Source organism: Sceloporus occidentalis, unplaced genomic scaffold, assembly GCF_023333645.1.
Source record: "Sceloporus occidentalis isolate IW3139 unplaced genomic scaffold, rSceOcc1.0.p SCAF_9, whole genome shotgun sequence".
Classification (NCBI taxonomy): Eukaryota; Metazoa; Chordata; class Lepidosauria; order Squamata; family Phrynosomatidae; genus Sceloporus; species Sceloporus occidentalis.
In genome coordinates, this window is record NW_028316989.1 from 28,195,757 (window position 1) to 28,339,935 (window position 144,179).

Here is a 144,179-nt window from a genome sequence, read left to right on the forward strand (position 1 = left end):
ACACACTGCCATGGCAATGCCACAAACTGCAGCTGCCCCACGCATACATTGCCACGATTTTCCAAAATATGCCTCCATGCGATCCTGCGTGAAATTTCATACATTCCAACAAACAGCCGACAACTGCCTGAACGAAACCTATGGCTCTATGCTTGTCATTGCCATCATCCTCATCCTCATCATCATCATCCCCAAGGAAAGCGAATGGGAGAGAATGTTGCAATTAACCATTATTCCATGAACCATTATTTTTCAACAAAGGTCCGTTTCTAATCAGAATTAAATCCTTCCAATGTCTTCGAAGTCCGAACCAGAAAAGGCACGTGTGGTTGCCGGCGGTACCACAAATTGCACAGCTGAATCCGGAATGGAATTTGGCACCAAAAAATGCCGCAACAGTATAATATATATACATTCCCACAAATGTGTAACATTAAGACTCCTTTAGAGTCCTATCATTTAACAAACGAACCTCATATCCTTCATCTCCAATGTCGTTTCCGGCGATAACCGAACGGATATCAAATATCTAAAAACGGGGGGGAAATAATTGAACTTTTCAACTGTTTATTACAGCTCTTTTTTCCATGCCATTACTGAAGTTGTGCGTTCTTTAGCAAAGGTTTTTTGAGGAACGGAAGAAGCTGTTTGTTTACCGCACTTTTTTTGATGATAGATAATAGCAAATATTCCAGCCACGAATCCTGGCTCTGTGCCCGGCGTCTCTCCTAGGATTTTAACAAACGGACCTGGAAATAATATAAATTATCTTTGCACCCTGGCTACGTTTTTAATGAGTAGAAAATGTTTAAGTGCAATCGCTTTCGGGAGAATTAGTCAGAACAATTTCTTTCAAAGCAACACCCTTCTTTGCAAACGCAAGTCCACAGTTTCTTTTCCTTTATGGGTTCAAAATGACCTCCTTAAAAGGGAGGATTCCTTTCTTTTGTCTAATACGTGCGTCACGGATTTTAAACACTTTCCCCCCCTAATTGTTTGGGCTTTATTGTTTTATAACTTTATGCAAGTTTGTGTGAATATTGTTTCTCATGTAATTTACATGTCTGGGGGGGAAATAATAAGGATAAATGCTGATTATAAATATTATCGGTTTGAGGATGAAGCACATAAACATCACCAACCTCACGGAGCGAGACGCTCAGTCTTCTGTAAATAATGACAAATTTGACATGAACCTTTTACTGTACATGCAAAAATGTGTTGTCTTTCCTGTGTACAGTATGTACAAATCCATTTTCTATAAGCGACGACGAAAAAGCATAAGCCATCGAGAGGGATGTTAAAAAGTAATCATTGTAACAAAACTTTGCGGATGACTCTTTGCCCCGTTTTCACCCCTTTTTCGCGTCTTTATCGGATCTGCTTTAGGACTCACTCTTAACCCTTGTCTTCTTAGGCTCAGCACTAGTTTTTATTTTATCCCGATCCAGAACAAAAGTATTTTGACTCATTTTGTAAATATGACTTGTAAAAAAATAAAATAAAACAAAAATAAAATAAGAGATTTAATGTTGTCTTTTCAATACTCCGATTTTCATTCTACTATGAATGTTGTTATATTGTACTTAGAACCTGTACCTTTACTATTACATTACCTTTATTAAGTGCATCGAACACATCAATTTTAGATGTGCTTTATGTACGGTTCTCCTGTAATAAAACTTCAGCTTCTAATGGAAAATTTTGTCTAAAGTTTTATTTCCTCCCGAAATCTAAGTCCTGGTCAACACAAATAAAATACTCCTCATTCAAATCAGACTGTGATCCAATCGCATGTGATGTGAAGGAATTTGGGCTTTTTGCAGAGGTTTTTATGGGTTCACCGGAGTATCTGTCAGGTTACGCATTATCACATGTGTGGCCGTCCATCTGCTTTGCATGGATTTGCATGGATGCACATTTTCGGCAGAAGGAGAGCAAACAGATGCAGATTTGTGCAGGAAAATGGAGACTACTCAGCATCAATGCGAATGTGCAAAAATCTGCAATTGGCATAATGCGCTTACATGTACGTAAAACGAAATTGTAGCACCTTTGAGATTAAAAGGAAGGAAGGAAGGAAGGAAAAAATATGGAAGGAAGGAAGAAATAAAGATGGAAGGAAGAAAGGTAGGTGGCAACATGAGCTTTTTTAGACTTAAGTTTATCATGTACCACTCTGGTGGAAAGGGCATTATAAATAAACATTGTTACCATTATTATTTTTACTTCCTCCGATGCATTTGGACAAATGCATCTGAAGAAGTAGACTTTAGTCTACTCTAGGAAAGCTCATGCTGCCAACTTCTTTCTTCCGGTTAGTCACAAAGGTGCTACAAGTTCTCTTTGCCTATTATCATCATCATCATTATCATTATCCAAAGTGCATGTGAGAAAGGAGGCTGAAGTCTAGGAAAGCTCATGGTGCCAGCTTCTTTCTTTCTGTTAGTCTCAAAGGTGCTGCAAGATCTCTCTACAGACGCATTCTACAGACGAATGTGGCAATGCCTTTCAGTTCTACGCTTACAATATGTGTAGACTAGCTCAAAGGCAACCGTTTTGGATTTTACTAGGGATTTTGCTATGACTTTTGCACAGCTTTTAAGATCACCAACTTTCTCTCTGCCCTGCTATCATAAGGGGAGAGTTGTGGGAGGCTTCCTTGGTTTCCACCTGCTGCTTTGGTCATGCTTCACCTGGAATACTGTGTCCACTTCTGGGCACCACAATTCAAGGATGTTGAGTATCTGGAGCCATGATATGTCCAAAGGAGGGAAACTAAAATGGTGAAGGGTCTGGAAACCATGTCCTATGAGGAATGGCTTAGGGAGCTGGGGATATTTAGCCGGGAGAACAGAAGGTTAAGAGGTGATACAATAGCCCTGTTTAAATACTTGAAGGGATGTCATATTCAGGAGGGAGCAAGCTTGTTTTCTGCTGCTCCAGACAATAGTAGAGCAATAGCAAGCTGCAGGAATAGAGATGCTACCTAATCCAAGGTGTAGGTTCTGGAAACCACAAAACCTTATGAGGAGAGACTTAGGGAGCTGGGGATGTTTAGCTTGGAGGAGAGAAGGTTAAGCAGTAATATGATAGCCCTATTCAAGTATTTGAAGGGGCGTCATGTTGACAATGGAGCAAGCTTGTTTCCTGCTGCTCCAGAGACTAGGGCCCAATGGAGCAATGGATGTGATCTGCAGGAAAAGAGATTCCACCTAAATATTAGGAAGACATTTCTGAGGGTAAGAGCTGTTGGAGAGTGGAAGGAGCTGCCATGGAAGGCGGCGGAGTCGCCTTAGGAGCGTTTTAAAAAGAGGCTGGACGGCCATCTCTGAGGGAGGAGTGCTTTGGTTGTGCATTCCTGCATGGCAGACAAGAGTTAAGCTGGATGGCCTTTGGAGTCCAAGAAAGGTCTGGAAACCATGAAGCCCTATGAGGAGAAGCCTAAGGAGCTGGGGATGTTCACCCTGGAGCAGAGAAGGATAAGAGGTGACATGAGAGCCCTGTTTAAATACTTGAAGGGGTTTCATATTGAAGATGATGATGATGATGATGATGATTATTATTCCTTAAAAGAAAGAAACACTTGCACCCCATATGCACAAATACATTAATGGTCCCATTATTCCTCCCCCAAAAGTTGAATTATTTAAATTAATTAATTGAATTAATTACTGAATTAATGTTGAATTAATGCAAGAAGCACTATCCCCCCCAAAAAGAGAGCTGCATTGCAATGCAGAAAGGCTCCCTATATCCTAAAGCATCGACTACAATTCCCAGGATCCTTTGGGTGCCCCAGCTGTGACACTTAAGATGGCACCTCCTCCTGGCTTCACAATGGCTTCCCCTTCTGCGGCTCTGATTGGAGGTCTTCATGTCGCGTGTGCGTCACTCTCGGAATACTCCTCTCTGATTGGTCCATAGGGAGGTTGAGGGCGGGCCATAAATGCCCTTCGTGAAGCAGCGGCGCTGTTTTCAAAGGGGGAGGCCTAAGATGGCGGCGGGCAAACTTTTGAGCTGGTGAGTGGGTCTTTGGGGGTCTCTGCCACTTCAGGGTTTGGTTGGGAAGCGGAGCAGGAGGGAAGTGGCCCTGGATCCCGTGTGGAGCTGTAGGGCCCTCTTTTGAGCGAGGGCGAGGGCGCCCCTGAGCATGTGCAGAGTGCTCCCTTCGCCCCAGCGCTGGGAAAGCCACAAGGGGATAGAGGTCAAACCAGTTCTAATGGGGCAATGATGGATGAAAGAGGGCAGTGGTTGGCAAAGGGTACTAAAAGGGGCAATACTTGATGAAGATGGCTAATATATTTAGTAAGTAGTGTGTGTATAGTTTGTGTGTGTGTGTGTATGTGTGTGTGTGTGTGTATATATATATATATAGATAGATAGATAGATAGTAGGGCATATATATATATGTGTGTGTGTGTGTCTGTATAGTAGGGGATATATATATATATATATATATACACACACACACACTCTAAATATTAGTAATCTTTATCAATTATTGCCCCTTCTCTTGTCAGGAATACACTTAATAGTAAATGTAGTAAATATTTAGTGTGTGTGTGTGTGTATATATATATATATAGATATAGATATAGATATAGATATAGATATAGTATGGGATACACACACACACTAAATATTAGTACACTTGATCAGTTGTTGCCCGGCCTGAACAAATATAGGAACTGACCAGACAGACCGAAATGAAGCTGCTTTGAGTCGCTTTGGAGGTATGCTGTTTAAATGTTTAATTTTTCCTTAAAGCTTGTTGTTGTTTTTCCTGCTATTTACTTGCCATCTTTCATCCTGCCATATTCCTATTTATCTTTATTTTCTGCTTTTGATAGTTTTAACTTCTTACTTTAAATGACCTCGCTCTGTCTTTAATAAATCAACAATAAAACAAAGCTAAGGGTGAAGGAGAGAAACTGGAAAATAATCAAGCTTAAGAGTTAAACTAGGATTAAAAAGTTGAAAGCATAGGAAAACAGGCATATGGAGATCCTGTTATGGAAGCCTCCCTTTTCCCCTTTGTTTTCCATGAACTGCAGGCTCTAATTCTGTATTTGCACCTAAACAAGAATATTTTGGGTTTCGGTGAACATCATTTCCCCAAAGACTACAACCTTAAAATATTTTCTGTAGGACTAAAACAGTTATATTTTTAGCCCTCTTGGTATCATGGATTAAAATAAACCCAGAGAAGTTGTGAATATGCTTAGCCGGACCTCATTTTGATGTAACCATTGCTTGATAGAGATTTACAGTGAAAGTGCCTATTTTTGGCGTTGGTTAGATACCTTTCTCTTTCCAAAGCGGCCCCATACTTACCAGTCTCAATTTACGGTCCTTATTTATACATTTGGTATCTTGTAACTGCCTTCTTAAATCCCCAAACAGGGATATTCCACCCAGGAACGGTCACGACGTGTATTTCTCGCGGAGCATGTATGAGAAATATTCGCTGGCTCCCTCCCTTGCTGAACTACTGGAGCTCTCCAAAAGGTATGAGCATACACTGTCTTTCCAACTTGGTTGGAGGGTAACTTCATCCGGATTTCATATGTATTTGACAAAAGGTTCTGCATCTTCCCTTGCGAGTTAGTCTCACCCGGTTCTTTGGGGCTTGCTCCCAAATAAGCACACTTGAGGTTTGCAACCTTAAGAAGAATCATGTTCATGCTTAAATGTGTTCTACTTGTCTTAAATGGGACTTACACCTTGGTAAATATATTTAGGATTGAACATTTAGACTGGCTCCTGACCATGTTTGTGGGATGAAAATACAGTCGCCCCTCCTTTCTTGTGGACTTGAGTATTCAAGACTGCAAGGTGTGCCCCCATGGGCACACGCCCCATTCAAGTCTATGGGGCTTGGATATTGACGAGTCTCCGTTTTCGTGGAGCGGTCCGGAACAGATCCCCCACAAAAACGGATGGCCAACTGTATGTGTAGAGGGAGAGCTGCTTATGGACTTTTAAGAGTTACTTAGGTGGGTTACATACCGCCATTTGGGACGTCCCCAGGACTCTGTCCATAACAAATGGCGGCGGCTGTTCCACACGGCCGCCGCCATCTTGACGTAGCAGACACTGTGCATCCGCACGTCGCGCGGTGCTTATGACGTCGCGAGGGCGCCATTGGCCCCTCACAACGTCATAAGTGCGCCACAGGAAGAAGCTCCATTTTGGAGCTTCTTTTTTGCTCCGCGAGGGAGTCGCACGGTTTGGCTGCTGCGGCTCCCTCATGGAGCAAACAGCAGTGCCGGCAGACTGCTGCAAAGCGGCAGTCTGTAAAGCACCTTAGTAACTTCCCAGAAGGGATGGAGCTCAGTGGAACAGGATCTATCAGACATCCCAGGTTTAGTCTCCCTCATCTCTAGGTAAGGTTAGACAAGAATCCCACTTGAATCCCACCTGGGAATGAGGGAGACTAAACCTGGGATGTCTGGCAGGATGTATCACCTCTCTCCTCCACCCAGCATTTAGTATGAATACAAATAGTTATGCCTGCTGTAATTTTGTAAGTTCTTCGGCATTGATTTCCTTTGCTTTGTCCTTTACATCTTTCATTATATGCACATAAGTTTTACCCTCAACTTATCCACGGGTCATATCAAAATCCATAATTTTGGCCCTAAAACCTGCCCTTGACTTAGATATGAGGTCAACTTATAGTCGAGTATATACGGTATAATCCTGTTAAGGTATAATCCATGGATAGGAGTGTCTTATATGTGCATTTGTCTCTCTTGAATGGGGCACAAGGGGCTTTGTCCTTTGTGCCCTATTCAAATTGGTTCCTTCCCCTGATGTCAAGGCCTGGGAATGGCTCCTACTCCTCTTTCTTTCCATTGGGGACAGGAGACAATAGAAAGGTGGTTCAGATGATGAAGATGTGGCTGGTCTGGGTTGTTGTGAAGGGAAGTCAAAAACCTGGGTCCCTTCCCTTTGAGAGGCTGCGATCTGAGGGAGGGATGGGGAATGTGTCGACAAAAGGATCGGTTCAAATAAAGAGCAGGCAGGTGATCCAGGTGAAAGGAGGCTGTCGGGGAGAATTGGGCTTGCATCCCGCTGACGGCTTTGACAGCCTGCATGCTGGGAAATGAGCCCCGATGGGCCGCCTTCCCCTGTCTCTGTCAAACGCAGCTAATTTGAGTTGCTCCGGTGGCTTGACACTCCTGCATCAGGCGCATCTGAGTCAGCATCTTGTTGGTGTAGCGGCTTAATTAAATTTGCCAGTTTGAGCCGCAAGGATGGACAGGTTCCCTCATTCCGAGAGACAGCTGTGTGGTATTATTAAGCGCTGGAGACATGATACTGTGGAGACGTTTCCCCTGTGCAAGTCGAGGTGGCTTCCTTTTTCTTTCCTTTTCCTCCCCTCGCTAAATTGGCTTAAGTGCTCGGCTTAGTTGATCCAAAATGCTAAGCATGCTTATGCTAAATAATTAAGAGCTGAGCAAAGCCATCACCTGTTGGGAAACCAGTTTGCAAATGGTTGCACCCATCAAAGGCCTTCTAACAAGAGAAACTGGCTAGGACCCAGAAAGCCATGAAATACATTGTGTCAGCCCAAGGGGATTGGAAGTATGTCTATCTCAAATAACATCTCCCAGTCCTTCATGGTTTCCTTCTGATAAATCTAGGAGTAAAGTGCTCAGATAAAGAGAGCCAAGCGTCCCATTGGGCTCATTCACACTCCTGCCATCGTTTCCTCACTTGATCCCAGAGGATCTTATTTCTGAGTATGTCTGCATACAGTTGTACTGTTCAATATTTCTTAAACCAGGAGTGAGCAAGTGCATGGGAGGTGCGGCTGATTTTTGCCACTCCTGGGTTGCTTGCTCCATTGCAATTTTGAGTGAGCTGGAAGTCATTTGAGAAATAGTCTGCATGAAAAACACTGCTCAGCTTTTTGCAGAAAACAGCAATTTTTATGCAAAAATCCTGTATGTGCAGAGAACATTATTTGTCCTCCAAAAAACAACACCTCTGTATAAAAGAGAAGATTTCTGTGAAGGCAGTGCTGTTTTCTGCACACAGAAAGGTCTGAAACTACAAATAGTTCTCAAAAACTGCAGCAAGGCCTTGTACAAGCGGATTGTTGACTTTATGGAAAACAAGCCTTATATAATAATAATAATAATAATAATAATAATAATAGGATTTATTTATATGCCGCCCGATCACTGGGAATTATATGTCAGACTGCGTCAGCACTGCAGAAATAATAGAGTTTGACACCACTTTAACTGCCATGGCTTAATGCTAAGGGACTCTGGAATTTGTATTTTGTTGTGGCACTAGAGCTCTCCGACAGGGAAGGCTAAATATCTGACAAAACTACAAATCCAAGAATTCTGTAGCATTGAGCCCTGATACTGAGTCAAAACATTATTTTGTTGTAGTTTGTATATTACTTACATTATATGCTGTCATTGATTAACTGTGATGTGTTTAGCATTCTGATAAATATGCAAAAGTATGTGACAAGAGACTGTGCTCTAAAGAAACCTGTGTGTTGTTTGTTCATCTCTGTTTCAGACCCACAGACAGCAATGCAGACCTGTCAAATGCTGGACAAAAGAATAGGATTTCCAGTAGAAAAACTGCAGTAAAACCAGCCAGAGAGCCAGCTAAACCTTCAGCGGAGATGCCACCTTTTCAAGATCCTCGGGTCCCCTACCCTTATTTTTCTAGCTTCACAGAGAAAGAGCAAAGGAGATACTTGTTTCTCTTGTCAACATACGCAAATGCCCATCCCTACATGATAGATCCCTCCGCACAAAAGGATTATTCACAATATCTGGTAAGCCTTCTTCGTTTGTGTAACAGTAACACAGTTTGCCAAAAAGATGGTACCTGCTGTGGATGGTGAAAGTGTGCCTCCAGTTCCCATTTTTTTCACCCCTATTTGTCCCCCCCTCCAACCCCCAATTTTTTTCCCCAACCACCTTTTGGGCATTTCAGTTCTTTGGCCCATAAGCAGCTCAAAATGAAACTGAAGTGCCCAAAAACATAAGTTTAAATTTTCTAACCCTCTCCAAATTGCATTATTTCAGCTGAAAATCAGCCAAAAGTGGCTTCTGGAAATGGCATGCTGGCATTTCCATGCGCACTAGGAGATCCTGATGTACCCATGGGGCAGTTTTGGGGCAGAAACTGGTTGCCATGTAATTGTAAGCCACACATTCTCCCTGGCCTTACAAGCCCAGAAGTTCTGGGAATGTGGGTCCCAAAAAGAAACGTTTTCAAGCTGATAAACACAGCATTTTGTTCCAGCCCCAGTTGTTTTTATTCTGCTTACAACCTTGGTCCGCTAGAGTCAATCCGTACCTTTGTGTGTAGTGTCCTTTCCTACTAAAGATCGCTAGTGTCTATTTCGGCACATTCAGGAAACAGGTAATGGTTAATATTGTAATCATTTTCAAAGAAGTAGCTATGTTACTCTCTTACAGCATAAAAAGTAGGAAGAGGGAAAGGGACAGGAAAAAAGGTGCTGCTACATTTTAATTTCATAAAGGGAATTCAAAACACATTATTGGTGTGCGTTTTTGTCTGTTTTTAGCAAATGAAAGAACTTGTCAGCAAAGAAGTTGCAGAGTTCTTGAAGTTTGCCCAAAATGCTGCCAGAAGCTGCAATAAAGATTATGAGAACATCTCTGAGGAGGCATTGCTTTATGCCAAGGTAACAAATAGTAAAGGGTTGTGCTTTGACCTTTTCTAGTTCAATGAAATAATAATAACTACTACTACTGCTGCTATTGCTATATATTTGTATTCAGGACTCAAGATGACATACAGTATTAAAAAGAAAAATGCAACTAAAGCATACAAAAAGTGAACATTAAAGTGGAATTAAACTGTTCACAGTACAGATTGACTTTTATCCATCTATTTGCAGTAAATTCAGCTTTTCAGAACCAGTTGTTATCTATAAGAGTTTGAGTTTTTCTTAGACATTGTTGAAGATGATAACTGCCTTGTTTTTCTTTTCCTAGAAATTTTTAACCTCCCGTATTGGTTACGTGAAGAAATATCCGGAGTTTTATACACTATGTGAAATAACCGGCATCATGGGAGGAAAGTTTAGCACTGAACTAACATTAAGATTTGAAAAAAACCTTCTTGCTTTGGTAAGTATCCACTAGAAGTTGTCATGTTACCAGCAGTGTTCAAGGAATAAGAATTCAAAGATATTTTTCTGCCTGATGTTTGATGTAGGATTGCATCCATCAGGACATTCTCCTGCACAAACCCAATGGCTTTAATTTGTTACAGTGCTGTCTAGATTGTCTTACCATATATACTCGATTATAAGTCGACCTCATGTACAAGTTGAGGGCAAGTTTTGGAGCCAAAACTGTGGATTTTGCTATGACCTATGGATAAGTCAAGGGTAAAACTTAGCAGCATATAGCAAAGGATCTGAAGAATGAAGCAAAGCAAAACAATGTCAAAAACTTACAAAAACCCACCAGACATAACAATTTGTGCTTACTCTTAAGGCTGGATAGATGAGAGAGTAGAGGGGTCTGTGCTTCCAGGACAGATTATACTCTTGCTTTTCACCAGGGGATGGTTCCTTCTTTCAAATAAGAGTTCAGATACATTACGTACATTGACCCCTGGATAAGTCGACTCAGTTTTTTTGGGTCAATTTTTTTGACCTAAATTTCTAGAATTATACACGAGTATATACAGTAAGTCTCCCTAAATATTCACACATTCCTTTCCACCATAGCTATCTTCACTGTCTATCAATTTGATCAGGGCCCAATTTAAACTTTCCCCACTAACTGCTTTAACAACAAAAAAGGTTCAAATTTGATTTAAATCATAACCATCCAATTTTACTTTTGAAAAATCTCCACTTTCAATTTTATTTGCTTTTCAAAGAAATGTTACATAGCATCTCTGCAGGGAAAGAAAGAACACCTGCTTACTTTCTTTGCTCATTTGGCAGCTGAGTTAAAAGTGTTACTTCTCTGTATATTTTTATTTTTTTCCTTGAAGGGAAAAATGAACCTCATAAAGCGATTCTTCCCAAAACTCCCTTCTTCAATTCAGTTGCCTGTTCGCCGCTCTAAAACCAATCTGGAAATCGCAACTCCTGAGCAGAGGGCTGCCAGATTGCACAGCGTAAGTAAATGTTTCACTAAGGATAACAGTCAACAAGAACTATAGCCATATGCTCCTCTCCACTTATTTCACTGCTGTGACACCAAAGTTGTTGCTGGCATTAAAGAACTGATGCCATCACAGAAACCACAAATACCTGGACAATTTCAACAGGAAAGAGGAAACCATCTGAACTCTAATAGCAGTATTGTAGCCTTCTCAGTGCTGCCTGTGCATATTATGAGCCCATTTTATTAAACGGGTGCCCAACATACAGTTAAAGATTACTTGGTGTACAGAAGCTTAAGGAGACATAATTTCAAGGCTTAGTTGTTATGTTAGCTAGTTTAACTCATCCAAATCCCAACTGACTCTTGGGGTCTTATCTACTATACTGTAGAAATAATGAAGCTTACAAGGTCTTATCTTTCTCTACCAAAGAGAAGACCAAGTTTACAAAAGCTAATCCTGCCACTTCTTTTGCTCAGTTTAGTCTCAAAGGTGCTATAAAGTCCCTTTGCATACGTAGCTTAGTTTCTCTAATAAACAAAACAGCCTGAATCCTGTTTTGTCTCAGTGCTAGGAAATCCTGGGAACTGTCGTTTTGTGAGACATTGAGCCTTCTCTGTCAGTGAGCTTTAGTGACACAATAAACTACAGTTCCCAGGATTCCCTAGCACTGAGCCCAGGGCAGTTAAAGCAATCTCAAACTGGATTATTTCTGCAGTGTGTTTTGGACCTAACTTAACTTAATTTAACTTAACTAATTAACCTAAGTTAAGTATACTTAACTAAGTGTGCATCTGCACTGTAGAAATAATGCAGCTTGTCCCCACTTTAACTGGCATGGCTCCATCCTACAGAATTCTGGGATCTGTAGCTTTGTGAGGCACCAGGAATCCTTGGCAGAGAAGGCTTAAGACGTTATAAAACTGCAGATCCTAGTTAACAGTCTGACTGTAGCATTTTTCAAAGGCGGCCCTGTATAGCGCACATCCCAGTAATCCAAATGGGATGTAACCAAGGTGTGTGTTAACTATGAGTAACATTGACTGCCAAACCCTCATCCTGGCAAAACACTGATTTAGCAATTAGTGTTAGAATAAGGTTAGAATAAAGAGAAGGGCCTGCTTTGACCCTGAACATGCTGAGAAAAATTTCCAAGCTTTTTTTAGTAAATACTATTAGCTGTTCACATTGTTTAGTAAATACAAACGTCCACTTCACCCCTTCAAATAAAATGTCACTGCAATAATATTTCCCCTCTCTGGACCAGTTTTTGCAGTGTATACTCAGAAACAATATTTGCTTGTTATTAATTACTTGGAAAGATATATTCATTCTAATTTATCTTGGTTTTTCTCCTAATCCCAATATTTATTTATTTTTAAAAAAGGATGTTAGTACAGATGCAAATGCTGAAAAACTGGCGGTGAAATACTGTCCTCAGGTGGTCCTGACCAGCGAATCGTTGTATACTTTGTTGAACAATCACGGTCTCGACTACAAGCAACAGTGGGAACTCCCTGTTTCTGTGAAAACACTTTCTGGTACAGGTAAAGTCTGTTCCCACCAACACCACTGATTTCCTATGGAATTTCTCTTTAAATACTATTTTAATCATGCATGAACTTAGAATAAACGACACCAACAATGTATGCTTCTCTGTGCCTCCGACTGCTGCAGTGTCTAAGGATGGCGTCTCTCCTCTGAATGCCTGCCTGAAGTCAATAATGGGCTGGATGAGGGAAAACAAACTCAATCTGAATCCAGAGAAAACAGAAGTACTAGTGATAGGTTCCCCAGGCCCGGGGAAGGAAATTTATCCACCTGTCCTGAATGGGGTCACACTTCCCCTGAAGGACGAAGTTCACAGCTTAGGAGTACTTCTGGACTCATCCCTGCAGTTGACATCTCAAGTAGATGTGACGGTCAGAAGTGCTTGCTATCAGCTTCGGTTGATACGCCAGCTGCGACCCTACCTGGGCCAAAGGGACCTTGAAACTGTGGTACATGCTCTGGTAACCTCTCGCTTAGATTTCTGTAATGCGCTCTACATGAGGCAACCCTTGTACCAAACTTGGAAGCTTCACTTAGTACAAAATATGGCAGCCAGATTGGTCACTGGTGCTTCCAGGTTTGACCATATAACACCTATCTTGAAAGATCTCCACTGGCTGCCCATTCACTTCCGAGCGCAATACAAGGTGTTGGTTATCACCTATAAAGCCCTACATGGCTTGGGCCCAAGTTACTTGAGGGACCGCATCTCCCCATATAATCCGCCCTGCACACTTAGAACATCCGGGAAGAATCTGTTGGAGATTCCATCTTCCAAATATGTCTGCACATCCCAGACGGCCTTTTCAGTGGCGGCCCTGCGGATTTGGAACAGTCTCCCCAAGGAGCTCCGTCTCATGACCCCCCTAGAAACATTTAAAAAGAGGCTTAAAACCTTTCTTTTTTGCCAAGCCTTCCTCCCCCTCCGAGGAATGAAGTTGAGCGCTCTTGATGCCATTGATTCTCTGCCTTACCCTATGAATGATTGTGTTTGTATAATTGTATTACTTGTTTTTAATCTATTTTTATGAGATGTTTGTAATAGTTTTATAGTCTGTAAACCGTTTCGATCTAGAGAAAAACGGTATACAAATAAAATTTATGATGATGATGATGATGATGATGAACTGGGGAACTGATGCTCATTATTGTAATTCCCTTCCATACATGATACTTCTCAGGTTTTCATACTTTATTGTGCAACTCAGTAGAGATGTGTAGGACTGTGCTGTTTGTGTCTTCAAATGATTGTGAAAAGGAGCCAGAATAGTGATTTCTGGGTGCTATGAAAATGCATTAATAAATGAGGCAATAAATAGCCTGAGAAAGGAAAATAAGGAAATAGTGATGCTTGCATGTATTCAGCACTTAGTATGCATCCTCCTTTTTTTCTTAGGTTGCTGCCACACTGCAGAATGAATGCAGTTTGGCATCGCTTTAACTGCCATGGCTCCCTGGTATGAAATCCTGGGGTTTGTAGTTAGTTGTGGCACCAAAGCTCTGACAGAAAAGGTGAAATATCTAAAATTACAAATTCTAGAATTCCATAGCATTGAGCCATGGCACTTAAAGCTGTGTCAAAATTGTATTCATTCAACACGGAGAAAGGTAAGGTACTGCACTTAGGGCGGAAAAATGAAATGCACAGATATAGGATTATGGGGGACACCTGGCTGAATGAGAGTCTTCTACGTGTGAAAGGGATCTGGGAGTCCAAGTAGACCATAAGTTGAACATGAGTCAACAGTGCAATGTGGCAGCTAACAAGGCCAATGTGATTCTAGGCTGCATCAATAGAAGTATAGTGTCTAGATCAAGGGAAGTCATAGTGCCACTCTATTCTGCTTTGGTCAGGCCCCACCTCAAATATTGTGTCCAATTCTGGGCAAAACAATTCAAAAAGGACATTGAGAAAATGGAGTGTGTTCAAAGGAGGGCGACTAAAATGGTGAAGGGCCTGGAAACCATGAAGATCTATGAGGAAAGACTCAGGGATCTGGGGATGTTTAGCCTGGAGAAGAAAAGGCTAAGAGGTGATATGATAGCCTTGTTTAAATATTTGAAGGGTGTCATATTGAGGAGGGAGCAAGCTTGTTTTCTGCTGCTCCAGAGAACAGGACCCAGAACAATGGATGCAAGCTGCAGGAAAAGAGATTGCAGTTGAACATTAGGAGGAACTTCCTGAGAGTAAGGGCTGTTCGACAGTGGAACACACTCCCTCGGAGTGTAGTGGAGTCTACTTCCTTGGAGGTCTTTAAGCAGAGGCTGGATGGCCATTTGTCGGGGATGCTTTGATTGAGAGTTCCTGCATGGCAGAAGAGGGTTGGACTGGATGGCCCTTGCGGTCTCTTCCAACTCTGATTCTATGATTTCTGCGGTATAGATTGCAGTTTTGCAGTGGTAGACGTGTCTGGAGCTATAAAGCACAATGTTGATTTCTCATTTAATTTTTCTGCTGCATTTTTTGAATGTATTAATGTATTTGCATTGAAATGTTCTCCCTGGTTGATGAAAACTAGCTGATTGTATATAAATGTTTGCAAACAAGGAACTGAGTATCTTAATTTGGCTGGGTGCTTCTCTTACTCCTTTCAATCAATGAGCCTTTCTAGATTTTTTTAAAGGAAAAAGGAAATGAAGTTATTGATAATGTCACAATGAATTTGAAAAGTATTTTCAGTTTATTATTGAGAAAAGGTTGCTTTAGGAAGCAGAGAAATACGCTGTAATTTTTTGTGGCTTCATTGTAATTAATAGGAGGCCATGAGGTTAATTTGCAAGCCCATGCCTTAAAAAATACATCCCCATCTACCGACAAGTAAAAAAGCACTTTTCTCTTTACAGATCTCAAGCCAGTCAAAGTTGTCTATGTCGACCCCCCTCTCCCAAAGAAAGAGGTGACAGTCCGAGAAAAGAACCAGATTTTTTATGAATTTCTGGCTGATTTTCATATGACCAAACAATCTACTGTTTTTGCACATGCTGCCATTTTGGACAAGCCATCAGAGATGCCGGTGAGTTTGTAATTTTAGTGCTCACCTCGTTTTAACTGGATATTGGACAAACTTGACTCTTCTTCAAATCACATACATTGCTGCCACACTGGGCAAAGTGTGGCCCATAGGCCACATGGGGCTCCCACAGGGTTGTCTTCTATGTCTCCTAGAGTACCCCAGGAATCAAAAAAGGGGGGGAAATGCCCCAAAATTCACACTCAGGAGTTGGTCTGTCAGCCTGTCTGTCCAGTCTGTCTGTCCCCCCCCCCCCCCCAATATATACATTTGCCCCAATATGCTCTCTAGCGGGTGTTGGAGCATTACTACCATGGTTTGGGGAAGCCTGAGTCAATTTGAACACAGGAGAGGCCTTTCTTGAAACAAGAAGTGACTTCCACTCTCTTCTTGTGGTTACAAAGGCCTCTTCTGGGCCCAAAATGTCCCAGGAAGCCCCACCAAACATGGTGAAAATGTCCCTTAGAGAGCATTAAGATTATGTGGGGCAAAAAGTATTTTTTTATTGTATGGTATGGGGGGAGCCCTCCAACATCTCCTGGGGGACAGTGTGTGTCCCTAGCTTTCCACAGTTGCCTACCCCTGCTTTGTTGTTGTTTTGCTGTTGTTGTGTACCATCAAGTCATTTCCGACTTAAGGTGACCTTCTGAAAATGTTTTCTTGGCAAAGTTTCCTCAATCTGTCATCCCTAGCACTGGTATAAACTCTTTGCCATAAACCAAGATATCATACAGTACTACAGTTGGCCTTTCTTATACATGGATTCAAGCATCCATGGTTTGAAAATGTTCCAAAAAGTATAAATTTCAAATTATCAAACCTTGATTTTCCATTTTTATAAGGGACACCATTTTGCTATGTCATTGTTTTTAATGGGACTTGAGCATCCACAGATTTGGTCATACACGGGGGATCTTGGAGCCAAACACCAGCGTATAACAAGGGGCCACTGTAAGTCTTATCTTGGTCTTATCATCACACAGATTCTCATTTGGGATGTAACTGAAACCATGCTTTAACAAACCTCAAGACATTTTCCTATCTGGCATGTGAGGGGAGAGAACAGTGGACAAATACATATGGTTCGATTACAGAGTACCATGGCTTACCTGATCTGAGAGAATTTGTTATATATCAACTGGGGCACTGAAACATTCTGATGCATATGTGTGGAACATGAGTATATTAATAAAATTAGTTATCTTTGTGTGCTGGCCAAATGGCCGTAATAAAGTTGTTATTATTATTATTATTATTATTATTATTATAGTTATCTTTGAAGTTCCTGGCATTAAAACTTCTTTTTTCTTCTTTTCTCCTTTTAGTCCAGAACAGAACTGGAAACATGTCGAGGCAGAGAGGTGCAGGTAGCTGACTCCGCGGATCTTGACTTTGATATCGATGTCACAGAACTAGAAACCTTTGCCTCGACATCTAAGTTTCTAAATACTTTTAAACCAGAGGGCACCCGTGGGAAACCTACCAATATACCTAAAATCTTATCAGAGCACCTAAAAATGGAAAAAGAGGCAGCATGGGATATGAACAGAGAAGGAAGCACCAAAGCCATGGAGCAGAGGGCAAGATCTCACAGCAGCGGGAATTTTAATAACACTCTGCCATTACATGGGGATGTCTTGGGTTCGGATTGCAATGAAAATTCATCCGTTAAAAGGGTCAAGTTGATGGAAACCAAACCAGATGACGAAAGAGATAAGGACAATAATACCTTTTCCAGTTCTCTGGGTATAAAAAATAACTTAAAGGAAGGAGTTGATGTAGTCAAAGATGACAGTTCAGCTGTTCTGTCCTGCTGCAGTGATACTGATGAGGAATCCTTGATCATTGACACAGAATGTAAAAACAGCAGTCGGGTTGAATCAGGGGTGATCGTGTCTGATCAAGGCCCCAAATCAGACATAGCTCCCTGCTCTAGAGGAGCCCTGCCAGGAAAACTGGATGATTCTTCAGAGGATCGAGAAAAGAATAATCCTCAAAATGAGCCAGGAATTCAAGGAAGAAGAGAACCACAACAAGAAACGAATGCTCCCCGCAAGCCGTGCCGACGACTGTCTAAAAAATTTGATCCAGTAGGCCAGATTTTGAAAATGCAGACCAAACTCCTCAAGCCACCTTCTTTGGACCGTCAGGGGCAACCAGAAGCAAACGTTGAAAGAACTTTGAATCCTTCACCAAGCCAGGAAAATCCAGTATTAAAAGTCTCGGCGTCTTCCACTCCGGCACCTGAACAAAGTACCGCTGCAGATCCTAGCAGTTCATCCAAAGATAACTGGGCAACATACTTCCAGGGATCTCAGAAAGGTGGGTCTCTCAATGATTGTCTTCACAGAAACTTGGTGTCCTCCTGGAAAAGATCTGAGGGAATGTATCCTCAAATACAAGCCTGTGTGGTCTTTATAATCTTCAAGAGAGGCTCCTCTCTTAGTCCTTCCATCCTTACAGACACCTCTGGTGGGGACACAATAAGGCCTTCTCAGTGGTTCAACAGCTCCCTATTCAGGAAGGTTAGACAGGCTTCTTCCTCATCCTCCTGCCATCACCTGTGAAAAGACCTTAAGATTTCAAAAGGCCTTTGGGAACTGAGGATTTTTTGTTGTTTTCATAATGTGCTATTCCATCCTTTCTATGAAAGTATTTTGAAATAGGTTTAAAAAAGACATCCCCTCCTTTTAGGCTGCTCGTTTTTGGATGTTCTGCTGTTCCAACAAATCTAAGTTATAGCCACGAACCACACTGTTGACCCTGTCTGCTCTTTTGACCATTGTCGCTGCCTTTTTTTCACTGTCAGTTGACTCAGCTCACTGGTGTTTTTCTTTTTATCTCAGTCTACTGTGGAGACCAAGGTTCAAATCTCTTCTCGGCCATGTAAACCCACTGGGTGACTTTAGGCAAGTGACACTCTCTCAGCCTCAGGGGAAGGCAATGGCAAACCTCCTATGAACAAATCTTGCCAAGAAAACTCCATGATAGGTTTGCCTTAGGATCGCCATAAGTTTGGAAACGAAGTCACACAAAAACTACTGAGCGTGATGTTGTTTTTTCCCTGTTAGTTGACTTAGTGCTATCTAGTGTTCAGTCTTGCAATTGCAAAATTTAAAAAGTTTTGCATTTGAATGGGTTCCACTGTTTGACAGGTCTCTGGTCTCTAACACATTAGATAAGTGGGAGTTTCCTATAAATTAGAAATACTAGTTATTTATGTATAGTGTGCTGTCCACATTCTCTGGGGTTCAGAGCTCAGGACCCCGTGAAAGTGGGGAAAATGCAAATAATAAAAATACTATTTTTTTACCTGAGACAACCCCACTCTAGGAATATCTAGGTCCTTCAGTGCAACTGGGTGGTCAGTATTCACTATAAGCTGGAACCATAGAATTGTGCTTGAGAACCTAAAAATGCCCAGAGAAGTGCTCTCTGTAGGAATCTGTTGGTCTTCCAGCATGACCTCTGGCTGATGTTGACCATAGAGTCATATCGGAGGGACTAGAAGAACATATAAATCAAATTTGCAGAGGGCATTTTAGAGGGGAAATGCTTTTATAAAAAAATGATTTTTCCTCCTAGGTGGGCCTCTAAACATGGTGGAAATATTCCCCACACACCCTAGAAGGCATATTGGAGCAAAGAACAGACATTTTGTACCCCTGGGCACCTGGAGGACCACAAAAACTGCCCTGGGACATATGGCCCATGGGATTGACTTTGCTTACTCCTGGCATAAAGTTATGCTCCGTCTCCTTGATACAGAATGTCAATCAGTCTGGAATTCCACTGAGGAGGAAATATACTTTGGATTAAGTGCAGTCTAGTGGACACAAGGAGTAACTAATTTTTTGCTTTCTCTTTTGGAAAGGGGTGCTTTGGAACGTGCCGGAAGATGGTTCCGATTATGACCCACCTGACCAGGGCAATCTTGTCTACAAATTGTTCAGCCTGGATGATCTGCTGTTGCTGGTTCGTTCCAGTGTACAAAAGGTTGAGCTTCGGCCACGCAGTAAGAAAGCTCAAGTCAAGAGGGTAAGTTTTCATATTCAGTGGAGTTTGTGTTATTTTTGTTGTTGTTGTTTTCCTTTTTCCAGGCACATGTTTGTTAACTTGGTTTTCTCTTGAAGCCACTTCACACACCATCTCCAGTGGGGCTTGAATATAAGTGAAACTCCACTTTTGTGAGGGGTCTGGGATGCATCCCTTGCAAAAAAAAAGAGGGGCCAATGTAGTAGCTTTTTAAAATGTCTTGTTGAGTGCTGAATTTGAAAAACACAATAAAAATGTCTCACCAAACACAGATCTTTCACAAATGCAATGTTTTTATCAACTGAGTTATTACTCAACTCTGATTAAGAGTGGACACTGATGTTCGATTCCTTTTAGCGCTTTTGAATGGATTTTTCTGTTTCATATCCATGAATTAACTTGTTTTGAAAGTCTAGTAGAAAACGGTAACACCTTTCTTACAAAACCCATTTCCTACAAAAGGTCAACATTAAAATAGAATCAAACTATTCATGATATTGAAACAACTGGAAATGTACTTTTAAAAAGCAGTTTAAAACTGTGCAATGCCTCTTAAAATCTCTTCCCTTAAAAACTAACCATTTTAATGCATTTGTTGGCATTTCTCTCCCAAGATAATAAGGGGCTGTCATTTCTCCTCCATTGTCTCTTGGGATCCATGACCAACAACACAGGGTTTGTCTCAGTAATTACATACTAACGTGACTGTGTCCCTCCTTAATGCTATTTAATCTATTCATTCTGTTGTCAAAACAAGTTGTCATACGATCTCCAGTGATGTACTGGATGACAGCTAATAAACGGAAGCTTAATTCAGATAAAACAGAAGGATTTATCTGCCTGAAAATGAGATGTTCAACTAGTTCTGGGCAAGGTTATATTCCACCCCAAGGGATCATTTTTGCTGCTCACTGGAGCTGTTAGACTGAGCTTTCACTCTCTATTAGGTGGAAGTAGATTTCGAACCTGCAGGACCCATTTTGTTCTGATACCCGTGTTTAAATATTTGAAGGGGTGTCTTATTGAGGATGGAGCAAGCTTGCTTCTCTTGTTCCGGAGACTAGGACATGGAGCAGTGGATTCAAACTACAGGAAAAGAGATTCCCCTTGAACATTAGGAAGAACTTCCTGATAATAATATTCCAACAGTGGAATATGCTGTTGCCTCGGAGGGTGTTGGGGTCTCCTTCTTTGGAGGTTTTTAAACAGAGGCTGGAAGGCTATCTGTCAAGAGTGCTTTGATGTTGTCCTCCTGAATGGAAGAATGAGTTTTGACAGCATGGTCTTTGGTGTCTCTTCTATGATTCTACAATTCAGTTTTGCTAGATTCACCCTCAACTCCCCCTTGTGTATGTGTCCCATAAAGGAGGGAACAATTGGTTTCTGGCACAGTTGTCCACCTATTCTAGAGGGTTTTCACCATGCAGTATGCCAGGAGCCACTTATGTGCAAAACCCTGGTCTCTGCATTAACAATACATACATCCACATATGCACCCTGCCCTGTTCTCATTCCACTTCAAGCAACCTTGTTGTTCTTTGAAAGAAACCTAAATTGTGCTGAACCACAGGATTTGACACACAAAATGTGTTACATCCACGCTCGCCACTCTGTCTGCTATGCTTCGAAAGCCCAAATAAGTTGGCTGAGGATGAAAGATCTTAATTTTTTCCTGATTGTGTTGTGTAACTTGAAAATGTGCCTATGCCAGTAATGGGGGCCAAGGAGAAGTCAAGTCTCTTAAAGTTAATTCCTACTGCTACTTTTGTTGCAAAATGGTTTCTTCGAATTGATCGCAAGCCCTGTTGGATTCAGCCTTGGGTCCCATATGAGATTTTCTCCAACCTGGGATTGTGGCCGCGAATAAGACTTGTTCTTGTTTCTTACTAAAAAATGCACATTGAAAGTGCTTCAGCAAACTGAAAACCTTTTTGTTTGGCTGTTGGCTCTATAGCACTTTCCAGTTTATGTCCTGCCAAAGCTAGAATATCAAGCCTTCTATGGGGCAGAAGCATTAACCGAAGGCGAGGTGTGTCGGCTCTGGATGGAGGGTTTGTTGCATTCCAACAGTTCATTTGCAATTGGTGAGTTCTGTTTTAAATAGAACTTGCATTGTGTCACATTAATTTTTCTCCTTTTCTTTGCATGAGTAGCTTGAGGATTTTGTCTCCATATTTCTTCTCTGCAAACTTTTTTTTAATGCAACCAATTGTAATAATAGCCAGTGTCTTCCTTAGATTCAAAGCAACTTGAAATGGTTGCATAACAAAACACAAAACACTGCACCCCAGTGCTATTAAACAGTTTCCTTGTAGTGTTTGAAAATTGTAGCTGAAGATTCTCATATGAAATTCCTTTATATGGAAATTACAGCCAAAATAATGAAGTTCACAGACCTCTGGTTGACTTTTTTTAATGGATGTGAACATTCAAAACAGCATAAGTCTATTAGCTAGGATCAGAGCTTAGATTGGAGTACAACTCTCACAATCTCTGGACTCTGTTTTGTAAAGAAGTTCTCCTCTGGAGGGATTGGAATTTAAAAGCATTCCAAACCAAAAAAGCAGCCCATAAATACTACAGCCCTTAAGATGTGTAACCAGTCAAATGATACCTGGCTGTCAAGAAACAGGCATTTTCTTGGCGTTGTGACAGCATTAAGTTGAATAAAGTGTTTGTCTAAAGTTTACCCAGCTTCAGAGCACATTTTTGGCATAGCACATTGCAGCATGGTTTGAGAGGTGAACCTCAAACAAAGCACAATAGAGCTCCGCAGCTTGGATTAGTTTGCAGGCCAGCGATAGGCAGAACCTTCAGATAAGTTACTGTTTAAATACTCTCTCCATCCCTGTGTACACAGTCAAGTGAATTAAAGCAGTCAATAGCAAGGCTCTGGGGCAAAAAAAAAAGACAAGCATTCAGTGTGGAAAACTTGTTTTAAAAAGGAATCAATTACCATCAGCCTCACTGCTGCTGGTAACTGACTGTTGCTAGAAAATAGCCCTAGATTCAGGAGGCAACCATATTAGCTATTCAGGTTTTCAGTCATAACTTCATCTTGTTTAAAGGTTCATAGAATGCTAAGGTCAGGAATGTCCATATGGTAATATTTCAGATTGTGAAGGCTGGACAGTGAAGGAAATTTTGCCTAGTTTTTTGTGAGAGGGTGGTGACTGGAGGTCGGGGAAGATGCTAAAAGATGCTGCCATGTTTTGGCAGCACTTGGAGTCAATGTCGGTATATTTATCAGGGAGAATTGGGGGCCTCATAAAAGAAAATGGGGCTACTTATGGTCCATGGGCTAGAAGACTGCTTTAAGGACTGAAAGAGAGCCATCATGTTAATGTGACACAAGTCCTTCTATTAAAATACATAAATCAAATCAATTTATATAGCATTATTTTATCTACATAGCGGCATTGCTTATGCATCAGAAATGCTTCATGTTTCTCACATGCTTCCTCACTTTTATTGTGCATTTACTGTATATTTACTGTGGCGATTTTCCCTCCCTTTAGGTCATATTGATGCCCTGACCTCAAACCTTTTCCTGCTCGAACAGCTGTCAGCTGAACGTTTGAAAAGAAGATTTGGCACATTTAAGTGAGTGGTAACCTTCCTGTAATGGAAGAATGGGGCAAGGCCTCTGTAGGGCAGGGATGAGAACCATACAGCCCTCTTGATATTGTTGAACCTCAGCTGCTATCATTCCTCACCCTTGGCTGTGATGGCAAGGGATGCTGAGTTCTGCAGTCCAAAAACATCTAGCGCCCCATCCGTTTCCCACTTATGCTGTGGCAGTTGAAGAAAGAACCCAGTTTTCCCTTGATGCTTAAACATCCTAATCTCATTAAGGTACTGTGGATGGGTGTGTTTTTATTTCAGAATGAGATCGGGTATGAGGTTTGAGAATCCATCTCTGGGTAATACATGAGGAAAGGTCAGAATGCAGGAATTCAGAAACGACTTAGGTTTTGGGTATTCCTATCTTGAGAAGCAAGGGTTGTGAGTTAAGTGCTTCCCCCAACTTATGTGTTGTTTCTGAATGTTAAATCTTCATGTGCAGGCCAGCAAATTCACTGAATATCCTCCAGCATATCTTGAAGAAAGTGGCGGGGTATGTAACTTCTGTTGTTTCTATTTCTTTAAGACACACATTCTAAAGTAATAAATGGCTCTGTGCTAAGATGGCGTGGGAACCCTGGGCCCTGTATATGTAGAATTAGAGGACAGTGTCCTGAGAGAGGAGGGAGAGTGTGACACCCCAAAACTATCAAACTTCCAAACCTATTTTTTAAAAACATTGTGATTTTCACCCGAAAACTGTGTAGGAAGCACGCCCAAGTGCATGAAAGTGTGAAAAACCTATTTGCTGTGGGAATCTGGTCTTGGGGACTCTGATACCTTGTTCCATTCATAATGCCTTCTGTGCTTTCAGTCTGCAGGAGGGCTCTTACCTTTTGGCTCATGCAGCAGGAGACTCATCCGTCTCGATCTACAGAAGCTCTCAAGAGAACGCCACTGGAGTGACGTACAACCTGCACGCTGCTCACTCTAATCTACCTGGTGCCCCATCAGTCCTTTCGGTTCCCTGGGTCCCGCTAGATCCCAACATTCCTTTATCCTATCACTTTGCTCAAGGGTGGGTCCCATGCACTTTCCCACCAAAGCAGTTGGATGCAGCAAGGAATGAGAAGGTGAGTCCGGTATCAAGCACATCAGAGACCAGGGCTCAAATTCAGCCCTGGAAACCCACTGGACCACCTTGGGCATGTCACATTCTCTCAACCTCAGAGGAATTACTTATTTAGAGTATTTATACCCTACTCTTCAGTCACAAAGGCTCTCAAGTGTGTAAGTCAATTTGAAACCTCTGAATAAATTTGGCCAAAAAAACTGAGCCAGTGCGGAAGGTATAGTGGTTTGAGTGTTTGACTAGGACTCTGAAAACCAGGGTTCGAATCCCCGAATGGCCATGGAAGTCCACTGAGTGATCTTGGGCAGGTCACACTCAGCCTCAGAAGAAGGTCATAGCAAACCCCCCTCTGCAGAAATTTTGCCAAGCAACCCCAATGATGAAGTTATATTGGATTGTTTTGTGGCATGCCCATGGTAAATCTATGGATGATACAAGGCTCTGTTTGGAGGGTTGGTGGTGAGAACTTCATCTTGTTCCTCTTTAAAAGCAAGAGCTTTGTACCTTCCAATCTAGAGCCCCAGTGTTACAAAAACACCATGTTGATTTCCCAGATATAAACGTATAATTGTACGTGGGTAGCTTCTTTCTCCTCCTCCTTTTTGTTTCTCTGTAATCAAAGCAGCTCAGTTGGATGTATATATTCTCAGTCTCTTCCAGCTGTAACTCAAAGCAGTAGAAAAAGTCTAACCGCATTGTGGAAAATAAAAAAGTCAGCGTGTACACTGAGTCCAGCGCCTGCCATGACTCTCCCGCTATGATTCCCCACCAGAGCTTGGAAAAGTTGATCTTCTGGATTACAACTCCCCAAATCCCCCAGCTAGCATAGCCACTGGACATACTAATTGTAGTATTTGGGAAGTTTCTCTCTCGCACGCTGTGGCCATCATCCAGTTAGTGATGTTGTTCTTGTTGTGTGCCATCAAGTCGTTTCATACTTAAGGCAACCCTATTGCAGGGTTTTTTGGCAAGATTTCTTCTGAGGAAGTTTACCTTTGCCTGCCTCTGAGACTGAAAGAGTGGGATTTGCTAATTCATTGGGTTTCCATGGCTGAGCAAGGATTTGAACCCTAGTCTCCAGAATCCTAGTACTATAGCAATCCACTACACAATGCTGGCTCACCTGTTTAGTGACATATGCAAGCATAATCAATTGGTGCTACTTGATATAGTGTCTAGACAAGTTACTTCTAAAACTAAAACTACAAATCCCAGCATTCCACAAGATGGCGCTACAGCGCTTAAAGTGGTTTCAAACTGCATTACTTCTGCAGTGTGATATACCCCCATTAACCAAAAGAAGGGCTTGTTTTATTTGTTTGCATCGTATCTTTATATCCGCACACAACCCAAGGCAGTTTACAAACAGAATACGGTTAAGAAGAAACAGTAAGCCAAGAACCAGTGTAAGAAACAGTAAGCCAAGCCCTGAACTGAAAATACATGAAAGCAATGTAATATAATGTAAAAACTGCATAAAGCAGAAGAAAAACCATGAAGAAGGAAGCACAGCACCAGCCATTACTTGTAACTCATTCCTTCCACATTTTGTGGGTGAGTAATAACGAAAGCTTGAGTGTCCTGTTGTTCATACATATTGTATGTATATTGTTATAATTTTCTTGGGCATTAACTGTTTGGGGAGGCAAGAGGCAGGGAGGGAGATATTTTGGTTCAATATTATCCAAAATTAAGTAAAACTTAGCATGTTGTGTTATGTTCCTTCAAGTTAACTCTGATTTACGGTGACCCTAGCCTTTATTTGATAAGGTACATTCAGAGTGGGTTTGCCATGCCCTTCCTTTGAGGCTGGGAGAGCATGACTTGTCCGAGATCATTCAATGCATTTCCGCGGCTGAATAGGGATTCGAACCTTGCTCTCCCAGAAACCTAGTCCAACACTAAAACCACACTGGCACTAAAAAAATTGGGTTTTCTTGGCAATATTTCTTCAGAGGAAGTTTGTCATTGCCTTTCTTTGAGGCTGAGAGAGGGGCGAGGTGCCCAGAGTCACCCAGTTTCCATGACCGAATGGGGATTTGAACCTGGGTCTCCCCAAGTCCTGACCCAGTGGACTGGGTGGTCCTTGTGGTCTCTTCCACTTCTCTGATTCTATAACACACAAAACGCTAGACCACACTGGTTCAAAAAGCTGATGTAAAGTGCCAGTGTATGGTGACCTTTTCCTAGGGTTTTCTTGGCAAGATCTATTTGTATGGAGAAGTGGGATATAAATAAATGACTATTATTATTATTATTATTATTATTACTATTATCATCATTATCATTACCGCTGAGGCTGAGAGAGTGTGAGTGTGAGATGTGAGGAAGAGATTTTAATGTATTACTAGTCTTGATTGCCTTAAAAAGGCAGCCAAGACCTTGCATTTATTTATTTAACAATGGCCCGAACTGCCTCTCCCCTGTTTTAATAACTGCTTTAACGATTGCCCAATAATTCAATTGTATTTTATTGTGGATAAGAGGGTTTAGGATATAACAAAACATGCTGCTGTTGTATTTTAGGGATATTTTTAGTGTAAGCCACTTTGATCATTTGGAGAAGGGCAAAATAAATAAATAAATATTGTTATTGTTGTTATTATTAGGCCATCCAGTGTATTTCCAGGGCTGGGCAAGGCATTGGAACCCTGATCTCTGGGTGTCCAGCATTCAAACCATTGCATCAATTTGTCTCTTCAAGGATCCCAACCTCCTGAGCTTTAATTGAGATATGAAGGCGTTTCCTCTTTCTCTTCTTCATTCTTCCTTCCTTTTTCAGTCTTTCTTTCTGATCTTGCCTATTCTTTTCTTTTCACTCCCAGGCAAGCGGGGACACACCCAGCCGCGGAGAGCATCTCCCCATGGAAACCAACAACAACGTCCCGCCCGCTCACCCTTTTCAGAAAAGACGTGGGGCTGCCCAGAACAAGGCCGCAAGGAGGACTATCTACAGACAGGCCAACTGGGGGCCCAACTGGAAATTCTGGAAAGAACCCAAGGATGAAAAGACTTAGTCATGCGGGAGGAAATGAGACAGATCTCTCCAGGGCAAATGCTGAAAAGGGACAGAACAACCTTTTGATTCGCAAAATGATAAGGATCCTGGGTGGCTGGACAGAGGATCCAGACTCAGAGGGATTGTTGCTGTGCAACCTTTTAAACCTTTTTAGCAGTAAAGATGGGGAGAAATCAGATGAGGATTTGTTTCTGGGCAGCAAGCATAGGGCAGAAGCAGCCTTCCAGAGATATGGCTCTTTCTGAGCAAAAGCGGCAGCAAATGGATGTTGGCACAGGCTTGCTGAACATCAGAGGAGTTTTCTTGCTATCTTACTAAATCTGAAACAGGCATGGTTCCTCCAGCCGTCTATTTGAATCTGAGGGATTTCCAGGTCTGTTGCTGTTTGGCTGGCATGCCACTGGCCACCTTCACCTTCCTTTCCCAGTCACGGTTTCCATATAAGTATACTGGTAGAACTTTATGGCCCACCGTCTTCGGATAGGATCTTGGCCAAAATCCCTTTAAAATCTTCATTGCTGGGTTCTTTTTCTTTTCTTTCTTTCTTTCTTTATTTTTTTTTTTTGTCATGCAATTTGCCCCACTTGAAAACTGCAGAATTGATTCCCTTTGACTTTGCCCCCCACCCCATCTTTTCCATTGTTGTGGTTTGTCTTGTTTCCTGTTCATCTGTTGTGAATAATACAGATTTTGTATAGTGAAATGAAGAAATAATTCTGTCTTTTTCAATCTGGTTGTTTCTGTGTAGTGCCAATGCACTAAACTAGGGATGGGGAGTGTGTAGCCTGTCTTTTGGCAGGGTGTCCTGTGGCCCTTGGGACCCCCATTGACCACCCAAATCTTCAGCCCCCCACCCACCCACCCTTTGCATTCCTCTGAGGCTGAGACAATGTGACTTGTCCAAGTTCACCCAGTGGGTTTCCATAGCAGAGGAGGGATTTGTACCTACGATAGTTTCCCAAAGTCCTAGTCCAAGACTGAAAGCACTACACCAAGCTTTGTATATTTTGCTAGGATTAATTTGCTTATATCTGTTCCTCCGAATAAATAAACTGATGAACGAGAGAGAGGCAGAATGCAGCTGTCTGCAACACCCAGAACAGCCCAATCCTATATGCAGATTTTGTGCAGCCAAAACCACACACTAACACCATTTTCCGTTCACCGGTATCTTTGTTGACTTGCCGTTGCCACAACAGACACCTTCTTTCTCTCTCCTTCCCTTCCCTGCGATCTCGGCTGGTTCCTGAATCGCCAGGGGCAAAGTTTGCTTGGCCTGATTGCTAAATATTAGATTCCGTTCAAAACCATAAATCCCCGTCTGTGGCCCTCCCACTCAAGAAATGCTTTGGCGGTGAGTCATGCGCTGAGTGAGAGGAGAGGGTGGGGAAGGCCAAGCATAGCTTTCTGTCTGCTCAAGGGAGAACCCGTGCCCTGAACAATTGAGGCATTTTCTGAACTTGTCTATAAAGTTTACTTTTTGCTTCTGACTCCGTCATGAATGCATAAACCCTCTATTTAGGGAGTGTTTGGCTGACATGCTACCAAAGGTGACCTGTGCATTCTTGGGTATCTTAACTCCCCACCCTCCTTCCTCTCCCCATTCTTTCAGGACTGGCTGGAATTGAATTTTTGTCAACTGACGTGTGCAGGTCTGGTGCTGTTGTTGTTGTGTGACTTCAAGTTGTTTTCGAGTTATGGCAACCCTAAGGCGAACCTATCCTGGCGTTTTCTTGGCAAGATTTATTTAGAGGAGCTTTGCCACTGAGAGAGTGTGACTTGACCAGGGTCACACAATGGGTTTTGTGGCTGAGCTGGGAACCGAACCTTGACTCCAGAGTCACAACCCAACACTGAAACCACTATAACACAAGGTTGGGTGCTACACATCTGCAAAAAGAACATATGCAGTTGGCTCACCTTATTTACGGCTTTGAGTTTTGTGCATTTGATTATTTACGGTTTTGATTCATATGTTCTCTCTAGGAGTTTCTCTGTCCTCTGGCGCAACTCTGCTAGACGTTGACCATAGAGTTGTGCTGGAGAATGTCAACGTTTCTAGAGAAAATCCTTCCCTAGACATTTGTAGCTCCTCCAGCGTGATTGCACTGGAGGACTTGGAGAGTCCTAGGGGTCGTTCCCACTTGCTTATACACCGGTTTACAAATCGAATCCAAGGTGTATCATTCCCACTCAATCCTGAATTAACTCTAGAACAGTTCTAGATTAACCCGCTATTGTTCCCACTGCGATTCTAATCTGATTCAAATTGTAACATATAACCAGGATCAGAAGCCTATAAACCGGCGCAAAAAAATAGTAGGTTTTACCCCGGTTTATCCCTTGATCCGAGATAGGAATCGCGGTATTTAAATGGGAACGTTTCGGCGTCTGATTCGGGTTCCATAGGATGGGAGGAACAGCGCTCAAGGGGCTGGCCTGGGGTTGTCACCCTCTGGTTTCTTTCTGCATTGCTGGCACCATTTTCTTCCATTCGCATAATAGCCTTTCCTCCGGTGGATTGCAACCTCCCCTCTGCTCCTCATTCATAGACCGATGTGTGTGAGCCATTGAACACCATTTTTAACTATTCTTTCTTTTTCACCTCTGCCTGAGCACCAGATGGGCTTTGGAGGACAGCCCAGAGATCAATGGGGCAGGCAAAGCGAATTTGGGGAACCGAGGCTCTTTCCAGAGGAACTATGGGTTGGGTTTTGCAGGACATCCGCGCTTCATGGCTCCCAAGACAGCCCTGGGAGCAATCTTCCCCAAAGATTCTCTCCCCATGGGGCAGCCAAAGCGAATTTGGGGAACCGAGGCTCTTTCCAGAGGAACTATGGGATGGGTTTTGCAGGACATCCCCGCTTCATGGCTCCCAAGACAGCCCTGGGAGCAATCTTCCCCAAAGATTCTCTCCCCATGGGGCAGCCAAAGCGAATTTGGGGAACCGAGGCTCTTTCCAGAGGAACTATGGGATGGTTGTGTTTGTTGTGTTTGTGAGACATTTATCCTCCTCTGCTAGAGAGTGCTGGTGCCATAATAAACTACCATTTCCAGGATTCCCTAGCACTGAGTTATGGCAGTTAATATGGGGAGACACAGAAGAGGACGAATAAGCGCCTCCAGATTGGCTCTTTTAAAAAAAACCGCGAAATTTATAACGAATTAAAAACGGCCAGGTAGTGTGAACGCAGATACAGGCTACATCAGTGTATGTTACTCCAAATTAATGTGACGTCGTGATGACGTCGCTTTGATTGACAGCCGAAACAAGTGAATGTGAACAGAAAAAGTAAGAAAACCGGTTTAAATATACACCGATTCATCCTTGAATGGGAACGAAACAGGGTCAATTACAGCGATTTAAAATAAAATGTTATGTAAATGGGAATGATACAAATAAAGTGATTTGAAAAGCGGGATAACACTCGCTTTATTTTGAATCGCTTTAAAACAAACCGCTGTATTTAAATTCGTTTTAAATCGCAAGTGGGAACGCCCCCCTAGAGAGGTGTTCTCTTAGGTAAAAATAATAGTGTTGTTTTTTTAAATGTGTTTTTTCCACATTCACAAGGGTCCATCACTCCCAACCCCATCAAAATGTGGAGAGACCCCATAATTCCCTTACTGAAACAGCTTCACTGGCTTCCAGTCAGTTTCTGGACACAATTCGAAGTGCTGTCTTTGACCTTTAAAGCCCAACAAGTTGACCAGACGTCCTAACCGCAAAGAAGGACGAAACACTGCAAAATGTAGGGCATTCAAGTCAAATATAGGAGACTGCAAAAGAAACACTAAAAATCGTCTTGCTTCTTAGTTATACTCAAAGTTGAGGACATTTTGGAATTCCTCCTGGACAGAAGCCTTGGAAAAGGAGGATGTTTGGTCACACTGCCTATAGCTTCAGACTATCTGAAAACCTGTATCTCCCCATCCTGAGTTTTACGATCTTTGGGAAGGGACGGGCTTGTCAGGCAGAGCTGAAAAAGTAACTGTTTGGGGACTACAACTCCCAGAATCCCCAATAGAAGCTAAGATGGGGAAATCTAATCTTAAAAGCAGTTTATAAAATATTCAGGCCTGTGAAAATACATGGCTTGTTTCCTTCTGAAGTCTCACAGCACCATTTTTTTTGACTTTTCTTTTCTCATTTCTCCTCCAAGATGGATGGATGGGAGGCAGCCTTCTGAAGATGACGTCAAGACCGCCTTGAGTCGCCCATCGACTAAAAGCATATCATCTCTCGCCAATCAATACTGCTAATGGGCTTTTCTCAGATGCTATTTAAAACCACCAGCGATGGAGGAGCAACGCCAGGAGGCTGGCTGGAAACCAGCATTGGCCCAGTGGACCGTTCCAGCAAACGTGGATCATGTCTGTGCATGAACTCAACTCTGCGCAAAAAGGTTTATTGTGCGTTCTCTAATTCCAGTGAGTTAATGGGCAGACTGCCCTTGCCAGCTGAACATGCTGCTACCTGTAGACTCTCGCATACAAAATGTCTGAGCTTTCAGTTGATCTGTGCAGGGATCCAAGAATAAAACAATTAGGCATCCATGGCTTTAAACACCCACAGCTTGTAAAGAGTAAATTCTCTCTATATATGCGCATGCATATATATATATATATATATATATATATATATATAAAATTCCGAAAAGGAAATCTTGATTTTGCCATTTTGTAGAAGAGATGCCATTTTATTTCCCATTGTATTTAATAGGACTTGGAGATCCATGGATTTTGGTATCCACTGGGGGTCCTGGAACCAAACCCTAGTGGATACTATTGTATTAAAGGTATTAAAATGTCTTATTTCAGAATTATCCTTGTAATTTGGGGCTGTATTTAATAGTCAGCATGGCGTAGCACTACAACTCCAGGGTTTGATTCCCAGCTTGGCCATGGAAGCGCACTGGGTGACTTTGGGCAAGTCACGCTCTCTCAGCCTCAGAAGATGGCAATGGCAACATGCCTCTGCAGGAACTTGCCAAGAAAACGCCACGATAGGGTTGCCATAAGTCGGAAACATCTTGAAGGCACACAACATACATAAATAAAAAATTAAGATTAAAAGTAGGTTCCTGGGTTTGAAAAAGTCTGGAGACGACTGGAAAGAGTGCACTCCAGAGAACAGCCAGGTGTACTTTTGCTTTCTGAGTAGAGGCTTCAGGAAATGAGGACGGCTGGCTTTCCGGATGCTTTGCGAATGTGCGTCCTGCGATTGTTTTCCATGTCTTTGTTGGCAAGACATTGCATTTGTGTAATTGTCCTGGCGTTGCATGGCAGGTGTGGTGCTCAGATCTCTAGGCAACCCCTGAAACAGGATGGCTATTACTCTTTCTGAAAACACCCCACATCTGATAAAGAGAGACTTTCCTCTAGCTGGGCTTCACAACTTTGGAAGCCTGGCTTTGTTTTTTTAGCCTCCAAACCCAAAGTTCCCTGGACAGCTGGAGATTGAGAGAGCTGCAGTCCCCAAAACATAACATTCCCAAGCTTTGCTTATCCACATGGCTGGCAATAAAAAGCATTAAACATACAGGACAGAATACAAGGCGGGCGTTGTATCCTCAACCCTGGCAGATTTTAATGCTAAATACCACAACCGTGACATCAGATGCAAAATCCATGGTCCATCCCAGGCTTGTTGCTGTTGCTTTTGGCACCAGAGTTTACAAAATCTCAATTTCTAAGAGAAAATGTTGACGGATGTAGTTTCACAAAGCAAGAAAGCTCCATTTGCCTTTGGTGCAGTTGGGTGAGAGAGTGGCAAAGGCAGGCAACCAATGCATGGAAAGTTATTTTATTTGTATTTTAAAAAATGAGCTGCACCAGACTGATATTTCTTTTGCAGTAATTTTAACAAGTACAGTCAGCCCTCTGTATCCGCAGATTTTTTTTATCCACGGATCCAAACTTCCACAGCTTGAAAATATTCAATATATATATATTCCCAAAAGCAAACCTTGATTTTGCCATTGTATATAAGGCACGCCATTTTACTATGCCATTGTTTTTAATGGGACTTGAAGATCCATGGATTTTGGAACCAAACCACATTGAATAAGAAGGGCCCACTGTATTCTCATTATAATTTTACCAATAAAAATCTATAATTTTCAAACTCTTTTTACCTTGTATCACAAGTTCTTCCAGTGAATTGCAATGCTTCGATGTATACTTACATTGAATACACATAACATCTGCAATTGGATTTACAAGAGAATCAGCATGACGTAGTGGTTTGAGCATTGGACTGGGACTCTGGAGACCAGGGTTCGAATCCTGGCTCAGGAATGTAAACCTATTGGGTGACCTAGGGCAAGTCACACTCTCTCACCCTCAGAGGATGGCAATGGCAAACCCCTTCTGAAGGAACCTGCCAAGAAAATCTCATGATAGGGTTTGCCATAAGTTGGAAACAAGTTGGAAAGTGGAGAGTGAAACTGGGATATTTAAAAGCAGGTGAAAGCCAAATTGGGAGAGTTGGTGGGTATGGAAAAATGCAATGTATTTTAGCCTGATGATGCTCTTAAGGCCCTTTTTGGGAGGGAGAGGTCCACATAAAACCATAAAGGAGCAATATTTAAATGTGTAATGTTGCATTAGTCCATTATTATATCTGTACATTGCCTGTGGTCTGTAAAATGCCCACTTAGAACGAAAGCTTGAAAGGTTTCTGAACCTGAATCTCCAAAACCATTTGCTGGGTGAATGTGAACCAAGACAGAAGAAGCTTTTTAAAAATTATCTTTTGACTAGGGATGGGTTGGGAAATAGCTACATATCCTTGAACATTATCTATGTCTGGGGTAAAGAGTAACAAACAATCCCTCTCCAAAGTTTTGATTCTAAGTGGACATTGAACAATGTATAATAATAATAATAAATTTTTATTTATATACCGCCCTGTGGCGAACCAATCCGGGCAGTTTACAGCATTAAAATAACATACAGCATAAAAACAGTTTATTTCCCTCCCCCCTTAAAAAGTAATTAAACAACATATCTAATTTAAAACCACAATAACTAGTTAAAATAACAATAAATTAAACAAAATAATACCAACCAATAAACCACTGCAACTTCAGTTCTAAAGAAAAGGGGGCTTTGGAGACATTACTGAGGAGGGGGAAATCCTAAGATCCTGAGGCCGGGATATTTCAGTCTGGGAAGGCCTGCCTGAAGAGATCCGTCTTGACAGCCTTTTTGAAGCTGTCCAAAGATGTTAATTGACGGATCTCATCCGGCAGGCCGTTCCAGAGCCTAGGGGCGACAACAGAGAAAGCCCTCCGGGAGGTCGCCGCAAGCCTCGATTTTTGAGGCTGCAACAAGTTCCTCCCAGAGGACCGGAGAGCGCGGGGAGGATTGTATGGGAAGAGGCGGTCTCTGAGATAGCTTGGACCCAAGCCATTTAGGGCTTTAAAGGTAATAACCAACACCTTGTACTGGGCCCGGAAACCAATAGGCAGCCAGTGGAGGGACCTCAAAACCGGAGTGATATGGTCCCTTCTGGATGTTCCTGACACAAGCCTGGCTGCCATGTTTTGAACCAGCTGTAGTTTCCGAACCAGGCACAAGGGTAGCCCCATGTAGAGCGCATTACAGAAGTCAAGGCGTGAGGTTACCAGCGCGTGCACAACTGTCTCGAGATCCCTTACTTCCAGAAAAGGGCGCAGCTGGCGTATCAGCCGAAGCTGATAACAGGCGCTCCTGACCGTCGCATTAACCTGATCTATCATCAGGAGCGACGAGTCAAGGAGCACCCCCAGACTGCGAACGCAGTCACTAGAGGAGAGTGTGACCCCGTCCAGGACTGGTGGTTGCAACCCAATTCTTGGTTTCGGGGCCGCTACCGTGAGCACCTCCGTCTTGTTCGGATTCAGCTTCAATCTGTTTTTCCTCATCCAGCCCATTACCGCCCGAAGACATTCATTGAGAGAAGAGATGCCATTAGAATTCGAGGCCGACGAACGAGACATGGAGAAATATATTTGGGTGTCATCAGCGTACTGATAGCACCCAGCACCATAACTCCGTATGATCTCACCCAGCGGCTTCATATAGATGTTAAACAACATTGGGGACAAAATAGCTCCCTGAGGGACTCCACAAAGGAGCTCCCTCTTTCTGGAGCTACTGTCCCCAAACAGCACCCTCTGGGACCTGCCTGAGAGGTAGGACCGGAACCACTGCAATGCAGTGCCTCCGATACCTAATCCCCCCAAGCGGTCCAGGAGGATGCTGTGATCTATCGTATCGAAAGCCGCTGAGAGGTCTAAGAGCACCAACTGGGTCACACTACCCCTGTCGATGCTCAGACGCAGATCGTCAGTCAAGGCAACCATGGCAGTCTCAACCCCAAAGCCTGTCCTGAAGCCAGTTTGAAATGGGTCTAGATAATCGGTTTCATCCAAGACAGCTTGGAGCTGAAGAGCAACCGCCCTCTCGATTACCTTGCCCAAAAATGGCAGCAAAGAAACAGGCCTGTAGTTGTTCATATCCAGGGGGTCCAGGGAAGGTTTTTTCAGAAGCGGCTTAACAGCCACTTCCTTCAGACAAGATGGAACATGCCATCAATGTAGATAGCAATGCAATGCACAATGCAACGTACAGTGCAATACAATGCAATAAAAGAATGACACATAAATAGATAATATTCATGTGTTGTCCTTGTATGATTTCACATAGTCCATGGTGTAGTGTAGTGGTTTGAGCATCGGATTATGACTCTGGTGGAAACCAGGGTTTGAATCCTAGCTTGGCCATGTAAACCCAATGAGTGGCTTTGAACAAGTTACACACTCTCAGCCTCAAGGGATGGCAATGGCAAACCCCTTCTGAAGAAATCTGCCACCATTTTGCTGCACCATTGCCTTTAATGGGACTTGGGCATCTGCGGATTTTGGTATCTACGGGAGGCCCTGGAATAAAATGCCAGCAGATACCAAGAACCCACTGTAAGAATATTGACCCTTCGAGATTTCCAGTCAACCCACAGTTTTCTATCGTTGCATTAATGTAACATTTTAAAAGGGCATTGATAAATATAGTTTAATCAAACTCAGCAAAGAGGCAAAGTTACGAAGGGAATGCAAACAGAGCAGATAGAAGTATTCTGAATGGAACAATTTCCAACACTTTGCAATGCGAAAAATTTGGGGAGTGAAGCAAAACTTTGTGGGGAAGACTTCTTCCTAGCTACACCTTGCTTTCAGGTGTATTGCAAAAAGAATTGAACCGGGGAAATGGATGGGAGGGAAAGCCCAAAAGTCTCGATTTTGGAAGCCACTGACAATACGTAATGGGAACAACGTGGGTGTAGTTGAAAACAATTTGCCAGGTGGATGTTCCTTCCCACAGACTCCCTCCCTGGAAACAATTTTACACATTTGATAAAAGTGCATAAGCCCTTTTGCACCCTTGAGTGCTTTGTGATGGAGAAAGGTATCAGATAATATCCTTTCGTGCTCTTAAACCTCATTTACTTAGCAAACCATGGGTGGCTGAGAGAGAGTCACACCTTGGCTTTCTGGGGGTTCAGCGCACACAAACTTTGTTTCATGCACAAAATTATTCACAAATATTACATATAAAAATTACCTTCCTGCTACATTTATAAGATGCACACGAAACATAACTGGATCCACTGTTCAGACCTGGAGCTCATTGCCAAGATTGGTCATTATGTGTTTGCAAAAATGTTCCAAATCGTCGAAAAGGAATAGCACCCCATCTGTTAACGGTGGCAGGGAATGCAATGGTTTGGATGATCCTCACTTTAGTGTTGAGATGTATATCTTTACACTTTGGGGTCTTGTCTAGTTCTTTCATAGATGCCCTTCCTATTTCTAATCTTCTGATTTCTTGACTGCAACGTTTGGCTCAAGGTATGAGACCTCTTTGACTACTTCAATGTCTTCATTATGAAGCTTGGATTTATGGAGGTCACTATTTTTGTTTTCTTTATGTTTAGCATTAAGCCTGCCTTTGCACTTTCTTCCTTGACTATCCTTAGTAATTTTTCCAAGTCTGTGATGCTTTCTGCTACTATTATGGTGTCGTCCGCATTTCTTAGATTGTCGATGTTCCTTCCTCTGGTCGTCACTCTTTCTCCGCATCTAAACCTGATCCGCATGTGATATTTTCTGCATACAAGTTGAACAAACAGGCAGATAAAAATGCAGCCTTTCATATCTCCTTTTGCAACCACGAACCATTTTGTTTCTCCATATTCTGTTCTAACATTGCTCCAAGCCCATGATGTTTTCCGCTAGTATTATGGTGTCATCTGCATATCTCAGGTTGTTGATATTCCTTCCTCCTATCTTTATTCTTCCTTGTAAGACTAAACCTCCTCTTCATTTGCTATTTTCTACATACAAGTTGAAAATGTAGAGCAATGAAATGCAACCTTGCCTGACCCCTTTGCCAGTTGGGAACCATTCAGTTTCTCCATATTCTTTTCTTGTCCGAAGTACAGACTTCTCACCAGGACTATCAAATGACATGGTACTCAACCTGTAACAATAATGTGGGCAACTGTGGTGTAGCTACCATTGGAGCAGACCCAGGCGTTGCATCTGTGGCTGGTTTGTCTCTAACTTTGGCAGCCAAAATCCCCGATCGATCTGATGCATTTATGTTTCTGGTTGCACAGCTGCCTTCTTTTCCTCCTCGGGGTATCTTTAGCTGTGCCAAAGTGCAACTGTTGAGTAACTACAACAGGGAGATGTCCTGACACCAGTAATATTCCAGGAGCGTGACGTAACCCCTGTCTGCATGCGAGGAATGGTTTTTTCAAGCCATTCTCTGAGCCTAAACACAGTTTAATTATATGTTACAAGCTTTTTCTTTTGTTTTGATGGGGAACAGCCCATAAAAAGAATCTGAAACCAACCCCTGGGTATATTCCTTCTTGTTTTCACACTTTGGGGGAAATATACACCTTATATCCGTAGCCTGAAGCTAATTTTGTACAATATTGTTGATAGTTTTCATGCATGAAACAAATTTTGTGCACACTTGAGTCCTCCGAAAGCAAAAGTACTACTATCTCCGCCACCCATGGAAAAAAGTTTTGGATTTTGGAATAAGGGACATTCAACCTTATATGGCAAACATACAGAGCAATTGGGCTTCTACCATAGTAAAGAAATGTACAAGAAGGTAATAATAATCCAATAAATAAACAACTAAATAATTTTTGAACGTTAAAAACCAGTGTTGGGGTTAAAGGTAGGCCTCCCTTGCCATTCCTAGGGTTTGGACCAGCCTCACTAAAATGCAACAGGACAGTGGTGCTTTTGGGGCCTTTCTGGCTCATCCAGGTAGTTGGAAAACCCATAAATATTTTGTCTTGGTTGTTAACTCCATATGCAGCCCTTCCTTCTTTTTTCCTCTGCAAAAAATGAGTGGCTTTAAATTGTGCAATTTAAAGTTGCGGGACGAACTGAGTCAAACAGAGAAGATGCCAAGAAGAGTTGCAACATGAAAACTGTGCTGAGCTTGTAACCTGGAGATTTTTGAGATTTTTATCCAATCCAGAGCCCAGATCTAGTTAGACGCTCTGCCTAGCAAACTAATCCCCAGGATCAAGGGGTTTTTCTTTGCAGCGGAGACTCCTGCATACACAGATGCATTCCTGCGCACCATGTAACCATCCGCCAAATTTTGTTGGCTTTGCATCACCTTTTCCAAAGGAGGACCCATTATTTTAGGCTGGGCGGGCAAGTCGCAAGGCTTTGCGGAATTTGATTCAAGATTAAAGAATAAAGGCATGCACAGGTGTGATCAGAATTAGATCCAAGCGCATTTACCTATTTGCACCGATGCACAATTGTTATACTTTGCTTTTCCATGCCTTGGCTCAGTCAGTAAACAAAATGGAAACTGTAGTCAAGATATCACAAGATTTGGAAAGGCTACCATGAAGGAACTAGTATATTTATGCATCGATGGAAATAGGTAAATATACAAGTTCCTTCATACTTACCTTTCCAAATCTTGCAATATCTTGACCACAAAGGAGGCCATATTAGGCTTCTAGGGCTGGCGATGGGTCCTTCTGCAAAGACCTTTAATAAACCAACATGTGTTTAAGCAAAAGGCAGGTTGCAAAGGGTTGGGCGAAGCCACCCGTTGACCCTCTTTTGCTGTTTCTTTTGCATTGCTTTGTCTGTTAAGCCTCCATTACATTTGGTCTCCATGGCCCAAATTCCAGCCTCTCTCCTCTTCCCAGCCAAAAAACGTTGGGCTCCTTTCCCAGTTAGTCATCTTTTGGCTTCATCTCTCTTGGTCTGTGCACCAAGAGATTTGGAGACAGTTCTGCTAACACAGCCCTCTACATACAATATAATATAATCTCTTTAATTGCTCTACAAACTCTTTTGACCAAAGGGGAGAAGGGTAAGGCCCTACAGACAAATATAATGGGTTTTTACGCACTCATTCAATCTCAGCTTAATCCCATTCTGTGCTCAGATTTAAGGCCCTTTCCATTCCAGGGGACTAGGAAATCTGTGCAGGATTGCACCCTTCAAATCCCAGTTGACCTGTCCAATCCTAGGATGACATCCACACTGCAGACATAATCCAGGTTGGCACCGCTTTAACTGCTGTGGCTCCATGCTATGGAATCCTGGGATTTGTAGTTCGCTTTGGCACCAGAGCTCTCTGACGGAGGAGGCTAAATGTCTCACAAGACTACAAATCCCAGGATCCCATAGAATTGAGCCACGGCAATTAAAGTGGTGTCGACCTGGGTTATTTCTGCAGTGCGGATGCAGTCTATATATAAGAATTTGAAGGCACAGCTTTTCTTTTGTGTCCACATAGTGGTTTGAGCATTAATATTAATACATATGACATCAATAATAATAATAATAATAATTAATAATTTTCAGTCTCTTTGTATCTTGTAAGAAGTTCTTCCAGTAAACTGCAATGCTTCAATGTATCCTTATATTAATACATATGACATCTATAATAATAATAAATAATACTTTTCAATCTCTTTGTATCTTGTACCAGAAGTTTTCCCAGTAAACTGCAATGCTTCAAAGTATTCTTATATTAAAACACATGACATTAAAAGGCCAGGATTTTGGAGGCACAAGGAAGGGAGGAAGGCTTTGGGGCCAGTCTGGATGTCCTGCAGGGACCCTTGAGGATGAGTCAGAGTCAGTCAGAGTCATTGGGAGGAGACTAAAGAGCTGCTGCTTCAAAAACCCCACCCTGGGCTTTGCCCCTTTTTTGCTTCAGGATTACTTCTGCTGCTGCTGCTTTTTGCTTCTGCTGCTCCTGGCAGGTAAGTCTCTCTTCTGACAGTCCATTCTGCCAAATCTGGAGTCACTCCGGATCCAAGACTCTTGTAGAATCCCCTCCTCTCTTTTGCATGCAAGGAATTGCATTCATGCAAAAAATTGCATGCAGGCAAAAACAAAAAAGTCTCCCAAAGAGGTTTAACTTGGAGAGGCAGATGCTTGGTTTTTGTAATTTAAGGAGGCTTACTTTGGTGCAAGAGGGAAAGGCATTGGCTTGGCTGGCACCGATCCCTCTCCTCTGCAAACACCTTTTTTGCATTGGAGCCAATAGGATTCCTCTTGAGGTGGATTTTGTTGCAAAGCTCAGGTTGCAAAGTTGGCATTTGCTGCTATGGCTCTCTTTCTTCTGGAAGGAAAGCCACGTCGGAGAGGGACTTTGGACCCCAAAGGGGTGGGTCAGGGCAGGGCTTCTGGGCTCAAGAAGGTGCATCTGCACTGCCAATGGGTTGCAGTTTCATCCCACTTTTAAGTCCTCTATAGTGGTGGTGGTGGTGGGTGGTTTTGCAAGGTCTTTGGCCCTAAGCAGAAAAAATGCAGTTTCATCCCACTTTGAAGTGCTAAAGCTCTATGGTATATAGCATTCTGGGATGTGTAGTTTTAAAAAGGCCTTTGGCTTTCGCTGGGTGTGTCTGCACTGCAGCAATCATGCCATTTGGCACCACTTTTCAGTGCTGTACCTCCATGGTATGGAATCCTGGGATTTGTAGTTTGAGAAGCCTTAACTGGGTGTGTCTGCACTGCAGAAAGCATGCTCTATGGAATAGGATCCTGACCCTGCTTAGCTTCCAAGAGCAGACAGGATCTGATGCATGGTATACATGTGCCTTCAAGCTTCCTGTGGATTTATGGCAACCCCATAAATTTTGTAGGGTTTTTCTGAGGCAAGGAAGACTCATCCCAGGTGGTTCTGCCAGTACCTTCCTCTGAAACAGAGCATACAACACTTGGTGGTCTTCCATCCAAGGACTAACCAGGGCGTACCCTGCTTAGCTTTCAAGACCAGATGGGATTTAGCCCTTGTATCCATGTCTCTATGTTCCTTTAAGTCATCTGTTGACTTATGGCAACCTTATGAAGTTCATAGGGTTTTCTTTTGTCAAAGAATCCTTAGAGGTGCTTCTACCAGTTCCTTCCTCTGAAACAGAGCCTAGCAGCACCTAGTATTCATTGGTGGTCTCCTATCCAAGGAGTAACCAGGGCTGACCCTGCTTAGCTTGCAAGACCAGATGGGGTTTAGTACCTTGTAGTCATCTGTTGACTTCAAGTTATCTATTGACTTATGGCAACCTTATGAATTTAATAGGGTTTTCCTAGGCAAGGAAGACTCAGAAGTAGCTTTTGCTAGTTATTTAGCTTGTACCATATTTAATTCTGTTGTTTGCAATTGCAACATTTTCATCTGTTTGCATGTTTCATCCTATGCACAGACACAACTAGGGATCCTGTTCGTGAGCACCAAACTGGAGTAGACCCACTGGATCAGTTGCTACATATTGTGAAACAACATGTAACTGTAGCCAGTGGTTCAACAACTTTCCTTGATGTGGGCTAACAAAGGGAGTTGGGCTACCAGCTCCAATAATGTTAGAGTCTCTTTGGGTCAGTTTGGGGACTTTTGGTTGGACTTATAAAGATAGCACCACAATAGGGACTTTGTATTTGGTTTTATGAGCAGCACAGCCATTTAAAAAAATATTCTGTGCCTTCCTGATGCTCTACAAAAGTGACGAAAAAAGGCCAAGAAATTATTATTACTATTATTATTATTATTATTTTAAAGATTAACATTATCTTGGTGAGATTGTGCAAGGCAGGTTGGAAAATATGGTTTTGAGGCAAAGAGACCTGTGTTGTTTGAAAGCTTGCATACTCCAGTGAGAAAAGAAGTTGGGAATCAATAGAAAGAGGACAGGCGTGGCTGCTCCATTGGAAAATGCAATTTGACATTGCTTTAACTGTCATGGTTCCCTGCTATAACATCCTGGAATTTGTAATTTTTTTGTGGCACTGACAGAGGAGGCTAAATAGCTCATGAAACTACAAATCCCAGGACTCCATTGCAGAGAGCCGTGGCAGTTAAAGCCATGTCAAACTGTGCATTGCATTTTGCAATGTTGATTCAGCCAAGGCCCTGTCTCCTTGTTGGTTGTCAAAACAGTGCAACAACTAACAGTGGGAGCCACAGAAAGGTGCCGTTGGTTCACAACACTGCCGTTTCCTGAGCGACTTTTGCGCCCAGTGCAACCAGGGTGGGGCAGCCAGAAACATGGCACATGGTTTTGCAAAGCCTGCTTGCAAAGAAGCTGCTGCCCCTTCGCTGCAGGAGGGCAACACAAGCCATGCTCCTGTGCAACTTCTCCTTTGAGGTTCCTCTTTGTGTGTGCGGGATTCTGCCTCGGTACCCTTGGTGTTGCAATGCACCCTTGGCAGTCAATCCAGTGCTTGGCCACGTAGGAGAGAAAGGCTGGGGCAGGGCTGGGCAGGGCGTGTGAGAGTGCTCTTCTATGGAGCATGGACACATCTCCGTCTGGCACGGAAATGCAGTCTGCAAATGGAACAGCGGTGATGATTAATGCCTTATTAATCTCCCCTCCTTTTGGGCCTGGCTTTTGCAAGCAGCCGTGATGGAGATGCCCAGTCATTGAGCCCTTTGGTTTCAGCACAAAGCCTGGGTGTGTCTCCTTTTGTGGAAGGTCTCCCCTGTTGTGTCATGAAGTGCGCATTGCTGCCCACTCCGACACACACGCTGCCTGAGGCCTGCATTCAAGATGATCAGATATCCTCACTGCAAAGGAAAACAAGAACCATTTAGGGCATCCCAAAATAAAAGCTACAAACACCCACATTCATTGTGTTGGATTTGTTTGCAGCTACATTACATATGCTGTACTTTGTTTCAGGCCACATTCCCACTTAAAAATAAATCGCTTTGCAATCCGAATTGATGGATCCGTTCGACATTGGAGCGTGGTTCCCACTACATTTGCCCCGGTTGCATTTTCTTGCTGCAAAATAAAATAACCCACTTGTGGTTCACATTGACGAATGAATCAATTGAAAATGGATCCGCTCCAGCCGGCCAAAGGGCAAATTTAAATCGATTCTGATCTGCATCTGGTTCACACTTGCGCAGAATTGATTTATCCAAAAAGATGTGGGGAAAAAATCAGCGTCAAAAAGATGCGGGTTAAATGGGTCTAGCGCATGGCCCCCCTCTCTGAATAGTTTCAGCAATTCTGTTCAAGTGCGAACCATGGTCATTTAAACTGCTTCAAACCGATTTGTGATCTAGTTTAAAAGATAGTGAGAAAGATATGGGAATCATCAGATATGTATTCTGATGAACATACGGTCCTCCAAATGCCTTGCTGGCTTGCAATGGACTTATAGGACTCTGAGCAAGAGAAAGGCTTAAAAATGGACTTTGCTAGCAACAAACCTTATGATAGGATGGCCTTAGGGTTGCCATAAGTCAAAAATGACATGGAGGCACCCAACAACAAAACAAAAATACAGATATTGCCCAGACTGTTAGAAATTAAAGGAACGTTATGCATCATTCACATGCTCTCAGCCTCAAAGATTTGCCTTAGGGTCGCCATAAGTCAAAAATGGCTTGGGAGGCTCACACCAACAACAATCTAGTGTACAAACAGTCTTGCAGGTCTTTCTATGTTGGTTTGCTGCAGGAGGGCACAAGTCTCCTTCCTTGGTCTTCTTGCAAAATCAACAGTGCTGCAAAAGGGCATTTTTGAAAAAATCCCCAAACTACTGGCAAGTGGTGCCTCTTTCTGTGGTTTCCCTCCTCCTCCCTCCTTTTAAAGTTAATTAAGTTCTTCTGCTGCCATGGAGAAGAAGAAGGAGAAAGAGAAGAAGGAGGAGGAGAGGAGGGTGCAGCCGCAGTGTCTGGCATGATCTCACTGCCTTGGCTCTGCCATCTTTGCGGCTTCTCTTTGCAGCGGAGCAAGCAAGGCCCTTCTCCTGCCAAGGCCCTCTTCTTGAAAGCCAGCCCTTCTCTCAACAACTCTCTTCCAGAGGAGGTCTTTTCTGCACAGAGCTTGGGAAAGTCCTTTTTGGTTGGGAGTGTGACTCCCAGAATCCCCCTCCACCAGGGCCTCTTGAGAAAGGCGTTCTTGGTGCAAGACTTGCAAAGAGCCAACTATCCCCAAATTCAAAGGGAATGGCACTTTGGCATTAGTGGCAGCCCACATGGGCCATGCGTGTTGGGACCATGGCACCTATAGTCCAAAAGAAAACCTCTGCATGCCTATCTTCTTTTTTTCCTCCTCGTATTTTTCTTTCTTCCTCTTTTCCTTGTCTTTTCCTTCCTTCCTTCTTTCTTTTTCTTCTTTCCTCTCCTTGCCTGCCTTCCTTCCCTCTTCTTTCTCCTTTCCTTTTCTTCTTGTCCCTCTTGTTCTCCTTCTCTTCTTCCCTCCCTTTTTCTCCCTCTTCCTCCTTCCTTCTCTTCCGCTTCCCCCTCCTTTTTCCTTCTTTCCTTTTTTTCTTCCCCTCTGCCCTTTTCCTTCTCCTCTTCCTTCTCTTCTCCTCCTTCCTCCCTCCCTTGCTTTTTTCTCCTTCCTTCCTTTTTCTCATCTTCCTTCCCCTTCATCATCTTTATTTCCTTTCCTTCCTCTTCTTCCCTTTTCTCTTCCTCCTTCCTTCATTCTCTTCTCCAATCTCTTCCTGCTTTCTCCTCTGTCCTCGTTCTCCTCTTCCTTCTTTCTCCTCCTCCTTCTCTCCTCCTCCTTTCTTCTTTCCTTTTCTTCCTCTCCTTCCTTTTCCTCTTACTCCTTCCTTCTCTTTTTTTCCTCCCTCCTTTCCCCCTTCCTCCTCCTCCTCCTCCCTCAGTCCTCCTTTTCCTCTTCCTTCTTTCTCCTCCTCATTCTTTGCCTTTCCATCATCTCCTTCCTTTTTCTCTCCCTCTTTCTTTCCTTTCCACTTCTTCTCTTCCCCTCTCTCCTTCCATTATAATCCTTCCAATGGCTTAGGATTTCCATTCTCTCATTCTGAAAGGAAGGAACACCCTTCTACTCACCCACCCAACTTTTCCCCTTGCATTTGTGTGTCATTTGGCAAGGGATGCTGGAGAGAGAGAGAAAGAAAGAAAGAGAGGCAGGAAGCATCTGCACTGCAAAATTAAATCCAGTTTGACACTGCTTTAACTCCCATGGCTCAATGCTATGGAATCCTGGGATTTGTACTTGGTGTGGCACCAGCACTCTCTGACAAAGGTTGCATCCACATTGGAAAAATAACCCGGTTTCTCCACTCTGGGCCCACAACAAACTCCAACTCCCAGAATTCCATAGCCTTGAGCCAGGGCAGTTAAAGCCGTGCCAAAACGGGTTATTTCTCCAGTGTGGACACAGCCAAAGAAGGCTAAATACTCACCAAACTACAAATCCCAGAATCCCATAGCTGTGAGCCATGGCAATTAAAAGTGGTGCCAAACTGCATTTATTTCTCAGTCTAGATGCACCTTTAGTCTGTTTCAATATAAGAAATAAAAGGTGTGTGTGTGTATCAGGAGGGGACCAAGTGGCACCTTTAAGAATTAACTGGTTTATTTTATTTGAACCTGAACTTCTATTCCAGTCCAATATACTTTCAGATGTGGATTGCAATCTACAAATGCTTACCCTGAAATAAATGCATTTATCTAAAGGAGCCCTTCCTTTCCTGGATAGGCACCCAGACTATTCTTTTTAAAAATGTGAATTGCAAGGCCAAAATTAGTTTCTGCAAGAGATGAAATCGATTGCAAAGAAAATAACTTCCCATGAAGGCGCACACCGGTCCCCAGAGGTTTCTGAAAGAAGCTTGTCACCAAATTAAATGAAAATGGCACTCAGACAGAGTTGCTGAGACAAGCAATTGAAGACCGATGGGAATTGGAGTCCAAAAATATCCCAAGGTTGCAGGTTACCAAACACTGACTTCTGGTCCAAGATCTCTGTGAGTTTAAGGTTGAGAACCGCTGCCTTGGACAGCATTAGAGAGGCATTTTGGACCAATTTTGGAGAGGGAGATAATCATCCATGGGGTTAGATAGCTGTGGCTCTGCTGGGTGGGGATGCTGGGATCTGTAGTCCATCAAATCTGGTGTTGGTGAGACTGGGGAAGGTGAATATACATGTGTGGTGGATTGCATACAACCATCAGGAGCTGGAAAGGGTGGTCTGCTTAAAAGCTGAGGAATGTGGGAGTGCCATTTTTAGCATGCTTCCATCTCCAGGAATGCAGTGGTACCACCTGAATCTCTGCAAACTACGCCCTTCTTACATCTAGTCCAAAAGAACCTCTGATAATGCGAGGCTGGAATGGACAAACAAAAGGACATATTGGAAAGGTTGGAGGGAAGCGGATAGAAAGGGACACCTTGGTTGACCACTTTGCGATTTTCTGGCACAGTTTCTGCAAGTCAGCCTTACAAACCCGAGTTACTAGTCCTCAAGTACTTTCCTAGCCTATCTGCATACCTACAATCCAGTCATAGCCCCCCAAAGGGGTCCAAATACCCCAAAAGGTGCCGGATCTTGTCTGTTCTTGGAAGCTAAGCAGGGTAAGCCCTGGTTGGACCTTGGATGGAAGACCGTCGACAGATCCAAGGAGCTGGAGGCTCTGTTTTAGAGGAAGGAACTGGCAAAAGCACCCTTGAGTAGTCATGGCCTCAAAAACCCTATGAAATCTGTGGGGTCTTGAAGGCACATACACACAGTCTAAAGATACCAGATCTTGTAAGCTAAGCAGGGTGACCTCTGGTTGATACCTGGATGATTGACCAGCAATGAATCCCAGGTGATGTTAGTCAGAGGAAGGAACTTGCAGAAACAGCTTCTGAAAATTCCTTGTCTAAGAAAACCCTATAACATGCCTAGGGTCACCCCAAGTGGACAGGTGACACATACACACAAATCCCCAAAAGGCACCAGATCCTGTCTGATCTTGGAAGCTATGCAGGGTCAGCCCTGGTTAGTCCTTGGATGGGAGACCGCCAGTGAATACTAAGCACAACTTTTCTCATTCACTCCAAACTAGAGAAGCCACTTGTGCCCTTCCTTTGCCTGGATGGGCACCCAGAGTATTCTTTTAAAGAAATGTAAATTGCAAGCCCAAAATTACAATCCCAAAATTATAAATTACAAACTACAAAATCGTATGCTGAAATAAACACTTGGGCTTACTCTAGCCTGTTGGAAGGGGAAAAATTGACCCCTGGTCCTTGCAGAGTTGCCCATCTTTGTCCTGGAGTGTCTTATGTGTTGTTAGAAACAAATGAGTTGTTGAGATGTTTGGAAAGCTGGAAGTTTTCAGGACAGGAGCAACGCTGGTGAGGTTGGGAAGATCCATCGCTCCTATTCAAAACATGTTTTTCGATGAAGACGTACCACACCCCGAAACCTGGCATGCTTGCAGCCTTTTTAACATTTTGGATGTGTGGGATAACTTTGGATGCACTTTGTGTGTCACAGCTCCATCCTATGCATTCCTGGAATGCGTAGTTTGGAGATCTCTGCTTCAGTGCCCCTAAACAGAGGACTCTTAAGTACCATATCTTCAAGTTACACATCCCAGCATCGCATAGGATGAAGCCACAGGATATGCTAGAATGGTTCCCAAGATATTTTGGACTTCAGCTCCCAGAATTCAACCTGGCTGCCCCCCCCCCCAAAAAAAAACACAGTTTGGGAACCACTGTAGTAAACTACACAACCCAAAAGTCCATAGTGGGGAAGCCAAGGCATGCCAAGGTTGAGTCTTCCTTATCCGAAATATTCCCAAAAATGTTTTTCCTGGGTGGCTGAGACAGTGACAGCTTGGCTTTTGTGATGGATCAAGATACAAAAACTTTGTTTCACGCACAACATTATTTTCAAAATATTGTGCATAAAATGAGGTATATACAAAACATAAATGGATTTTGGGTTTAGACTTGGGTGCCACCTCCACAATTTCTCATTATGCATATGCAAATATTCAAGAACTAGGAATCCCAAATCCAAAATATTTCTGGTCCCAAGCATTGTGAATAAGGAAGACTCAACTTCTAGTACCAAGCTGCTCATCAAATTACACATCTCAGGACTGCATAGGGCTGGAGCCATGACTATTAAAGAGGCATCAAACTGCTCTAATGTGGATGTACTCCATAAAAGTGAAGAAAGAGATATTTATATTGATTTTCCTTTTTCTCTTGATTCTTCCAGCATCTTTTCAAGATGTCTACTGTCCATGAAATCTTGTCCAAGCTCACCCTTGAGGGAGATGTAAGTATTAATGTTTCTTGTCCTGGACTATAAATCCCTTGTTGAGCAATTGTTTCTTTGCAGTGACGTTTCCTTCCTAATGAATTTACTGTTGCATCTACACTGTAGAAATGATGCAGTTTGACACCACTTTAGCTGCCATGGCTCCATCCAGCAGAGTCCTGGATTTTGTAGTTTTGTGAGGAAGCAGCACTCTTTGGAGGAAATGGCTGAAGACCTTGTAAAACTACAACCCCCAGAATTTCAATGCTACAGGTGCCTGGGAATTGTAGTTTCGTGAGTTATTTAGGTTTTTCTGTAAGAGGGTGCTGGTGCCCTCCCCGAACTACAAATCCCAGAATTCCACAGCATGAGGCCATGTCAGTTAAAACAGTGTCAAGCTGCATTAATTCTGCAGTGAAGATGCATCCCTGGTCCAACACTCAAACCATTACACTGCTCTGGTTGCAGAATTAATGCAGTTTGACACCACTTTTACTATCATGGCTCCATCCTGGGATATGTAGTTTGTTAAAGCACTGGTGCACTCAGACGGCGAAATACATTGCAAAACTACAGATCCCAAGATTGCGTATCATGGAGCCATGGCAGTTAAAACAGTGCCAAACTGTGTTAATTCTCCAGTGTAGATGCAGCCCTGGTCCAAAAGGTCAGTCCCTTCCCATGCAAAAAGTCCTGGGTTCAATTCTTGACATCACCAGTACAAGGAGCAAGTAACAGTGTGGTGCAATGGACTTTTGTGATCCATGGCACCACAATGTTACTTGCTCCTTGTAGTGAGGATGTCAAGAATTTGAACCCAGGACCTTTTTGCATGGAAAGGGATTGCCCTGCCCTGCTGAGCATTGCCTCCTTTGCTTCCTTTGTCCCTGCCTTTAAACATTTCCACTCCTTGATGGTTTTGGCTTTGTAAAGTGAGCAGATTCTTCTGGAAAAACCCTGTGCGTTGAGCGAGGCCAAGGTGGCAGGGGGCCAGGTCTTGCTTTGGCGCACGGAGGTGGGAAGATGGAAGAGGCCACAATAAGCTAAACTTTGCAGGCTTTTGTATTTTCTTTTCCAAAAAATGCATTCACGCCCTCCACCTGGAGGCCTAGGTTTTCCAAGGAGGGACTCCGAGACCAAAGCCATACTTGAATAACCTGCGTAACAAGTCCAACGGTGTCCATTTTTCTCCGTCTTTTCCCCCCAAGTTGAAACAGTGTGCCAGATGGACAAAGCATGTCTTGCAGGTCGCAACTTCACCCTCTCCAGGGTCAAGTATTTTCCATATGATTTTGATACCCCCCTATGTGTCTAGATACCTTCAACTTTGGGGGGCTTTTTCATTCCTTGCAGACATTTTAAACCCATTAAAGGCCTTCCCCCAAAAACAGGCTTTTCCCTGTTGTTAAAATAAAGAAGAAAATACAATGAGTTCTTGTTATCTGCTGGAGTTTAGTTCTAGGATCCCCGTGGATAACAAAATCCATGGATGCTCAAGTTCCTTTAAATGCAATGGCACAGTAAAATGGTGCCCCTTTATATAAAACGGAAAATCAAGGCTTGTTATTTGGAATTTATACTTTTGGGGGAATATTTTCAAGCTGAGGATGCTTGGATCCTTGGATAAAAAAGTCAGTGGATAAGGAGGGCTGTAATTTTGTTTTTGCCAGGGAGGTTATGATGGGATGTGTGTCTCAGGGTTTCTAATTTACGGTGACCCTAAGGCAACCCTATCATGGGGTTCTCTTGGAAGGTTTCTTTCAGAGGAGTGTCATTACCATTCTTTGAGGCTGAGAGTGTGTGACATGCGCAAGGACACCCAATGGGTTTCCATGGCTGAGCCAGGATTCGAACCCTGGTTTCCATAGTGCAACGCTCAAACCACAACACTACACTGGCTTTCCAAGGTCTCTTGGGGAGCAACATCTCACAGTTGCCCACCTCTGGGCTCAAAATATAAAACTATTAATTGAGGCTGGAGAATGCCTCTGTCAGCATGATGGAAAAGGGGGTTCTGTGGGTTGTAGTCCCCCAAAGTCACTTTTCCAAGTGTTGCTTTTTTTCCTAGTGTATCTAGGAGTGCATTTATACTGTTGAAATGATGCCATTTGATACCACTTTAACTGCCATGTCTCCATCCTACAGAAGCCTGGGATGTATAGTTTTGTGTGGTGCCACCAGCACTCTTGGGCAAAGAAGGCTAGAGACCTTGTAAAACCACAAATGCCAACTGTGGCACTTAAAGTGGTGTCAAAGTGCATTATTTCTACAATGTAGATGTACAACCTTAAAACTGTTTTTATCCAGACAGAGGAGGATAGTCACTTCAGTTGAGTGCCAGGCTGGCTGAGGAAGATGGGATTTGTAGTCTGTTCCCTTCCAAACAGTAGTGGATTGCAGAAAGCTTGATGCCATAGGCACAGTTGTCCACACTTGTGTTTCTGTGCTGCAGAAACATTGATATTTCTGTTTCTATTGGTGTGTTGGCAAAAACAGCAGTGAAAAGCAAACCTGTTTTTATTTTGCATAAGCCTGTTAGGCGGCATAAATAAGAAGAAAGGCCCATCTTTCATAGGGTCTGGTAATCCTGTTGTACCTACTCTCACCTGCTTGCACAGCGGCCCATATCTTTGTTTCGATGAAAGAAACAGATTATATTTACACAACGCCTTTGTTCATTGGGTTTTCACTTTGAAAGCTAAGTCCTCCAAAGCAACTCTGGAACAGAACCTCTTTATGACTTTGCTTCTGTTCTACAAGACTTTAAAATAAGAAATGTAATATAGTCCTTTCCCCACCAAAAACAAAAACAAAAAACCTGGCTTTTCCACACCTTGCAAGATGAGCGTCATTTTGTGCAATGCAAAGGTTGCTAGGAATGCATGGCTTTTAATAGTTGCTTTTATTCCTCTTTTTCTTCTCCTTCATGCAGCATGCTGTCCCTCCGAGTGCCTATGCCACTGTCCGGGCCTACGGAAATTTTGACGCCGACCGAGACGCCGCAGCTCTCGAAACCGCCATCAAGACCAAAGGTAGGACAGGAGGAATGCACCAGGAGGAGGACTCTCCCCATTCATGTCAGTAAAAACCTTTTCCCTTGGCTTTCCATGGCTGGAAACAGGTTGCTGGGCTTGCAAGACCTTTGTTCTGACCCAGCAAGGTGGTTTTTATGTCCTTGGGTAAAACCTTTGGAGGCTCTCCCATTCCGTTCCCAAGGTAGGCATCCGGCAGCTTGAAAACATTATGAAAAAAGCAATTCCAGTAAATTTGGGGCCTTTCCTTGTGCCGAAAATACAAAGATGTACCTCAGGCAGCATCCTGCCTTTGCTCCAATCCAGAAGGATTCGTCGTGTTATTTCTTCCCCAGTTTCTCAGTAAAAGGGGAGAATGTAAGAAATGGTGTCCCTTATGGCAAAAGCAAGCTTTCCTTTTTGGAATTTATATATATATTAAATTATGAACCTGTGGATTCTCGTTTTGTCCAGGAAAGGAGCATTCACCAATTTTTTGCTCCAGTTCACAGGGCCTGGCTATGTGTTCTTTCTGAGCATAGTGCTTCTTTCCTGGTGCGTCGAAGGTTTTGCTGAATATTTCAAGGATGGTGCTGAGAACCCGCTTCATGTCTGTTCATGTTATTGTTATTCATTATTCCTGGGAACTGAACCCAAGAGGCAGCTTGTTCTTGGCACCACGTCTACCTGCCTGGCACGATTCAGGCACCACACCTTTAAATGTGATTTTTGCAAAAGGTGGAGACACTTAAATTAACAGGTACAAGGAAAGGAGGTGCTCTTTTTTTCCAGGGGATTTATCTATCTCATGTGCCCATCAAGTGCCAGTGTGGCATAGTGGTTTGAGCATTGGATTATGTCTCTGGAGATCAGGATTCAGTTCCCAGCTCAGCCATGGAAACCCAATGGGATTCTTCTGTTTGTCATGTTTGCATTCCCTTTCTCTCCCAATTCTCTCACAATTCGGATATTGTGGAGAGAGGAAAAGAATACCAATCTTTGTAATGGCCATATATATAATGTTCAAACAAAAATCCATCAAACAGTGATACCTTTATTGGCCAACCGAAATGCACAATATACTTGTTGCAAGCTTTTGAAGCTCCACTGGCTTCTTCTTCAGGGAAAGATGTTACAAACCAAACAGGAGGGGAAAAAACAATTGGAGGTGTTAGTCAGATGCATGCATTTTGTTGTTTCTGTTCTTAGTTAAGATGGTATGAGGAGGGTAAATTTTTGCACATACGCGCGCACACACACACACACACACATACACACACACACAAGCATAAGATGGGCATCCTCCAAAACAGTGATTTGCAGCCTTTTGTCCTCCAGATGATTTGGACTTCAGATCCCATCATTCTTAACTGTTGGCCAACTCAGGTTTGGCTTCTGTGTTGAAGTCCAAAACAAATGGAAGACCAAAGGTTGGAAACCTCAGCTCTAAAAGTTTTTAATGGTGCGCTGTGCTATTTTGTTGGTTGGTATATCAGCCACGAAACCCCACTTGGGTGACTTTGGGCAAGCCACACTCTCTCAGCCTCAGGAGAAGGCAAGGGCAAACCTCCTCTGAACAAACCTTGCCAAGAAAACCCCAGGATAGATTTGCCTTAGGAGTTTATCACACAAAGGAGATCGGGAGTTTATCCCGTGAATATCCCAGAAAAATGGCATAATTACGCGTAACAATTTCACAAGACATTGCACAAAACCCACCATTAAAGTGGTCACAAAGAAGCATTAACACACACCTCTTTACTTGCAGCGACAATGCATTTCTGGTATCGTTTTATTTGCCCAATTGCATATAATAATCATTTGTGCATTTACTTACCATTTCCGCTTTATTTGCGGGATGCTTTAAATGCGCTTTAATCTCAAATTTCATGTCGAAATCAGCCCCAGTGTGATAAACTCCTTAGGGACATCATAAGTCGGAAACAGCTTGAAGGCACACAACAACAACAGCAGCAACAACAACAACAACAAGCCCATCAAGTGCAGCATTGGTCATCCTGAGAATATTTGGCATTCCTTTTTAAAAGGACATACAAAAGGAAACGTAGTAACCCTCCTTGGCATCCTTGCAGTAGGATGCATAAATGCTGTAGATGCATAAATATTGTGCCTTTTGTTTTTGAATTGCATGCTGCACAATAATGTTTGCTTCACTGTTTGTTGTTGCGTGCCTCCAAGTCATTTTCGACTTATGGCGACCCCAAGGCAAAGATATCATGAGGTTTTCTTGGCAAGGTTTTTTCAGAGGGGTTTTGCCATGGCCATCCTCTTGTGGCTGAGAGAGTGTGACTTGCCCAAGCTCACCCAGTGGGTTTCTATGCTCAAATGGAGAAATAATAATAATAATAATTTTATTTTTACCCAAGACAATCGAACCTTCATCTTGGCAGTCATAGTGAAAGGCTTAAACAACTACATCTTGCTGGTAAAGCCCTGCTAAACCATGTCAGAAGAAGGAAAAACAAAACCAACTTGGCAGATGGAGGAAGGCAATGGAAGGAGGGGAAGGAAAAATGCAAAGCCTGCCAGCAGACAATAAAAGCAAGATTTTAGCTCTCACAAGACGGATGGGAGGGAAGGTTGCAAGCAGAGAATGAAAAACCGCAGCACTTTGCCACTCCCTTTCTCCTTCCTCTAAGATTCGGGGGAAAGAAGAACAAGAATTTGAGCTTTATTCTTTGCCAAACAATCCCCTGCTCCACCCGGCTGTTCTGAGTCAGCATCCTCAGCTGAGTATCTTCTTACCCTGAAACGCTCCCTCCTTCCCATTCCCACGAAATGCCAGAGCGAGGAAGACAGGCTGTTCCATTAAAAATATAACAATCTTTGCAGACTTTGCATTGTTCCATGCAGATTATGATTTTTTTCCACATTTGTGCACCGTTCTTTCCTGACTCTATCTTTTAGCCCTTTAACTACTGTGGGTCAGATGGTCTTTTTCCTTTTGCATCTCTAACTTTTGGAGTTTATTGCACTGGGGCTAATTTTGGCATTAAAGAGAGATTAAAGCGCATTTAAAACATCCCGCAAATGAAGCTGAAATGGCGAGTGACTGCGCGAATGATTATCACACACAGTCACGCAAATAAAGTGATATCGGAAATGCATTGTCGCCAAAATCCTGAAAGTAAAAAGATGCATGTTAATGCTTCTTTATGACCACTTTATTGGCGGGTGTTGTGCGACGTGTGAAATTGTTTCATGTAATTACGCAATTTTCCCGGGATAGTCACAGGATAAACTCCCGATCACCTTACAAGGACAGAATTTGGAAAAGTAACTTTTCCAAAATATTTTGGCTGTGGCTTCCAAAACACATCCCAGTGAGTATGGTGCTGGCCATTTTGATAAACTCCTTATTCAATTTAGTTTATTCACATTAGCCAATTTAGGAAGGGAGCAACCACCAAGAAGGCCCTTTGTATTTTGGGGTACTTTTTGTGCTTTGGTGTGGTTATAAAGGGATTGTAACACAGAACTTGCCACCTCAAGTGCACTTTCTTTTGCAATTCCGAAAGCAGCAAAACTCCCATGCATTTGGACTAGAAACTTTTTCCTTTCCCTTTTAGTAAAAGCAATCGCCTCCAGAACTAAATTGTGGAAAGTTTGGGCAGATAGTACTTCCTTCTGAGTAGGCTGGTGCTTTTATTTCCCCCAAAAGGTGATCCGCTTAGGGAAGTTTTTTGTTCTGGGCATTACAGGTGGAACAGTTTTTGGAAAGGAACTTGTTGGGGCAAGAATCTGTTTCCCAAGTTGAGAAAAGTGTTGGCTTGCTTAACCAGGAGAGGTCCCATGAAGAGATTTCGTACCAGAGCTTGGGAAAAGCAAACTTTCTCTTTGGACTATGGTGCCCATAACTCTTTAGCCAAAAGGCTGGCTGGGGATTCTAGGAGATGCAGTTCAGAAACTGCCTTTTGGAATTGCACTCTCCCCCAAATTAACTTTTTGTCACATTTGAAAAGGTTTTAAAGATTGGTGCTCCAAATCTGAAAATCCTGGTGGAACGTAGACTCACCATTTTGAATATTTGTGCCAAAAATGATGTGAAAATGCATGGACACTTGTCGGTGACTCCAAATCCTTTTCTCTCTTTCTCTCTGCAGGCGTAGATGAGGTGACCATCGTCAACATTTTGACAAACCGTAGCAATGAACAACGTCAAGATATCGCCTTTGCCTACCAGCGGAGGACAAAGAAGGTAGAGGAGGGTCGCTAAATCTCTCTTGCCCAGTAGCCAAGCCCATCTTCTGCCCTTCAGTTGTACTGGACTATGTTTCCCGTTGCACAGTTTCATAAAAACAGGGTTTCCGTTGTCTTTTTTCTTAACCCTCCAGAGCTTGAGAAAATATCACTGGAAGATTTGGAACCCTCTTTTTAAAAACCAAAACAAAATCCAAAAATCTTGACTGCAGTGTTTTTGTACAGTTGGCCCTCCACTTTTGCGGCAGGTTTGATTATTTGCGGACTGGAATCATATGTCCTCTCTAGGAATTCCTTGGTCCTGCAGCATGACTCTGACCATAGAGTTGCATTGGAGAACCTAGAAAAAAACTCCTCTAGGCATTTATAGGTCCTCTGATGGAATTTTATGGTCAGTCTCTGCCAGACGTTGGTCACAGAGTTGCAATAAAAGGGTATGGAGTTTATCACACCAGACGGATCCCATGCAGAAACTGGATTGAAACTGGGGGGAGGGAACCCCACAAAAGCGGGTAGTTTTTCAGATGACGTTCGGGATTCCCCTTTAACGGCCATGGTGCCATCCTATGGAATCCTGGGATGGCCAGTTTGCATTTGGAGAGACATTTGGAATTCTAGTCCTAGAGTCTCCCCAAAACTGCAAATCCCAGGACTCTGCAGCTGGTGGGATTAAAAGTGGAATCAATGTGCTACAATTGCAGGGTGTGTATGGACTCCTTAAGGTTGTGCAAGCATACCTCTCGAGACCAGGAACAAAGTCCTAAATTGTTGAGTCTCTTCTTTCTCTTTAGGAACTTGCGGCAGCTCTGAAGTCGGCTCTCTCTGGCCATCTGGAGACTGTGATCCTGGGGCTGCTGAAGACGCCGCCTCAATATGACGCTTCAGAGCTGAAAGGCTCCATGAAGGTTGGTAGAAGTAGGGAGCCCAAAGGTTGCCCATTAGATACCTTTTGATTTTTCTAAGATTCCTCTCTAGTACATAAATACTTCATATATATAAAAATTAATTGCTAACTGCAATTAATTATTAGAACAAACCTCTATTGACTTCATTCCATCTCAATGTTGGTTGCTTGGGAACTTTTATTTCTTTTTCCTATTCAGGAATTTATTTTAAGCCTGGGGTAGATTTAATGACCACGAAACATCATCATAAATTTTTGTGAATCTGAGTCCATGGGTCAGAGACAAACACATGCCTGTCTCTGCAGCTTGCGATGAAAGTCTCTTTTTTATTAGTATTACTCTTCAGTTGCTTTCCAGCTCTAATGTTTAAAAGGTCAACCCGTTCTGGCGAGAGTGATAACTTTGCATTTCTGTGTCCTTAAACTTTATTTAAGCATTATCTATGATGGGTGGAGCTCTCCTCTTTCCTTTATCCAATGCTGCCCTCTGATGTCTGAAATTTGTAACTGCCCTTAAAGGGAATTCTAGTGATTCTTATCAAGGATCCGTCAGGCATTGGGTTCGGATGATGCTCAAATCCCAAACCGAACTCACCAGCTTCTGGCTGGTTCTGGTTCTTCCTGAAATGAAACTGAACTCCTGAAGTCAAGGAAAAAGGAAACTTTACAGCCATGCGTCATAACCAGCTTGTGTAGTGGTTTAAGCACTGGTGCTACAATTTTGCTTGTTCAGCTTGTATGCAGAAAATATCATACGAAGAGCAGGTTTGGAATCAGAAAAAGAAGGAGTGGAGACAGGAGGAACATCAGCAATCTGAGATATGGAGTTTCTATGGAAGCCAAGATGACCAAGGGGCTGTTCAGATGGGCATCTATATGCTGCCTGCTTTTGCCCCAAAAGCACACACCTCTGGAGGGACCCAAACGAACCTGCTTCTGGTTGGGTTTTTAATGGTTTTTTTGCATCCCAGAAGGGGTGCCATAGGCGCGCTTGTGCACCACGATGACACCCCTTGTGTGCAGCACCATTTGGGCACTGTGCACAACGAGCATCATTATGGCACACACCGTGTAAATGGGCACGCACCAAGATGGTGCACGGGTGGTGCAGTGAGGGCTTGGAGCGTCCAGACACTTAGCCCTCACTGCACCTATATGTTGGCACAAAGTGCTGGTCTGTAGAGCCGCCAAGTTGAGGCTGTCGTACTTTGGACACATCATGAGACGACAGGACTCATTGGAAAAGACAATAATGGAAGGAAAGGTGGAGGGAAGTAGAAAGAGAGGAAGACCTCATGCAAGATGGATGGACTCTTTTAAGGAGGTCATGGGCATGAATTTGCAGGATCTGAGCAAAACAGTGAAAGATAGGGAGCCTTGGAGATGTCTCATCCACAGAGTCACCATGTGCCGAATTCGACATGAGGGCAGCTAACAATAATAGTTATGATCCTGGAGATCAGAAACCCACAGAGTCACAAGCAGCTAACACACAGTGGTGTCCTTTTTAAAAATATTCCTTTCCATTGCTTTCGGGATCCCCAGTTACATCGCAGCGTGAAAACAAGAAAGTTTCAGTGGTTCTTTGGCTCGGAGGCGTTTCAGTTTTTTTATCAATTATGCATCTAATTCCGAAGCCAAAGGTTGCATTATTATTTTCTTCCTTCGAAAAAAAAGGGAAGCACATAAAATACATTGTGTTAATTACGTCCTGTTTAAAAATAATTTGAAAAAGAAAATTCTTCCAGCTTTTCCTGGCAGCCGAAAATGAAAAAGACAAGAAAAAGGCCCCTTGCTTTATAAATGATTCCGGGTGGAAATGAATCGGAACAGAAATTAACAACCTGTTTTCCGACCCTCCGGCGGAGATCGGTTTCGATTGAACTTTGGGCGGGAGTTTGCCGTAGTTCCCAAAGAGTTTAATTAACACCTGACACCTTTTCATGTGGATTAGTAATTTTCTTATTGTATTAAGGGCTTCATAATTGATTTACACTTTACACCCGGTTAATTCAACTTGTAGTTCAAAGCGCCTACTTTTCTATGCGCTTTTATACCTTGGACATGCAGGGAAGGCAAGCGATAGAAGAACCTGCTGATTAAATCTCAACTTTGATCATTTTATATTATATATATTAAAAGACTTTGAAATACATATTTCATAATATATGTCCCTTGAACTTGGGCAACTTGTTCCAAAGGTATGAAATCTGAATTATCAGTGTGTTGTGCAAAATCTATTTTTGTTCTTCTTATTCGTTATTAGCAGGGATAATGAACGAAGGTATCTTTGGCTTGTTTTAAAAAGGGCGATGTGATATTGATTTCTGATTTTTGCAAAAACACCTGCCGGATTTTGTGTGTGCATTGCACCTACGACTGTGTAAAAATATTGGATATATGTTTTGGGCTGTCCTTTCCAGAGAGACGGCTTCAAAGCAGAATTATAATGTGAGTTTGTAGCAAGAAATAATTGAATCTCCAACTCACTCCTGCTTTGCTCCAGAACCTGATTTCGTTTTCAAACCTTAGCCCCCGAATCCAAAGCTTGGAAAATTACTTTTCAAAGATGAATTTGTTAGACGAGTTGTTGCAAAAGTTGAAAAAATGAACTAGGAATTTGCAAGAAACCCTACATTTGACAGAAAATTCATTAGGCTTCTTGTTCTTCTCCCTGTTACTTCTCCATTATTGTTATCTCAATCCTTTAAAACTCACCTATTATTAATACAAATCTATGCACTTAGGAGAGGATGTTGCAATATTTTGCAGCAGTTCTAGCAACACTTACCATGTCCTCCATTTTTTTAAAAGTATATATAAATCTTTAATACATTAAAAGAACAAAAAAACCTATACACACATATATACACATAACTATAGATTCCATTTAAGACACAACATAAGACACAAACAATTGCACCAGCAAATTTAAAATAAAAGGCTTCCAAAATCCAAAGTGACTGCTATTACTGTTGCTTAAGAATCTTCCTAGTAATGATAAAATATTGCTTATCTTTTCTACGGTTGCAGTTCTATGTCCTCCATTTTAAGGTGTCCTCCATTTTAAGGTGCTTATTTCCAAACTGGTTCTTATTTGCTTTCCATCTATTCCCTGCCCCAAAAGTGGAGCCTTAAATACTAGACTCTGCGCCTCTCTTTCCCAAGTATAACATGCATGTTTCCCCCCTTTGCAAGTGGAAAGGAACTGCTAAACTTGAAAAATGACTCTTCTGGATTAAATTCAGGTAGCAAGGATTATGTCTCCATTTCCATAAATGTGTTTTTCCGCTTTGTGTTTCAGGGCCTGGGGACGGACGAAGACACGCTCATTGAGATCATTTGCTCGCGGACAAACCAGGAGCTCAACCAAATTAACAGAGCTTACCGGGAAAGTAAGTTGACCCAGAAGAACGTGAAAAATGAGGTTAGAACAAACCACAGTTCCTGAAATTTAGATATAACAGGAAACTATGGTTGTAAGAAACAGCTTTCAGACTTCTTTGGTGACTTGCTCCTCATTCAAAATCAATTTTTGAGCTTCACTTACTTTTAGAAAATTCAATAGAGGCTCATTCCTAGTCTAGAACCAAATTTTGATATCTGTTAATCCTTTATTATTTTTTCTATTTTTAAAACAGTGTACAAAACTGAGCTGGAAAAGGATATCATCTCAGACACATCGGGCGATTTCCGGAAGCTGATGGTTGCATTGGCCAAGGTAGGTCTGACCGTCTCCTCCGCTGCTTATTTCAGCTTATTGGTAAGCAAGGTAACTATTTGCTTATTTAATGGTTGCATCCAAAACAGGTACTTAATTGATGTATTATGTTTTCTTTTCTCATTTAAGGGAAGGCGGAATGAAGATGCTTCTGTGGTGGATTACGAACTGATTGACCAAGATGCCAGGGTAGGTGGTACTCTGCTTCACCAGGGCATTTATATTACGGTCTATTGCCCTAAATTGAAATGATATTACTTATTGATCTGTTATCAGCTGATCAGGCCTCATTCCTTGTATGTGTGTGTGGTTGGTTGGTTGGTCGTCCTTTTACAGATCTCTCTGGTTTTGTTCTCCTGAGTGTAAGTTGCACTCCACAACTGTAGCACTATGACGATCCCACTTTATTGCTGTAGCTGCATGCTATGCAATCCTGGGATTTGCAGTTTCGGGAGTTGTCTATAATTCTCAGCTGGAGGGCTCTAGCGCCTCCCGAAACAAACATTTTGAAGATAGTTGTGCATTATGTATTGCAGATGCAGTTTTCACCTGTGAGGTGGCATTGCACAACTGCTGTGTAAATTGTGGGAGCACAAAGTTGGGCTTTGTTTCACTCATGTTTTGCTGTTCTTGTATGCCTTCAAGCCATAGCTTATTTAATGTTTGCATCCAATGGTTGGATAAACATTACTTAATCAAAGCATGCAGTTATTGGCTAAACCAATACTTCAATGGAGTTACAACAAGACACCACCATATCATCTATATCTGTAAAGTGCAACCATTTCTGTAAAGTGGGACAAAGAGGAATCTTTGGACGGGAAGTACTAGGTTTGTGAGAACTTTGCTTACGGAGACGTTGTGGTGTAGTGGTTTGAGCTTTGGACTATGACTCTGAAGACCAGGGTTCGAATCCCAGCTCAGCCATGTAAACCCACTGGGTGACTTTGTGCAAGTTACATTCTCTCAGCTTCAGAGGATAGCAATGACAAACCCCCACTGAAGAAACTTGCCAAGAAAACACCATAAAAGGTTTGCCATAGGTCGCAAATGACTTGGAAGGCAGACAACGACAACAACCACAGCGAACTTTACTAATATGCTAATCCATTTTGCTCTTTTATTCATCCCAATCCCAGGAGCTGTACGACGCTGGCGTGAAGAGGAAGGGCACCGATGTTCCCAAGTGGATCAACATCATGACCGAGAGGAGTGTTCCTCATCTGCAGAAAGGTAAAGGGTAGCCCTTTGGTGCAATTCCGGGCCATTGCAAGGCTGTGTGTGTCCATATGTGTGTTCGTGTATGTAAAAAAGGGAGTGAGAAGGGGGAATGAAATGAATATAAGGTCAACCCCACAGGTCTGATCCTGTGAGATCTTCTCCTCCAATTGTTGGAGGAGTATTGAGTCAGGTATAATTACTGGAGATGTGTGATGGGTTGCCCCTGTTCTTGCATGCAAAGGATGTGCTGGAACCATTAAGCTGTGAGTCAATGATGGATCTCAAAACTCAAAGACGTCCAAACAAGGTGGGGATACCCTCCATAAACCCTAGAGGTCATTTGGAGAGGGCATTTTGGACTCCCTTTGCATGCAAGGGACTAAACCAGCCTGCAAAGGGATCTTGTAGCAGAGACTCAACTGAAAGAAAGAAGTTGGTAGCATGAGTTTTTCTAGACTTGAACCTACTTCCTCAGATACATGTTTAACATGCATCTGAGAAAGTAGGCTCAGGTCTATGAAAGTGCATGCTACCAATTTCTTTCTTTCAGTGAGTCTGAAAGTCTGGTAAAAGATCTCTTTGCAGACTGATGTTCTAGACTAACAAAGGACTAAACCTGATCCTTTTTTCAGTCCCTGACATCTCCCATTAAAACCAGTTAGGTCAACAGGAAGGTATCCACATTACCCAGTTATAGCTGTTTGATACCACTAGAGCTCTCAATGACTCCATCTCATAGGATCCTGGGATTTGTAGTTTGGTGGGGGGATTTAATGCCTTTTAATGCAGGGGCTTGGGTCAAGAAGAGACTTTTCTTTAACAACTGGATGTGGGCAGAAGTCACTTCCTATAGAAAAAAAAAGAGCTCTCTTTGGCTCAGATTGGTCCAACGGTGCAAAATGTCTTAGAAATACACCCCATGCACCCATAGAGGACATTTTCTGGTAAACAATTTCTTTGAAAAACTTTGCAAATGTTGTTTTTGACCCCTCCAAACAAGGTGGGGATGCTCTCCATAGACCCTGGAGGTCATTTGGGGAGGACATTTTGGAACAAAAAATATTGATCCCTGGGACCCACAAAAACAATGTGTGGCAAGGAAGGCTCATATAGCCCTGCACTTTGCTTTTCCTGATTTAGCCTTGTCTCCTCATTGTGTTTCCTCACCTTTACAGTGTTTGAGAGGTACAAGAGCTACAGTCCCTATGATATGCTGGAAAGCATCAAGAAGGAAGTGAAAGGAGACCTGGAAAATGCCTTCATTAATCTTGGTAAGCAAGTTAAATGGGTAGAAGGTGGATACTGGGATATGCAATGCTTGTAAACCAAAACAAGAAAGGGACGCTGCACAGATAAATCCACCTGAATAAATTTCATGTTTTGAATTGGGTCCCATCTCCAAGATATCTCATTTATGTACATGCAAATATGCCATAATCCAAAACAGTTCTGGTCCCAAGAGTTTTGAACAAGGGAGATTCCAGCTGGACTTCCAAAAAAAAATGCCCAGTGTCCTCTTGAATTTTCCTCCAATGTATCTTAACCTTTCTGCAATAAATCTTCACTTTAAATCTTGTTTGCATCTTTCCACAGTTCAATGCATTCAGAACAAGCAGCTCTACTTTGCTGACCGCCTGTATGACTCCATGAAGGTAGTATTTCAGAAAGTTAATTACAAAATACAAAAACTTAAATATACAAATATGTAACGGCATAGATAAGAATGATCAGAGAAGCAACGTTTCTGGAGTGACAAAGCTCACAGGGATTGCAGCTATAGGTATTGCATTTATCCTCTATCCAGAAACATCTGTATATAAGTTACGAATAGTTATACATATACATAAAACACAAATATAAACGTGTACAAGTGGTGTATTAAAACTAGTCAGAGTGGCAAATATGTTTAAGTGCTAAAAGTTTCACAGAGGTTACAGCTATATGCGTTGCATTTATCCTCTAGCCAGCATCATTCGTCTAACTCTTATTGCCGCAGCACAAAATTTGGTGACCTTAAATGTTATATCAGGGTTAGGATCTGATGACATTAAGGAAATATAAAATGGAATCACTTGGATGATCCTGAAGGATTGGAGAAATAACGTTGGTTCTTAAATCTCTGCAGAACATACATCGCAATAGTATCTGCCCAGAATCATAAGGACAATATCTCTCCAAAAAGGGGCTTTTTAAATATCGTCCCTCGAGGACAGCAGATGGAAGACTGTGGCTTTGAGCCAGATTCCCTTTTTAATTTGTGGTCCTCATTGAAAAAGAACATTTTTTAAAAAGAGGAGACCAATTATTTTTGCTGATCGGTGTTGTAAACCAGGAGTGGGTAACTGTATGGGAGACACAAGCCAATATCTATCCCTTTGGGTTGCAATTCTCCCAGCAAGCACAGTTTTCCCCAGTCCCTCTCAAAATGGTGAGAGGAAGTCATGGGATGTCACTTTGTGTCACCATTTTGGGAAGGGCTGCAGAGGAAAACAGGCGTTGGGGGATGAAACAGAGCTCTGGGATGCTTGTATGCATGGGAGGTGTATTTATGCACAAAACGAGGGGTGTTCTGTGTGGTTTGGGGACAAAAAATTGCACTCAAATTGCACAACGCTTTACGAAAATTGATGCAAGGGGATGCTGGGAGTTTTGGGAGACTGTTTGGAAACTTCAGGGGCCACAAAATGAGATCCAGGAAGCACACTTTGCCCACCTTTGCTGTAAAACAAGGACTGGAAACCTTGCAAGCGGTTGGAGGACTGCAACTTCATGAAATGCTAAGTGTTGTAGTCCCATCAACCTCTACATGGCTCACTTGGCCCACCTCTGCTTTAAATTACAATAGAAATAATCAAAATTAAGTTAATTAGAACTTGCAATAATAAATTAAGTGTGAAGTAGTTACACCTACCTGGTTACTTTTGGGAGCGTAACAAAGGATGCAGCCACACTGTGGAAATAATGCAGTTCAACATCACTTTAAGCGCTGTGGCTCCATCCTGTCGAATCCTGGGATTTGGAGCTTTCCCTCTGCCAAAGAGTGCTGGTGCCTTATCAATATCCCATTGAAGAGAAAGGTGGGATATAAATCCTGGAAATAAACAAACAAACAAATAATAACTACAAATCCCCGGATTCTGTTACATGAAGCCATGGCAGCCCCAGTGTTGCAAAATTGCATCCTTTCTACTGTGTGGATGCACCAAACTCAGATTTCCAGGTTAACATGAGAAGCAAGAGTGACTTTACTTTATTGGTGTAACAAGTGGTTTCTAGATTCCCCTCCAAAAAAAGTTACTTTTGGGGGGGTAGTTTTGTTTTGTTTTGTTTTGTTTTGGACAGCAGCTTTTGCAAGGTCTATTCCAGCTAATTTAAATTCCATTTGTGAAAATAAAATTCATAATTTTCAGGGCAAAGGAACCCGGGACAAGATCTTGATCAGGATTATGGTCTCTCGCTCTGAGGTTGACATGCTGAAAATTAAGAGCGAATTCAAGAGGAAATACGGAAAGTCCCTCTATTACTTCATCCAGGTGAGTTTTCCACTCCGCCACAGATTTTAATCCAGGTTTTAAAGATAATGAAATTGCATGTTGGGATATTTGAGCATCCTTAAGAAATACACTTTTACCTGCTCTGCAACAACTCTTGGGCTGTGAAAAATTCACATGGACAGCATATCCCTTATGCACAACTATTTGGGAGTAAGTGAGTGAATAGTCTGACGTTCACCCGCTTCCTCCCAAATAGTTGTGCATAAGAAATATGCTGTCCGTGTGAATTTTTCAGGAATCCCACAAACCTTCTGGTACTTTAAGTAAAGCTATTTCCCCCTTGGAATGCAAAAGCTCCTGGGACATGAATAAAAAGAAAAACACTGAATGGTTAACGTATTCTTAATGGCCGCATCAGCAAAATAGCTGCCGCCACAGTTTTGCATTTGCATGGCTCTTCTAAATGTGATGATGCAGCAGGAGAGGTAACAATGGTCTGCACAAAGTGGAAGGATAGCTTTGCACCCTTTTGTGATGCTTATTATTACATTTTTGTCCTTTAATTTCCCTGCTGTAAGGAAATTTAGGGAGGGGGGACCCATTCTTACTTGCTGCATTGCATCCAAAAGAAGTGGCCCTATAACCACAAAAGCTCATGCTCAAATAAAAACCAGTTGGTTTTAAACGTGTTGCCATATTTGTTTTATCCTCTTCCCTTCTCCCTTTTTAATTACAGTTGGTCCTCTGTATCCATGGGTTCTTTATGCGCATATATATATATATATATATATATTCCAAAAAGTGAACCTTGATTTTTGCCGTTTTATATAAGAGACACCATTTTACAATGCCACTACATTTAATGGGATATGAGCATCCATGGATTTTGGTATCCAAGGAGGGTTCTGGAATGAAACCCTATTAGATACCAAGGGAACCATTGTATATTAGGACATTTAAACTTAAATTCAAGTTGATGGCATGGTTTCAGAGTTGGCCTGGGAGCCTAGGGTTCAAATCCCTGCTTGGCCATGGAAACCCATGGAACCCCCCCCCCCAAAAAAAAAAAAACACCAAAAAACAGTTACTGCAAAGAAAAACCTGTAATAGGTTTGCCTTTGTTGTTGTTGTTGTGTGCCTTCAAGTCATTTATGACTTACGGTGACTCTATCATGGGGTTTTCTTGGCAAGTTTCTTCTGAAAGGGTTTGCCCTTGCCATCCTCTGAGGGTGACAAAGTGTGACTTGCCAAAAATCACCCAGTGGGTATCCATGGGAATGCAAACCCGAATCTCCAGAGTCATAATACCATGCACCATGCCATTCTTAGGCTTCCCATAAATCACAAACAACACGGCTAATGCTATGCATTTCTGGGATTTGTAGTTTGTTGTGGCTTCACAGCTCTCCGACAGGGAAGGCTAAACGTCTTGCAAAACAACAATCCCCAGATTTCCATAGCATTGAGGCGTGGCAGTTAAATTGGTGTTAAACCGGATTATTTCTGCAGTGCGGATGCAGCCACTGTAAGATGGAAATGGTATTCGAAGGCACACAACCTCAAGAAAAATTGTAATTTGTTTTTGCAGCTTGCAAAACTTGCCATTTTCATTTTGCAGCTTGCAAAACCTGCAATCTGCTTTTGCAACTCTTTCTGGCTTTTGTCTCCTTGCAGCAAGACACAAAGGGAGATTACCAGAGGGCACTCCTGAACCTTTGTGGCGGAGAAGACTGAGAACTGAGATGCGTTTGGGAAAAGAAGAAATGAAATGAGACATTCCCGCCGTGAAATGTGCTTTATTATCCCCCTCCTTGCTTCTCCTATTCCCTTCCTCCCGCCTTTCCAAAACTAGTGCCATTGACACAGTAGCCTCACTAACTCGACTTGTGTATGCCATCGAGGCGAGAAGGGTTTTGTCGGTTTGCTTTTCCATATAGGTTTCCTTGCTGCGTGGCTTTCCCTCCCCAAAATCCCTAATCTCAGTAGGAGCAAAAAAGCCAAAAAGGAAGATAACATTCCCAAAGGAGAAAGAGAGAGAAAAAGGGGAAAGGGTCCTTGTGGGGTAGCAAGACATTCCTTTGAAAGTAACAATAAAAATTGAGTTTTTACTATAAGAGGAAAAAAAATACAATACCCGCATTTTGTTGTTGTGTCTGTGTTTGGTGGCATCCACTTCTCGGTTGCAAAAGTGCCATCGCTCTCCTGGATTCCTGTCTGCATTATTTGCTTTTTCGTTTTCTTCATTGTACTCCTTTCTTATGGGGCCTAACAACCCTAAAGGCACCAGATCCCATATGATTTTGGAAGCTAAGCATGTTCAGACCTGGTTAATTCTTGGGTGGGAGACTGCCAACAAAACCGCCTCTGAGAATCCCTTGGCTAAGAAAATCTTCTGAAATCCATGGGGTCTCCATAAGTCAATAGGCAACTTGAAGACACACACAAACATATGCAGGGCCTAAATAATCCTAAAGTCACTAGATCCCATTTGATCTTGGAAGCTAAGCATGGCTAGCTCTGGATAGTCCTGGGATGGGAGACCACCAACAGATACCAGACTCTCATTTCAGAGGAAGAAACTGGCAAAACACCCTTTTTGCCTAAGAAAACTCTAGGAAATTCATGGGTCGAAAGCAACTTGAATGTATATACACACAAACATACAAGGCACCAGATTTCATCTGATCTTGAAAGCGAAGCTAAGCATGGTCAGCTCTGGATAGTCCTTGGATGGGAGACCACCAACAGATGCCAAGTGTTGGAGGCTCTCATTTCAGAGGAAGGATGTGGCAAAAACCACCTTTGCATCTTCCTTTGCCTAGAAAAACCCTAGGAAATCCATGGGGTCAACATGCAACTTGAAGGTCCATACGCACATCCTAAAAGCAACAAATCCCGTTTGATTTTGGAAGCTAAGCAGGGTTAGCTCTTGTTCATGCATAGATGGGAGACCACCAACAAAGACCAGATGCTATTAGGCAATATTTCATAGGAAAGAAAGGGGCACGGCAAGATCAACATTAGGGTAGAACAACGTCAAACATACAATGAAAAGGTGAAGTCGAAGGCTTTCATAGCCGGCATCCATTCTCTGAAGATGCCAAAGCCACAGATGCTGGCGAAATGTCAGGAATAAACTCTTCTAGAACGTGGCCACAGAGCCCCCAAACCCCACAAAAATCTGCAATGAAAAATTAAAATTAATATATCTCTTAAGAATAATCTTTGAGGGAAAAAAGGGTCCAGAGAGAGGGTCTTCCCACTAGAGGACGCTCAAAGAAAGCTGCAAAAGGGTTTCTCGGTTCGACTTGAGTTCCTAGTCTTTCCACAAACATTTACATTCTGCAAGTCTGGACTACCCTCCTCTCTTGTTCCTCTGTATATATTGGAATAAAACAACAACCATGTCAAGAAACCTTTGTTTCATCTCTCTCTCTCTCTCTCTCTCTCTCTCTCTCTCTCTCTCTCTGTGGGTATAAAATATTACCCATACATAGGGAAAAAATATGGATTGCAATGAAGAAATGTTGCTGCATGGTTCGATGCTTACGCTCAACACATGCGAAAGATGCACAACTGTCATCAGTGCTGAGTTTGGCTTTTTTTGAAGGGTCTTATGAGAGCAAGTTGCAGAAGGGAAAGGACTTAGCCTTAAACCAGCACCATTGGAAATGTAGGACTACCCTGCTTCCAATTTGCAAGACAACTTGCCTGCAGAAACCCCACTGATGACCCGAAACACACTGCAGAAATAATTACTTTGAGACAGCTTTAACTACCTTGGGCTCAGTGCTAGGAAATCCTGGGAACTGTAGTTTTATCGTGGCACCAGAGCTCTCTGACAGAGAATATTAAATGACTTACAAAACTATAGTTCCCTGAATTGCCTAGCACTGAGCCAGGGCAGTTAAAGTGGTCTCAAACTGGATTATTTCTGCAGTGTGTTTTGGACTGATATGAAACAAACATTAGCTGCATCTCTTCGGAGTTTATCACACAGGGGCTGATTTTGGCATTAAAGAGATATTAAAGCGCATTTAAAGCATCCTGAAAACGAAGACAAAATGGCAAATGAGCAAATAAAGTGATATCGGAAATGCATTGTCGCTGAAATCCTAAAAGTAAAAAGATGCGCATTAATGCTTCTTTGCGAACACTTTAATGGTGGGTTTTGTGCGACGTTGTGTGAAGTCGTTACACGTATTTTCCCAGGATATTCATGGGATAAACTCCCAATCTCCTTCAAAACATCCTAGTGAGTATGGTGCTGGCCATTTCGATGGTCTTGTATGGCATAATGGTTTGGGTGTTGGGATACAAATCTGGAGACTAGGGTTTGATTCCCAGCTCGGCCTTAAAACGCACTGATCTTGTGCGAGTCACACTCTCTCAGCCTCATGGGAAAGCAATGGCAAACCTCCTCTGAACCAAATCTGGCCAAGAAAACCCTGTGATAGGTTTGCCTCCATAGGTCAGAAACGACTTGAAGGCACACAACAATGAGAACAACCTCAAAATGGAACTGTTCCAAGCACCACATAAGAAGCTGTCCTCAATACTACTACTACTACTACTACTAATAATAATAATAATAATAATAAAATTATTTATACTTGGCCTCTCCAATGAAACCAGTGACCCATTTATTTCAGAGTCACCAAGACTGAATGTCGCTGTTGTGTGCCTTCAAGTCGTTTCACACTTACAACAACCCTCAGGTGAAGCTATCATGGGATTTTCTTGGCAAGGTTTGGTCAGAGGAGGTTTGCCATTGCCTTCCCATGAGGCTGAGAGAGTGTGACTTGCCCGAGGTCAGTGGGTTTTAAGGCCGAGCTGGGAATCAAACCCTAGTCTCCAGATTTGTATCCCAACACCCAAACCACTGTAAGGCCCTGAACTTGACCATCAAAATATGTTTTGAAAGTCACAGCCAAAAAATTTGGTTGCCTGGAGGGGGGATTCGAACCCTGCTCTCCTGGACTCCTAGTCCAACAGTCAATTCAATATACAGTGTGCCCTTGCCTTACACAGGGATTTGTTCCAGACCCCGCCACATAAGACAGGTTCTGCACATGCTTGAGCCCCATTGGAACTTATGGGGCTTTTGCATGTGGTGTGGTGCGTGCAGCGCAGGTGCAAAAGCAGGCACCATTTCTTCTGGAGTTTATCACACTAGTGAGATTCTATGGGAAAACGGGATTTAAACGAGATTTAAATTAGAGAAAACCTGGAAATGCCCAAAGTTTATCACATGACGTCACTATTAATGTGAAATAACGCGAAGTTAAAGCAAAGTTAAACCAGAGAAAAATGGCAGCTTTTTACTTTTGGGAAATTCCAAAAATAAAAAAGGTGGCGTCTTTCTCTGCTTTAACTTCGGCTTAAGTTTGTGTCATTTCACTTTAGCAGCAATTTGGGTTATAAACTTCCCGAATTTGCAGGTTCTGTTTACATTTGATTTGATTTAACTCTTGTTTAAATCCCGTTTTCCCATGGGATCTCGGTAGTGTGATAAAGCTTTTTGTCACAAAGCCGCGTATAGTGCATCCGCGTATGACGTGGGCGCCCTGTACCCCATTTGTCACTAACATTGACAGGCTTCAGTTTTATCTAAGCCCTATCTGGAAATCCTAGGGATTGAACCTATGTGCGTGTATCATTACCAGCAAACAATGTCCCTTCTTCTTTTTTAGCACAGTTTTTAAAAAGCTAGTCTTTCTGGAATCCCTTTGCAACCTCTTGCACTGGACACATGCATGCGTTAAATAAAAAGGTGCGCTGACTCCCTGAAAGGATTAAAATAAATACTGCTCAAGGACTTTAATCGCAAACAGTTAACTGCTCCTTGCTTTTCGGGAATATTTCTTCCCTGATAGGAGAAGAATTAGAGTAATTTATGGAGCAATGCGCTCCCGAAAACAGCTTTGCGAGAGGAAAGCTTTTCCAATTATTCGCCGGTGTTTGGGTTCCCTTTCTTCCCTTTCAAAATGACTTGTTTACACTCGGGGAGCACTTCTAAATTTTTAATAGAGAGGGAGAATGCCTTTAATTAGGCCAAGTGACTTGTTTATGTCCAGGTTGCGCAGTTGCTTAGCGTTGTAAAACAGAGGGATGGATAGGCCGCCATTGCTGCATTTTGCTGGGGCCTCTTTTCTCTTCCCCCGTAATTGCATTTAATGCTTGCACGAAAGTCTTATTTGACCACCTAAAGAAGACCGAACAGAGGAAAACAAGGCTCCAGCAGGACGGGAGAAGTCATATCCATCCCCAAACCGGTTCCATTATGGTGCGTTTTTCCAGGCTTTTGCCGACGTCCTTTGCAAAATCTGCTACAAAGTGAAAAGCAAAATTCCCATGGCTTTGAGCAGATCTGGATTGCGGGACTTCATCAGAAAAGGGCTTGAGGGAGGCAGCCAAACTTTAAGCCCCAACACAAAGGTTTTCATCCTCTTAAGGCAATGAGTTTTCACTGGGAGATAGGATATTGATGCCTTAATCATGGGCCAATTTCAACGCCAAAAGAATGGTCACAACTCGCTTTGGAAAGCTGTGGTGCCTACCTACATTTGGATGTCTTTAAAAAGTTTTATTTGCAATTTGCACTTTTCATATGCAATTTGCACAATTTGCACAATTTGTAATTTTCATTTGCAATTTGCAATCTGCAGTTAAGCCTTCAGGACAATTAGGGCAGCATCAAAAGCCCACAAAAACACCCAATTTTAAATTTAACAATTCCACATCTTGGAAACAAAGAATTACAAATGAGCTCTTCTTTCCCCCCAAATGAGGTGAAGGTAATTTGTAATTTTATTTGTAATTTGTAATTTGAGGTGAAAGTTTTTGCCATCTTAACATGATATTTAAAATGCTCTTCAGGCGCCCAACCTCTCCGATCCCAAATGTTTGAGTTAAGCATTAAACGTTTGACAGCAAACATCTAAACGAACAGATAAACTGTGACATATCCAAATGCGTTTATGCGCCAGTTTCCTAATTGTCACCAGGATTTATTTGCAATTTTTATTTAAGGGTTGCACCTCGGCTCCTTTCTCATGGTCTGAATTGCATTTCTTTTTCCAAAGAGAAGTGTGTTTGGAATCGCAGTGAAAGGATTGGGCAACTTCAAACTCTTAAGTATTAAAAGGCAGAGAGCTTAATTTCCTTTGGCGGCCGCTTGATCATAAATGAAACAGGAACAAAAGCGACATGTTAAATTCAAAAGACAGCGACAGGAGCAGATGTGTAGGAAACCTCAAACTGCAACCGATAAATCCAAGAGGTGCAAAAAAATGTTGCTTAAATAAACTGGGGTACAGCCGTCCACAAGAAAATTCTGTGCAAACCCCATTAAAACGAATGGGGTGTTTGTGCAGGAAAATATCCCGTTAGATTGTGTCCTGAAGGCACAAAGCATTTCTCAAAAATCAAAACTGTATAAACGGACATATCTTTAAAGCTCCCACTTAAATGCTTTCCCTGTGAATTATGGCGCATGCTTACTCCCATTATGATAAACTGAAAGCATCAATTCAAAATGATATTTTGACATGGTCAATATATATTGTGCCTAAATATGTACTTTGACGCTGTATTAATGAGTGCAATTTTTAAAATTAAAAGCACACACCCCCCCCTTTTTTTTTCTGCTGTGAGAATATTTTTGGGAGCATTATTTCAAATGCAGTTTTTGCCTCTCTGTGGTTTTTAATCTAATATATTCTTTATTTGTCTTGATGAAACCTATACTTCCACTGATACAAGGAAAAAAATGGTTTATGAAATTTGGACAGATAGGGGAATAATGTTATCCTAACTAACAATATCTTCAATTTTGATTTTTATCCTTCGTTCTAAATATTTATTTAATTAGAGGTAGAGTATCCATGATGAATTTAAAAATATAAGTCACTTTTGGATGGATATTCTGGGATACAAGAGTTTATACACCTTTTACGTTTGGATAATTCAGATGATTCCTTCACGAAAAGGTGGAATATAAATAAATTATTGTTGTTGTTATTATTATTATTATTATTATTATTATTATTATTATTAATGTATTTCAAGATACAGATGGAAGAGAAACCACTGCATATAAACAATGCCCTTTTTAAAAATTGCAATATTATTTTGACTAACCAAATGTCAGACCTTTGATCGGCTAAATATTCTAATATACAATATTGCTAACCGACGTATGTAACTTTTTACATATGCCTTATATTAGCAAAGCAGTGCAAATGGACTTTGCAGAAAGATTTCCTTGAAAAGAATAGCATTGAGGTTAGCTCCAATTTTACATTGATCTGAAGCACCATCTTGCTGCTAAAAGGCAAAAGGCAAACTTGGGCTATTATCAAGAAAAGGAATGAAGATCGCTTTCTCTCTGTGTTCATCTATTCCTTTCTAGCAGGCGAAATGCATTTTATTCTCTAACAAGCATTGTCTGAATGGCAATGGCATCCGTCAGGAAAGCAAAAGAATTTGAAACAGGAGATTTCTATTTAGGTATCTTTTTTTTCCACTGAGGATACAAGGAGTGCAAAAGCTGATATAAAGAGACAAATGGATGCTTCAGGCAATGAAAAGGCGTAGATTGCTCTGCTGGTCTGTAGTGGCTGAAGTATAAAAGTCAGAGGAGGAAAATATCATCTTGATTAGAGACAAGCAAAATATCCTGAAACGTTGAGCAAATTTCTGAGTTCTCCAAAACTCTCCGTTCAGCTAAGTTCATCAGCAAAATGTGCAGCAAGACCAGGATTGTGTTAGTGTTTTACTCTGATGCAAATGCAATTGCACAAGTTTCTTTTTTGTGACATTATATAATGTACAACTACTCACAGTCCTGTATTTCCTGGCCAGCTTTTCATGCAATGGTGCCATCCACCCAGCATAAATCCAACGTCTTTATGCAATTTGTGGTACACAACCAGTAAAAGAGGATTTCAAGTGGAACGGATGCAGACTTCCCTCTCATACCTGGAAAAAGAAAACTGGGAAGCTGTTTAAATGCAAGATGCAAGAAATGAACTCAAAGCAAGCAAGGAATAACTGGTCTTGCCAGTTCAGAGGAATTTAGGGCCGTAGCCAAGAGAAAGGGGGCAAAATTGAGGGCATTGCCCACCAGGTAAAAATTCTGCCCCTCCAAATGAAATTTTCATCCAGTCTTGAAATTTCAAAGTAACTTAAAACTGCATTGAGTTTGGGTTTGGCACCCAAAGAAAATGGGTCAGAGAAAGTGAGCAAGAGAGAATAAACACAGCAAATGGAATAGTTCTAGGTACAAACAATTCTCAGAGTCTAAAGATGCTGCTGCATTGCAGAATAAATGCAGCTTGGCACTGCTTTAAGTGTCCTGGCTCCATCCTATGGAATCCTGGGATTTGTAGTTTGTTATGGCATCAGAGCTCTCTGGCAGAGAAGGCTGAGTATCTTCCCAAACTACAAATCCCAAAATTCCATAGCATCGAGCCACGCATGGCAGCTAAAGTGGTGTCAAACTGCATTAATTTTGCAGTGCAGATGCATTTTAAATCCCTTCAATGCTAAAAGGAAATTTTCATTTGGGGACAGAATTTTTATTTGGAAAAGTGATGGCTTCATTTTGTACAAACACATCTGTAACTACACAACTGGTAGGCCTTAAATTTGGGGGGGGGGGGGCAAGACTTGCAACCTAAGACACAGGCCTTGTTGATGTCATTCATCATGGGACATTAAGCGCCAACTGCAATTGCTCACCTAATGCCAGTGTAATATCATATATCAAGTGTAAGGACTGTGATGTTTATTTTCTCTTTGGAAATATGAGTTGTCCAAACTCAGCACAGAGCAGAAATGTGACACGCTTTTGTCATTTCTGTTTAAACTCTTTTGCAATATACTGGAGCTGCAGTCCAAGGAGATAAAGTTGGCCCTTTAAGCTCTGTCTTAAACAAGATCTGTTTTTAATACCTTCCTCTCCCCAACACGAAAAGACATGTTTATTGATCATGAATGACAAGTCAATAAAGTCACTTAAAACTATTACAATCATGGCAGTGATCAATAAACACTGAGTGCAACTTGGATAGCTGATTTGGAGACATGGTCATTGAAAGTCACGCTCATGTTTGCAGAGGGATAAATGGACACTCAGGTAGTGACATGGAAGGTTCTGGTTTTGCTCAATGTTGATGGTTTACAAACAATTGCCTGTCTATGACTGTGTTCATTCTAAGTTGCACCAATAGAAGTATAGTGTTCTGCTTTGGTCAGACCTTACCTGGAATATTGTGTCCATTTTTGGTCACCAGAGGTCAAGGATGTGGACAAGCTGGAGTGGGTCCGGAGGAAGGTGACCAAAATGGTGGAAGGTCTGGAAACCACCAAACCCTATGAGAAGCAGCTTAGGGGGCTGGGTATGTTTAGCTTGGAGAAGAGAAAGTTAAGAGGGAACATGATGCCATGTCTAAATATTGGAAAGGATGTCATAATGAGGATGGAACAAGCTTGTTTAGTGCAACTCTAGAGACCAGGTCACGAAGCAATGGACTCAAACAGGAAAAAAGATTCCACCTAAACATTAGGAAGAACTTCCTGATGGTAAGAGCTGTTTAACCATGGAAGACACTGCCTCCAAGTTTGATGGCGTCTCCTTCTTTGGAGGTCTTTAAGCCGAGTCTGGATAGCCATCTGTCCCAGGGAGGGTTGAATGGCGTCTTCTTGAATGGATGAAGGAGGTTGGATTGGATGGTCCCTTGTGGTCTCTTCCAACTCTAGGATTCTATTATTCAGCATTTTGGAGAGCTCCCGTAAACTTTTGATAAAAACCAAGCTTGGGTTTTACTTGCCCATAGTCAGGGAAGCCGCTAGCTACCCCCTGAACATGAGGTTCCTCAGCCATGCCCCAAGTCATTTATCCCGTCAAATTCAACGCTCTTGGAAACTCTTGTCTTGCAGAGGTAGGAGCTTAAAATGGAATCGTAGACATCATATTTGGAGATAGCTGGGGTGGTGTGGTGTGTTGCATGTTGCATGACTTCTAGAAGGCCAAAGACTGAATCCCGGCTCAGTTATGGAAACTCACCAGGTGACCTTGCGAAGGTCAAACTCTTTCAGCCTAGGAAGAAGGCAATGGCAAACCCCCTGTGAGAAAAGAAAATCCTAGGATAGGGTTGCCATATTGGAGCCAATGTGTGAAGTGTTTTGATTGTTGGACTAGGACTCTGGAGACCAGGGTTTGAATCCGCACTCCGCCATGGAAAACCATTGAGTCATCTTGAGCGAGTCGCACACTCTCAACCTCAAAGGAAGGCAACTTGGCTTTCTGATGAAGCAGGAGGGCAGGCAACCATGTGGTGCCTTTTGGCAACTGGGGCCCCAAACCTCCAAGGAAGCCCAGGCAAGGGTGCCTTCATAGCTACATCTTGGTTCCTTTCGATGTACTATCAACATACCTCTATGCATTGCAAGAGAAGGCGTTGGGGCGATCATCTGCCCAAGCCAGGGGCAGACTTGGCACAGCCGCCCATCAATAATAGATGCCACCCCTTTTTAAAAATTTCCATTCTTCTTTTCTAGAGCCAATTTTTAACACCTCCCAGAGCCCAAGGAAATGCAATCTGGAGCCAATCTCAAGTGACATCTCCCCTAGCTCTGGAAAGTCCAGGGTTCCGATCCCAACAAGGGGCCATCTGTCCTCATTGCATGTGCTGATTAGAAACAGCGTAGGTGGGCCCTATCCACCAGGGATGGGGACTTGGAACAAACAGATGCTGGGGTGGATGTGCCTTGCAAAAGCCAGCCAGCCAGCCAGACGTGGCTCGGAGCCAAACCTGCTAATCACGGCCGCCTCTGAAGTGGCTCTAATCAATGGCACAAGGCTTGTCTCAACTCATGTTGTTTGCTCAAGCTGGTAGTTTAGAGGTGCCACGTACAAGATATTTGTCGTCGTAATTTCTCCAAACAGGTTAAGGCAAATAATGATGCAAGGGGTGGGGTTGGGGGGGTATCAGCATATTGATGCGGCGAGGGTCTCCCCCTCCCAAAATTAGAATTATAAACATGCTTTTCCCCCCTCCTCCTTGCATTGCTTCAGAGGAACCAGATGTTTTGAGGAGGCAAAGTCCAATGCAACATGGCAAAGGAAAGCAAAACTTGTTCTTGTTCCAATGGGAGAAAACAGAATTAGATTGCAATGGAGTGGCAAAGTTTGTTGAAGTGGTGGAAGAACGGTTGCTTCTCACTTGCCAGCCATATTTTATTTTATTTTATTTTTATCCCACCTTTCTCCCAAAGTGGGACCCAATGTAAATTTTGGAAATGTCTAATTTACAATTTGTAAGCCGCTCTGAGAGCCTTTTGGTTGAAGAGCGGAGTATAAATATCCTAAATCAATCAATCAATCAATCAATCAATTTTCTGAGGCTGAGATGGTGTGACTTGTCCAAACAGAGTAGATTTGGTTTAATTGGCTTTATTTCTATGGATTATTTAATTGCATTTTAATAACGACTCTTTTGTTTGCTTTTGTTTATGCATTGGTAAGCGTTTTAATGATATGTGTTTCATCTCTTGAAAGCTACCTTGAATCCTAGGACTGGAAAAGGGCAGGAGATAAATGAATAAAGAACAAGAAGAAAGGAGAAGAAGAAGAAAAGGAGGAGGACGTTAAGCAACAACAACAACAAACTGAGCTAGATCCCTTTACAATTAATAGAACTGAAACGGTATCCGAATTGATTCGCAGTCACTTTTCTATGCAAATTGAAGAATGTTGGATGATGTGAATCTTTTAGAGAATCCGGATTAATGACTTCCCAGGCTCAGCGCATTAATGGCACCAATGGCACTTGCTTTCTATGAGGTTCATAAGAAGTTCAGTGGCATTTGTGCCAGGAGGAACTTGTATGCATTTGAGTCCTCAGTGCCAGGACTTTGAAAGAGTTGAATTAGAAGCATAATTGGGAACGGCATTAAAATACCCGCTATGCCACAACAGATGGCATCTGTTAAGCAGAGGCCCCAGTGTCCCAGTCTTCGTGGGTTGCATGCAATGCCTTCTGCTGTCCCACCAGTTGAGCATGGCACACTATGGAGAAGGTGGGCAAAGGCCTGCTCCAAGATGATGTTATGCTTGGGTTGAGCTCCCACGCTGGGGTTGCATAGTCTGGATCTCTCGACAAAATCCTACTACACTGAGGAGACATAGGTTCATAGACTGGAATCGTCCATTTGGAGATGTGTCTATCCCTAGCTATGTCTCCTGATGCAAAGGACTCCATCACATGCATCTGAGGAAGTAGGCTCAAGTCTACAAAAGTTCATGACACCAACTTCTTTCTTTCAGTTAGTCTCTAAGGTGCTCCTACTGATTTTAAAAACTAACACAGCTATATATTTGAATACAGTCTCAGTAGCAGGCCCACTGTAACATTCATACTCTTCTAATATCTAGGAAAGCTCATGCTGCCAACTTCTTCCTTCCAGTTAGTCGCAAAGGTGCTACAAGGTCTCTTTTCATACTAAGAACGCATTGCATTTTCATCAGTAGGAAAGGTGAGACTTATCCATTGCAGCTGTCCTCTCCAAAACTATTTTTTGCAGTGGAGTGTCTTCCGTCTCAACAGGAACACCAACCAAAAAATAAATAAATAAAAAAAATCTAATACACCTGCAAATCTTTTAATTTCCAAGTTAATTAAGCCACATGCCTCTCTCCCAGCCAGCCTTCAGTCACACAAGAGCTTTCGTGTTTTTTCCCCCGTAGAAAGTGTACTCGGGGCACCGTTTGCAAACTGCGTGTATCCAAACTCACCCACTTGTCGGGTTACATCAAATAATAAAATGTTTAAACATCATAAACACCGGCAGAAAATTGACTTATTTTATCCGTGCCTTTGCTAAGCACAACTGGATTACCGGCAGATTTGAGGTAATTAATTATAAGCTTCGAGGGGAAATGTGGCATAACAGACTCATTATTAATAGAAATGTTACATTTGGATGGGACTTTGTTTGGGGTGTTTTTTATTCCCCACCTCTTCCTTTTTGAAAGTCCTGACTGTCATCAAGTCAAAGGAAAAATGTTCAACACAGAGTTTGGAAAACTTCACAGCAAGTAGAGTCTTCCGAGGGATGTCTTTTATTGCTATTGTTTACTGTTGTTTTATTGGTTATGGTGAGTTGGTTTATGGGGCATTGTATTTTATTGTGTTTTAACGTTTTTTAATATTGTTGTAAGCTGCCTCGATCTCATTGGAGAGGTGGGGTATAAATAAATTTATTATTATTATTATTATTATTATTATTATTATTATTATTTTAGGATGGATGGGAGGGGAGATGTCAACCTTTGAGGTATTGTTGTTTTTGTCATCATCATCATCATCATCATCATCATCATCATCATCATCAATATCCTTGCAAACACAACCAAAGCACCTCAGCAGATGTCCATCCAACCTCTGTTTAAAGACATCCAAAGAAGACAACTCCACTGCTCTCCAAGAGATTTCCGCATCTCATCCTCATCAATGCTAGAAATTTGGAGACCAATGGAAAAATCTTATTGGAGGAACAGCATTCTTTTTTTGTGGGACGAGGATGCCTTCATTTATCCTCCCCTTCCAATCTGCATCCATGGGACCCACCTTCCCTACCCTGTCCTTGCTTAAAGGGCCATCTGGTAGATTTCCATGACTGCAAACTAAATTTTGGCAGACATGGTTTCCATCCCTTGGTAGCCTCTTTGATCTGAGATGTGAACGGCAGGTAACTTCGCCAAATGATTCCTTGTGGATGGGGACCGTTTTGTAAAGAAGAAGTAGTTTTGCAAGGTTTCCTTGTGCTTGGTAGGCCTCTTAATTGGTTTCATCACAGCTTCTCGCCGCTGGCCATTATAATTATTCTCCCTTTGGAGAAGAAGAAACCAGATGTAGTTCTGCCGATTGGTTGGAAGACCAGCCTGGGTGTAAAGAAGCAACCAAGGATTTCGTCGCATGCTCTTTGGACATATGCACGGCTCAGGGGCTCATCTTCCCAGGGCTTTGCAACCTGGGTGACTCTCCCTTTTGCATCTGATGATCACCTTCTCTCTCTGAATGGGCAGCATGAGAAGGAAAACAGAGGAGTGGAAAGGAAATGTACCATTTCTTCTTCTTCCCCCCTCCTCTCCATCTCTCTCCGGAAATGCACAGCGTTGTTATTTGTCGTTTGCAAATCTTTGCATTTGTTTTTCATTTATACCAGGAGCTGGGTTGGCTTGTCGAGGAGCCAAATTGCCTCTAAATATTATCTGTTCGGTGACAGCACCTCCGAGGCATGCAGACAACGGTGGCACTTGTGGAGTGCGGGCGACCATCTGGTGTTGTGTCTTGAGCAAACGCACAAAGACAAGCAGAGCATTGCTGTTCCCAATGTGTTTGTTTCTGCCCTGTCAGTCCCAAGCTCTCAGGGACTAAGAGAAAAGAGGCTGTGACAGCGATAGCCAGTATCAGTGTGGGTTTTAGTCCAAACTTTAAAGGAGTTGTCCAAGGCGTTGATGCAAATACACAAAAAAGTACCTTGGATAGAAGCACAGCTGGTTTGATTTGGGGGTGCCATTGTGGATGCAAAGGGAAAGACATGTTAGACTCATTATTATTATTTAGGGGTAGGGGATATGTAAAATTTTAAATGTATAGTGTATTTTATTGCTATTTTTTGCCTTTTGTAACCCGCCTCGATCGGTAGGGAAAGGCGGGATATGAATAAAATTATTATTATTATTATTATTATTATTATTGGATTGGAAGTCTCCTCAAATGAAGGGTATGGCAGGGTAAAACAAACAACTAAATGAAGCCACTTTTAAACTTCTGTGAGTGAACAAAAAGCTTAAAAGTGAGAAACTATGCTCAGGACAAGAGGCCACTGTTAGAAAAGAATATGAAGAAAGAGAATGGTTCCCGATTGGAAAAAGGCTCAGGCAAGGCTGCATTTTACCACCCTAACTGTTCAACTTGTATGCAGAAAATATCATAAGAAAAACAAGCTCAGACTCAGAAGAAAGAGGAGTGAAAATCAGAGGAAGGAACATCGACAATATGTGGATGACACCATAATACTAGCAGAAAACATCATGGATATGGAACAATGTTGGAACAGAATATGGAGAAACCGAATGGTTCTCAGTTGGCAAAGGGGTCATATAAGGCAGCATTTTATCACCGTGTATGTCAAACTTATGTGCAGAAAATATCATAGGAAGAGCAGGGCTAGACTTAGAAAAAAGAGGAGTGAAGATCGGAGGATGGAACATCGACAGTCTAAGATACGCAGACAACACCATAATACTAGCAGAAAACATCACAGACTTGGAATAATAACTAAGGAAGGCCAAAGAAGAAAATGCAAAGGCAGGATTGCCTGTGAAACATAAAGGAAATAAAAAATAATGACTACAGAGGGTTTACTGAAATTCAACCTAGATAATGAAGATACTAATATATAGTTAAAGATTTCCCATTCCTTGGATTAAATATTAGTCAGAATGGCGACTGAAGTGAAGATGTCAGAAGATGACTAGGTATGGGAAGGACAGCCATGAAAGAACTAGAGAAGATCCCTAAAGAGTAAAGATATACAACTGAGCACTAATGTTAGGATCATCCAAGCCATTGTATTCCCCATCGCCATGTACGGATGTGAGACCTGGGCACTGAAGAAAGTGGACAAAAAGAAGATCAATTCATTGGAGATGGTGGTGCTGGAGAAGAGTGCTGTGGATCCCACAGACAGCCAAAAAGTCGTCTCTTTCTACATCCTTCCACCTTTCCTATCATTATTGTCTATTCCAATTTCCATGCCTTCTCATGATCTAGCCAACATACAACAGCCTCCACTTCATCATCTTAGACAGTGAAGAAAGTGGACAAGAAGATCAATTCATTGGAGATGTGGTTCTGGAGAACAGTGCTGAGGATGCTGTGGACGGCCAAATAAATAAAACAAATGGGTCCTTGAACAGATCAAGCCCGAAAACTCCCTGGAAGCCAAGACAATGATACTGAGGCTGTCGTATTTTGGCCACATCATGACACAACTGGAAATGACAATAATGCTAGGAAAGGTGGAGGGAAGCAGAAAGAGAGGAAAACTGCATGCTAGGTAGATGGTTGTGGGTATGAATTTGCAAGACCTAAGCAGAGCATTGGAGGTGTCTCATCCACATGGTCACCATGGATTGAAGTCAACTCAAAGGCAGTTAACAACAGCAACAAAACAGTTGATAGCTTGCATGTCAGTTAATTCACATCACCTGAACATTAGAGGTGCTTTCCAACCTATTAAGAGTTCAGCAATGTAGATAGCTCCTTTAGAGTTTAGACCAGTGGTTCTCAACCTGTGGGTTGCGACCCCTTTGGGGGTCGAACAATGTTTTCACAGGGGTAGCCTAAGACCATCGGAAAACACATATTTCTGATGGTCTTCAGAACCGAGACAAAAATAATGTTATGGTTGGGGGTCACCACAACATGAGGAACTGTAATAAAGGGTCACGGCATTAGGAAGATTGAGAACCATTGGTTAAGACTAAAGTACGGAAAGGATTTATTGCCCCATTGACTTGGAAGCCATGAGCTGCCCCCAATTTTAAATTGTGTGGAAGGAGATGAGAAGGAGGGAGGAGAGGAAGCAAAGGAAGAAGAGAAACTACATTGCCAACGATGCCGCCCAAATGAGCAAAACCTGTTCTCCAGCACAGAAAACAGCAGTCCGACAGCCGTCAGGATTGCAACCCGCTTGCCTAACAGATGCTTCTAAATGGGGCCAATTTTCCTGAACATTTAGCAGAGCAGCCAGAAATTAAACACATTATAGAAAACATTAGGCAGCCCCATCTAACCCCTTTCTTACCCATACATTTGAGAGATCATACTCCATTTATTTATATATGGGGTGTGGGGGGGGGGGGATCGAAAGAAATTGAATTAAATTCTGTTAATTGGCAGCTACATCTTACTCTCCCCATGCAAGTGTATGATATTTGTCACTTTAACTTATATTAAAAACTCATTTAAAATGCTAGCTAAGTATTGTACAATGTGAAATGGTTGCCACCCGGGAAGTTCATAAAAGCAGAGCAGCAATGTTGGGAAGTAAAATAACATCTTCAATCCCAAAGTAGAGTATGATGGCCGCCTGGTATCCTCTGCAGCTTGGTTCCTCCATGAAGACCAAAATCTGTGGATGCTCAAGTCCCATTAAATACAACAGTGTAGTAAAATGCTGTCCCTTATATAAAATGGCAAGATCAAGGTTTGCTTTTTGGAATTTATATCTTTTTGGAATATTTTTCAAACTGTGGATAGTTGACTCAATGGGTAAAGGATCTGCAGCTATGGAGCGCCAACTGTAGACCTATTTAATTAAAAGTGTTTGATTCTGCAGGTTCATACATCTACTCTATAATAATAATAATAATAATAATAATAATAATAATAATAATATATTTATATCCTGCCTTTCCCTTTCGAGGATCTCTAGCTGGGATTCAGGGTGTTATTTTACTTGCCTGCTCTCATGAACATGTAATTCACAGTATTTGGCTCTATAAGATTGGTGTGTGTGTGTGTGTGTGTGTGTGTGTGTGTGTGTACACACAAACACACACACCCATATTATTGGCCCTCCTTATCCACAGATTTTTTCCCCCCAGATTCAGGCATCCTTGGCTTGAAAATATTTTTTAAAAGTATAAATTCGAAATAGCAAACCTTGATTTATTCTCTGTTACACGTTCATTTTAAATCAAAGGGAAGCTCACCTATGTTCTTGGTCTCCTGAAAAATAAAATACAGGAGAATAAAAGCGTTTGGCTTGCCGTCTTGAGAACATCTGCAGGAACTACATCTGCTCCGTCGCTGTAAAATCTCCGTAAACACACTTAAAGTAATCAATGGGAGTTTAATGTGCAATTACTGTCTTATTAAATCTAAACGGACTGCTTCATACCTTGGCAGCTCAAGGCTGAGGCTCATCCAAATGACAGAGGCTGCATCTGCACTGCAGAGTTAATGCAGTTTGACACCGCTTTAACTGCCATGGCTCAATGCTAGGGAATTTTAGGAGTTGTAGTTTTTGTGAGCTATTTAAGCCTTCTCTGACAGAGAGCTCTGGTGCCACAAAAAAAAAAACCCTACAAATCCCAGGATTTCATAGGATGGAGCCATGACAGTTAAAGCAGTGTCAATCTGCATTAAGCCTGCAGTGCAGGTGCAGTCTAAGATGTTGAAAATTGTTGCTAGGTAGAACTCTTCCATTTGCTGTGTCGGCCTTCTCTTGGCCACTTTCTCTGACCATTTTCTTTGAATGCCAAACTCTATTTCTAAAAGCTGAAGTGCCGCTTTTTGGTTACTTTGAAATTTGAAGGCTGGAGGAAAATTTCATTTGGAGGTGGAGGATGAAGTTGAAGTTGTGATATATAGTTGTATTGTGCCTTCAAGCCATCCGCAACTTATCGCAACCCTAATCCTTCGAAATATGGATCTGACTGGACATAAAGCTTGCAGTAGTGAGGGCAGCTGAGGTCCAAGGAGAAGACATAACGCTGCAGGAGGTTGCAGACAGAGAGGTGTTAAAGTGGTGTGAAACTGTTTTATTTCTGAGGTGGGGATACACTCTAGCTCCCTGCTGTCCACCAGATCTCTGCATAAATATGGTGGCAATGCTTTACACTCTGCCACCATAGAAGCAGAAGTCAGTTGGAGAGGCAGGAAGTGGTCCAGATGTTTCTCTTGATGGTCTCCATCCTTTACTTTTTTCCCTTTCTCTTTTCCAAGTGAGTTGGTGGCAAAGACCTTTTAACTGGTGGCGGGTAGGGGCCTGCTCCCTCATCTCCCCGAATCTGTTTCAAGTACCTGGATGTTTAATATCCTTTGATGCTGAATGTCAAGAGATGGGTAGATACTTCTTTTGGATAACACAGAAATGTAAATGAGCCGTCGCCAAAAGAGGGAGGAAAGAGAAGGAGGAAAGAGGAAAAGAGAGCAGAGAAACCCACTAAGTTCTCCCCTCTTGAAATTTTTATTATTTCCCATCCGAGCCGACTGCTTTTGTTTAATCTTGCCATTCCTTTTCTTCTTGATTGTGTGCTCTTGTTCTCAGGGATATGCAAACTTTATTAGTCAGCCGCGGCAGCTTTCAAGCTCTTGCCGTCGCTTTTGTGTTTGAGAATTGGGAATCAGGTACATTCGACAGTTCGCCCGAGGCGGAGAAGCAAGCGGGAGGAGCCTTTATGAATAATCAGCTTTGACACCCCAACGTCGCTCCTTCATTATAAATATTGTTAAAGGAGTTGTGGCCACCATGAGGCTCAAACATGAGAGCATGGGCTGGAAAGGAGTGTCAGCCTTTGATAGGGGACTTATGGCTAGTTATGGCGCCAGTGATGGTCCAGGTTTTGACAGGCGTCATAGACTGGTCTCTCTTCTCTTTCTCTTTCCTTCCAGGGAAGAAAATTCCCATCCATTCAATTCCTGGGTAGCATAATTATTGTCCTGTCTTTGGGCAACTGAGCTCATTTTGCAATGCACTTCTTGCTTGCTAGTGGCACGCTTGCATATCTCTGTTCCAAATGAATGGACAGTCCTCCAAAGGGTGCCTTAACCATGACTTTTGGTTCACCTTCTTATACTTGGCTTTGTTGCATTTCACTCAACAGAGATTCCTTATAAGGAATAATAATGAATAACACAGGTAGCCCTCCACATTTGCGGATTTGATCATATGGGGTTTTGATTATTTGTGGTTTTGGTTACCTATAAGTCAACTCCATGTATAAGTCAAGGGCAAGTTTTGGGCTGAAATTATGCATTTTGATATGACCCATGGATAAGTCGAGGGTAAAGTTTAGGGGCATATAGCAAAGGATTGTAAAGATGAAGCAAAGCAAAACAATGTCAAAGAACTTACAAAATTCCAGCAGACATAACTCTTTGTGCTTTGTCTTAAGGCTGGATGGATGAGAGAGTAGAGCAGTGATGGCGAACCTATGGCACGTGTGCCAGAGGTGGCACTCAGAGCCCACTCTGTGCTGTGGCGACAGCACATGTGCCCACAGAGTGGGCTCTGAGTGCCACCTCTGGCACACGTGCCATAGGTTCGCCATCACTGCTCTACTCTCTCATCCATCTGTCGCCTCAGCACAGAGTTTGCTAGAGTTTGTTACTAGAAAGCCAGAGGGACATGGCACTTTGCAATAAATAAGTGGGTTTTGGGTTGCAGTTTGGGCACTTGGCCTCTAAAAGATTCATCATCACTGGAGTACAGGGAGTCAGTGCTTCCCATTTTATACTCTTACTTTTCAAGACGAGATGGTTCCTTCTTTTAAATAAGAGTTAAGATAAAGTTCTTACATTGACCCATGCAACTCAGGGTTTTTTTGGGTCAATTTTTTGACCTAAATTTCTAGACTTATACATGAGTATACAGTAATATGTTCTCTCTAGGAATCTCTAAATCCTCCAGTTCAATTCTGCTGGAATTTGACCATAGAGTTTTGCTGGAGAACCTAGATGTTCCTAGAGAAAACACTTCTCTAGGCATTTATAGGTCTTCCAGCATGATTCCATGATCAATTATTATTAGGGGCATACAGCAAAGGATCTAAAAGATGAGGAATTATTATTGATAACCCCATCTGCCCGTAGCTATTTTTACCATCTGCCTATCTTTTAACTGTTTTAATTAATTTTAACTTGAATTTGTAATTAATGTGTTATATTTTATGTTGATGGTGGGTCAGAGACTGTGCAATTTTATGATCTATTGTATTATGTATTTATATTATTTTATTGTAACCCGCCTCAATCCACAGGGAGAGGCAGGCTAAAAATAAATGTTGTTGTTGTTGTTGTTGTTGTTATTATTATCTGGCAGATGTTGATCATAGACCTGCACTGGAGGAAGTGGAGATTTCTAGAGGGATGTTCTCTTAGGTAAAAATGGCCTGGTACAGACTGCCCAAAAATGGTGGTCTGCAGGCGTCCATTTTAATTCCGGAGGAACGCTGCAGCCACTAGACCACGTGATGTCCCTCCAGAGTTAAAAGAACCTTTTTGTTCTGGGTTCTTTTACTGGCATCCAGTTTATGTCGCGAATGTGCCAATGGCTCACTCATGACATAACGGACGCGCTGCGATGTGCGAAGGATAGGCATCCATTACGCCAAAATGTCGGCAGCTATGGCGTCAGGATGCCGCCATTACATACTAGGGTTCCGGACCGTGCGGTTACCGCACGGTCCGGAACCCTAGTATCGCAGCTGCCACACCTCTTTTGGCCTGTCAGTCTCGGGCCAATAATAGTCTTTTTTAATTTGCGGTTTTTCCACAATGACAGGGGTCCTTCACGCCGAACCCCAGCAAATGTGGAGGGACTGCTGTAATCATAATATTTATTTCTTACCTGTCCAGGTGAGTTCCCATGGATCGATTTCCCATGGATCGAGGCTGGGAACTACAACAATGTAAATTAAATGGTAGTTCCAATGGATCGAGGCTGGGAACTACAACAACATAAATTAAAAAGGAAGACAAAGTAGAGGAGATGCTAAAATTCTTTTCATGCTGAGAAAACGGTATCTGTTGGATTTCTTCAGTCTGGAGAGTTGGAAATTTCATTTGAGAAGAAAGTGCTCTGCTTCTTACTTTGAAGAGTGCCTTATGTTTGTTGATTGGGACAAAGTATTTGCATGCTCTTCATCCTTTCTCAAAGCTGGGGAGCCGCCATGAAGGCGCAAGCGTGGCTTGATAAACCTTCCTCCACCGGTGTGCTGTTGCAAGTAATGGCCTCCATTCATTACTGGCCCGGTTGATTTTCATTTGCACTTGGCTCTTAACAATTAGCTTGGGCAGGTGTGAAGGTGATGGAAGAGTTCGGACGCACAGAGGTCAGGCACGGCTCCCGGCGTGATAAATTAACCATTACGATTGAGTAGCAAAAGAGGCATTTTTATGCTTGTCAGCAGCCAAGAGAGAAACAACCCAACATGCATCAGCTCCAGTCAAAGCCAAGCTGTGAATGCAACCATGATGGCTGGAAACCATGTCTCACATGGACATTGATTTTCCATGGAAGGGAATGGGTATTTTTATCTGATGCACAGCATCAACATTTGGTGCAAGGTTGCAGGATCAGAATTGCCAATCCGCATGGCCGAGGAGACTAAGGCTGGGAGACCGGATCTTCTCCTTTTCCAGGACATGTCCTACATTTCAACCTTCTGTCAAGGAGGAATTCCAAAATGTCCTCCATTTTGATCATGACTAAGAACATTGCATTTGCATTTATATTAGTGTCTTTTAGCTTTTATTTGCCAGTGTCCTCCATTTTTCTTTAATAGCCTACATTTTGCAACACCTTGTCCTCCTTTGTGGTTATGACATTTTAGTTGATTACTCAATGCTTGAAAAATGGAATTACAGCAGGATAGTAGTATCTATGCCTGCACTTTATCACATAATGCCATATCTGTCCAGTAGCTGGTCTGGAGTTCATCCGTTGTTGGAGGGATCCTTTTCATTCATAATAATAATAATAATAATATTTTATTTCATAATAATAATATTTATTTTTAGCTCGCCTCTTCCTACAGATTGCGGTGGGTTACAACAGAAAGAGTAAAAACTCATCAACAGAACCAAGTAGGTTGGGCTAAGTGCAAAATAAATGTGAAAGATGTAATGTAAAGGCAATGTTATATAAAGTATGCATAAAAAGGATACTTTTCTGTAGTATGAACAATATACTACAGGAAGTAAGGTGGAATGATATGTTGTTGTTTGGCTTCAAGATGTTTCTGACTTATGGAGACCCTAAGGAGAACCTCTCATGGGGTTCTCTTGGCAAGATTTGTTCAGAGGGGGTTTGCCATGGCCATCCTCTGAGGAGGCTGAGAGAGTGTAACTTACCCAAGGTCACCCATTGGGTTTACATGCTAGGATCCAAACCCTGGTCTCCAGAGTCACGGTCCAATGTTCAAACCATGCTGGCTCCCTCCAACAGAGCTTAAGTAGACACAAAGTTAATGACGTTACTATACCCGCCACCAGTTTTAAAGAGTTTTAAAGCATAAGACATCAGAGCTTACCTTTTTTTCCTGGCTAGAGAAATGTGCAGATGGTCTCCAGAGGGATCAGAGGAGGCAGAACTGCAGATCCCAAGGGAGGTCCTTGGATAGGGAACTGGCTTGTCATGAGACGACAGATCCTTTTCAGAGGACAATTTGTAAAAACTCTGTTCTTCTGCTGTGATTTTTCTCCAAGCAGCATTCCAGGTGGAAAAAGTACATCAGGGGAAAACAGGCAGGACATCTCCCAGTGTGCCCTTTCCAAAAGTGTGTGTGTGTGTGTGTGTATTTTTGCCTTCAAGTTGCCTGTTGACTTACGGCAACCCCTTCAATTTTTTGCATGGAGGTTTCTTAGGCAAGGGATACTTGCCTAAGAAGTGTTTATGCTAGCTTCTTCCTCTGAAGTACAGCCTGCAGCCTCTGATGCTCCTTGGTGGCCTCCCATCCAAGTATTAACCAAGGCTGACCCTGCTTAAATTCCAAAATCAAATAGGATCAAGTGCTTTCAGGGTATTTAGGCAGGACATATCTTCCCAAATAGATCTGTATATATGAACCACAATTTGACAATGCAAAAATTCCCTGGTCTGGCTTCACATTACTCAACATGGATTCATTGATGCTCCATAGATTTGTCCTCCCCATGGGAAAACACTTTCCCATTTTGAATAGGGTAATAGCTATGGGAATTGGATTGTTGATGCATTATCCATTAACAGTTGGTAGTTTCTAGGTCAGTGGAGTGATGAATATACTCTGAGTTTTAATCTGAAATGAAAAGGAACTACCTTAGAAGTGGACTCCTATTCTCTTACTAGGTTCCTCACTTTGAATAGATCCTTTGAAATCCAGTCTATTTATTTCCTTTATTTATATCCTACATTTCTTCTGGGATGGGACCCAATGTTGACTATGAATTATATAAAGAATAGATCATAAAGTTGGAAGGGGCCACAAGGTCCATTGTTTCCACCCCCCTGCCATGCAGGAATACGTAACTAAAGTACTCTTGAAAGACAGCTTTTCATCCTCTATTTAAAGACCTGCAAAGAAGGAGAATCCACCACCCTCCACGCTGCAGGGTCCAAGCCAAGTTTGTGGTTCTCCAAGACTAAAACCTATAACAGATTCACTGCCTCAATGACATGGAAACCACCAGTCAAAAACGAAATTCGACCATAAGATGCATGTTGAATGAGGTGCCAGTCCTGGAAATTAGGCAAAATTAATTAACAGAGAGGATTAAAGTAAGATGAGGTGGACACTGCAGGAGAGTACAGATCAATATCTTCACTGCTTAAGAGACAGTTTCAGTTTTACAGGAAGGAAGGAAGGAAGGAAGGAAGGAAGGAAGGAAGGAAAAACATATATCAGAGCTTAGCTTCTCTACTTTGAGTAGCTCCTTTGCATTTACTTCTGGTTATTAAGGGAGCCAGTGTAGTGTAGTGCTTTGAGTGTTGGAATAAGACTCTGGAGACCAGGGTTTGATTCCCCGTTTAACCATGAAACCCACTGGGCAACCTTGGGCAAGTCTCACACTCTCAGCTTCAAGGGAAGGCAATGGCAAACCCCCTCTGAACCCCCATGACAGGTTTTCTTTAGGGTCACCATAAGTTGGAAATGACTTGAAGGCAGATAACAACAACAACATTAAATCTGCATGACGAGGCAGGAGCATTTTCAAATCTCCACCTTTGCTGACTTCCTGGCCGTACCTCATGCAAGTGAGCTCCCCTTTCTTCTTGAACCCTGGGCAGGTAGCAATAACTGGACCTTGGGGCCCTTTTGGGTCTGGTGTATTATACATGGTTGCTGGAGTCACAAACTGAACAAGCTTGAGTTGGTGGCATTGACCATTTGCTAATCCTCTCCATGACACCAGCAAGATCTCACAAGTGGGCTGAACCCATGGCAAATCCCAACCAGACTAGACCCATGCACTGTTTTTCACCATTGAAAAGCTGATTGAATGGTTCCATCCTAGTTTGGACTCACCAACAAAATTCAAGTCAATGTCTTCCTCTCTTTAGGTTCTCCTTTCCCTTCTCTTCCAAAGTCAAGATGGACTCCAGCCCAGTGTTAATGGTCCTTCCATTGAAAGCATCTCTCTTGCTCCATTTTTCTCACTTAGGAGTCCAGGATCTATTGCCAAAATGTAATTGCCTGAGCGAGTGGCGATGGTTCCAGTCGGAACGTGAACGTTTCAACTTGGCTCTCCCAGCCACTGAATAAACACATATTGATATTATAGAACAAAATAATATATGAATGCATTGCTCATTTGTGCTCTGATAGCCACCCCGATACTATTAGTCACGCGGGGAGTGACAAACACAATTACGCTCCAGCGCTAATAGAGTGGAAGGGCGAAACGGCCTCACCTCGGCATCCCGGGTCGATTTAAATGTTTGATGTCTCATTGAATTAGTATCACAGTGTGAAAGACAAAGCTCTCACTAATGCAAATGAGGCCGGACATGCAATACTGCTGATTGGGCTGACATAATTAGAATAATATTCTCCACACAGCTAATAACAAGCCGGAGAAATAAATAACTGAGGAGATAACTTAATGGTTGCATGCGCAAATGCTTCGTTGAATGTGCAAAGGCTAGCATTTTCTTCTGTTTACTCACAGTGTGTTAGTGGGGAGGGTCTCCCCTCTCTTTTGCCCCAAGATTTTCTGCATCTGCACCTCCTCACTGGAAGGCTATGTATTTTGGAGATGAGGACAACACCTATGTGTTGATGTCCAAGGTCATGACTAGATAGTGCTCTGAATATCATTGGTTTCTCCCAACTAATTAGAGCCACTGAATCTACTGCCCTATGACACCGTATGAAATAGGGTGGGATATACAGACTTTAATTAATGAATAAAATAAGCATGGCCATCAGTAACCACAACTAGAGTAGTCCCATTAAAGCAACTGTTGAATGGTGGATCAGTACTCATGTGGATACCATTGATTCAATGGGTGAACTCTAGTTGGAAGTAGCAGCAAGATTCAGGCCCTGATGAGTCAACACTGATCTGTATCCCATTGACTCAATAGGTCAACTCTAGTTGGAAGTACAGTACTAGTAGAATCCAGGTCATGATGTGTCAACCCTGGTCTAGATTTCATTGATTCAATGGGCCAACTCTAGTTGGAAGTACTAGCAAAATTTAGGCCATTATGAGTCAACACTGGTCTGGATCCCATTGATTCAATAGGTCAACTCTAGTTGGAAGTACAGTGCGCCCTTGGCTTATGCGGGGGATCCGTTCCGGAACCCCTGCATAAGCCAAAACGCGCATATGGTCGAGCCCCATTCACTTGAATGGGGCTCATGCACGCAGTGGTGGTGTGGTGGCGCAGCGGTTCATGCACGCCCCATTCATTTGAATGGGACGCGCTGCCCCTTGCGCCCCACACACTCCCATACAGCTCTCCGCAGGTTTGAGCATATGCTCAAACCCGCGTATGTCGCAGGCACACTGTACTAGTCAAATCCAAGTCATGATGACTCAACACTGGTCTAGATTCCATTGATTCAATGGGACAACTGTAGTTGGACATACTAGCAAAATTTAGGCCATGATGAGTTAACACTGGTCTGGATCCCATTGATTCAATGAGGCAACTCTAGTTGGAAGTACTAACAAAATTTAGGCCATGACAAGTCAACATAGATCTAGATTCCATTGGGACAATGAGTCAACTCTCATTGGAAGTACTAGTAAAATTCAGGCTGTGGTGGGTCAATGCTGATGTGGATCCCATTGATTCAATGGGTCAACTCTCACTGGAATTCAGGCCATGGTGAGTGAATACTTATCAGGATTCCATCAAGTGAGTGGGTTTGCTCTAATTGGAACTAACAATTAAATTTTATGTATTGTGAGTAAACAAGCCCTAACAGCTTATATTAGCCAGAATCCTGTTAGTTACACTCACTAGAACTTATCCATTCAATCAATTACAAAAGAGTGAGTCAACGTATAGGTAGGTCCAACTAAGTCAGTGGTTCTGCTCTAGTTAGGACTAAAAAAAGATTTAAGTCATTAATGTAAATACCAATCCTATGATATATCCTGCTCTCCATGCCCCCTTGTTTTGGGTTTTCTATTTTTATTCAGTATTTCCAACTCAGTGCTTTCATGGTGTCTAAAGTGTGAATCCTCTTGGTTAGTCCCAATTTAGAGTAGATTCACTGAATCTATAGTTGAATGGTGAACAAACATGAACACAATTACCATTGACTCAAAGGGATTTAATCCAGTGTCATACCCAGTGTAGGGTACTGAAGAGTGTTAGGCTGGGACTCGGAATGTGAACATGCACACATGAGATAGAGTATCATGCCCATCACTGATGCACTTTCTCTACCCAGTTATCCAAAGATGAGAACAGAAAGACCAAGTATACATATGTACAAATGACACCAGCAAGTTGTGCTTTATATATATAATAGTTACTGCTGTCTGCCTCCTCCTGCTGCTTCTTCAAGAAAAAATAATAATAGCCCAAAGCCAACCATTTTCAGCAAATCGCATTATTTCACTTCATTAAGGGTTAAGAGTTTGATTTCAAGTTTATTGCTGGTTTGCACCAGCTTAGCAGTGCTGAGGCAGCAGATGCCACCAGATCAAATGGCGGAGAGAGGTGGAATTGCTGCTCCGCTCTCAGTATTAGAGCAATTTATGTTGCAGCATAAATACATGCCGGAAAATGACATATCAACATATTCACACACACACACACACACACAGTGCTCAGGTGGCAGAAACAAGAGACGTTTGCCTTCTGGAGCAATGTCATGTTTCATAACTGTTAGGGAGAAACTGACCTCATGTTTGGTTTCTTAAAAGAAAGCAAGTTTCTAGAATGTATGGTTTCAAGGAGAACCAGCATAGCCTAGTTGGTTTGAATATTGGGACTATGACTGAAGACCAGGATTCGATTCTCTGCTTGGCCATGAAACCCACTGGAGGATCTTGGGCAAGTTATACCCTCTCAGCCTCAGAAGACGACCATGGCAAACCTCTTCCGAGGAAACTTGCCAAGAAAACCTTGTGACAGGTTCCCCCTTAGGGTCGCCATAAGTCAAAAATGACTTGAAGGCACACAACAACAACATGGTTTCAAGAGTGGTCCCTCCCTCCCAAATCTCTTGGGATAATGTCTTATACTTTAACCTGAAACCTATTGGTTAGCTATGAGTGGAGTAGACCCATGAGATGAATTGTTGCATGGTAAGTCAAGGCCCAGGTAATTCAACAAGGCTGTTCTAAGCCACGCCTGCACAGGCCAAAATAAAATGGCCTCCCTCTATTCTCTTGGTGGAGACTCTGGACAACTGGAGTAGACCCATGGACCCAATCCTTGAGTCTGATGTGAACAATCCAGATGATGTCTGGTTAAGGATCTCCTTCTGTCCCACCACTATGCCATCAAATGTGGGGCTCTCCTAGATGTGTCTGTGGTGGCAGTACTTATACAAAGTGGCGTGATTAGACAAAGTATTACACAAGAACCATGAGGCCTCCTAGAAGGTCTTCACCATTGGATCCATAACGGTGGGGCGGGAGGAGATCCTCACATTTGTTGGCAATTATGGGACAAGGTGTAAGACCTTCCTAGTTGGTGGAAGAGTGGTGGGACATACAATTGGTGATAGATGTGGGATGGGTAGAAACCCTCCCATTTGGTGTCCTTGGTGACATCGAAGGAGGTCTTCACATTGGAGACATAGATAGGGGTATGTGGAAGACCCCCACAATGGGGAGCATTAGTGGATGCTCCCCAAACATCTCCCTTTTGCTTACAGAAAGAACGTTTTAAAAACAATGCGAGAAACATATCACATTCATATCTCCTCTAATTTTCTGTGCCGCTTGTTAATTTTGCTAAGAGTCCCATTGTTTTCCCCATCCTCTCTCTTCTCTTTCTCTCTGTCTCTCTTTTGCTTTGTCTCAATGTGAGTTGTTGACAACGGGAGGGAATGTCAAGCACTCAGCACTAATAATTGCTTAAGGAGGCCTCTAGTCCTGCAAACATGAGCATCGCATTCCTTTATTTTGTTTTATTCTATTTTTTAACAAAAGACAGGAGCCCTTGCTTGGAAGTAGCAGGGCAAGGAAAAGGATGGGGAGGAAAAAGTGTGTGTATGTATGTGTGTGTGTGTGTGTGTGTGTAAACTTGAGTGTTTCCTTCTGAAGAATTTTTGATTCTCCTGCTTAACAAAGAAACGTCTGAGATTCAAAGCGATAGCTTTAAGTGATATTATAAAATAGAATACCGAGTGCCGCATTCAAGAGCCGACTCTTTGCTTTGAATGTGAAGCTGGGGAGGGGGGCAAAAATTGTCAGATAAGGGAGGGATTTCTCTCTCTCTCTTTTTTGTTCTTGATCTAAGCATGGAAGAGCAAAACATGCTCCTTACATTTGAATATGGCATGGGTTGCGCGCTCTTGGTGTAACGTAGTTGGAGATAAAGCAATCGTGGAGTCGCCCGCAGGCGGCACCTGCTTTTCGGTGGGTCAATGCCATCCCTTTCCCTTAGATCGCTGTTGCACTGCTTGCAAGGCTGCGGCTTTATTAGGGGCCTAATTAGGAAGGCTGTCACTTTTATTGGTGATGGGAAAAGAAGATAAGTGGATTACTTGTGTCATCCGTCTCTATCCAAGAGGAAGGAGAGGAAGGAGTCAAAGGCACTTGCTACAGGCCATGTGCACCGCTTTCTGCAAGAGATAGAGGAAAGAGGCCCGGGATGAAAAAGCCACCAGAAAGGTCTTTTAGCTTTGGCACTCCTTGTGTGTAATTTCAGCCTCGCAGAGGGACGGCGGAGGCTTCCAGTTCTCTTTTTTGTTTGCAAAAAAGATATCCAGGAGATTTTAAAAGAAAGTGGCTCAGTATTCGCAGGCCAGGCCAGTTGCTTTGAAAGTTTCGCTCAAGCTGCAAATAACCGCTGCACCCAACATGAGGGATACAGGCTAAGGAAAGCAGGATTATTGGGAAGGATGTTTCTGTTGACTTCTCTTTAATCCCAAATTCCGACGCTGGCTTTAGCTAAATAGTCAAAGCCTTGTAAATTGAATGTGGGGTTTCTGTACTGTGTAAGCTTGCATGGCGTAGTGGTCTGAGCTTTGGACTATGATTCTGGAAATCAGGGTTCGGATCTGGGCTCGGCCATGGAAACCCATTAGGAAACCTTGGGCAAGTCACACTCTCTCAAAGACAAAAGCCCCTCTGAACCAAATCTTGCCAAGAAGATCCCATGATAGGTTCACCTGAGGGTTGAAATGAGTTATGCACAATGTTATTACTGAATTCAATGGGGACATCTACACTGTAGAAATAACACGCTTTGATGCCACTTTAACTGCTATGGCTCCATCCTACAGAATCCTGGAATTTGTAGCTTTGTGAGGTAACAGCACTCTTTGGCAGAGAAGGCTAAAGACCTTGTAAAACTGCCAATCCCATAGGTTTCCATAGGATGGAAGTATGGCACTCAAGGTGGGGTCAAACTGCATCATTTCTACAATATAGATGCAAAGTTGCAAAAACACAGTTGTACTCACAGTATTCTTGCCCATGTCGATGTGCATTTACTTGTGCATTCAATTGTGCATTTTGTGGCTGCATCTAGCTGTCAAATGAAACACAAGGGATGCCTAGCCCATTCAATGTGAAACCTCACATGTGGAGATTTACACTGGGCAACCTGCACATTGATGTTTGGCTATTTCTCTTTGAACAAAATGCCATGCCATAATAATAACAATAATAATAATAATAATAATCCAAATGTCCCCCTCTGTGAAAAACCATTGGAAAGCATGAAAGAAAACTCTTGTGATCTTGCCCAGACAGAAGAAAACCTTTCCAGTTTTCCTTTACCATGTTTGAGGATGAAATAAGTGGATATCTACATGGCAAGTGCATGTATGCACACACATGCATGCATGCTGAGATGTCTGCTCACAGAAACCACCTGATGAAGAGCTCTTCTGATGGACAAATGGGATTGTTCCACATTTGTGTCTTCCTTTTCAAATCATTACTGCAACACCTGAGAAGTAAGCAGAATAAGGAAGCCTGCAAAGGAATGGCAGCTCCAATGAAATAGGCTTTCTGACATTTCTTCCAATGACCACCAGCCACTACCTGGCATGACACCACACGGGGGCAAGAGAGGGCCATGCCACAGGATGGCACAGAGGCACCCCCTTCTTCTCCATTGCCCCCATGTCTTCAACTGGGAGGAGAGAAGAGAGTCAGATTCCACTGCAGGTAATGGTCCCAGTTTGTTAAGCACATTTTAAAAGAGAGGTTCACTATCTTAATGGCCATTTAGCAGCTTTGGTGATCTGCAGCCTGCACTCCATGCCTGTGGAGCCGGCTTGCAAGCTTTATGAAAGATTCAAAAGCTCTTCACTACACTGTACACCATCCAATCCATTTCTGGCAACAGACACTAGTTTAGGACCAAGGCGGTCTCCTTCTACCTTCTTGCATTTAAACCTTGCCCTTTCCTCTTTGTACACTGAATTTTCTTCACTTTCCTCTTACATTTCCAAGACAACTTGGGCTGGAGCACTTTTGAATTCCATCATGCAAGTTCCTCTATCTTTTTCTCTGATCCGCGAGCATATATTTCTTTCTTCTCCCCCAGATTTCCACCTTCTCCACATCTCTCTCTTCTTTCCCCTCTTGTGTCCCCAACTTTGCTGTGTTCCTTCTTCCTGGCTGTCTTCTCTGTCATCTTCCTTTTGTCATTTCCCTTGCCTTACACTTCATTCTAGGAGCTCCTCAGAGTTAAGCAAGTTCCCTGAGTTCTTTTTAAATTCCTGTGTCTTTCGTTTCTTCATCTCACTTCAATATTCCCATCTCTGAGTCTCGAAGCTCCCTTGCTCTACATGTTTATTTCTTCCAGCCATGTAGCATTGCTTTCTTAGTTCTCTGGAGCATTAGGAAATTCAGAAAACCTCTGAATGAGATGAATGGGAGGATGGCTTTATGGTCCCAACAGCAGACATTCTGTAGCCTCATCTCCAGCTTGAAGAAATGGATGGGCGGTGGATGTGCTTCCTTCCAACAACTCATGCTCTGAAGGGCATGCAAGTCTGGTCCTTCACAACTGGCACCAGGTTCAAGACCTTGAGTAACGGAGATGAAAAGTAACTACACTCATGGAGGCAGGATTCAGAGACACAGCCATGTTAGTCTGGGATATCAGTATGCAAAAGGAACTTGCAGCATCTTTGAGACTAATTGCGCAAAAGAAGTTGTAGCATGAGCTTTTGTAGACTTGGTCAACTTCCTCAGATGCATGGAGTGAAGTGTTGCCCAGGAAGGACGTTATGAATAGCCATGGAAATGCAAAACTTGTGGGGATGGTGGTGGGGTGACAAGTTTAGCTATAAAGAGGGACAAAAGCAGAAGATATTGCTTAAGGCCAGGGTGGGTGAATCACCATATCCATAGGAATGGTTGAAGGAGTTACCTTGGCCAACATCTTTCCTCCTACCTTTGTCAATATCAATGTTTATTGATTAGCCCTTAGGCCATCTCAAAATAACACAAGAGGATAAAACACGCTATAAAATTCTATAGAAGTTCTATAGAAATTAGAAAAAGCTAAAATATAATAAATCTAAAATATGAATAAAATCCTGTATAGATACCATGTGAATGCCATACTATGTTTGTCCTAAATCAAGCAGGGTCGATCTTGGATGGTAGACCACCAATAAATACCAGGTGTTACAGGCCATATTTCAGAAGAAGGAACTGACAAAACCACCTCGGAGGATTCCTTACCTGTTGACTTATGAGGTTGCCATAAGTCAACAGGTGGCATCCATCCATCCATCCTAGTTCAACCTAGCTTCCAAATAGCCTCAACACCCTGGACATTTCCTTTCAAACAATCCAAAATCTAGAATGGGTTCATCTCCTCACTGACTTGGAAACCACATCTGGAACCAGACTGACTTGAAGGATTCATCATTGGATTCTGGTTCCTCTCCGTTTCTCACTTTCTCAACATTCAGTTCATTTCATCCCATTTGCACCCCAATTTAGGACTTTTAAAATAAACAGCAACACTCCATATGGAAAATTCATTCACATACAGTACACATTTCCCCCCTAATATGTTTCTCCTAGTATACATTTCCCTCCAAAAGCGTTTTCCCTTTGTAGAGGGGGCTTCCATGGGCTTCCATGTCCATGGGATGGAGAAGCCATTGTAGGGTTTATTCTGAACTTGAAAGGAGTTATGGGGCCACATCTCCCAATATAAGTCTGCCTAAGCTTTCAGAGTTTTCAGAGCTTCAGAGGAGGGTTTTCAGGCTGATCTATACTGCAGAATTAATGCAGTTTGATACCGCTTTAACTGCCCTGGCTCAGTGGTATGGAATTCTGGGATATGTAGTTTGTAAGCTATTTAGTCTTCTCTCTTGGAGAGCCCTGGTGGCCTGGAAAGTGGTAGACAACTTTGGAGAGTCCTATTTTTCACCCGATGGATCCATCATGGGCTGCTCAACCTTTTCTTCCAAAATGGTTAACTTTGGTTTCATTTATTGGTACTTTATTGGAAGAACTGTTTGAGATAAGTTAGCTTATCAGCCATACACTTCTTCCATATCAAAGAGTTTAGGGATTTTTCTCCTCTGTTCCTTGATGGGCAAGAGGAATCAAACAAGAGATGGAGCAAATCCTCCATAGAAAACGAGACTTCTAGAAAACTTTCACATCAACCAAAAGAAATAAAATAATGCACAGCTCTCTTGCTTTCTTCTTCTTCTTCTCCTCTTCAGACAGAAAGGCCTGCGTTGGAACAAACTGAGGAAGAAGTTGGAAGTATTTCCAATCCCCTTGAACTTGCAGAGTTCTTTTCTTTTATTATTTTTGCCCATGTCTGAAGCAAAGTTTAGGGAGGCTTTTCTGATCCTGATTTCCTACCAAATTAGCAAATCTCCAAGTGTCTTTCTCTTCTGCATTTTGTTCCTGGTGGCAAATGTCCCCCGAGTTCTCAGCTTTTCCATACATACAGAGAGAGAGAGAGAGAGAGTGAGAAAGAGAGATACACACATAAAGAAGGTCTTTGGTGGAATCAGGAGAGGAAACGTTAAGTTTTGTGTTTTTGGCATCCAAGATTGACAAACGAGTTCGGCTTCAGCTCCGTCTTCAATTATTAATGAAAAATATTGTGTTACCAGAGGCAAATCCAACACCGCATACCTCCCCGCAACCCTCTGGCAAACTCACAATCCTACTGTTGTCTGCAGAGCTCAGAAGCTTTCTTCCCCTCCCTTGCAAATAATTTCCTTTTCCCCCCAAAAAAGAGAGGATTCTTCAGTGGGGTTTCTTTTTTGCAGAGCGATGCTCATCGTCGTCTCCAGTAAGGTGCGGGCAATAAATAAAAAATGATCCTGGCGCGCTGCTACATTTGCCTCTATTTGCAGGGATTAAAGTATCCTTTCTTGACTATTGCAGCGATTTAGACATGGGTTAATTAAACATTTACATACATGTGCTCAACAATATATCGTATGGTATGATAATGCACACTTTAATCAGAATCGGTGGGTGTTGTGTGTTTGCTTGTTCCATGTTAATTGGCGTCACGCTGGCTCCTAGCTTATGTATTTGGCTAGATGGGAAGAGCATCGACGTCGGTGTTTTAAATATTTTAATTAGGACCAGAAGTTCCCGGCTCGCTCATTTCTCATTGGGTTGTTTTTCACGCATGAATAAATTAGCTAGCATGGAGGCACTTTTGCAGAAAAATACTTGCCCCGGAGCCATAAAACGAGTCCTGTTCATTAATACTTTAATGAAATTAGCTGCGAGCAAAATATTACTCCTTTTAACTGTGTTCTAATTTCTTAATTTTAATTAGGCACATAATTGTAGTGTGCAGAAATGATCTGAAAGGCGCGCCGAGAAAAAGTTCCATCACTCTGGGCCTTTCTTCGCCGCGGCGGAAACTTGGAACGCGTCTCATTGCCGTCTGCTTGGGTCGGCAATTTCCCCCAATTCCGTGGTCTCTTTTCTCCCTTTCTCAGATCAGACTCATTTCTGTCCGATCGGGAGATGGCTTCTGGCGGGATGATCTGTCGGAGTCTGTTTACTGCCAAGGAAAGGGGAAAGAGTCCAGTGACACCTTAAGATGGACTAATTAATTGCAGCGAGCAATAAATAAGTCGCTCTTTGGAAGGTGCTACAGGACTCTCAGAAAGATTGCTCCTCGTCCCTCTTTCTCAAGCAATCAAAAGCAGCCCTTGGGATTATTCTAAATTAGCGTTATATGCATTGCCTTTCCTCCCTCTTCCTTTGTGGAGCATGAATGCTCCTTGCCATACTTCTCTCCACACCATTAATCACAGCTAAATGCAATATTCCAGAGGAAGGGATTGCAAAACCACCTCTGCAATAGTCTGCCCTTAAGGAAACCCTATGAACTTCTTGGGGTCACCAATAATTGACAAGCAACTTGAAGGCCCCCATATACACACATGTATCCAAATATGATGGGTTACTTAGATTTGTGATATCACTGTTGGATATACCATCTTCTGCATGTGATAGCACTATGTGTTCACTGACCATCCAGGCTAAATTATTCTAAATCAGCATTATATGCATTACTTTTCCTCCCTCTTCCTTTGTGGAGCATGAATGCTCCTCGCCATACTTCTCTCCACACCATTAATCACAACCAAGTGCAATATTTCAGAGGAAGGGATTGGCAAAACCACCCCTGCAATATTCTTCCCCTAAGGAAACCCTATGAACTTCATGGGGTCACCATAAATCGACAAGCAACTTGAAGGCTCCCATAAACACACATGTATTCAAATATGATGTGTTACTTATAGCTGTGATATCACTGTGGGATGTGCTATGTTGTGCATAGGATAGCACTACATGTTCACTGATATGATTCAGACTGGAAGAAGAAATAAGAACAGGAGCCAAAAACAGTTGGCCTTCCATATCCACGGATTCTTTATGCATGGATACAATGATCCACGGCTTGACAATACTCCAAAAATATGTTAATTCCAAATAGCAAACCTTGCTATTGCTATTTTATGTAAAGGCCACCATTTCACAACCCCATTGTATGTAATGGGACTTGAGCATCCATGGAGTTTGGTATCTGCAAGGACCCACTGTATATCCATAATGGCAAATGGGGATGTATGTAGAAAGGGACAGGAAAAAACATCCTAAGAGCTGCACATGACCCTTGGGCTCACCCATCTCAGTCCTACTTGAATCTCTGGGCTCTGCCATCTCAGTCCTACTTGAATCTCACCTTGTATTTCATCTTGTGAGAAAGACAGGTTGTCAGCTCAATACACATGCATAGACAGTGTTTCCCATTCAGGTAGCAACACTGGTGATCACTGACTTCTATGCCAGGGATGTAAGTTTGGGTTTGCAGGAGCTATCTAAGGTGCCAAACTTTGTTTGGAAGTAAGATGCAGCAGCATGGATAGTTCTTTTAGAGCCTGCAATGGGATCAGAATAGATTCGCCACATCCCTGAATCCAAAGGCACAGGATGCTGCTGGTTTCCAAGTGGATCCTATTATTGCTATGGCGGCTTATTGCTGGAAAAGCAATTCAAAGAAAAATTGTTGTTGTTGTTATTCTTCAGAATAACACTATTTTGAATGATGCCCTCTTGCAGACTTGCTGAATTCTTTAGCCATCGAGGAGACAAGAGTGTAAATTTTCACTTATGGAGCTGCATGACAATTGTGCATTTTATTGCAAAACTGTGCAACTGAGTGTGCTAACAAATGTGAAACCCACAATTGCAATGCAACATGCACACCTGCATGAGTAAAATGCACCAAAGCAGCACGTGTGTAATGGCAACCGATGCTCAATCTGTTTCTGAAAACTTCAACTGAATACGGATGTTAATCCATGGCCAAAAAGGGACAACAAGGTGGACAACAAAACATATGTTTGCAAATTTATTAACAGGATACCAGCCTTTGTTTTGGTTCTTCTTCTGCTGCTGCTGCTGTTGTTGTTGTTGTTGTTGTTGTTGTTGTTCACCTGAAAAAACCAATGGCTTTCTGTCCCTAAATTTAAGATGGTCAAACAAATGCTCAAGAAACTGGCATCCTTTAGCCCTCCGTGAAATAAGGCGCCTAACGGAAATCCTTCTTCTCTCGCTACCCCTTTCCTTGTGTTTCCATGGCCTACAATAACTGACACCTGCTGTAAATAATATTGATATTTCTTAGTTAAATAATATATTATGGCTAATTGTAATACTTCATTATACCAACAATTAAGGGAGCCGAGGTTTAGTTTACAATTAATACTAATATTGGTTGATATGTAATTTAAATGTAATTTGCTGCTGTTAGCAGATTGCCACCGGAAACAAGAAAGCTCAGGGACTTCCCAGTTCCCCTGGCAATCTTGTTTTTCAAGATAAACAATTTTAAATAAATTGGGTGTTATGCTCAGATAATTAATACAGTCATTAGATTAAGCACTCGGCTTCACTTTTGACCACTTCATTGTCACAACGCTCCTCTCTCTCTCTCCTTCTCTAACACATGCGCACAGCATTGATGGATGCATTGTAAACCTTTTGTTAAAAGGTTTCCTTGCAGATGTAAGAGCAACTCCCAAGAGTGAAACAGTGATTTAAAAACAGAGGCGGGGGATTACATTTTTAAAAATGGTGCAAAATCACTGTGCAATTCCTGTTACGTATTGCTTTTCCTAGGAACCAGTGTGATAAATCTGATAGCCCAAGTCCAGTATTATAGGGTCAGAGAATCGCAGAATTGGAAGGAATCCCATATTGTCCAGCACAGAAATCCATACTTGAAGCATCCTTGACAGGTGTCCATCCAACCACTGTTTTAAAACCACTAACAAAAGATCATCTACAACCCTTCAAGTGAGGTTTAAAACAGCCCTTATCTTCAGGAAGAGCTTTCTAATATATTGTCGGGACTTCCTCTCCTGTAATTTGAATTCATACGTTTGGGTTCTATTCCAGGAGAAGGAGAAAGCAAACTCTTTTGTTTTCAGACCCACTTCGCCATCTCGGTTGCCCTCATGCAGCCACACTCCAGCTTTCCAATATCCTTATGATATTGTGGTTTTACTTGTGTCTCTTTTTTATTCTGTAAGCCACCTTGAATCCTGCTCTAGGGTTCAAATCACCACTTGCCCATGGAAACCCATGGGTGACTTTGGGCAAGTGACACTTTCTCAGGGTCAGAGGAAGGCAATGGCAAACCTCCTCCGAATAAATGTGGGCCAGAAAAACCTACGAGATGTTCACCTTAAGTTTGAATTGACTTCAAGGGACATAACAAAACAGCAACAATGATGATGATGAAGACTCCTTAAAAATCATGGAAACACAGACACCTCTAAGGGCTATCCATTCCAATCCTATTCTGCCATTCAGGAAGACACAATCCAAGTACTGTACTCCTAACAGATGGCCATCCAGACTCTGTTTAAAAACCTCCAAAGAAGGAGATCCCACCACTCTCTGAGGCTGCTTCTTCCACTGTTTAAAAGATCTTATCATCAGGAAGTTCTTCCTAATGTTGAGGTGGGATCTCTTTTCTTGTAGCTTGCATCCATTGAGACTCTGTGTCCTAGTCTCCGGAGCAGCAGAAAACAAGCTTGCTCCATCCTCAACATGCCACTCCTTCAAATATTTAAACAGGGATATCATGTCACCCCTTAACCTTCTCTTCCCCAAGCTAAACATCTCCAGCTCCCTAAGCTGCTCCTCATAGGGCTTGGTGGTTTCCACACCTTCCACCATTTTGTCTAACCACTTATGGACATGTTCCAGCTTGTCCACATCCTTCTTGAATTGTGGTGCCCAGAACTGGACACAATATTCCAGGTGAGACTATTACTTCCCTTGACCTTAGGACCACATTTGCAACTCTGCTTACAACAGCATCAATTGCATAGGATAATTGTGTATCGCCCAAAAAAAACCCCACCCTACTCTGTGTGCATAGTGAAACCTTCACTCATATATTGTCGCTAACAGGATGCCAGCCTGTGTCTGTCACCACACTCCCATTTTTGCCCTTCTTCAACTAGTAGAGCATTCAATTGCACTATAATTACGCCATCATTGAGATTAATCAGTGTTTCTCAGCATCCCTTGATTACAAAATTGCTAATTGAAGGCAGTGTTCAGATATACTTAGGCCAGAGCCACAGCAACAGCAGAGCAGAGCATCTGAAGTGTGCTCTGAGACATAAGCAGCGCCATCTGAAAGCAAGAGCTCTTGGTCAGTGATGGAATCAATAGCCACTCAATCCAGGCAACCTGAGCACGTGTGTGTGTGTGTGTGTGTGTGTATACTCATCCCTCCACATTTGCAGATTTGATTATTTATGCATTTGATTAATATGTTCTCCCGAGGAATATCTAGATCCTCCAGTGCAACTCTATGGTCAACTTTAACTAAAAGTTGCATTGAAAGACGTAGGGATTCCTAGAGCAAATACTCCACTAGGCATTTGTAGCTCCTCTGGTGCAACTCTCTGGTCAATGTCTGGCCGACGTTGACACAGAGGACCTAGAGATTCCTGGAGAGGTGTCCTCTCAGGTAAAAACCTCGTGTTTTTGTTATTTGCGGTTTTTCCACATTCATAGGAGTCCTGTGCCCCTATCCCCAGTGAATATGGAGGGACAATATATGCTCTTCCAATTCTATGCTTCTGTGATTCTGATAGCTCTTTCATAGCTGCCCTTCCATATATATAGGGCTCATGGGGCTTGGTGGTTTCCAGACCCTTCACTATTTTGGTTGCTCTCCTCTGGATATGCTCCAGCTTCTCAGCATCCTTTTTGAATTATGGTGTCCGGAACTGGACACAATATTCGATGTGAACCTTGACCAAAGCAGAATAAACTATTACCTCCTTCCAATTCTAGACACTATAGTTCTATTGATGCAACCTAGAATCACATTGGTTTTTTTGCAAATGTTGACTCAGTTTGTGGTCTGCTAGGACTCCTAGATACCTTTCAACTAGACAAGATCCTGAAATGTGAAGATATATCACTGAAGACCCTTACGCATGTCCTCTCCAGAGAGTCCCATGACAATGGTGGGACCACAAGAAAGTCCTCCCCGTATGATCCTAAGACTTGGGTAGTTTTATATAGGGAAATGGGGCTTTTCCTCTCAATTCTCAGAAGCTAAAGTGGCGTTTTCGCCCTCCCAGAACACTTTATGGATTAAAAACAATGGCGTAGGTGAGTGTCCGTGGCTTGTTCTCAGCATCAGATAATTCTCTTAATCAGAATCAATTACCTGTTCTTCTGTTTTCTCTCCCTCCCTCCCATTCTCTTTCCCTTGTTTCCTTTTTTCTTTTTTTACTGTCTAGTTCCACGAAACAAGTCCCGGGGGATGGATGAGATTATGTTTTTAAACCATTAATTTCATCTGATTATCCTACTGCTTCCCTCATGCTAATTGCTAAAACCCGATGGGAGCTCACTAGCGTGAGCTACAGCCAACAAGAGATGGCAAAACCAGAAGTCAGCAAAGGTGGAGATTGGAAAACGCAACTGCCTGGCCTTGCGGGTTTAATAGCCAGAAGTAAATGCAAAGGAGATACTCCAAGTGGAGAAGTCAAGCTCTGAAATGTGTCATCAGTTTATTTCCTCCTGTATTTCCTTCCTTCCTTCCTTCCCCCCTCCCTCCCTCCCTCCCTCCCTCCTGGAAAACTAAAGCTGCCTCTTAATCAATGAAGAAATTGATCTGTACTCTCCTGGCATCCTACTCTTGTTCTCTCTATTAATTAATATTCTCTAATTACTAGGACTGGCAGCTCATTAAAGAAGCCGTAACTATTCTACGGCTGTGATCTAACATTTCCTCAGCATGATGTTCATACCAGCATGCAACAGTACACTGCAACACTGCAACTTGTGGTCTCTTCCAACTCTACGATTCTATGATTCTATGAACAGCACTATGCAGTCCTATGTTGAACTGCGCATTTTGATGACTGGGTGCCATTCTGCAATGTGTAATGGACAATGTGTAACATGCAACCACAATATGCAATGATTAGTGTATAGTGTGTAATGTGCAACCATAATGTCCAGTGCATACTATGCAATGTGTAATGCGAAATGTGTAATGTGCGCTGCATAATGTACAATGTCTTATTTGCAACTGCAATGTTCAATGCATGGTGAGAAATGTGTAATGTGTAATTTACAATGTATAATGTGCATAAGGTGTCATGTGAAATGTTCGAAGTTCAATGCACAATATGCAACCACAATATGCATTTAGCCTTCTCTGTCAGAGACCTCTGGTGTCATATGAAACTACATTTCCCAGAATCCCATAGCATGGAGCCATGGCAGTTAAAGCGGTATCAAACTGGATTATTTCTGCAGTGTGGATGCAGCATCTGTCTCTCTCTGTCTCTCTCCAGTCTTCTAGATGTTCTGAAGAGTAGATTTGCCGTGGCAATCCTTTTCCTGCCTTAGCATCAGAGGAGGAACCAGGGACTCCATTTTACAATTAAAAGCTCCAGCAGCAGATGCTGTTAAGGTAATATTTAGCAATGGCATGGGCAAGAGTCTTCCCCGTTCTAGGTGCGCATATGGTTAATCATAATTAAAGCCGGTTGACAACTCCTTGGCAACATGCACTCAACTCCCTTCACTGAACCTATTAAAATCCAGCGGGAATGGCTCTTGATGTCATTATAAATCTTGCCTTTTTGAAGGAAAAAAATTCTAATGTTCTGTCCACTTGGAATATAGCAGGCCTTGGAAACTTTTCTCCCCTCTGCGCCCAATTGCTTTCCAAACATCTCCGTTGCCAAGCAGGTGATGAATTGCCTCAGATGGCTCACTTGATAAAAGTTGCATGACTCCGAACAGCTCAGCCATTGGGAACACATTGGATCCATGATGCGCTGATGAATGGCAGATAAGCAGCCAGGGGTGGCTTTACTCTTTTGGAGTCAATTTTTTGACCTAAACTTCTAGACTTATACATGACCTTAGGGTCACCATAAGGAACAACTTGAAGGAACATAACATCAGAAATTTCCATTAATTTTGGATACCCATGAGGGGGCCTGGAACCAAACCTCAGCAGATACCAAGGGCCCACTATACTAACCTGTGCTGACCTGGCTTCGTTTCCAAGATCAGGCAAGATGTGGTGCTGTTAGGATATTTGCCTACCGATGGCAACCATACTGCCTTAAAAGAATGTTTGGTTTGGTTTATTGGCTGGATAGAGATGTATTGGACTTTCTCCTGCCTTCTGTGGTAGAAGAGTGAACGGTCAATTAATGATACACTTCCAGAGTCAATAGTGGAAGCCTTTTTATCTATTTCTTGTTAATTAGACACTTAAGTTCTTAATTAGCTACTGTTAAATCAATCAGTCGATTGGGACGAGGATCCCTTTGGGAACGCTGGAAACAGGTGATCTAATCAGCCTCTTTGGAGGCACTTAGTCATTGTTGAGTGGCTCCCTTGCTTAGAGGACATTGAGAACTATAGGTTTACTGGCTTCTTTTATAGCGCAAACCAGGAGCCCAGACTTCTCCAAGAGGACACCAGAGAAGCTGGAGACATGTGCTGGAAATGTGCTGTATGTTTTCTCTTATATGGTGGATCTGAGTGTTGGACTGCAATTTGGGAGATCAGGGTTTGAATCCTGGCTGGAGCATAAAAACCCACTGGGTGACATTGAGCAAGTCACACTCGCCTCATTCCCACTACTTTTTAAACCAAATCACAATTCGGTTTGGACCGGTTCAAACGACCCTGGTTCCCACTTAAATCGATTCACTGAAGGGATTCGGTGAGAGGGGGCATGCAGCAGATCCATTTAAGCTGCGTCTTTTTGATGCTGATTTTTTCCGCGTCTTTTTCACCAAATCGATTCATCGTAAGTGTGAACCACAAGTGGATCGGAACTGATTCAAATTCGCCCTTCAGCCAGCTGGACCCAAATCATTTTGAATCAATTCATTCATGAATGGGAACTACAAGTGGGTTATTTTGATGCCAGAAAATGACATCAGGGCAAATTTAGTGGGAACCACGCTCCGATGTCAAATTGATCCATCAATTCGGATCGCACATTGATTTATCTGTAAGTGGGAATGAGGGCACTCTCTCAGTCTCAGAGGATGGCAATGGCAAACTCCTTCTGAAGAAACCTGCCAAGAAAAACCCATAACAGATTCACCTTAGGGGTTGCCATAAGTCAGAAAGGACTTGAAGGCAAACAGCAATGGCAACAACAACAACAACAGCAACTGGCTGGTATGGCATTAAGTCTTCAGGTATGATAAGTTGAGAGCTGGTGTTGTAGTGGTTTGAGCATAGGATTTGGACTCTGAGAGTTTAAGGGTTGCCATAAGTCAAAAATGACTTGGAGGCACACAACAACGCAACAAAAATGCAGATATTGCCCAGGAAATTATGAATTAAAGGAAAGGAATGCATAAATCACATGCTCTCAACCTCAGAGGATGGGAATGGAAAACGTCCTCTGAAAAAATCTTGCCAAGAAAAAACCATGATAGGGTCACCTTAGGGTCTCCATAAGTCAGAAACAACTTGAAGGCACACAGCAACAACAAATGCATAAAAGCAGCCACATTCATCTCCCTCTATAATATAGCACAGTCTATGGAGACTGTAGTCAAGAAATCTGAAGAAGACAAAGACCAGCTATGGAGGGATTAGATAAGGTCTTCAAGTGTAAAGGTACTTACCATGGTCCTGTTGAGATGCTCTTCTCATGAAAATCCCGACTCATGTGTTCTTAGGGTCGGTTTTTTGTTTTGGTTTGGCGTGCTTCTCTGATTCCAGGACAAGTGCAGAATTTTCAGGGGTGGCTTCCATGTCAGTCGGGTTGTGGATCTGTTCAAGGCAAAACCAGATTATCATTGGTTCAAGTTTGCTTCAGGATGGGGCAGGGGGCAGTTATTTTTCATACAGGCTTTCAAGTCATTTCCAACTTATGGCAATCCTAAAATGACCCTATCATTACTCTCCCATGAAGAGGGTGGTTGCCTCTGCCTTCCTCTGAGACTGAGAAAGTGTGACTTACCCAAGTGGGTTTCTATGGCCAAGCAGGGATTCGAACCCTGGTCTCCAGAGTTATAGTCCAATGCTCAAAACATTAAAGTATGCCAGTACTGAAGGAAAAGATGTACCACTTGTGTTCTCCTTTTCCCTAGTTTCTTGTTGAACCTCTCTAGATAATATATAATAATAAATTTAATAATAAAATTTATTTGTATCCCACTCCTCTGCACAACAAGGCAACCGGGACAGCTTACAACATCATTTTGACTTGCATCCTGTTAGTGACACATACACAGGTGTTCATTATGTTATGCATATGGAGTGATCATTCTTTTGGACAGTGCACAATGGTTGCATCCATCCTATGGTGGTGTAAGCAGAGTTGCACAAGTGGGACCATTCCACATGTGATAGCGCATCAATGCACACACTATGTGTATGAATGTACTTTGCCTATATGGATTGCCTTTGTGCACTGCGCACTGCATTTGCAGAATTGCCAGTAGTACATATCCCCATGTACCGTCCTACATTGGTATTCATTCTAGGAGTTGCGTATCATAACTCCGCCGGTGGGTAGTTATGCTACATGAGATGTCGGATCGCGCCCTTTGTGCCTTAATGTGAGTAACTGAATAAAAGCATGCCTGCGATCGGGCTGCTAGCCTCACTGAATATGCAAGGCTGCAAACAGGTTCGTGCAGGAGGATTTTTTCGGCTGCTTTGTCTTGCGTTAAGGAGCAATCCATTTAATTAATTCATTTCTTTGCTACTAGGCTTAGCACAACTCACACTCATGAACCCAGAGGGCCTTGGATTTTGATCTACTCTAGGATGTCAGATGATCTTAATCCAGCCTTGGCTTTGGACTACCAAGCCTGAATGTTTAAGGAGCTACCCATGGTCCCTATCATAGCTTCACTACCTTGGATGGCTCCTCTAAAGTACATGCTCCAACTAGTTTTGTTGTTGTTGTTGTTGACCACCTTCGAGTCGCTCTCAACCCATGGTGACCCTGTGGATGAGACATCTCCAAGGCTCCCTGTCCTCCATTGCTCTGCTTAATTCCTGCAAATCCATACCAATGATCTGCTTAATAGAGTCCATCCATCTAGCATGAGGTCTTCCTCAATTTCTACTTCACCTTTCCTAGCATTATTGGGGTTTTTTCCCCAATGAGTGGTGTCTTCTCGTGATGTGTCCGAAGTATGACAGCCTCAGATTTGTCATCTTGGCTTCCAGGGAGATATCAGGTTTGATCTGTTCCAGGATCCTTTTGCTTGTCTTCTTGGTCATCTATGGGATCCTCAGCACTCTCCTCTAGCGCCACATCTCAAATAAATTGATTTTCCTCCTATCTTCTTTCTCACCTGTCCAGCTCTCACACCCGTACATGGTCATTGGGAATACAATGGCTTATATGATTCTCACTTTTGTGCCCAGTTGTATATCTTTGCATGTTAGGATCTTTTCTACTTTTTTCATAGCCGCCCTCCCCATTCTTATTCTTTTTCTGATTGCCTGGCCGCAGTCCCCATTTCTATCAAAGTTTGATCCTAGATATGAGAACTCTTAATACTCCTATTTCCTCATTGCCTAGGGTGGATTTGTGTAGATTCTCCAAGGTCATTATTTTGGTTTTCTCTATGTTGAACAACATGTTTTCTGTATTGTGAGAAACTGCATTGTAGCTGCAACAGGGGAACTATGAAGACTGGCCTGTGGACTTTGACTTCAACCAAGGTAAAACAATTTTCTTCTTCTTAAATTTGGACCAAATTTGCATGTTTTACCTCTACACCACCCAAATGTTCCTGATGCTAAAATATGGAGACCTCTTGAGAAATCCATTGTCCTCTGCCTGCAAAGATGCCTGTGATTTCACTGGAATGGAGCCATACTGGATTGCAAAAGAGGGATCCCTGTCGAAATGCAAATGGACTTTAAATTCCCTGGAATTTGAAAATCTCCCTATAGAAGGAGGAGGAGGCTGCCTGCAAAAGATATCCTCCCCAGAATAACATCTTTACTAAGGAGTGAAACAACATAATGCAGGCATCTGACTAACATCTCCAATTTTTTGCTCCTGTTTGGTTTGTAACATCTTGCCTGATGAAGAAGCCCATGGAGCTTTGAAAGCTTGCAACAAGTATATTGTGCATTTCCGTTAGCCGATAAAGGTATCACTGACGGGTTTTTGTTTGCATATGTTCAACAGTAAGCCTGCCTTTGTACTTTCTTCCTTGATCTTCCTTAGTACAGTGCACCCTTTCTTTATGCGGGAGATGCATTCCAGACTCCCCCCACGTTAAGTGAATCCCGCCTATGCTTGAGCCCCATTTAAATGAATGGGGCTCATGCACATGGTGGTATGGCAGTGCACAAGCACCATGGGTGCACACCCCATTGTTCTCTATGGGACACACCACCCCTTTTCCCTGTGTGGTTTTCAGCATATGCTGAAAGCCGCGTAAAGCGTGCCTATGTATGATGTGGGTGCATTGTAGTTATTCCAGGCCTGGGAGGTTTTCTACTATCATTATGGTGTCATCTGTGTATCTAGAGGCTAGATTGGTTAACACCACTAGAAGGGCCTTTTCCATCTCGGCCCCCACCCTCTGGAACTTGCTGCCCATCGAGCTCCGTTCAGCAACCTCCCTGGCCCAATTTAAGAAGGGGCTAAAAACATTCTTTTTCAAGCAGGCTTACCCCTGATTCTTTGCCCTGAGAGTCCTCTTCCCCCCTCTGTCAGTTGTTTGTGATCTGGCACAAGTTCTTTTATTACTGTTTTAATGGTATTGTTTTTATAAATTGTATTGAATATTGCTGTTAACCGCCCTGATGTTTCGAAGGGCGGTATATAAATAAAGTTATTTATTTATTTTTATTTATCTCAGATTGTTGATATTCCTTCCTCCTATTTTCACTCCTCCTCCTCCTGCTTTTCTTACAATATGTTCTGCATATAAGTTGAACAGATAACATGTAATAAGTGATACATGATAAGAAGCAGCCTTGTGTGTCCAAAGTACTGAACCCACTTCCAAACATAACTTCAAAACCTTGGATAGCGCCTCTAAAGTTCATGTTGCAATCCAGACTCGGTGCACCACTAATGCAAGAGACAACTCCTCCAGCCAGTTTGCAATGGCAATGGATTTGGGGGTCTCTCCTGCTCCCAAACCCAGTCCAATCTCTGTCTTAATGTCCCCCGATCTTTTACGGATATCTCTCCCAGGACTCCCGAAAGTCCCCGCATCCCTAGCGCAATACCTTTAGTCGCACGCTCATCTTTGAAGCCGCCTATGCTACATTTAACTTTGGTTTGTCTTGTGCAGGCCTCGGGCCGTACCTGATGCAGCAGCCGATCTGAATATTCCCTGCATGCTAAACAGACCATTGCAAGCCTCTTCCTCTCTCTTTCTCTCCATGCAACCCCCTCCTTCAAAACCCCCAGGCTAGATTGTTATAGATGCTGTTTATGATTCTGCTATGACAACTGTGAAGGACACAGCAAAGAATTTATCACAGGATTACTCATCCACCATCAGAATACCTAATAAGATTCTAAATGACCCAAGATGATAATAAGATCTGGCTTGTAGCAATAAGGTATTAATAAACTGCATCTCCCACCCCCAACCCCCACCCCCAGCGACGGAGAAAGTTTGGCATCATTACCCTGACATATTTGTTTTCCTTTTAGCTGGCAAAGGAGCCCCAGCATTTTAGATAGCAAATTTATTACAATTATTTTATTATTTATTTATTTTTAAAAAAGATTTAATATATGACCTATATGGCATACATGAAGTGGAACCCATATCTTAAAGACCAGACAGAGAGTATTGTGTTTGTCTAGGCTAGCAGCTTGCTAGACTTTCCCGCTACATATATATTGTAATTGTTTGGTGCTACGTCTCTTTTCTCTTTCATACACACAACCTTTTTTAAGAAAAAGACTAATAATATTATATTGAGAATAATACATGGCCCACTGAAGAGCACAAGGCCATCATTCAAATGAAGAGGTTTTGTCAAAATCAGGAGCTCCTTTGAACAAAACTCAAGTGATTAATGACTGGCCCAGGGACCCTGAAGTCATGCAAAGCTGAGGAGTCCCTTGCAGAAAATATAGGCTGCGGTGGTGAATCCGCTTTGGCTTTTAGTCCAAACTTTAAAAGAGGTGGCCAAAGGTCCTTTGCACCTCTGGCTGGAGGAAGGTCTTACTTGTTTTCATAAAGATTTGAAGACTTTCCTCTTCGATTCACCGGATTAAGGCGCTGAACATGTGCCTAAGGTGGCCAAGATGGGTAGTGACTGATGCGGATTTTGTTTTTAGCACATTGTTTTAGTAATTTAGCACTTTACCATTTTGTAGTGTCATGCTTTAGCATTAGGTTTTGATCATATATATTCTAATGTCTTGCGCATTGGTGAAAAATGCATTATTATTATTATTATTATTATTATTATTATTATGTGTTGAACTCTATCCCTGCCCCAATAGGTTCAGTACCATGGAGGAATATACTAAAATCTGGACTCAGAACAGACCCCAGACTTTATAGGAATTGTCCATGGTGCTAAAACATGGCTGCATCTAAACTGCAAAATTTAACTCTCATGGCTCAATGTTATGGAATATTGGGATTTGTAGTTCTGTGAGAGATGATGATGATGATATTTAGTTTTATCCTACTTTTCTGCCAAAATTAGAATACTATGCAAAATGACTGACAAATGCGGGCAAATAGGGTCAAAAATACATAGACATGGACATAAAAATAGAATTAAACTAGTATAGCATTAAAGCAAAAGATTTCACCTTCTCTATCAGAGGGCTCTGGTACCCACCCATCCCAGGATTCCGTAGGATGGAGCCATGACAGTTAAAGTAGTGTCAAACTGGATTATTTCTGCAGTACGGATGCAGCCTAGAATGTATTGACATTTTCCAATTGGGAATCCTAATGGCTTCAAGTAGAAAAGGATGAGATCCTGGTTCAAATCCTGCTGTGCCTTAAAGAAGCCAGCACTTCAACATTTCTCCAGACTGTACTTAAAACCTGAGTTATTCCCCATATATATATATATATATATATATATATATATATATCCATAATATATTGAATGCAAACTACAACGCAGGCATATTGAGGGCAGACACTAGGCACAAATCTGACCAAAAACTTAAAAATACAAAGCTAATGAGCTCTCTTGCGATTATCAGGGAGTCCTATGACTCATTAAATCTCATTTCCTGGAAAAGTCCACACAGGGAGAAGAAATTATCCCGGATAAAGGCCTAAAAGCCTAATTCGGCTAGATTTATAGCCTTCCATAAAGCAGCGACATACTAATCGGCACAAACAGAGGGGGGGGGGGGGAGACCAACCCTTTCTAATGAGATTTCCTAAAATTAGGTTCTTTGCCACCTTCCATTTCCATTCTTGTTGTCTCCCTCCCTCCCTCCCTCCCTCCCTCCCTCCCTCCCTCCCTCCCTCCCTCCCTCTCCTTCGCCATCCCTTTCTCTTTCTTCTTCCCTTTCTCCTTCTCCTTGGACATTATCAGACAAGGGAAATTGGAAGTATAATCCAATGGCAATCCGGACATGTGGTAGGGTTTAATGTTATTGCGTGATAGAGTACCACACGCAATTTCGGGCAAAGGGAAGTCAGTCCGAACGCAATCATGGGGTTTAGCGTTATTGCGTGAGAGGTGATCACACAAAATTTGGGGTGATGGCAAGCTATTTTCAGGCAATGGGAAGTCAGTTTGAATGCAATTCAAATTCACGTAAATTCGCTGAACTAGCGAATTCCCATAAATGCGTTCTGGCCCCACTTTCTTTTCATTCAAAATTAAGAGAAATTCCTTCTGTGTGATAAACTCCCTTCTCCATCTCCTTCTCCTTATCTTTCTCCTTCTCTTCCTTTCTTTCTCATTCTTGGTCTTCCATTTGATTTCAGTGTGCAATAAAGGCCAGATGAACCTCAGCAAGCATACAAGAGCGGGACACACAGACATGTGTATCTTTCCCTTGTACACACAGTTGCACTTTTTCGTACCATTGTGCAATGGACTGTATTCAGTTCGTGGTTGTGTCAGCAGCGTTCCAAGAGCCAGGCTGGCATAGTAGTCTGCGACTCTGGAGACCAGGGTTCAAAACCCTGTTCAGCCGTGGATGACCTTGGCCAAGTCACACTCTCTCAGCCTCAGAGAAAGGCAAAAGCAAACCCCCTCTGAACAATTCATGCCTAGAAACACCTGTGAGCTTGCTCTAATTTTTATTGTCATGATACATTCATAATAAATCCAAGTTGAAACACAGAACATCCATTGCCTTTTTCGTTAACGGCCGCTAAATTAGAAGTGTCCAAATGTTGGAAAACTGGGAACAGAAATGACTTGAAGGCACACAATAACAACGATCACAAGACATCATTTTGTCTACCCTTAGAGCTACACCCCTGGAAGATTCTACTTCAGAGACATTAATTTACACCTACAAGTTTGCAGCACTTGTGCAACAACTCCTTGTTCGTGAGCTGTGATATAGCACAGCCCAATGCGTACACTGATTGGCATGCACTATGAGCATCCATGCTAAATGGTCACCATGGTGCACAACAGCAATGTATGGGCAACTCCACTTCCACAGCTTTGAATACAGTAGTTATGCATCAGACAAAAAGTGTCCAACGGATTCTGCAACCCATTGCTCAGCCCAGTGTGCACACTGATCTTCATGCACACTGAACAGCCATGCTAAATGTTCACAGTTGTGCACACTCATTGTGTAACCAAGCAAAATGGTGATGCATGGGCAACTCTACTTTCATAGCCTTGAACTGGATACAGTTATTGTGCACCAGACAAAAAATGTCCAGCGGATTCTGCAACCCAGTGCTCAGCCCAATGGGCAGACTGATCTGCATGCACAATTTGCACAATTTGTGCATGCTCAGTGTGCAACTAAATGCAACGGCAATGCGTGGGCAACTCTGTTTCCACAGCCTTGACCTGAATACAATAGTTGTGCATCAGACAAAAAAATCCAAGGGATTCTGCAGGAGAGTTTACAAACATGCACAAGATGCCTACAGAAATCTCGTATTAAGTTGTACTTTGTAGACTTTTACACCAATATGAAAATTTTAACGGCCTGTCCTCTCTTCTTTTGCCCAGTTGTGCTTTTTGTTGAGTTGTGGGTGCGACAGTAGAGGGTTTTTTTTCCACCTAACGGCAAAGGGAACGTAATTAACAAGGTCCAATTTTTCATATCAAAAGGGAGCTAGGACTCTGCTCGGGGGTCTTCGTTTGACTCTCCGCCTCTCTAACGAGGAGGGACAGGCAATTATTATTATTTATTTCACTAATTAGCAGTCTGATCATTCATGGCGGATCTCTTTGGTCTTAGAAATATGTTCCTTGTACCCTTTGTTTAACATCAAGCTTGCTTTTATCAATCCAATCGGCAAGTGCGTGCCCACCTCCTCCTTCAACCAGAAGCACCAGGGAGGGATTATTTATTAAAAAACGGAAAAAAGAAAGAAGGGAGGAATAATAATAAAAAAGGGGATAATTTCTCCGCTGCAAAGATAATGCAACAAGGAGCAAGTGTCCGTAAAACCGTCACCTTTCAGTCTCTGAAGACATCATGCTTTATGATAACCATAAAACATTTTAGTGCAAAATGGATTGCTGTCCTATCCAGATCCTTAAACGGAGTACAGAGGATGTCACAGAAGACGTACGGCTATTTTTTTCCTGGGCAGAGATATATTTTATCATAATTTGTGGGGTAGGAGACATCCTTGTACACATGATTGCCTTTTCTTGCTTAGTTAACTCGCCAAGGTCAGAGCCCTGTTGACCTTTTAGGGAGGCAAAACTATTAGGAAATCACAACCGCCAGAATGCCAGAGAAGTTTGTTCTCTCCAGACCTATCGGCCCAAATTCAGATGGTGTTGCATGTGCATATGTTCCTCTATAGAAATGCACAACCCTGGTCTACAAAGTTGTAGTCCAATACTCAAACCACTATGTCACCCTGGTTCTTAGAACTTGACTTACACAGCCATGAACTGAATACATCCATTGCACAATGGTCCAAAAAGTGGAACTGTGTGCACAAGAGAAACATACATCTGTGTGTGTGTCCCACTCTTGTCTGCTTACTACACTGCTAAGGTTCATCTAGCCTTTATTTCACACTGAAATAAAGGGAAGGGAAAACCAAAAATTAGGAAGGAAGGAAGGAAGGAAGGAAGGAAGGAAGGAAGGAAGGAAGGGAGTCCCTTTACAGGAAGGATGGCAAGGTGCAACTCTGGGGATGTATGTGTGCCTTCCAGGGAATTTATATGGCCTTCAACCAGGTTGTCCTGATGTCCTAAGCACAAAGGAGGCCAAAGAACCACAAAAGGTAGGACATTGAAGACTGTGTGCTTACCACTCAGCTGAGGTTCATCTGTCCTTCATTTCACACTGAAATGAAAGGGAAGAGCAAGAATGAGGAAGGAAGGAAGGAAGGAAGGAAGGAAGGAAGGAAGGAAGGCAGTCCCCTTATAGGAAGGGTGAAAAGGTGCAGCCGTAGGGCTGTATGTGCCCCTTTTGGGGAATTTTTATGGCCATCAACCAGGCTTTCTTGATGTCCTAACCACAAAGGAGGCCATGGCACTGAAGAAGGTGGGACATTCAAGAAGAATCGATGCCATGCCCAAACAGAAGATAAAAAACATGCATATAATTGTAAATCCACACTTAGTCATGCTCAAAATGGAGGACATTTTGGAATTCCCTCTGGAGTTTGAAATGGAGGACACATCCTGGAAAAGTTGGATGTCCTCCAGGCACCACAATGTACTTTTTCAATAGATTGCGAATTCTCCCTGTACTATTTAACATCCAAAAACACCCAGTTTGGGGGAGAATCAGAAATGGATTTTCCTGCCACTTATTCTTTTTGTTTGATTTTTCAAATAGTCCATGCACCCGCCACAGTGATCTCCAGGCCATAAAAGGGGTGTCTAAAGGGATGTGGAAATTCCCAACAGAAGCAGTGAGGCATTTTTGGTCAGATGAAGAACATCTGGATTTAGTTCAAAGCTGAAGAAACAGAGTGGCACATGGAGTGCCCTTGTGTCTGCCAATGCACATTGGGTTGGGCATTCAATTGCAAAATTGGTTGTGTGTTTGGTTGCGTATTTGGTTGTTCATTCAAAAGTGTCTTTAGGTGTTCAGTGTTTCCATGCAACGCAAGGGCTACATGGTATTCCAGATGTTTTGGACTTCGGCTTCCAGAAGCCCCAACTAGCTTGGCCAACAGTCAAGAATTTTGGTAGTGGAAGTCCAAAACATTTGGAGGACCAAAGTTTGGAAACCATTGCTCTAGATCAGTGGTTCCCAAGCTTTTGTTCTCCAGATGTTTTGGACTTCAGCTCCCAGAGTTCTTGGACGTTGGCCAACCTATCTGGGGCTTCTGGGAGCTGAAGTCCAAAAGACTTTGAGGACCATAGTTTGGGAACCATTGCTCTAGATCAGTGGTTCCCAAACTTTTGTTCTCCAATGTTTTAGTCTTCAGTTCCTAGAATACCTGGATGTTGGCCAAGCTGGCTGGGGCTTCTGGGAGTTGAAGTCCAAAACCTGGAGGACCAAAGTTTGAGAACCTTTTACCTTGATGCTATGATCATAGAAGGCTCAGATATGGAGGAGGATAAAGAGGAGGAGGATTGGCTGAGATTCGAAACCATTTCCTTAGTCAAGTATACTTTTTGACTTTTGAATTTGGCAGCTGCATCTGTTTGAATCTATAAACGATCCCATTTAGCAGCAAATTTGCATCCGCGCTTAACTTCGACACACTTTTTCATGTTGAGGATCTATAATTTAAAAATAATGGGCGCGGGAGGATGAATATATGACTCCCATTAATACCCAGCATTGCTTATTTCTAGCACTTTTTAATTATTGGAGTGTGCTGCCGGATACGTTCAATTCGAGTGGAAAAGGCATTCAGATTTCACACCATTTGCCATCAGTCATTCATCTGCCGCTCTTGAACTACTTGTTTCTCCCCAGAGGTTTTATTTTATTTTAACAGTTTTACTAAACTAGTGTTTTAGCTAGTTAGTATGTTTTAGAATCATAGATCTGGAAGGGAACCCAAGGGGCCATCAAATCCAACCTCATTCTGCAATGCAGGAATACACAACTAAAGCACCCTGGAAAGACGACCAAGTCACACGCTCTCAGCCACTGAGTCCCAATTTTGGGGGTGGGGGGATCATCATGATAGGTTAACCTTAGATGTTTTGGCCAGTTCCTTCCTCCGAAATAGAACCCACAGCTCCTGGAATTCCTTAGCAGTCTCCCATCTGACCATGGCTGACCCTGGTTATCTTCCAAGATCAGATGGGATCGGGTGCCTTTAGGATATTTAGGCCTAGTTAGTTAGTTAGTAGGTGAGGACTCTGTAGACCAGGGTTCGAATCCTCCCTTCTCAGCCATGGAAACCCATTGGGTGACCTTGGACAACTCACACTCTCTCAGCCTCAGAAGGAGTCAAGGACAAACCTCCTCTGAACAAATCTTGCCAAGAAAACCCTGCAACAAGTTTGCCTTAGGGTCACCGTAAGTTGGGAAGGACTTGAAGGCACACAACAAGATTAATGTATACTCTGCAAAAAAGAAAGCCACAAATAATTAAAGAAACCCAAGGCAACACAACAAAACCTTGTTGCCGATTTATGACGGTATGTCAGTCGATAGGAAAACAAACCCTAAATTCTCTTCTGTCTATGTAAATTGTGACTTCGGTGCAACGGCTTCTGCGAGTGACATTTTTCACATTTTAATTGGGCTTTTGCTGATTTTATCGGATTTTTTTGCTGATCAAGGCAAATTGGTTATTTCTTTCTTTTTGCAACAAAGCTCAAGAGAAGTTTAATGTGCTGTAATGAAACACATACACACACACACATTCCTGGTTGAAATATTCTCAGTTTTCCTCAACACTGGTTTTTAGGGGAAGAGGAGTAACTTTTTAAATCATTGCTTTCTCACTTTATTCCATGCGCCGTGTTGCTCAGTCAAATAATTCGCAGTTAGTATCATATCTTCTAAAAACACATCTTTCCAAAAGCTCCGGGACTGAAATGTCTGGTGATTTCCTTACGAATGGGGCAATGAATCCACTCTGGGTTTTAGTATGAACTTTAAACATGATACTCAAAGTGCTGAGCACAATCCACTCCAATAGATTCAGCTCCTTGGATAGGGCCCATAAAACTTTGGGTTAAAACCTACTGCATACACTTGACTATAAGTCAGCCTCATGTATAAGTCAAGAGCATATTTAGACATGTATAAGTCAAGCGCAAAAATCCAAAATTATGGATTTTGCTATGACCCCTGGATAAGTCGAGGGTAAAGCTTAGGGGCATATGGCAAAGGATTGTAAAGATGAAGCAAAGCAAAACAATGTCAAAGCACTTACAAAATTCCAGCAGACATAGCTCTTTGTGCTCACTCTGGATGGATGAGAGAGTAGAGGGGATTGGTGCTTCCAAGATAGATTATGCTCTTGCTTTTCCCCAGGGGATGGTTCCTTCTTTTAAATAAGAGCTAATATACAGTGCTTACATTGACCCATGAATAAGTTGACTCAAGTTTTTGAGGTCAATGTTTTGACCAAAATTTCCAGACTTATACATGAGTCTATAGAGTAGGTTGCACCTGTATTGCAGAAATAGTGCAGTTTGACACTGCTTTAGCTGCCATAGGACGACATTTTACCAGTTACCATTTCAACTGTTGGACTATGACCCTGGAGACCATTTAAATGCCCTGGGTGACCCTGAACCGGTCACACTCTCTCAGCCTCAGAGGAAGGCAATGACAAACCTCCTCTGAACAAATCTTGCCCTGACAATCCCATGATAGGTTCACCTTAGGGTTGCCATAAGTCAGAAAAGAAGGCACACAACAACAACAACAACAACAACAACAACGGGTTTTGTCAAGAATAAACTCTACTAGAACATGGCCACATAGCCCGAAAAACCCACAAAAAACAAAGGGCTTTGTGTTGTTGTTGAAAGGTACAGTTATTGTTGTTGTGCATCTTTAAGTCATTTCCAATTCATGGCAACATTAAGGTGTTTGTTTTTAATTGTAGAGATCTTTTAAATTGTAAGCCCAATCGAAGTCCCAGTCTTTTGGGGAAAGCAGGATCAGGATCATCATCCTATTTTGGGGTTTACTTGGTGAGATTGGTTCAGATTTGTTCAAGATTGTGCATTGTGTTTGCATGTACTATTCATTCCTCCACCTAGCTTGCAAGTTCAATATTTTTTGCCATTGCCTTCCTTTGAGGCTGAGAGCATGTGACTCACACAGGACCTCAAATAAAACATGCAACACTTGGGATATACAACCCTTTTACAAATGGAATTTGGTAGAAATATGATGGGCAAGAACCATGGCATTATCTTCATGCCCGACCTTTGATGTTTATGGGAAGAGATAAAGATTATTCTTTGCCTGTTGCTGGAATATGAGGTAGTCTACCTGACTCAGACTCTGAATTTTATTGCATTCCTTTCCCCCCTTGTCTTCAGGAAATATACAGAAATTTGACGTTTATGGCTAGAGCCGAGTCGCTTCACCGTTCCCTTGGAAGGATACCAATCAAAAAAGACTTCCTGCAGGGATTATGTAAGAAGAGCTACCTTTGGAGAAGAGAGCGATGCAGCGCAAAAGGAGAAGAACATGAAATAAAGCCCTCCCGGTCTGTTAGTTCGATGGGTCTGTCATAGATTGCGATTCATTTAATCGCCCAACCAAAATAAGATGCCTTTGTGATTTGTAGGGTAAGTCAGGCTTCATAGAGATCCTTCCCCATCCTTCGCTCTCTCACCAGTCTGCTGGGGCTTAGTAGCTTTAGGAAACCCATGAATATTCATCTGCCTTTTCCCTGGGTGCAAAGTAAAATAACCAGTAATTAGTATAATATTTAATGCTCCTGTTCAAAATAAATAAATCTTTTGTGTTTCCAAAAAAAAAAAAAAAAAAAAAAAAGGAGGAAAAGAAAAGAGAGAAAAAAAACAACCCTAATTATTCTAATGTAACGACGGCCTCCGTGTGTAACTGAAAATTGAATGGGCTGTTTTGGAAATGCTTTTAAGCCTTCATTTACATGCTTCCAGTTCGGTTAATTATTCCCCTTGTATGCATAAAACGGAACTCTCCATTGTGCTTGCATATATTATTCATCCTGCCACCTATCTTCCAACTTTCGTTGAATCTCATATTTTAATTTTGCATTATGGTTGGGCCAGTTTCGGAGCGACTTCCAGGAGTTGGGTTTGGTGTTTTTTTCCCAAAGTTACATTTCCTTGGTCTTCAGATTGCTTCTGCGTCATTCATTTCAAAGCGGGGTTTTGATACCACGGCACAACTTTTCTTGTGCATAGTTCTTGCATGACCATGGGCATTATTCCAAATGTATGCTGGATTCATTTTTAAGGCAACAGAGACGGAGCAATACCTTCCGAGAGAAAGTTTATGGCATTCAATATCTGACTTTTTCTTAGTCTTAAATTTTCACATCCCACCCATTATCTGAAAAACTAAGGAATACAATCCATCAAGCCAGGCCAACACATTTAAAACACAGTGAGCCCTTGGGATCCATTGGGGTTTTGTTCCAAAACAGTAGATGCATCCTTATGGAGCTGGGGTATGTTTAACCTGGAGAAAAGAAAATTAAGAGGGACACGATTGTTGTCTTTAAATATCAGAAGGGATCTTATGGAGAAGATGGAGCAAACATTTTTTCTGCTGCTCCAGAGACTAGGACATGATCCCATGGATTCATATTGCAAGAGAAGAGAATCCATCTAAACATTAGGAAGAAGGCATCCCAAGGGACATCTATTCCAACCTGATTCTGGAGAGATGCATAACTAAAACACTCCTGAAAGATGGCCATCCAGGGTTTGTGTGTCCCTATATTGGGAAAATGGCAGGATATAAGAAAATAATAATAATAATAATAATAATAATAATAATAATGGTATCCAAAGATGGAAAGTCCACCACTCCATTTCACTGCTGAACAGCTCTTACCATCAAGAAAATCTTCCTTATTTTAAGGTGGAATCTCTTTTCCTGGAGTTTGCATCCATTGCTCCATTGTGTCCTATTCTCTGGAGCAGCAGAAAACAAGCTTGCTCCATCTTCGGCATGATAACCCTTCCAATATTTACACATGGCCGTCATGTCACTTGTCAGTCTTGTCTTTTCCAAGCTAAACATTCCCAGCTCCGTAAGTCGTTCCTGATAAGACTTGGTTCCCAGACCTTTCATCGTCTTGGTTGCCCTTCTCCGGACAAGTTCCAGCTTGACAATAGCCTTCTTGAACTGTGGAATCCAGAACTAGACTTCATCTTTTTATATTGCTAATAACGAGGGTCTATTGTTGTTTTTCTAATTAGAAAAGCTCACTTCTGTGTGAGGACAAAAGCCTTAATAATTAATAACCATCTCTGGGGCAGGAACTTGTCGTGTTTGTTTTGCGAATCTTTATTATGCACGCTTACAATGGTGCATTAATAAGGAGCATCATTGGTGGCTTCCTGTTAACCGACTGTGTGTTGTTCAAAAGATGGGACAAAGGGAAGCAATTGGATGGATCCTATCCTAACTAGGGGCTATTCACACTATGAAAATAAACCAGTTTGGAACCAGTTTGTTTCTGTGACGTTCACAGTCCCTTCAAACACAATCAATGCAGTTTCCGGGGGCATTTGAACCGGTGCATTTGGCATTTCTTTTTTAAAGAGCTGCAACAATCTGCATCTTCGGTAGTGTGAATGCACTATTGAATCAATTCAGATCACACCACATCATTCCTGGAAATGGAGGCGCCTCCGTTTTAACTCGATACGTTGGCAAATGTGAATGGCAACAGGGTTAAAATGGCACAGAGAGATTCGATTGTGGTAAACGTTGTGTGGGAAGACCGAACCCATTCTGAATCAGTTCTGGATCGTCATGGAGATGCAAATCTCTTCATTCATAAAAGTGTGAATGTCTTGCCAAACTACAAATCCCAGAATTTCATAGCATTGAGTCACAGCAGTTAAAGTGGTTTCATACTGCTTTATTTCTGCAGTGTAGATGCAATCAATGTTTACCTATTGGTGAAAGAGGTTCCCCTTTCTGTCTCTTTATGATCAACTGTTCCGACCTTGACTTTTTCTATTTTTCTATTCTTCTTTTCAGGGGTGATGGGTGAGGATAATGATCTTGAATCTAGGTCCATGTGCATTGGACTTGGAACCAAGGGGAGAAAAGAAACTACAGATGGACAATCTCTCTCACTATCTATCTATCTATCTATCTATCTATCTATCTATCTATCTATCTATCTATCATCCATCCATCCAGGGCTAGCCTGAAGAAAGAGGCTCCTCCCTCCTTAACTGTCATCTTTCGGCCTGGGAGGGAGAGAATAGGCTGGCCCAGTTCCATCAGGGCTAGCCTGAAGAAGAAGAGCCCTCCCTCCAGTCCATCTGCCTTGGTCCAAGCCTCAGAGGGAGCGAAGAATGCTGGACCTGATCCCCTGCCCCCCCTCACCATTCCCTTCTCCTTTTGTGTCATGTCTTTTAGATTGTAAGCTTGAGGGCAGGGAACCGTCTATTATCCCCTCTGTTGTAAACCGCTCGGATTCCCAGTGATTGGGCGGTATATAAATAAATCCTATTATTATCATCATCATCATCATCATCATCATCATCATCATCATCATCTATCCATCACGCTAGCTATCTGCCTATCCCTCTATCTATCTATCTATCTATCTATCTATCTATCCATCCATTCATCCATCTAAGCCATCCCTCTATCTTATCTTATCTTATCTTATCTTATCTTATCTTATCTTATCTTATCTTTTCTATCTATAGTAGGGATGGAAAGGATATTCAATATTATTCATTTCCATTAGAAAAATGGCATCCCTGACAGCTGTGAACCTTGTTGGGAAAAATAATAGACTAACTAGAATCCTGTACAATTTTCTCCTGGTATTTGTACATCTCCAAATTGTTCTGCAGAGAAAAACACACAATTTCTGTGCAAAAAAACTATTTTCTGTGCCGAAAACAGTTTTGCTGTGTAGGAAAACTTCCTCTCTCTCTCTCTCTCTCTCTCTCTCTCTCCCTCCAAAGACAGGTTTTTGAGGAAAGCATCCCTACATGTTTCTTTACATGGAATAATTCCCTTGCAACATTATAGGATGTTTGAATACAGGGAAGACATTATGGAGGAGCGTTCATGTATTCTCCCATAGTGGGAGAAATTACTATTATTCATCCCCATACACACATGTAAGGATGAAATAGATGAAGATTTACAGCCCTCCTAAGTCCATTCTCTGGTTTTTGTCTTTATCTTCCGGGCCTGTTTCTTTCTTTAATGCCCCATACTATTTGCGCCGCCGACAATATCAGTCAGCCTGAAAAATAATGGAGGCCCTGGGTACATCATGGAATGAAATGCTTCTGGGGCTCGGTGTGCATTTTTGGCTTGATCTCCCTATTTCTGTTGCTTCTCCTCCTGCGTTACCCCCCAAGGTAGAACCTCAGCAAGGTAGTCACAGCGATTCATCTGCGGAGAGGCACCAGATCAATGGCGCAGAAAATGTGTCAAAATTTGCACATCAATGGCACCGGGGCGACTTCAGAAAACCCAACTTTTCTCAGGGAACAGGAGGTAGGAGCTGGCAGGGAAAAAATAGAAATAAAAATAATTTTAACAAAAATAACAATCACAAAGCTGTTGAAAGCCATCGCAATGTGAGCATGGAACTGCTGGCAGCAATGGTGATCAGATGGCATTTTTTTTTATTCCTCCAGAAAATGTTGTCCTGGACATTTGGAGGTACAAGAGAAGCCAGAATTTGCAAAGTAGAAATTTTAAAATATGTGGAAAGGGGATCGATCCATCGATCCATCCTTCCTTCCTTCCTTCCTTCCTTCCTTCCTTCCTTCCTTCCTCTCTTTCTCTTTGCCTCTGTCTCTTTCTCTCTTTCCCCTTCTCTCATCATTTTCTCTTTCATCACGCTTTCTCTTTCCCTCATTTACTCTCTTATCTTTCTCTCTTTCATTTTCTATTTCTCTCTCCAGAAATAATCCAGGTTGATACCGCTTTAACTGCCATGGCTCAATGCTATGGAACTCTGAGAATTGTAGTTTGATGAGCCATTCAGCCTTCTCTGTCAGAGGTGCTACAACAAACTACAGCTCCCAGAAGTCCATAGCATTGAGCCATGGCAGTTAAAGTGGTGTCAAATTGGATTATTTCTGCAGTGTGGATGCAGCCTATTTCTTTTTCTTTCTCTTTCAATTCTCTCTCCTCTTATTTCTTTTCCTGGTTTTCTTTTTCTCTTTCCTTCTTTACTCTATTTTCTTCTCTCTTTTACTGATGTCTTACAGCTTCCATTTCAGTGGGTTGGGAAATCCACTTCTGGTTTTGCTCTTAACCATAAAGGGGTTTCCAAGGCCCAAAATAGGTTCCGAACCTTGGTCAGCTCCTTTCAAATTCAGGCAGACGCCCCAGTAGAAGTTACTTTCAAGTCCTTGCAAGGTACTTTCAAGTCAAGTCTCAAGTTGAGTCAAGTCTGGCAGACAACTTTTAACATGGGATACATTTATCAGAGAGGAATAGCAAATGTGTTAGGCAATGGGCTTGAGGTGAGGGTTGACGTCTGCTTGGCATGAATGTCACCAGCAAGTCAGACACTAAAAATATACAGTTCTCAAGATAAGGTGAGTCAATGTGTCATTTTTGCCAAGTCAAGTCACTGAAGTGACCTGATCCAACTTAAGTCCCAGTCACTGACTCAAGTCAATGGGGCACCTGCTACCACTGGGCACTGTCTTTCCTTCCTTTCCTCTCTCTCTGTGCCAGCGAGCATCTTCTCCCATCACCGGGCAGCTAAATTGCTATAAAGCTCTCCATGATGCGGATTCTGCCTCCAAAACATACGATCAGCACCTCAGGTAGTTGTTTTAAAGATCTGGACCTGGTCTGCTGGTGGAAGGAGAGCGGCGAGTAGGCCAACCTAGCTTCTCATGAGAGAGAATTCCAGAGTCTTGGAGGAGCCGCCAAAAAGGCCCTGTCTCCTGTGTCCTCATCAAACGTCCCTCTGATGATGGTGGGACCAAGGGAACGCCCTTCACCAAGAATCTGAAAACTCAGGAGGATTCATAGTGGGAGATCCAGTCATTCAGATATCCATAAGTCAATCGCACTGATGCAGTACTGCCAATAAACTAACCTATATACTTGAGTATAAGTTGACCTTGTGTATAAGTCGAGGGCAGGCTTTGGGGCCAAGATTATGGATTTGGATATGGCCCATGGATAAGTTGAGGGTAAAATGTAGGAGCCTGGAGCAAAGGATCTAAAGGATGAAGCATAGCAAAGCAATAACAGGCTTAACTGTGATCACACTAAAGACTGGATGGAGGAAAGGTTAGAGCTTTCGTCAGTGTTTCCAGGACATATTGCGCTATTTGCCTTTCACTGGAGAAAATGGTTCCTTTTTTAATGGATAATTTGACTTTTTGGGTCAATCTTTTTGACTAAAATGTCTAGACTTACGAATGAGTATATACAGTAGCTGGGTCTAGAATGATGGGGACTACGATGCCTTGGATGAGTCTAACTTTCGTGCTCAGTTGTATAGTCTTCACTCTTTAGGATCTTCTCTGCTTCTTTCCTTAATGCCCTTCCCATTCCTAGTCTTCTTCTGATGTCTTGGCTGCAGCCATCATTCTGATCAATGTTTGATCCATTGAAACTCTTCAGCTATTTCGATTTCCTGGGCTGAAATTATATAGATTAGAAAATGAAACTGAGGCCTTTTGGCATGCAAAGTTGGACAAAGGGAAAGTTTCAGGGGTGCAAGAGGGAGAAGGAGAGAGATGGGGCGGGAGGCTCTGGTTCTCAATTAGCACTTTAAACACACCAGAATCTCCTCTTTTCTTTCTTTCTTTCTCTTTTTTCTCCCTCCCCCCTTTCTCCTGATCTCTTTCATTCCTTACTTGAGACCGATGTGGGATGTAATCCCACTTGCACCCTCTTTAAACAAATAAATAAGCCGAGCCCCAGTCCATCCTCAGCAGGGCCCGAATCCCCCTAATCTTCCCCTTGTCCATTTGAATGTCTTTGGCTCCTCTCGCAGCATAATAACCCAGGTGCATCAAACTTTGTCCTCTCCTGGTTTGTCTCTGGAAGGGGAGTCATAAATCACTTTAAGCAGTTCTCTCCCCCCTCCTTCTACCTTCTCTCTCTCCCCCCCTCCTTTCCCTAAATCCCTCTTTTTTTCCCTTTGAAGATCATGTTAGCCTGTGATTTGTGGGGCTCTTGAAGTGCAACCTCTCTGTCTTTCTCTCTCCCGCCTTTGCTTTTTCTGCTTGGGAAGCTAACAGGCCCAGAGTGGAGAGAGCAATGATGCATTGGCTTGTTAATCAGCCTGGTATTATAGCTGTTGGTGGCATGAAGATCCCAGCTGTTTCCAGGGGGCTGCGTGTCTCCGAAAGAGACCGTCTTTCTCTCTCGCAGTGGGGGGCATGACTTAACTTCCCGGCCGACTTTGCAGAGAAAAGGGCTCAGGAGCTCCTTTGGAAGAGAGGAAGGTGCTTGCAGGCCGACTCACAGGAAGAGCTCGGCCATTGCCTTCTCAGTGCACCACTTGAGTTTATCACACGGGAGGAATGTCTCTTCATTTCAATGAAAAGAAAGTGGGGCCAGAGCGCATTCACATGAATTCACTAGTTCAGCAAATTTACATGAATTCGAATTACGTTTGAACTGACTCCCCATTGCCCGAAAATAGCATGCCACTGCCCAAAATTGTGTGTGATCACCTCTCACGCAATAACATGAAACCCCATGATTGCACTCAGACTGACTTTCCATTGCCCGAAATTGCGTGTGGTAGTCTATCACACAATAACGTGAAACCCCACGATTGCGTTCGGATTGCCATTGGATTATACTTCCAATTTCCCTTGTCTGACAACGTCCTTGGACAAGCGCATAATGCTCTTCATTGTTGTTCTTTCACTACACTTTGAGATCATTATTATTGTTGTTGTTGTTTATTTATATAGCGCTGTAGATGTGCACAGCGCTGTACATACAAATAATAAAACCGATAAAAATGAAACCTGCCAATGGCGTACAGGTTGCAACTGTAAAAATTCCCGATCAGAAGAGAATATAGTATTGGTAACACGTCTGGACAAAATAACAACAACAACAATAATAAAATATGGAGACAAATGTGATATTGGTACTTTCATATATACCTTTTTAAAGGAAGTTCATCCATTGTATTTTAAGGTTGCCCACTTGTCATCAAAGAGCAGAATTGATATTTCTGTTAACACATACCTGGTCTGGTATTGAAAATGTTGTATTAGTATTTAAAAATGCTCTTTGTTTGTAGAGCATTATTTTGATCTGGTTCAGATTTTGTCCCTGCTCTTTCGAGTTTTGCCTTGGAGAGCTATGCGCTTGTGGTTTCTCCCAGAATATCTGCTGTCAGCTCTTGGTACAATCAGAGACTTTTCACATCGGTCACCCAAGTTGATTTATTTTAATGAAGGTCCAAATCACACTGCAGAAATAATCCAGTTTGAGAATGCTTTAACTGCCCTGACTCATTGCTAGGGGATTTTGGGAACTGTAGTTTATTGTGGCCCTAGAGCTCTATAACAGAGAAGGTTAAATGTCTCACGAAACTACAGTTTCCAGAATTGCCTAGCATTGAGCCAGAGTTAAAGTGGTCTCAAATTGGATTATGTCTACAATGTGTTTTGGACTTAAGCATAAGGATGTTGTTGTTGTTGTTGTTATGCATCTTTGAGTCATTTCCAACTTATGATAATCCTAAAGCCAACCTTCCATGGGGTTTTCTTGGCAAGATTTGTTCAGAGGAGGTTTAACCCACCCTGATCCTCTGGGGAGAGGCGGGCTATAAATAATAATAATAATAATAATTATTATTATTATTATTATTATTATTATTGCCTCTTCCTGAGGCTGAGAGAGTGAGACTTAAAAGGGTTTTTACCTGTTCCATAATGTATGGATACCAAAATCCATGGATGTTCAAGTCCCATTGACCACAGTGGCATATAAACATAGACATCCCTTCTACAAAACAGCAAAACCAAGGTTTGCGTTGTTGTAATGTATATTTTTCGGTATATGTTCAATCCATGTATATGGAGGGCCAACTGTAACAAGATGTTCTTGCTGTTGTTGTTATTGTGTGCCTTCAAGTTGTTTCGAACTTCTGGCAACCCTAAGGCCCACCTACTCCTCCCAGGTTTGCAACCTGCAAATTTGATAAGGATTCCCTTCCCTCCATCATCTAAATTGCCACTATAAACAACATTGTTAGAAGAGTGTGGGTACTTCTTATCTCTCTGTAAATCTGCCTTGTGTTCTGGTTTAGTTTCACCTATATTTGGGCTTCGGCGCCTATAATTGATGAGTCACTTGAACTGATTGCTTTCAAACTTTTTAATCAAGTAATGATGCCCCTGAAAGCAGCTTTTAAAAGAAACCTCAGCAGGAATCCTGCATCAGCTCCTTGGTTAGCTTAGTAAATATCATCCCTGCTTAAAACTCTATGGCACCCCATCAATTAGTCCAGTGCTAAATGCCATCGTATGTCAAGTGTTAAACACAGATACCAAACGGTATTGCATGTCAGCCATCAGAAATTAAATATCATTGCAGAGTTGCACATCCGCTATGATCAGTAGTGGATGTTTTTATTAGTTTTATTGATAGATATTTTATGATGTGTACTTTTATGATGTATAATTTTTACAGATCTGTGGACCGCTTTGATCATTTTGGAAGAGCGGTATAAAAATAAAGTAGTAGTAGTAGTAGTAGTAGTAGTATTTGAGATGGATGTCACTGGTTTTAAATAATCTGGATTTAAGTGGCAAGTGACTTTTAAAATTATTGTTATTTTCATTTATTATCCTAATGGCAAGGTAACACATAGAAGGGCAAGTCACATTTTCTCGGCTGTAGAGGAAGGCAATGACAAACCTTGTATTTTAAGGGGTGGGTGGGAATGATGGTTTGGGTATGTATATTTTAATGCTGCGTTTTGTAGAGGGGCAGGATATAAATTAACTCTATTGTATATTATTATTATTATTATTATTATTATTATTATTATTATTAACGTCTGAAAAAATCTTGCCAAGAAAACCCTAGGAGTGAGTTGTCATAAGTTGGAATCAAGACACAGAGACACTGTCTATGCAATGCTTCACCTACTTCTCCAGTCTTACATGTTTTGCAAAGTAGTGTTTTGTTTTGCTGAATTTTGTACAATCACATTACTTTCAATGAATAAAAGCTTTTTTAAAAAGGAAAAGAAGGAAGTAGTCACATTGACTGGAACATAATCATCTGCAGAAAGGTTGGCTAATGCAACTAGATTAGAAAGTGCCAATCTGTATAGGCCCTAAATGGATTCAAGTAATAAGGAATGGTTAAAGTAAGAAAGGAAAAGAAAATGTAACTACAAAGGGTAAAAAAAGAACCATTATGAGCAGGGGTAGGCAACCCTTTTGAGCCGGGGGCCGGGTTGCTGTCCCTCAGACAACTGGGGGGCCGAAGCCAAAAAATCAATAATTAAATAATTTTTAAAAATTTAAATAAATAAATAAACCGGGACAAGTAGGACAAAATTTTCAAATGGAGGGCACTTTTTACATAAAAAATGGAGGACACGTGAAAAAATTTGCTGATTTTTTTAAAAATGTTAAGATAAATGCATGTTTCTGAGGCTTCTATAGACAATTGCCCCCTTGCCCCTGCACGCGAGACGCCAAAGGCCCCGGCGGCAATCGGCGGCAGGACCGGGCTGGGGCCGGTCCCAAGGCCTCGCCGGGCCGCATCCGGCCCGCGGGCCGCAGGTTGCCTACCCCTGATTATGAGGATAGAGATAATAATGGAAAATCATTAATCACATAATTTGTGATTTGTCGTTTTTGTCCACTTTCCGTTCGCTTTCTTTGATTTTATTTTCACATTATTGCTGTTTGGTGCAAACGAGGCTGAAAAACCAAACAGCAATAACGTGAAAATAAAGTGAATAGAAAGTGGATTAAAATGACACCTTTTTATTTTCGGGAACTTCCCAAAAGTAAAAAGGTGTCATTTTAGTCCACTTTCCGTTCGCTTTATTTTCACGTTATTGCGGTTTGGTGCAAACGCTTCTGAAAAACATCCCGCATTTGTGGGGTTTCGCTGCCTTTAAAATCCCGTTTCTGAGTGGGATTCATCTAGTTCAATAAGGCTGTAGGAAAACATTATCTGTATATTGACGCACCATTCAAGAACGGGTTCCATGGATCTACTCCAACGGAGAGGAACCAACAGGTCCTACCTAAACCCAAGGTAGGATCTCAGCCATTGAGTCGAAGCGCATGAGATAAGTGTTCTCTCTATGCCTTCCTATACAGTTCATGCGCTTCACAACCTCTCTCTGCCCAAACACCCTTGAGAACAGAGGACGGAGGACAGGCCTCGCTTGGCAAGATGGAAGCCTAATGAAACTCAATTATATTTATATCATCCACACAGATCCCCGGAAGATGACAAACAATAAATTATCCAACCCTCTGGTTTTTATGTGGCTTCGGCACTTTCAGGGTTATGCACTTAAGCACTCATTCGTTTTATGGGGCTTCGCAAGCCTTTGGAAACTGAAGCATTTGGAAGAAAGAAGGGTTTCCCAGAGGAATGGGTCGAGTTGGATGGTCTAGAACCACTGCTCACTTTGTCTTTATTGTATATAGTTAGTATTATTTTAGAGCTATTTTAATCACGTAATGTTGTTGTTTTAGATTGTACACCCCTTGACAGGTTTTTTTTTTTCTCTTCCCTTATTTTATTTTACCCTTACTATGAAGTTTGTCACACTTGGGCTTAATTTCGGCATTAAAGAGAGATTAAAGCAGATTTAAAGCATCCTACAAATGAACTGAAAATGGCAAGTGATTGCATGAATGATTATCACACGCAGTTGCACAAACAAAGCGATATTGGAAATGCATTATCGCTGGAATCCTGAAAGTAAAAAGATGTGCGTCGATGCTTCTTTGTGACCACTTCAATGATGGGTTTTGTGTGACGTCTTGGGAAATCGTTTCGCGTAATTATTTTTCCGGGATATTTGCGGGATAAACTCCCAATCTCCTTTGCGTGATAAACTGTTTTGTAAAGTGCCATGCAACCTTTACAGTGCCCTATAAATAAATGTTATTATAGTCAGCACTCCTTATCCTCAGATTTTTTTAAATCCACCGATTCAAGCATCCACGGCTTGAAAATATTCCAAAAGGTATAAATTCCAAAAAGCAAGCCTTGATGTTGCCATTTATATAAAGGACACCATTTTGCTCTACCATTATATTTAATGGGACTTGAGCATCCACAGATTTGGTATCCATGGGGGGATCCTGGAACCAAACTCCAGCAGATAACAAGGTCCCATTGTATTAAAAATAACAATAACAACAGCAGCAGGGGAAAGAAGAATTACATCTGGTCCATTTGCCATTTTTCTACTCCATGGTCACTTTCTGACTCTTCCACTCCATCAAATGCATCTGAGGAAGTAGACTGAAGTCTAGGAAAGCTCCTGCTGCCAACCTCTTTCTTTCAGTGAGTCTCAAAGGTGCTACAAGATCTCTCCGCATACTGATTCTGCAGACTTACATGGCTGTATCTTTGAATTGTTCCTCTTTCATGATTTCTGAGAGCCGTGCTTTGGCCAGCGGTGGAGATATATGGCCTTCCTCCTCCCCTCATCCTTTGTCTTCTCCCCCATTCTCCACGTTTCCCCAGAATCAGCCCAGCCATTTCCTCTCCAATTGTGTGACCTTTTATGGCCCAGCCAAGAGCCAGCTGTTTGCGATGCAAAGAAAAGGACATTTATGGCAGGTGATTTCACTGCGGCTGGTTGTTCTTCCCAAGCTATTTTGGCCTCTTTGCTTCCTTGGGGGCAAATGGAGGAGCTGGGCAAATGAAGGGATCCCTCTAAAACCAACACCTGCATTCTGCCCTTTATTGGACACAGTCCTTTCCAAGGCATTTACAGACTCAGATCTGCCATCTTAGGAATGTCATTGGTCTGACTCTCTTTCCTGGACCTCAGGCTTAATATGGAGCCGAACACATGAGCCCAAATACTCAATGCCAAAGCTGGTTCAAGTCCTCCTAATTTTACTCAGTGACTACAAGTGGCTTCCGTCTCAATGGGGGAATGATTTGCTTTTGGGTTTTAGTACTTCTTAGCATTCCCACATATTTATCTTGCTCAGATATAGACTCAGAAGAAGGACTGAAGATTAGAGGAAGGAACACCAACAATCTAAGACAGTGGTCCCCAAACTGTGCTCTTTAAGGGACTTTGGACTTCAACTCCCAGAATCCCAAACTATTGGCCAACATGGCTGAGGCTTCTGGGATCTGAAGTCCCAAATCTCTTAAAGGTTTGGGGACCACTGATCTAAGACATGCAGATGATACCATAATAGTAGCAGAAAACATCATGGGCTTGGAACAGTTACTAAGGAAAGCTAAAGAAGAAAGTGCAAAGGCTGCCTTACTGCTGAACATAAAGCAAACAAACATAATGACTATGGGGGATCTACATGAATTCAACCTAGATAATGAGGAAATCAAAATAATAAAACAGTTCCCATTTTTTCTTGTGTGCTTTCAAGTAATTTCCAATTTATGGCAACCCTACAGTGCCCCTATCATGAGGTTTTCATGGCAAGTTTCTTCAAAGGGGGCTGAGAGAATGTGACTTACCAAAGGTCACCCAGTGGGTTTGGTTTTCAATGGCAAAGTTGGGATTCAAACTCTGGTCTCCAGAGCCATAAGCCAATGCTTAAACCACTACACCATGCAGGCTTAAGAGCTCCCACACCTTGGCTCAAACATTGAACAGAATGGAAACTGCAGTCAAGGAATCAGAAGAAGACTAGGGCCTGTTACAGACTGCCAAAATAAAGCTGCTTCAGGACTCTTTGGAGGTATGCTGTTTAAATGATGCATGCATCCTAAGAATCCGGAAGCTGCACCAAAGCTGCACTCCAGTGCTTAGGAATGGAGTGTGGCTTTGGCGCGACCTCCGGACTCTTAAGACCCATGCATCATTTAAATAGCATACCTCCAAAGAGGCCTGAAGCAGCTTTATTTTGGCAGTCTGTAACAGGCCTAGGACTGGGAAGGGCAGCCATGAAAGAATGAGACAAAAAAATCCTAAAGTACAAAGATATACAACTGAGCACTAAAGTTAGGGTCATCCAAGCCATCATATACCCATCACCATCTATTGATGCAAGAGCTGGATGGCAAAGAAAGCAGACAGGAAGAAAATCAAGTCATTTGAGATGTGGTTCTGGAGAAGAGTGCTGAGGATGCTGTGGATGGCCAAAAAGATAAACAAATGGATCCTTGGACAAATCAAGTCTGAACATTCCCTGGAAGCCAAGATGATAAAGTTGAGGCTGTTGTACTTTGGACACATCATGAGAAAACAGGATTCATTGGGAAATACAATGATCCTGGGAATGGGAACATCTTAATGTCATGTAATTTTAAAAGAAGGAGGGAAGTAGAAGGAGAGGAAAATGGATGGATGGATGCTGGATGGATGGATGAAGGAGAACACAGGTATGAATTTGCAGGACTTGAGCAGAGGAAGATAGGGAGTGTTAGAGATGTCTCATCCACAGGGTTGCCATGAGTTGGGATCAACTCCAAGTTAACAACAACAACAAAGCATTCAGGCTGCTGTGCATAAATTTAACATACTCAGGCCTTGGGAGGACTACAACTACCAGAATCCCCCAACCAGGATGCCCAGTGTCCTCTCTCTTCCCCCATGTCTGGTCTTGGAGTCAACTTCTTCACCCTTGCTATGTTCACTTGCTATGCTCAAGTGCCTTGCTACATTCACTTTGCTCACTTACTGTAGTTGTTTCTGTTGTTGCACAGGTGCCTCCCAATGGGAGCCATGCAAACGTTTGCAGTTAAAAAGAAAGAAACAAAACAGCTCCCTGATGCACCAGCTGCGTCCTTATTAAGGGACGTCTTATCCGCAGATCTTGGCAGCCCACCACCTTTTCGCCACCTTTGCTGATAATAGATGCTTTGAAGTCTAGCCGGAGTGTGAATTTACAGTTTGGTTAAAAGACAAGATTTGAGAAAGAGACCATAAATTAGTTTGTTTGACAATGGCTCGGAGGTCTGGGGAGAGAGAGAGAGAGAGAGAGAGAGAGAGAGAGAGAGAGAGAGACCCTGTAATGATTTCATACCCTTCAACCTGGGATTATCCCTACACCATCCAAATTGTTTGACAAAGTCACACAAGCCCAGGCTTCTGGCGGAGAACATCAGGACGGGTCAACAAGCCAACACAAGGGGTGTGCAATGCACATTCACAACAGCAAAGCCCTGCTGGGGACACACAACTCCATTTGTACGTAGGTTGTTTAGCTCAAAGGTTGATCTGCCTTGGGATAAAGGCAAGATATTAACTAAAATTTAATTCCTATTATAAGGCCTGTCTCACCTAAACCAATGTGTTGGATTTTGCTCATTGTGGTGCTGGTGTGAGTGTGCAAGCATGTGTGTGCATGCTTTCTGAAGTCTGTTTTAATCGCTCGGTTTAGCCAGGATTATGCCTCTTTCTTCCCCCTTTGTCCCCCCCCCCCCCAATCTGATAACCACTTTAGTCTCCAAGGTGCATCAAGATCCTTTTGCATCCTGATTTTCCAGACTAACATGGTTCTGTCTTTAAATCCCTTCCACTAGATGAGTTTTGCACTATAATAATATTATATTATTATTGGAATATAATAATTATTTCTTTATATTCCGCCTTTTCCTGAAGGAATCAAGGTGGATTACAAAACAGAAAATGACAATAAAATGCAAATTACAACAACAATTTGTTCACTAGCACTAGTGCAGTGGTTCCCAACCTGTGGGTCAGGACCCCTTTGGGGGTCGAATGATCCTTTCATGGGGGTCGCCTGAGAGCATTGGAAAACACCTATTTAATTACAGTTAATGAAGCAGCAATGAAAATAAGTTCATGGGTTTGGGTCACCACAACATGAGGAACTGTATTAAAGGGTTGCGGCATTAGGAAGGTTGGGAACCACTGCACTAGTGCAATGCCTAACAGGACAACACCGACTCTCATACTTCTCCTACTGACATTACTTGGGGTAACTGTGTAGGTTCAATTTTTAGTTACTGTATATGGTCAGCTATAAGTTGAAATAATGTATAAGTCTAGGGCAAGTTTTAGGGCCAAAATTATGGGTTTTGATACGACTTGTGGATAAGTCCAGGTTAAAACTTAGGGCCACGTAACAAAGAATGTATAGGATGAAGTTTACTGTCTTCAAACAGAAATGTCTTATTCAGATCCTTCTAATTCAGACCCAGGGACTCGACAGACCACCCCGAAAGGGTGGGTTGGAGGCGCCTGTTTTTCGATCTGAGGGACGCCACAACAGCCAAACCTCACAGTCTCTCCATAGCAAAAAGAACTTGACAAAAAAGGGTTCTTTTTGCTGCATGCGGTGGACGCCATGAGTACATCATTGGCACACTCTCGCATGTCGATGATGCAAGCACAGTGCCGCGATGTGCAAAAGTTGTGCCACTCTTGCATCATCATGGCAGCCCCCATGTGGATGGGGTCGCACCATGCTGGCGCCGGCACCGCACACTAGGACTCGAGACCATGTGGTTGCTCCACAATCCCGAGTCCTAAAATCAGCCCCAGGTCGCCGCAAACCAGCAGGCTGTACTGGGCCCCAATTCCTTTTGCCATTTTCCTACCTAAGAACTCAAAAAGGCCAGAAGCAGCATCATGGTGGAAAGAGTAGAGAGCTTTGGAGCTTCTTTTCGGGGCTACTCTACTCAGAGAAGGAGAAGAGTTAACATACACTACTTCCGTTGACCCATGGATAAGTCGACCCAGCTTTTTGGGGCTGACCAAAATTTCCAGAGTATATACCATATATGTAGCTTCTTCTGATTGTTCCGTTCCTCGACTAGTACAATATGTTGAGAGCCCCTGAATGACCGAGGGTTGTTTTAGCAAGATATTTGACATACTGTCAGAAGAGAGAGGAAGAGAGATGTGAAGAAAGCTCAGAGGCAGAGGGAGACACGAAAGATAAAGTTTGAATCAAAAACATTGTTTCCTACCCCGATGTGCGACTGGTCTCTGCATTTTGACAGGTAATCTTCAGATCAGAAGACGTACATCCAGGAAAGCAAAAGGATTGTGTATCCTCTGGACAGACCGCACCCTGGAAAGAAGTCAGAAGAGTTGCGGTACTTTTCTCAAAATAAAAAGGAAGATCACAGCAAACACAGCAAAGCTTTCCCTTTCGGGCAGAAGCTAGCAAACTGGGTTGAAGGGATCGCTGGGATATTACAAAATTTCCAACCTGCAAAACGATAATAAATAATCTCCTGTTTTGCATGGATGAAAGGAAAATTGTCAAACTTGGTCGCATTTAAGAAAGAAAGAAAAAGTTGTCCTGTAGTGAATTTAGAAATAATTTGAGCTTTACTAGTGTGGGAAACATGGCTTTTGCTTATTGAAAATGTGTTGAAATGTTGCAACACCTTTTACACAAAGTTCAGTTTTGGAAGTACCTAGAAAACAAAAGAAGGAGCTAGCAAAACCACCTCTGAGGCTGCATCCGCACTGCAGAAATGATCCAGTTTGGTACGACTTGGTTCAAAACACACTGCAGAAATAATCCGGTTTGAGACCGCTTTAACTGCCCTGGCTCAGTGCTAGGGAATCTTGGGAACTGTAGTTTATTGCGGCACCAGAGCTCTCCAACAGAAAAGGCTCAATGTCTCACAAACTACATTTCCCTGAATTCCTTAGCATTGAGCCAAGGAAGCTGAAGCAGTCCCAAACTGGATTATTCCTGCAGTGTGATAAAAACCTATTTGTGAACCTAACCCGCTTGAGCCTTGTCGTTTTGTTCCTAAATCTGTGACTCTTTACAGCTGTTTTTGATTTGGGTCAATGGGGAATACCTTTACCTTTTCTACTTTTTAAACTCCCCCAACCTGTTAACTAACATGTCAGCAGAGAAACTGGAGCTTCCCAACCTGGTATTATTTTGCTTCAGGTTTATTGCAGAGTAATAAGAAGGTTGCGAAGATCGGGAGCACAATGTTACGGCGCTCTTTTTGATCTCACGCATTGCTCCAGGTCTGGAGTCAGTAGCGCTGAGGTCAGCTCCCATGTTATTGGTGTCTGTCCATATTTTCTTTTCAAACGAAGGCCCCTTGAAGTTCTCTCTGCTTGTTTCTCCCATGATAAATGTGAACGCTAATGAAAGAATGGCAGAGGATGCCAAACATTCAGTTGGAGAGACACAACGCCAGGTTCAGGCTTTGAACTCTCTGGGCCTTTGAAGGCTTGATGGGGTCCAACATGTTGACATGCGGAGGACATAAAAATGCAAAAATTAAGTCCTAAAAGCACCTGAATGCCAGAGAAAGTAGTCATAAAGGTAGTGATGGTTGGGGGGGGGTATTGCCAAGGGCCAGAATAAAAACTTCGGAGAGCCTATGATGGATTTGCAGATGAGTAGTTATGGCTGAAAAGAATAGTTTAGATTTTTTGTAGTTCCTTGAGATGTTTCTCCATAAGGTCCATGTCAGCATAAGTAGAAAGATCTTGCTTCTGCTCAGTTTGATAACAGAACATTTTGGTTTTCCCCAGCCTTGATGGGAAAGTACTGAGAACGATTTTGGAGGCCTGGGTTCGAGTGGAAGGTAAAAGCTGCCAATCAGAGGAGACAATACTGGTTATAGGAACAGAAGGTCTGACTCAATATAAGGCCGCTGTTTGTGTCTCTAAGGGCCTGTACAGACTGGCATTTTGTGCCAGCTTGGGCCTGAACTAGGGTTGCCCGACAGCTGAGCATTTACATGCTTCAAGTCTTTCTCGCAGCACTCAGGCATCATCTTAGTGTGCGCCCGACCAAATGGCACACGCCATGACGATGTCACTCATGCGCAGCATCCAAATGGCACTGCACACGAGGGGCATCATAAAGCTGTGCCATGACCCTTATGGCGCCCCTGTAGCACTAGGAATAGGAGCCACGTTCAGGTTGGGGCATGGCGTCCGGTTGCCGCATCCCCAACCCAGTGCTTCGAGGGGTCTGTCCAGCCCCTAAGTAGTAATTATTATTATTATTATTATTATTATTATTATTATTTATTTATTTATTTATTTATTTTTATCCCGCCTCTCCAACAGCATCAAGGTGGCTTACAACAGTGATAAAATACATCACATACTTTAAAAATACATCACGTTATCCCCTCCTTCCTACATATAAGTAAATGTTACCCTGTAATAGAAAGCAAGAATGGTGTTGTAGTTTGAGTGCTGGACTACCACTCTGGAGACCAGGATTTGAATCTGCGCTCGGCCATGATGAAACCCACTGGGAAAACTTGGGCAAGTCGCACTCTCTCAGCCTCAAAGGAGGGCAATCAGTGGCAAACCCTCTCTGAATCAACCTTGCCAAGAAAACCCATGATGGAGACATATTTTGAACCCTGCATTTTGAAGCCACTAACTGTTCCCTTTCTTGCTTCAGGTCCGACGGCCCATTTGAAAAGTCGCAATCCCCTTTCCGCCTCCCGTGTATTTTCCCCCTAACAATTCCATCTTGAGATGACCTTTGCAAAGCTAGATAATATTTTATTTACCTTCTTTTGTGCGTTTGCTGTTAAATGTTAATGAAGGTACGGAATCCAGAGCCGTGCAAATAAAACATTTTAATTGACTTAAGCGCAACCATAACCACAAATTGGCTACTTCGGAGAGAAGAAGTTAAAAATAAAGCCTGAAACATGCTCTGTTCTGAGCCGTCGGTAGGGAAAGTTGAACATTTGATGCTTAGAGATGGCATATTGCCAACTGAGGTGGAAGGCCATGTAAATCCACTGGGTGGCCTTGGGCAACTTACACTCTCTCAGCCTCAGAGGATGGCAATGGAAAACCTTCTCTGAAGAAACCTGCCCAGAAAACCTCATGATAGGTTGCCCTTAGGGTCGCCATAAGTCGGAAAAGATTTGAAGGCACACAACGACAACAACAAAGGTGGAAGGCAGTAGGAAAAGAGGAAGACCACATTCCAGATGGATCGACTTGATCAAGGAAGTCACAATGGCTACCCTGCGTCCTCAAGACCTGAGTAAGATGATGAAGGATAAGGGGACTTGGAGTCCACTCTGAAGACATGTGCCAAGAAAACCCCATGATAGGTTGGCCTTAGGGTCACCATAAGTTGGAAATGACTTGAAGACACACAACAACAACAACAACAACAACAACGGAAAGAAATGTGCTAAGAAAATTCAATGATAGATTGGCCTTAGGGTCACCATAAGTTGGAAATGACTTGAAGACACACCACCATCCCCACAACAACACTGGTTTAGACAAGGTCAACACTAAAGGTAGGGGTATTAAAATATGAATTAAATACAGGCTTTGATATGTAGTTGGAGTGTCGGACTGTGACCCTGGAGATCAGGGTTCAAATCCCATCCTGGTCATGAAAACCCACTGTGTCACCTTACAGCGATAGCATTTACATTTCTATACTGCTTATTGGTGAACTCAGGACCCTGTAAACAGTTTATAATTTTTAAGCCAATTGCCCCCAATTTCATCTGACCGACGAAAGGATGGAAGGCTGAGTCAACCTTGGAGCCCCTGGAATCGAACTCACAACCTTGTGGCTGTGGGACCAGCATTTAACCACTGCACCATTAGGGTTCCTTAGGCAAGTCACATACTCTCAGCTTCAGAGAAAGGCAATGGTAAACCCCTTGTGTAGAAACTTGCCAAGGAAACCCAACGATAGGTTAACATACACATATCAAGTTGTTGTTGTGTGCCTTCAAGTCATTTCCGCCACATGGCAACCCTAAAGTGAACCTATCACAACTATACTCATTGATTACAGTACCTTGAGATCACATAAAACGTTAATCTCTAATCAAGAAATATTATGTGTCGAATTGCAACTTCCAAGGTGACTTCAGTACCTGAACACAAACTATATTCATATATCTATGAGTCTCATTGTCTAATCAGAATAGCGATTCCTTAGTGTCCTCAGAGTAGTGTACCAAAAACTTTTCCAAACTTACATTTGTATTATGCACATA

At 42.4% G+C, this 144,179-nt stretch overlaps 2 protein-coding genes across 4 annotated transcripts; both read left to right on the top strand.

Moving 5' to 3' along the window:
- Nucleotides 1–3,950: 3,950 nt before the first annotated feature.
- ICE2 (interactor of little elongation complex ELL subunit 2) lies at nt 3,951–31,704 on the top strand. Of its 3 annotated transcripts, none has more exons than XM_089538337.1 (16): nt 3,951–4,023; nt 5,407–5,511; nt 8,551–8,815; nt 9,575–9,694; nt 10,008–10,142; nt 11,023–11,148; nt 12,524–12,683; nt 15,532–15,701; nt 17,024–18,020; nt 19,573–19,736; nt 21,688–21,817; nt 23,252–23,336; nt 23,800–23,850; nt 24,172–24,430; nt 27,255–28,802; nt 31,612–31,704. In XM_089538337.1, exons 1-15 carry the CDS (start codon nt 3,998–4,000, stop codon nt 27,444–27,446), a joined length of 2,985 nt encoding a protein of 994 aa, XP_089394463.1. In that variant the 5' UTR covers nt 3,951–3,997; the 3' UTR covers nt 27,447–28,802; nt 31,612–31,704. The 3 variants fall into 3 exon arrangements, with proteins under 3 accessions (XP_089394463.1, XP_089394464.1, XP_089394465.1); XM_089538338.1 differs by having other exon boundaries at nt 27,255–27,821; XM_089538339.1 differs by lacking the exon at nt 3,951–4,023 and adding an exon at nt 4,635–4,736.
- A 9,003-nt stretch (nt 31,705–40,707) lies between these two features.
- ANXA2 (annexin A2) lies at nt 40,708–67,736 on the top strand. The gene is made up of 13 exons (XM_089538340.1): nt 40,708–40,760; nt 48,984–49,043; nt 51,958–52,057; nt 56,161–56,255; nt 57,049–57,162; nt 60,466–60,556; nt 60,803–60,882; nt 61,012–61,071; nt 62,022–62,115; nt 63,279–63,374; nt 63,697–63,755; nt 65,514–65,636; nt 67,272–67,736. Exons 2-13 carry the CDS (start codon nt 48,996–48,998, stop codon nt 67,329–67,331), a joined length of 1,020 nt encoding a protein of 339 aa, XP_089394466.1. The 5' UTR covers nt 40,708–40,760; nt 48,984–48,995; the 3' UTR covers nt 67,332–67,736.
- The last annotated feature ends 76,443 nt before the right edge of the window (nt 67,737–144,179 follow it).

Bases quoted from the DNA above. Each gene is read 5' to 3' on its own strand.
- ICE2 (XM_089538337.1), top strand. From the start codon at position 3,998: ATGGCGGCGGGCAAACTTTTGAGCTG. The intron at 4,024-5,406 runs GTGAGTGGGTCT...ATCCCCAAACAG, and splicing joins GCGGGCAAACTTTTGAGCTG to GGATATTCCACCCAGGAACG. The intron at 9,695-10,007 runs GTAACAAATAGT...TTCTTTTCCTAG, and splicing joins AGGCATTGCTTTATGCCAAG to AAATTTTTAACCTCCCGTAT.
- ANXA2 (XM_089538340.1), top strand. From the start codon at position 48,996: ATGTCTACTGTCCATGAAATCTTGTCCAAGCTCACCCTTGAGGGAGAT. The intron at 56,256-57,048 runs GTAGAGGAGGGT...CTTTCTCTTTAG, and splicing joins ACCAGCGGAGGACAAAGAAG to GAACTTGCGGCAGCTCTGAA. The intron at 63,375-63,696 runs GTAAGCAAGTTA...ATCTTTCCACAG, and splicing joins AAATGCCTTCATTAATCTTG to TTCAATGCATTCAGAACAAG.